Source organism: Nothobranchius furzeri, chromosome 9 (genome assembly GCF_043380555.1).
Source record: "Nothobranchius furzeri strain GRZ-AD chromosome 9, NfurGRZ-RIMD1, whole genome shotgun sequence".
NCBI lineage: Eukaryota > Metazoa > Chordata > Actinopteri > Cyprinodontiformes > Nothobranchiidae > Nothobranchius > Nothobranchius furzeri.
Genome location: NC_091749.1, coordinates 74,846,112 through 74,990,290, shown reverse-complemented (window position 1 = coordinate 74,990,290; position 144,179 = coordinate 74,846,112). Strand labels below are relative to the sequence as shown.

The window sequence follows — 144,179 nt, the reverse complement described above, 5'->3', positions numbered from 1 at the left end:
GGGTTGTGACATTTTTCTCAGATCCACAGCCTCAACTGCATTCAGGAAAATCAGGACAAAGATTTGAACAAGTCATGGCATTAATTAGTGAACTGTTCCAGCAGCACGATGCCGTAGCGCATGTAGACTACTACAAGTAATAAAGATCTAGTCTTTAGAAAATCCTTCTTTTATACGAAACACAAGTTAAAAGAGTCCCAGGAAAAGCCGGCAGATAAAAACCTTGACAAACTATTTGCACGTTGGGAACGATGAAAGAAGCTGGAGGCTCGTGTGTTCCTCAACCAACTACAGATTTAAACAGAACGCTTTGCACATTTAATGAGTCCTTGAGAAGGAGCACATCTAGTTTACCTTTTCATGTCCTACATAAAAAATGTTCATTGTCAGCAGCTTTTTCATTTTAATGGAGATGAGAAGAGGTTAAGTATCACAGAGTTCCCTCTGAGGAGCCCTCCACGCTGCTTCTGGGGAGGAGAATCCAGTCCAACACTCCCATTTTCTCCCAACAAAAGGATATTGGCATTACTCTGCATGCGACGGGCCTGTGAAGCTGTCCGATTTACAAGAGCTGACATAAAGAGACACAACCTGAAGATGGGGTTAGAGTCCTGAAGGGGGAGAATGATGGCGGTGCAGAAGGTCCCGTGTGACGAGAACGGCTGTGGAACGAATTCATCTAAATTCAGGACTGCAGAGAATATGGAAATGTGGATCTTCAGGAGCGATAAGTAGTAAATATTAAACAGACCTAAATTTGTAACGCAGTAAAACGTGTAGTAAATCCACCAGAAATGACTTTTAACTGCAACACACATCAGATCTGCAAACTAAGCACACCTGGAGGCCCTGAAAACAGGCTCAAGGCCTCCAAACCAGTCCTACTGAGTCCGGGGAACGCTTGCATTTTGTCTCTGCAAATTCATACTAAACAAATGCATGGAAAAAGATGACACCTTTAGCTGTGTGACAGGTATTTTAGTCTGTTATCCATCATGCCAGGAGTCTATTAGTGCAGCATGCTGACAGGAAGCTGGAGGTCAGTCCATGACAGAACACCTGCTCTAACTTTGTTTCAAATTGAAAATGCTGCAGCCGATTTGTCAGTCTCCTCCAGACGAGAAGTACAGAGCAGTCATTTAAAGAGTCCTTCTGAGCCTTCCACAGATCTCTGCGTATGCTGAAAAGGATGTTAAGGAAATGCAAATGCAACAACAAGCTTCCTTACCTGAGGCCAAGCAGCCTGTTCCCTTCAACACAACAACCGAAGCGGAACGCTCCGCTGTCCCTGGTGCCCTCCTGCAGAGCCAGGCAGCCGTAGAAATGCAGCAATGAAGCGAGAGGAAACCCAGGATCTGGTTCCGGTGACTTCTCTTTGTGCAGTAACAGTAGCTGCACAATTAGCTGGAAGAAGCTGTGTGTGCTAGCTTTTTCCTCTCAGTGTTACGAATGAAAGGATCAATATTCTTCTCTGGGGACCGTGAGTGCACGTGCAAAGTTTCATCTTAATTAATCCATTAGAGGCTGCTGGCATATTTCCCTCTGCACCGAGGAGGTGGCACACACTCAGGCAGGCGGGTTTTAAAGCTGTTTCTTCAATTATTTTTCATAGAAATACACACTTTTCAAAAGGGAGAGGCTGAAAAGTTCTTTCTGGAATGGTCTGTATCTGTACAGCGCCTTCTAAGGGTTCAGCCCCCCCAGGGTGCCTCTCAACATAATCAGTCATCCACCCGTACACACACACACACACACGCACACACACACACACACACACACACACATACACACACACACACACACACACACACACACACACACACACACACACACACACGCACACGCACACGCACACGCACACGCACACGCACACACACACGCACACACACACACACACACACACACACACATACACACACACACACACACACGCACACACACACACACACACACACACACGCACACACGTACACGCACACGCACACACACACACACACACACACACACACACGCACACACACACACACACACACACACACACACACACACACACACACACACGCACACGCACGCTGCAATCCAAAAGGGTTCAAAGGAAGGCTTCAAATGCTGATGATGATGAGCTACGACATAGCCACAGCTGCCCTAGGACGCACTGACGGAAGACAGACTGCTGAGCTCAGGTACCACCGGGCCCTCTGACCATCTGCAGCAGGCGAGGCAGGTCAAGTGTCTTGCCCAAGGGCACAACAACAGCATTCTCTGGTGGGAGCTGGAATCAAACCTACAACCCTCTGATTAATGGACACCCCGCTTCACCTCCTGAGCTCCTGCTGCAGAAAGTTCACACAGGTTCTTGCACTCATGCAGGGTTTGAATTACGGGGGAGCAAAGGGGGGCCTGGCTCTCCTGAGAGGGTGATGGGCTCCCCTAGTCCTCCACCTTCACACCCAGGGAGGTCTGAAAAAGTCCGGTTTCTACCTGTATGACATTATAATGGGCTCAGTGCACCGGGGACGGAGAGCTCATTGTTGATGCGCTCCAGGATTCTGCGTCCTGCCAACAGTCACAATAACATTCTCAAAGTGGCGCCACCCAAAAAATATAACTAACATTCAGTCGTTGCTGTCCGCTCATATCCTGTCTTCTATTCATGCCTGATGCGCTCTGCTGCTGTGGTGCTCCGGTAACGTCACTCCGGACGTCTCTGTATAATTTGTACGCCGTCATCAAGCAAGTTGATGTGATAAGTTAAGTTTTGGTTTGGGTCCAGACGGAACGGTGTTTGATTCAAACCCATTCCTCTTGCACCGGATCACTGTTAGAAATGTGATTTGAGTTAAAAATAAAGACGTCACTCTTGATGAAACGTGGATGTGCAGCAAAACGTAACAAGTTCTGTCTGCTGTTCACTCCGCTAAGAAAGTCCCGGCAGATATTCAGTGTTTTCTCATCGGCTCGTCAGAGGAAGCATCACAGACATCGTTTAGCTGGTGGAATGAGTCTGTATTGATCCTAACTGCTGCAGTCAGAGGGATTCTGCCTGAAATCACTGGAGGATTCCTCCTTCAGCTCGCAGATCTCCAGTTTTACAGATGCTTGAACTTCACACACCTGTCAGAGTTCCTGATTTTCCTCCAAAATCAAAACAAGGAGACAACAATTCCCCTGACACATCTGGTCTTTAGACTTTAAATCCATGATTGTGTTTGTTTGGGAGAAGCTACTTGCAGTAGTTTTTGCTTTTTATGAAGCTCTTGTTTGATTTTCCTTCTGTACTGATGACTGATGATGATCTTCAACACAACAGTGGAGTCCCCTTTGATAAAGTGGTAAAGTGTAACCCTGCGGACAGATATGTTTCTATGGTTCGTCCCGATGCTCATGCCAGGACAACAACATCCCTGGAATCCAGCTCAAAGTGACGGGAGAGACTCTGGAAGCTGATGGAAGACCGTACACCGTACCACAAAACTAGAGAGAAATAAACATTCAGTAATAATGTTTGTTTCTGTTCGACTCATCCCAGACATCTGATGGAAAATTCCTTTCAGAGAGACCCTTTGGATCTCAGGAGGAGGAGCGTGGGAATGTGTGTGATGAGCTGTAGTGCAGGGGTCCTCAGCTCTAGTCCTTGGGGGCTACCATCCAGCATATGTGAGCTGCTTCTTTCCTCCTGCACACCTGACTGAAACAAATGAGTAATAAACAGAGTTAAGGAGAAGATCAAGCTGCTCCAGTCAGGTGTGGCAGGGCAGGAAACAGAAAACTAGCAGGATGGCAGCCCTGGAGGACTGGAGTTGGCGACACCTGCTGTGGTGAAAAGCGCTTTGGGGTCCTCTGACATGTGTGGGTCATACAAGTGTTGGTGTCCATAGCTGAGTGTGTTTTACGCAACAGGATCTGCTGAAGCGTTTCCAGAAGCAGGATGTTTTGTTGTGAGCTGCAGAGATTGTGGCATCGGTGCGAGTTTCAGAGAGGAACACTAAAGTCCATCTAAACGTAACTTTTCTGATGTATGAACTCAAACTTTGGTGTGTTAAAACATCAGATGAGTGCATTAGTGAAGGTGTTTTTATTTGAACTGCATTGAAGCCTCCTCTCTCAGAAGAGTCTATCATGCTGGATGCTTCTGTAGAAGTTTTAAATATCAGACGCTATTTACAGATTTTGCAATCCAGCAGGAAGCCCAGCCTCCCGATTTAGACCCCATCACAGACTTTTATCCAGGCTACTCATATCTTCCTTCATATCATGTCATGAGCCGTCCCAACTCATCTTTCCACGAGCGTCCAGTGTGGTTGTGATTCAGAACGGAGCGCTTTAAACCTGTGTGACTGTCAGGAAGAGACATCTAAATGCTGCTGGGTAGTTAGGACATGCATGCCACTGAAAACACCCTTATAGTAGATCCACTTTTCCTCCTTTAAAGGTGCGCCTTCTTCTTCCTGACATCTGACGGGATTTAAAATCGGGGTCTCCACCCTTTAGTAGGAAAACACGAGCTTTTAAAACTGCATTTAGCTTTAATTTTCAGCAGTGGCAACATGTTAAGTTGCTCTAGAGGAGAATCATTTCAGAGCCGTTAGTGACGAAACGTCCTGTCCTTCTAAAACAGTAACAGTCCACCGCCATGAGCGGCTCGTTGGAACCATTTCACTCCCGACGCCGACGCCCGGGGCGTTTGTGATCAGATGAGATGTCTGACCACAAACACGACGAGTTCAGAGGTTTTATTCTAACAGTTTCAGCTGCACGTTAAAGGGTTACATTCATCCTATTAGCGATCTCTGATTTTTGTAGTAAAATCCAGACTGGACTTTAATTTGAAGATCCACGTGATGTTTTACAAAAATATAAATAACCTGAAACCAAAATAATAAACGTGGTTAATGAAGTCATTTAGGTTGGTTCATCTGCTGTGAGCAGCAACAAGAGCTGTCACTGGAGACAACGTGATCAGTCATGAAAAACACCAGAGGAGTTTTCCAGGCTTGATCTCAGAACACGCTTGCATTCCCAGCATTCCCATTAGAGGTGGTTGGGAGCACGCTGAGTCTCAGAGCCTGCTACATTCAGCGACTGACAAAGATCTCAGATGAGGAGCCGTGGATTTACAGCATCTGATGACACCATTCAGTCACGTTCGAGTGTCACTCCCTGCTCGGATCAAGAGCCTTTTAGTGAGCTCGTGGAAATGAAGCCGAACGTGTGCATGATGAAATGTGTGCACGGGCGGAAAACCTGTTTATGCCGTTTAGAGCCGGAGGAGGGTACACCTGAACGATGGACGCTGCTTTTGTTGCATTGAGGATTTTTTTATTTTGAAAGGCAAACGGGTCTTCAGACTGAATCAACAGTACTGGGTTTGTGTCTATTTTATAATCTACGCAACAATTCTGCAGAAAGCCAAAGTTAAACTGGTGAAAGTGCACGTGTTCCCCTGAGAACACGGTCGGTTCCTCCCAGCATGCACATCTTTTAGCCAGAGAAGTTCTCAGTTGTTAAACTTTTGTAGTCCACCTCTTTTTCTTAAGGTTGATTTGCAAACAAACAATAACAATAATAACATTAATAATAAAAATCTTCATAATGATAAAAGTCACACGACGACTCCTCAAGTGTTACTGACACGATTCAAGAAGCAAACTTAGAAGAAAGACACGCTGTCGAAAGGTTCTGCAAATAACCGAGGTACCTCCTCCGTGGTTGGTTTGGGGGAACGCTTACGTCACTCATCCCCGTGGATCCAAAGCAAGAAGTTTTCCACAAACTTCCTAGAATCACAGCTAAAGAGCGGAGGTGACGGATCAGATGTGGTGGTGGCCCAACAGATCAGGTCAGCAACGCCAGTGACCTCCAGATGTTGTAATCTGAGTTTCGTGATTCGGATTATTAACACGTCTTCTAGTGTCATTTATAAATGTTAGCTCGCTTTAACCTGTCTGAACACACCTGGATCCTAACCCAAACACTAGCACACGATTCTCCAGACGCAGTATTCTTAAAACAAAACAGTGAAATCACTTAAAATTGTCTCACTGCTGTTTTTATTCCCAGGAAATTACAATATTCTGTGGAGATTTTTGATTTTCTGCTGCATTAACCTGCAGCTAAAGGAGAACGCCTGCTGTCCTCCCAGGTTTTATCGTTGGATCCGGACAGAGAGCTGAGATGTCAGTGAGGCGAGCAGACCTGTGACAGGTGAGAGGAAGAGCAGGAGGAGAGGAATCAGCAACCCTCATCTCTTAATGGATCAAATCGCTGTTCAGAACCAGAACCAAGCTTGGTTCCTGTCTGCTTCGCTGAAGACGAGGAGCTTAAAGGAGCAACCCTGAGAAGGTGTAGTGCTGAGGTTTAGGATTGGTCTGGGATGGGAGGCATCTGGAGGTAAGCAGGTTGTAATCATTGTTCAGAAGATAAAGGATCTGTTCATAATGACCACAAACAGAAAGAGAGGAGGGTGTGGAGTTTGGTGGTGGAGGAGCTTCAGCTCCTGTTGGGGAGGTTCAGACCTCAGGTGAGGATCAGCGTCTCAGGATCACAGGTCAGGATTCTCCACCAGGAGAGGCTGGCTGGCAGACTCTGGGTCGGGGCAGAGAGAGTCGGAGGCAGAAGCAGCTCAACAGGTAGAGCGGGTTGTCCAGTAATCGGAAGGTTGCAGGTTTGATCCCGGCAGAGAATTCTGCTGTTGAAGTCCTTGGGCAAGACATTTTACCCAACTTGCCTGGAGGAACCGGTGGCGCCTGTGCTGGGCTGCCTCGCCTCCATCAGCGCGCCCCAGGGCAGCTGTGGCTACATCGTAGCTCATCACCACCATTGAAATGAATAGAAGTGCTGTTGCAAAACAAATAAGAGAAAATTCATGGAGTGGCACAGCGTTGCTGAAGCCGTCAATGCTGAGTTCTTCAGAGAGATCTGTGGCGGATATTTAAAAATAGCCCGATCGGTATTTTATCCCCAGACTCCCGGGTGAGAGTCCACACGCTAACCAGTCAGCCAAACGGAGATCTCCCCTGAGTGTGTGCGTGTGTGCATGTGTGTGTACATGTGTGTGCGTGTGTGCTTGTGTGTGTGTGCGTGTGCGTGTGGGGGGTCTTGTTCTGTGTGAAAACGAAGCGGTACAAGTGATAACTTAACTTTGCGCACATTTTTCTGCTACGTTTTTTGATAAATCCCAAAGTTTGCATGGAAAGTTGCTTACGCAGTTTTCCGACCCTGTTTTGTGCGTAAGCTAGCCTGATAAATGAGGCCTCTGGTGTACATCTACAAGTTTTAACTTGCAATCGCATTATGCTCCTTTTCGATGTTCAGTTAGCATTTCCATTGCTACGGCCAGGAAGTGGCGAAATGTTGTACGTTTGAAAATGCAGACGCAGGGATTTAATCTTTAATGTAAATTTTTGATGTTGTTGCTTAGTTAACATCTGTTGTTTATTTGATTTAGCCCTCCGCCAGAGCCATGTGACTTCTAACAAAAGGTGTTCTAACCCTGAAAGAAAAGTTATCAAAGCGTTTTGGAGAAAAGTGGATTTATGTCGTTATTATACAGCATAAACCCACTTATCTTTAAATCACAGATCTTTTAGTGCCAAACTCTCTTGGTTCTCCAACTTGATTTGGATTTTAAATGTGATGATGTTCCGTCTAATTCTGGGAGGATACGGCATTGTCAGCTATTTGTGATAATCTCCATGAAGTATATTATATTCAACATACTCAGTCCGCCATTTTGAACGTCACTCCATGTATCCGCTTGTTGCCATCATCTATTCATAGGGAAATGTTTGAAACATGCAGCTACGTCCCTCTGAAGAGGCTGAAGCTTTAGAATTGTAGTTTTCTGGAGAACTCTGTTATTTTAGGAGCAGACTCAAAAGTGATCATTTGGTTGGGAATTGTTCTTGGTCCAACTCTTATCCATAACTTGCAGATGCAGTTTATTTCTCTCTCATCTTATTGAGTTATATATTCCTAAATATCTCCATTTTTGTTTCTTTTGTCCTTAGAGGGCTTTGAATAGCTTTGTGTGACACCCTTAAGAGTGCCATTTGTTAGCTGTAATCTGGCCCTCCTCTTCTTCTAAAATAACCCATTCATCCATTTTCAGCCACTCATCCGGGGTCTGGTCGCGGGGTTCAGTAGCATAAAGCCCAGACTTCCACTTCCCCCGCCACTTGGACCAGCTGCTCCGGGGGAATCCTGAGATATTCCCTAGCCAGACGAGAGACGTAGATTCTCCAGCGTGTCCTGGGTCTTCTCCCAGTTGGGCATGCCTGGAAAACCTAACCAGGGAGGTGTCCAGGAGGAAAGCTCTTTTCTGTTTGTGCTTGTTCAAGTTGAATTCAAATAGAATATATAGTACATGAAATATATGATGATGATAATAATGATAATTATATGTATTTTTAACTGTGGTTTTAGAGCTAAAAGGCTGAACAGATTATTTACATTGAGTCGCCTTCGTCCCACATTTGGCAAGTTAGGACCTGATCCCCCTAGCCTTTGGTCCATGTTGTTGTTGTAAAAGTGCTTTAAAATAATGGTGGGTTGGATCAAATAGATAAGCCCCAAACCAACCAACAAACAAACAAACAAACAAACAAACAAACCAACAAACAAACAAACAAACAAACGTAAGTCTCACACATTATAAGACCTGCTAAGTTGTGTTCCTGTGACGGCTGTCGGTGGGCACTAGCTTCATGGCGTGTTCACAGTATGATTCAGGCTGTGCTGACACATTTTTAATCAAATGAGGTTTATTTTGCCCTCATGTCTAAAACATTTCATGCATAAACCAGTGAGACATGTTTCCTGTGCCTGAAGCAGCAGCATTACTGTAGCAGTCCACCATGTGCAAATGCATCAAGCTGCCGCTGCTAAACAACATTTTAATTCACTTCCTCAGTTTCTGCAACACAAGCTGAGAAGGTCCTAAATAAAAACACACCTGTAAAGTCAGTGTGCAGCCATGAAGTCTATGGTCTCATTTAGGAGGAGCTTTCATTGCACCATTTAGCTTTTGTGTCATGTTGGGATGGAGAACAAACTCACTGGGAATACACGGGACTGGTTGTTCATCGCAATTTTTTTTAAGAACTTCTCGAGTCATACAACGAAGCTGTAGAAAATGCCAGGTCTTCTTTCTTCAGCAACCTCATATGTCAAAATAAGAATAGTCCTAAGGTTTTGTTTGATACCATCTCCAGCATCGTGTCTTCTCCTCCGCAGCAGGCTCAGCTATCTTCAGCTGATGACTGTAACAGATTTCTCCACTTTTTTGCAAACACGTTGTTGAATCTGAGATCCAGCATCCCCCCACTAGCTTTTGACACTGTAGACATCAACGTTCTACTAAACAGGTTAAAGGCCCTGGCTGGGATTTCAGGTTCTGCTCTAGACTGGCTCTCTTCCTATCTCACTAACAGAACATTCACAGTGAAGTCAGAAACCTTCTCTTCAGATACTGCCTCTCTAACATGCGGGGTCCCACAAGGTTCAGTTCTAGGGCCTCTACTATTTGCATTCTATATTCTTCCCCTAGCTGGCATCAATCAGTCTTTCCCAGACATCTCCTACCACATCTACGCTGATGATATTCAGCTCTATATGTCCTTTATGCCACACCAGTTGGACAGGCTGGCCACACTTGTACTCTGCCTGACCCAGATCAGTAACTAGCTGTCCAGCAGCTTTCTTGTCCTCAATGCTAACAAGACAGAGACCCTGATCGCTGCACCCCCGGAACTTCAGCCAAAAATCGAGCAAGAAATTGCCTCTTTTTGCCCATCAGCCAAGGCCAACATTAGAAACCTAGGAGTTATTTTTGATCCAGCCTTAAGTTTAGACTCACACGTCAAAACCATCTCCCGCTCTTGTTTCTTTCAACTGAGAAACATTTCAAAAGTCCGTAAACTGGTTTCTACTGCAGATCTGGAAAAAATCATCCATACCTTTGTGTCATCACGCTTAGACTACTGTAACGCTCTTTTTACTGGTCTCAGCAAAACCTCCCTCTCACGCCTTCAAGCCATCCAAAATGCAGCAGCCAGACTCCTAACCAAATCCAGCAGACGAGCTCACATCACTCCAGGTTTACAGTCCCTCCACTGGCTCCCGGTAGAATACAGAATACAGTTTAAAGTTTTAGTCCTGACCTATAGAGCTCTTAACAACCAGGCTCCAAGCTACCTATCTGAGCTTTTATCCCCACACACCACCTCTCAGAACCTTAGATCCACATCTGAAAACCTCCTGGCCGTTCCTCGAACCAGACTGAAAACCAAAGGGGACAGGGCCTTTCAGACTATTGCACCCAGACTTTGGAACAGTCTACCTTCAAATCTCCATCTCTCTAACACTGTAGAGGTCTTTAAAAATCATCTAAAAACTCACCTTTTCATCCAGGCGTTCCCTCCCTAAATGTTTCTAAAAGATGGCTTTGTTCGGGTTCAAACCTTCACTTTGTTTATACTCATGGTTTTATTTTCTACTTTATCACTGCTATTGTTTTTCTGATGTTTTTATTGGTCAGAGGTATTTGCCCTGATCTTTATCATGTTGTACAGCGCTTTGTGATTTATATCTGTGAAAGACGCTATATAAATAAACGTTTACTTACTTACCTACAAAATAAAAGAAGTGTCTATTTAACTTTATTCATTTTCTTCTGGACTCCTCCCACCAACCCTGGTGAAGTAAAATCCTGCACAGTTGGTCTCTAAACCTGCAGCAGTGCAGCATAATTCATGTAAGCTTAGCCTTAGAGCACTTTTCATCATTATTTTCCTTTTTTCTCCCATAACCTGTGTGTTTTTTTACTTTCTACTCTATGTTGATATATTTATATTTTCTAGTGTAAATTATTACCTTTCAAGAACTCTTGAATATTTTTTTTTTTATTTTGAACTCTTTTTACATTAAAATTTCCACATTTCTTCTATTAACTGCAAACTTGAATTTATCATGTTATCATTTCATTTTTGGCATTTCTGCCTTCCTTATTTCATGACTAGTTGTGTGTTAGTGCACATTTCTACATCTCTACATATGAAAATGCAACAGCTGAGTTCACCCAGTTGTAGGAGTTTTCCTATTACTGATGAAATGGTATGTTGTTGTTGGTATGTTGTTATTGGTATGTTGTTGTTGGTATGTTGTTGTTGGTATGTAGTTGTTGGTATGTTGTTGTTGGTATGTAGTTGTTGGTATGTAGTTGTTGGTATGTAGTTGTTGGTATGTAGTTGTTGGTATGTTGTTGTTGGTATGTAGTTGTTGGTATTATGTTGTTGGTATGTAGTTGTTGGTATGTTGTTGTTGGTATGTTGTTGTTGGTATGTAGTTGTTGGTATGTAGTTGTTGGTATGTAGTTGTTGGTATGCAGTTGTTGGTATGTAGTTGTTGGTATGTAGTTGTTGGTATGTTGTTGTTGGTATGTTGTTGTTGGTATGTAGTTGTTGGTATGTTGTTGTTGGTATGTAGTTGTTGGTATGTAGTTGTTGGTATGTAGTTGTTGGTATGTAGTTGTTGGTATGTTGTTGTTGGTATGTTGTTGTTGGTATGTAGTTGTTGGTATGTTGTTGTTGGTATGTAGTTGTTGGTATGTAGTTGTTGGTATGTAGTTGTTGGTATGTAGTTGTTGGTATGTAGTTGTTGGTATGTTGTTGTTGGTATGTTGTTGTTGGTATGTAGTTGTTGGTATGTTGTTGTTGGTATGTAGTTGTTGGTATGTAGTTGCTGGTATGTTGTTGTTGGTATGTAGTTGTTGGTATGTAGTTGTTGGTGTGTAGTTGTTGGTGTGTAGTTGTTGGTATGTTGTTGTTGGTATGTTGTTGTTGGTATGTTGTTGTTGGTATGTAGTTGTTGGTATGTAGTTGTTGGTATGTTGTTGTTGGTATGTAGTTGTTGGTATGTTGTTGTTGGTATGTTGTTGTTGGTATGTTGTTGTTGGTATGTAGTTGTTGGTATGTTGTTTTTAACAAACATACTTGATTTCTCTTTAAGCTCCCCTAGCTCATGTTCACTCACATCCATTTATGACAGTTAGGTTGGGTTTTCTGGAACCATCTAAAGACCCTGTGTGTAGCTCTTGGTGACCCACAATGGGGCCCCGACCCCCAGCTTAGAGCACCACTGCTGTATGACTTATCATTTATAGAACAGGGTCATAGACCTTCATGGGTGATGAACGGCCACTGTCGGCACCTGGATCAGCGTTAAACTAAACTTCATGTATAATAAATATAATTTAAAGTTTTAAAGAAAATTTTAGTTTTTAATCTATAATAATGCAGCTGCCATTAAAAAAGGTGGCAGCAAATGTATTTTTTATGTTAATTCAGACCTGTGCTGTTTAAAGAAAGACCTGTGGGCTCTAGGGTGCTGACCCCTGCTGTAGACTGAGAAATTGGTTAATAAATAAATAAAGCTTTGATAACGCGTCTGTAATCCACACATGATAACAGCAAACATGACACAGGAATATTCTCATAAGTGCTTTGCTGTAAGCAGACTGGTCAAGATCACTGAAATAAAAAAAAACAATGACAAAAGTTTAGTTTCTCTACGTTATGATGAAAGACGTTTCCTGGGGATTCTGCGTGGTCTTTCTATTTTGGCTCACCTGTAGCTTCTACTGTGTGCAAATATTTCACTGCTCATAATTATTTATTTATTTATTTATGTATTTATGTATTTATTTATTTATTTATTTATTTATTATTCATTCATTCATTCATTCATTCATTCATTCGTTCATTCATTGTTGTCAAACTCATTTGGATTGCATTTTAATTGTTATTCATTCTCTGTTTATTTATTTTTTTCTAGTTTTTCAGCTTAGTGATAATTTTGTCCTCCAGCCAATCAGCTCTCCTGTTTGTCGGCCACGCCCATACAAACACACGAAACAACACCTTATTCATCCAGTTGGTGACCTACTCTATGCCTCAGTAACATGGAAGGCGTGTTTCCCAGTGCACATTCGTGAGCATGACCAGGTGATGTGAGGCGGGTTTGGCGCTGCAGCTTCACGCTGTGATCATAAATAAATGTTTGTGGTGTTTCAGCCTGGTCTGAATGCCCACCAGAGTTCTGATTTGGGATGATTATCTGGCAGCATCTCCCTGCCCTGAAATCAAAAACAGTTTTGTCTATCCACCTGAAAGTAAATGATGCTAAATAACGTCCAGGCAGGCGAGCTGCGATGCACTTAGTATTCCAAACACCCCGCGCTGCATATCAGTCAAGACATTTCATATTAAACACAATTTGTCACAGAGACAAGGGAAAAGAAAAGGTCAGACAGCATAATAAACAAATACTGTATGAAAAGGGTATTGGAGTTTGGGCCATAAGCTTGAGACACGTCGCATTTTCGGTCTCCACCAGTGGGAGGACAAACCGCCTGAGAGGAGGGATTAGGGACGTGAGTCACTGATGGAAATAAAAGCCTCTTGTTGTTGCTTTGTAATTGTCTCTGCCATATTTACATGCTAAAAAATGGAAATCTTTTGTTAGGTGCTGGCAGGAAAACCGTCCTCCTGTGAGTCAGCGGCCATGTTAAATATTCATGAGTTCATGTGAAAAGCAGCATTTGGGTCCAGGATGCCAATGAAAACCTAGTAAAGGCTGGATTAGCAGAGGTGACAGGGTTGATGAATTCAAACATTTGGGAGATTATGTTTTCTGATTGGAGTAATGCTTTACAGGCAGATTTATTCACGGCGTTTGAGGGAGTGATTAGGTTTTCCCCACTCCACCCCCCCCCCATTCCAATCAGCCTTATAGAAATGTGCCATGCTGCTGCGTGCGCCGGCTCCCTGGAGCTGGGGTGGTGTTCACTTTCTACTGCGGAGGGTGGATTGATCTGCAAGGTGACACCAAGTATAAAAACTGTCAATAGAAGGTCAGGAGCGCTCCACTGCCAAGCATACAGAGTGGGTGCTAAGCCTCCTGTGCAGCCATGCAGCGCCGATCAATTTCATATGAGAAGGTTGTAAACATCCAACTGAATCTCGACGCTCTGCATGGGACTACAACACAAACGCTCCTGAATCTAGGATGGAAGGGACGTTGTGGATCATTAATGCATTTGTATAAATGTATTTGGTTCTGGTAGTTCGGCACCTTGAATAAAGCATCCTATGATTTGTTTATATTTGGAGAGTTTAAGAAGTTAAAAGTCTCCACACTGGTGTCGATAAAAACCCCCAAAAGGTAAAACGCAGCACACGTGAGAACAGACATGCACACGAAGCCTCATGGAGGAGAGTTCAGGTGAACGTCTGTCATTAATGTTTGACTTTGATCTGTGCACCGCTGAAAGAATGAGTTCCACCATTTCTTTTCCATCGTTGACTCGCTTCCTGCTGACATCCTGACATCAAATAAGCCGTGTCTTCTTAGAAAGGAGATTGAAAAGTTGCTCATCGATGGTGAGGTCCAAATCAAAGGAAATATGCTTTAAATTGGCTGCAGGAAGCGGCTTGTTGGATTGCTTCTTTACTCTCAGTGACAATTACAAAGAAAAGTCGAGGTTAAAAGACGCCCAGTCTATTCAAATAAAGAGTATTCGCTTTAATTGTGTTTTGATCAGAAGCAGTGAGCCTCGCACGGACATTTCACACTCATCAGCTATTCCGTCCATGTCCAGGCATGTTATTGATGGAGACAAGCTGCTCTACATGATGATGTCAGGCTGCCTAAACACATCACTGAGTAAAAGGAGGATTTAATGACCGGCCCATGTCCAGCATCAACATCGATGGAAAACCGGGCCCTGACGACAGGTGTTGTCATCATATTCTGGTGCTTTTAACCCTTAAGGGCCTGTGGGGACACTGGTGTCACAACCCATCTCAAACCTCTGCTAATTAGCTTCTTTAGTCAAATATCCTACTTTAATAATAATAACAATAATATTGATAACAATAATAACAATACTAATAATAATAGTAATAAATAATAATAACAACAACAACAACAATAATAATAATAATATAATAAAACAATAATTATTATGATAGTAAAATAATGAATAATAATACTACTAATAATAAATAATAACAATAATAACAATACTAAATAATAATTTTTATTTAATAGTGCCTTTCATGGCACCCAAGGACACTTAACAACAATGGGTGGGTGGGGGGGGGGGGAAACAAAATAAATGGTGCAGAAACATGTAAAAACACTAAGATGCTAACATTTAAAACTGTGGTAAAAACTTGTGTGAAGAGGTGGGATTTGAGTTTTGATTTAAACAGAGAGAGAGAGAGAGAGAGAGAGAGAGAGAGAGAGAGAGAGAGAGAGAGAGAGAGAGAGAGAGAGAGAGAGAGAGAGAGAGAGAGAGAGAGAGAGAGAGAGAGAGAGAGAGAGAGAGAGAGAGAGAGAGAGAGAGAGAGAGAGAGAGAGAGAGAGAGAGGAGGGAGGTGCGTAGATGAGGGGGAAGATATTTCCAGAGAGGGGGAGCAGAGCGGCTGAATGCTCTACTCCCCATGGTAACAAGGTGTTTGGGGGGAGCCGAGAGTGGAGGAGCGGAAGAGGAAGGGAGCGCGGACAGGAGTGATGATGTGAATGAGGTTAGATATGTAGGATGGAGTCAGGTTATGAAGAGCTTTGAATGTGATGAGCAGAATTTTGAAGCTAGTTCTTCGTTTAATGGGCAGCCAATGAAGTTGTTGCAGGATGGGGGTGTTGTGATGAGATGATGAAGTCCTAGTGATGACACGTGCTGCAGCATTCTGGAGAAGCTGCAGTTCATGGAGGGATTGAGTGAGTTGCAATAATCAGTGTTGGATGTGACGAGGAACTTAGAAAACTCCAATCCAGAGGTAAACGGGAGGGAGGTGACACTCTGACCTCAAGGGATTGGTGTAGATACTTACGTGTTTCTATGGGAGGACAGGATCAGTCTATAGAAGACTTGTTGATGGTGGAGGAACCGAGTGTTTCTCCAAACTTCATGAAAGACCTGATCTACAGACTGCATCAGTTTGCCATCGTCTCTTCGGTTTATTATGCATGTTTGAAAACTTTATCGTTAACAGGAAGTAGTTAATTTGTGATATGAATGTTGGTCATGATGGGTACATCATACAGGTTAGCGTGTGTGTGTGTGTGTGTGTGTGTGTGTGTGTTAATGGTCTTCTACCTCATCCACTACTGTTGCCACGGTACCCGTGTCTCTTCAGGACTGTTGGGGACGTGTGGCTTTAACCTGCAGGTTTGCCTCAGGTGTTAGCGTCCAGTATGAGACGTTAATAGTTAACGCACAGCTCAGGTGAGTGGGTAGCTTGGGCGTTTTTTGTAAGCAGGGCTAAAAGAGAGATCAGCAGCAACAAATAAAGAAAAACAGTAAATCTGTTAATTTAACTGAAAAAATGTAATTTTTTGTGATGAAGGAATGTTGGCGAACAAACAAAAACTTTAATTTGCACATCTGTAAAGATTCAATGATGACGAATATTGAGCAACACAAAAAAAACGTTCAGACGGCCCACCTAGGTAAATGAGTGCAGGTCAAACTAATGCATGCACCTGAAGACCAGTCTCACCTTTCGTTCACCTCCTTGCATTATTAGGGTGATACCTTTCAATGGTTACAAAGTGTGATGTCATTTCCTGTCATGTTTAAAAACATTCCTGCATGTTGTACGGATGTGTTTACTTAATTAATGCTGAGAGAAACCATTTCTAACTGTTAGTGTTCATTCTGGTATTTCTATTAATCGCCGTTATTAAAACGATAAACATAGAGCAGGGCGGCGCGGACGCACGGGTCCGAGGGCCGCTGAACAGAACGACTCGAAGACCCAGATCCCTCCGCTGAAGTAGTTTTAATGATTCAAAGAGTAAAATTCTCATGTTTCTTTACAGTCGTTAACATTTCCTTCACAGGCGTTGGAAATTACTGCATCAGAAGACAAGTAAACATGTTTTAGTCGACTACAACAAACTAGAAACCAAAGCCAGACTAAAACCAACTAAATGTTCTTGTCTAAATGAACACTGTAATAACGTGTGCACATGTGTGTGTTTCCTTATTTATCCTCTTTTTTAAAGATTTTGCTCAAATGTATTTACCTTCAAAGAAAGAGATTAAAAGGATTTCCTAGTAGTTTATTCAGGTTTGGGTCTAAAAACGTGCAACTTTGGTTTTTCTCCATGTGATGAAACATCATCGCTTAGCGTTTGACCTGGAAAGTTTTACTGTGAACTGAATCCAGCATCAGAGGTAAAACCCAGATTATTCAGATGATCTCAGATTACAGATACTCCCATGTAGGCTTATAAACATTGTCTCACGCAGGAGGCGGCTTGCTGCAGAGCTTTAGCTCCATCGCTGACTTCCTTCAACCCGGGCCAGTTTACATGTAAATGTGCCGTGAAGCGCTGCTCCATGTTCCTCCCTCTGTTCGCGTCGCGCTGCTTAAGACGCCTCTGGATTTTGACAGCGGCAGGGCGCCGTGCTGAACTGTACAGCACGTCTCTTAGACTGACAGCTTTATTCGTATGCAGAACACAGACGCGCCTCACCTGGGGAGCAGCTGGTTCCCGGAGCAGAGTAGAAAAGTCTAAAGTGCCTCGCACACACCACAGGAAATTCACACATGGACTTCATCAGGCCGGCAGCACCACACACGACAATAAATAATAATAATGACCGTTTTTCTGCGTGCCGCTTTTCTAATGCTATTAAGAGACAAGATCCCAAAAAGTGAGGGACGGCTGGTTTAAAATAGCAGAAGGTTAAACTGCATTAAAGCAGCAGATTGATGTGTGAGACGGGACTGACACGCGTGAAGGACGCGGGATCCCGACCCTGTCCTCTAAGACAAATGGTGTCATAGCAGTAAAAATGGGAATGAACAGAATTATTTAGAAAAGTGGCTGCCAGGCTCTCCGCCAGCACTCCAACCACAGCCTAAGGTCGAACGGTAGCATCTGCCTCTCGCCGCTCTGTCATCACGACATTTCCCAAAATGGCCACCTCATTTCAAGGTGAAGTAGCTGCAATTCATCATACAGGCCATTTAGGCTTTCTAAGCTCCTCAACCTGTGAACCCTGCTGCACACAGCTGAGGAAACCAACCTGAAACCATGTCAGCATCCTCACGGTCGCAAAGCTAGCACTGTGGGTGGTCAGGGTCGGGTGGATTTCACGCTCTTCTTCCGCTCACGCAGCAGAGAACGAACAGCAGCACCTAAACTCACTCATTTTGTCTGATTATCACTAAAAAGCCTCAGCCTGCAGCTCTCAGGTATGTTCATGCGTGTCTCCCTGAGTTAGACGTCTGATTTGGACGCTGACGTAAAGCTTTATTAGTCACACGTTCACATCCATTTGCAGCAGCGTTTCATTGATGCAAATGACATTTTCACTGATCCAACACACGTTTATGGATTCAACACTTCCTTTTGGACATCATCATTTCCTGGAAGTTAACATTTATGACTTTCACGTGCACGTTTCAAATACGGACGGGCGATGATGTCATTCAGCATAACGCCTTTGTGTCCTTTCCTTGTTCGGCTGAGCAGAACGGAAGGAGTCACTACGATCACAAACAACAATGCAAACAATCAAAGGCATCACACTTCTTCTGCAGAGTTTATCCTGATCCCTCACGGGGACGCGGCGCCACGCTCACATTCTTGCGTCATTCTGATAACAGTGTTTACAGACTCAAGGTGATCCTTTGCTCTTTTTAGAAGGCTCACCTAATCAGATTACTCAGGCGGTGGTGCTGCCCCGGCGAACCGCCTTTGACACGGTGCAAATGATTATAATTTTACTGGGCCAGCCTGGGAGACGGCTCCAGCCTTGACTTGCTGATCGGTGAAGTGCTCTTTAATTGGTTTAAACTTTGCACTCTCTGCTCAGGGATCTACATGCTTAGTTTCAACAAAAGGTCAATACCAATAAATCTGGATGCTAGAGACGAGAGCGAGGCAAAGGCATGGGGATGTAAGAGAAAGAGAAGCTCCACACTGGTCTGGCTAAAGCTAACCACAGGGAGGGCTGGTGGGGGTGAGGGAGGGAGGGAGCTGACCCTGGCAACACGGCCAGCCAACAAGGTGCTGAGAGAAAATTAGAATTCGAAGCTCCGTCGGCCCGCCCTCTTGTCAGGTGTTTATTGCCCATGACCTCTGCAAGATGAGGTTTTGATAGTAAAGCAGACCAACCGCTCTGGCACGTTTGGTTGCAGTATATTCAACAGCTGCATGATGAAACGGCACGAACGCCAAACGGAAGGCCTGTATCAGCGCATGGACAGAGACAACCACGGGGAGGTGGAGGATCTTAAAGGAGAGGTGGGTGCATGACTGGATTCAGTCTGCTGGTGTCGGCCCGCAGATAGAGACAAAGACTTCTGATGATGACATATCTAATAGCATCCATCAGTCCCTTATGGCCAACTGGAACACCTGCAAACACTCAAACACACACTCAGGCTCAGACAGATCCATGACATGTGTCAGTCAGAGAGGCTTTTTCTTTTCAGATGACAAACAAAACAGCCCTGGAGACTCTCCCTGTGCGTTTTCATCCATTAGATGACTGGTCACATTTTTACAGTGAAGCCTTCAGCAAAATAATGTTCTCTCCTGCACAATGGAGCTGAAATTGGGTAATTATTCCGTCTGGTCACCATGCATCAGAGCCCCCATAAAGTCAGAGAAATGGAACGGCAGCCAGAAGTTATATAAAACAACATCAGGCAGATAAAAACTAAATGAATGCCTGAACTACAAATTATTAGACCACAGAGCTTTAGGATTCTCTCCAAACTATATTTCACTGCCAGCAAAATCCCAGTTTGTTTCTTCTGCTGTGGTTTGAACTGGTTTTGTCGTCGCTAAAAGGGCTTTTCAAATGCATTCAAAGGGGCGAATGGTGAAGTCAGGTAAGCTGGTTTCAGTTTCAACTTTGTGGATTTGGTCAAATTTGCAAAGCTGCAACATTTGATAATGTCCATTCGACAGAGCTGCGGCGCTTTGAGAATTGGCATCAAACAAAAACATTTCATTGGCTCTAGGCTGCAGTGATGTCATAAAAACAAATAGGTTTGTTTCAGTGTTGTCTAGTTATTGTCATCATTCTGAATTTGCAGGCGCAGGTTTGAGTGTCGGTGGCTTAGAAAGTCCACAAATCATCCACCACTCAAAGCTTTATTCCTCATCCTCTTCAGTTCAGATGATTCCCTGAAGCAGTGGTACTCATTTCATGTCCTGGGGGGGGGGGGGGGGGGGGGTATCCAGCACGATTCAGTGGTTTCTCTCCTCAAACACACGTGATTCAGTGGTTGAATCACCTGTGCAGCAGCTCATCGGGTTCTGCACAAGCCTGTTAATCACCTAGTGAATAAAATCAGGCGTGTTGAAACAGAGTTACAACTAAAACGTGCAGGATACTGGCCCTGCAGGACCGGAGTGAAATACCCCTGCCCTAAAGCTTCGAATGTGGTCATCAGCGTTTGTCTTTGAGAACAGGAACCGGGTTGTGTGTTGCATCAATGCAGATGAGTACATTTGTTAAACAATTCATTTTAGGTCTAAATATTCATGAGAGCACTGCAGAGTGATTTTACCTTCATTAAGTCAGTCTGGAAAAGTAGGACAGTTGCCCCTTTCCCACTAGCATCAGCTCCACATGGTCTGGATAGCAGTGTGTCCACATTAGCATAGCCTGCCTTTAGTCAGGGTGGGAGTCTTGCTCTGTGATCTCACTGAACTCCTCCCACGCCCGGGTTTCTGCCTCCACGACTACCCCAGGTAATCATCAGCTGTGGTTCCCTTTATTCTACTGTTCCCACATCTATTTAGCAGCCTGATGATGGCAGAACCCCACAGCTCTTGTCTTGTTGATGACATGCTTCAAAATCCTAAGAGAGCCTGGTGGTGGATTGTTCTGGACAGAAGGTGCTCTGCCTCGTACAACACCGTACGGCGACACAGGATGGGGCCAAGGAACAGATTTCAGCTGTCAGACAGAGGAATTCAACGCTGCTTCAAGCGGCGGTTATAATCCTTGTACACCTACCGCTAACCAGGAGATGAGAATTCGTAATGACAACCCCCAATCAACTTGAAGCGCAATAGCTAGGGGGCTAATAACATTTCATGTCCAATTAGGGTATCGGACGCTGTTGCATCTCCCTGAAACAGCCTCCTCTTCGTCATAGGCACACACTGAAAGAGAGGGAGGGGGCAAGCTTCAGACTGGGTCTAAATCAGCTCTCCAGGGGGCTGAGTCGTTCTGGCACAGGCTGCCTTCCGTGTAAGCCATAACAAACACTTTGAGGAATCATCAAAATCAAAGTGATTTTGAGGTTTTGAAGAAGAAAATCAGAGGCAGCCATCTTGGAGCGTGTATGCATGTAACATCCGGCTGAGAGCAGGGGGATGCCGGAGGAGAGCTGACCGCTGAGGCGTGTGATGCAAATGAAATCTTCTAACAGGAAACATGATTGGAGACAGAGAGGAAGTGACCAACACCACACAAGCTTATCGTCCAACCTTTCAGCTCCTTTACCTGTAAGATCCTCGTAGCAGAGCAATCTCAGAGGCTGGCGTTGTGTTTGAACGATGCTGCCCTTTCTCTCAGTTGTTGTCTGAATCACCACGTTAAAGTAAAACATCAATCGTGTTTCACTCACCGATTCCAGAGCAGGCAGGTGCGACAGCCTTGTTTTCGTTTTAGACGAGGAAGCGTGAGGAATCTAGCTCGCAACACGTTTTACTTTTTGAGGCGAGAATCTATGAGAATCCTAGAAATCCACGGTAGAGCTAAAATGCTTTTTGTGTGATCGCTGTGAAAGCAACCATGATGAAGATAGAAGGGAACACGACGGCAAGCTTTTGAGTCGGATGGAGCTCCGCTCTGAGATTGGCCATCCCCAAGTCTCTGAGTGCATTAGTAATGCTTAAACAGCGGTACAGCACACTGGCCTTTCAAATCAAACAACACAGCCCTGTAGGTGGGCGTGGCACGGCGCTCCTTCAACACACTGTTTGTTCCTGCTGTAGCGCGCCCTCAGCATCGAAGCAACGCTGATTCACAGCAAGTGCCGTTGATGGTTGTTGGCGGTGATGGCAGCATCACGGTTTCTGTGATATGAACTGAAACATTTAACCTGGATGCTGGTAAACATGGAGCTCTGACATGTCATTGTTTCATGGGTCAAATTTGCATTAATTTCTAAAATAAAGAGAGATATTTGGAGGTAAAGCCCTTTTAACTGCCATCAGGTATTTTGGGGAGAGACTAAAGGCAAGGATCTCAGATATATGTCATGCTAGCCAATCAGCATGGTGTCATCAGGAAGGAAATGGCAAAAAGCAGGACTAGACGAGCAGAAGTGCCTCACGCCAGTTCTTCTTGCTGTAACCAGTGAAAACGTTCCGTGTGCTGCAGAGAAACGTTGGGTATTTGGCCCACACATGTCACCCTGTTGGGTAGAAGATTGTCTTCGCCTCAAAGCACAGTGGGAACTTTTCACTGCACGATTAAAAGAAAAAGTAAATAAATGAATGTATTTCTGCTAAATGCAGGCGAGTGTTTTAGCTTACGACCAACCAATGAAATGTGCAGATCCTGAATGTGAACACATTACCTGTTTAACAGAGTCTCACCTGTTATCAGCTCATGTCTACGTGTTGTTCATGGCTGGATGTAAAGCATAATTCTGTAGCATCACAGTACTTTTAATGGTAAAAATGGGGTAAATGAAAGTCAGTGAGTGGGACATGTTGGTTTGAACATCTGTGCTCTCCGGGTCTTCAGCCAGTGGAATTCACAAGAAGGGAGGCGGGGTTTATCAAATCCAAGCTTCTTATTTTTGGGTTAAAGGAATAGCTCATGACGGCCAACGGTGATCACGCTAGTGTAAAGCGCTTTGGGGACCTCTGATTCGGAAAGGCACCACACAAGCGCTGGTCATTTATCATTCATTCATCATTATATCATTTATGATATGTTGTCTCTATTGGTGGTCTGGAAACGTGAAACCAGAATGAAGCAGGTCCTAAAATGATTCAGGTCCTAAAATGACACAGGTCCTTAAGTGATACGGGTTCTCTCGATGTGGAGGAGCAGCAGATCTACTCTGAGCCCCTCCTGAATGACTGAGCTTCTCACCCCATCTCTAAGGGAGAGCCCAGCCACTCTTTGGAAAAAACTCATTTCGGCCGCTTGTATCCGCGATCTCGTTCTTTCAGTCACTACCCAAAGCTCATGACCATAGGTGAGGGTAGGAACGTAGATCGTCCGGTAAAGAAACTGTCCGGTATAAACTGTCTGGTAAAAAACTGGTGGCCTGATGATCAGGTCTCTGCGTTTAGCAGAGACCTGATCCTCAGACCACCAAAATGGATGTCCTCCAGACCTTGGCTGCACCTAGAAATCCTGTCCATAAAGGTTATGAACAGAATCGGTGACAAAGGGCAGCCTTGGCGGAGTCCAACTCTCACTGGGAACGAGCCCGACTTACTGCCGGCAATGCGGACCAAGCTCTGACACCGGTCATACAGGGACCTAACAGCCCGTATCAGAGGGTCTGGTACCCCATACTCCCGGAGTACCCCCACAGGCCCCCCCGAGGGACGCGGTCAAACGCCTTCTCCAAACCCACAAAGCACATGTAGACTGGTTGGGCAAATTCCCACGCACCCTCCAGGATCCCCCTAAGGGTATAGAGCTGGTCCAGTGTTCCACGGCCAGGACCAAAACCACATTGCTCCTCCTGAATCTGAGGTTCAACAATCCGACAGACCCTCCTCTCCAGAACCCTGAATAGACCTTACCAGGAAGGCTCAGGAGTGTGATCTCCCTGTAGTTGGAACACGTCCTGCGGCCCCCCTTTTTAAATAAGGGGACCACCACCCCGGTCTGCCAGTCCAGTGGGACTGCCCCCGATGTCCACGCGATACTGCAGAGCCACGTCAGCCAACAGCCCCACAACATCCAGAGCCTTAAGGAACTCCGGGCGGATCTCATCCACCCCTGGAGCCTTGCCACAGAGGAGCTTTTTAACCACCTCAGTGACCTCAGCACCAGAGATTTGAGAGGCCAACCCAAAGTCCCCAGACTCTGCTTCCTCACTGGAAGACGTGTCGGTGGGATTGAGGAGGTCTTCGAAGTTTTCTGCCCACCGATCCACAACGTCCTGAGTAGAGGTCAGCAGCACACCGTCCCCACTACAGATAGTGTTGGTAGCACACTGCCACCCCCCCCACCCCCCCCACCTTCACCCACAGCAGCAACTTTCTCAAACTGTGGCTGCCAGCACGTCAGGTGAAGCCTTTTACAGGTCTGAAGTCTGAAGTCGACAGCTCTGTACCGGCTGGTCATTTCCTGATCAGCTGGTGGTGTGGACACTTTCATACCTTCGCTTCTCACACTTTAAATCACTGTACGGGAAAAGGAGACTGGAGGCAGGCTGGAGTCAACACATCTTCCTGACAATCAAATGTCAAGTGGGTGATGTGATTCATGTAGAGCAAAAAAAAAGAATGAAAATAATTGTCTTGGGTCAGTGTAATCTGGCCAAAATCATCTAAGACGGTGATTCCTTTTTGCATCTGACAACAACACTTCTATTGGGGTTTTCCCTTGGACAGAAACTGCTTTGGTCCTGTCTGTTCCCAAAGCTTTTTCTAGATAAATGTGTTGAAAAGAAAAGCAAAGTGACAGACAGACAGCGTGATGGACGGAGAGCTTGTGAGTTAAGCCAACTAACAAAAAAAAACTCTGTGCACCAAAATGCTCTTTAAAAGTCAATTATTTCACTGAAGCCAGATGATGACTGGTTGTGTCTTGTAGTCAGGGTCTTCTCTTCCTCCCTCTGACGTGTCCTGTCTCCCCTCCTTAAGAGTTCATTGGACTCGCCTGCCTCTTGTTACCATACCCACCTGACCACCCTCAGGTATTGAAACGCTCTGTTTATGCTCGTCTTTGTCAGATCCTCGTCTTGTGCACCTGTTGCATCATCCTGTCTGCCTTCATTCTTATTAACAGTTCTTTTACCTGCCAGTCTGCCTCCTGATGATGCTCACCTAACGCAGCCATCACCATATTAAATAGTGCAGATTAGAATCAACATCAAACCTTTAAAACGTGTGTGCAGGTTAAATCTAACTAGTTGTAAAAGTAGGTCCCTAAAAATAAACAGGAAATGCTCCTTTTGGATTTAGGTAGCTTGTTTTTGATTAATTTGGTTGTAATACTGGTTTTGGTAGAACGGTTTGGAAGAAGACAAACGCTTGGTCCAGTGTTGCTGCACACATTTGATTCTGAGGCCCAAACCCAAAACTCACACTTCCACATCCCGACCGGGGATGCCCGTGCATAGGGTCTCCCAGTTCTCAAGAGCAGAAGTTGCTCACGCCCCTTTTTCACCTTAGAGCTGCACTTAACCCAAGTCTGCATCGATGCAGACACTCTGCGTGTGTGTGTGTGTGTGTGTGTGTGTGTGTGTGTGTGTGTGTGTGTGTGTGTGTGTGTGTGTATGTGTGTGTGTGTGTGTGTGTGTGTGTGTGTGTGTGTGTGTGTGTGAAATTGTACATATTATTTTATTTAAATGAAGACCAAAACACTGTTTATAGAAAATACTCTGGTTTGTGGTTTTACATGAGAATTCTAAAGATTGCCTTTTTGGAGTATAACTATAGTTTTTGGTAATAATGAACATTTTAAACTTGATTAATAATTTTAAAGTAGAAAACTTTTTTTTTTTGCTTTAACCATATTTAAGTAGCAATAATCCCAATCCCAAACATCTCACTGTGATGAAGCGATGACTTCCCAACACAGAAGAAAGTGCCAACCACTGAAAAGGTGGTTAAATTAAACAGCTTTATGTTGAAAACCAGTTTGTAGAGATTTTATTTTGCCCTGTTCAGCTGTTTCTATCATGGATTCATCACGTGTGTCTCCACTGCAAAAGCAATGTTTCACATGAACATACATGCACTGAACACAGGCTGGTGGCACACTTTGCAAGTGTAAGTCTGGGTTAATAATTCTGCAGCATCATGGGAATTTATTCCGTCTAAAATCTGCACTTTGAAAGCAAAACTCCCACAAACATAAACCCAACCGTCCACACCTGCCAGGCGCTCTCTAACCACTGTAGTAAACTTCACTGTTTTCTGTTTATCCCACAAACAAACTTCCTGCCAGGTGGTTTAATAAGTGGCTCACTCACACCTGCACGAGGGTCCACCGCCAGCTCTGGTCCTTTAATAACTGAAATTCAGAAGATTGAACAGAGATTTTTTTCTGCCATGTCCTGTAAAAAGTCAGTGCTGCTTCTGTTTTAAGTTCAGTTTCATCTAAGTCACGATCAGACATAGCGGCTCTGCTTGCAGTCAAACTACATAAAAGCTAGCTCTAGTTTAACTCCTTCACATGCTTTTCATCTGACAACACTCCGCAGATGACTTACATGTCCGTCTGGCATTTTGGCCCCAGTACTTTTATATTTTAGAGTTAGTAGGTGGGTTGGTCGGTCACAAAGGTTTCCTCTCATGCATTGTTTTCTGTCTTCATGTTAACCTAAGCTAAATGTCATCTGTGTGAACGTTCAGACTCCGGCTGCGTGGCCAACGACTGCGGGCGATGGCCGAAGATTGCCGGGACACACACACTGTAACGGGTTCAATAAAAACACTTAAATCTGAGAATTTTATTTTCCAAATGTTACAGAAAATGCAATTCATGCAACATCTGCTTTCACACGCTTAAAATAAATATTCATGCATCATGTTACAAGTGAGCTCTATATTCATAACCGGCAATGACAGCATACGTCCCACTAACATAATTATTAGCATTTTCACTCGTTCATATTCATTTCTATTGTTTTTACCTTCAGTTCAGTGCAGCCACACGTTCCTGCTCGGATGCTCCGCTCCGATAACCAGCTGCTGCTTTTGGCTCCCGGAGCTCGGTGGAAGATGAAGAGGAACCAAAACTGTGGGACGCACTTTCCTTATCTGTTCTCCTTGTTTTCAAACCGAGGCTGAAGACCTACTTTTGTCTCCTGGCCTTTAACTCTGTGGGTTTGCTTTTGCTAATCTTTCATGTGATCTTACCTGGTAATTGTTACGTGTTTGATTTTCTCTGGTTTGTTTTATTGTTCAGCTCTTTGGGGACACAGTCCATGTCCGTCAGCTGTGCTCTGTAAATAAAGGCTGAGTTTAGATATCAAATATGCTCTGATGATAAACAACCTGCACCTGGACAGCACCTTTCAGAGGACGCCAGAGCACCTTACACTACAGTGAACCATTCATCCATTCACACACGCTGGCGGTGATGGGCTACAGAGCAGCCACAGCTGCCCTGAGACACACTGACAGAGGGGGGGCTGCTGAGCACCCCCACCCCCACCCAACCGGTCCCTAACTGAGTCTGATTTAGTTTTGTTAACCATCCTGGTTGTAGACATAAAGATTACATTGAAGGTGTCGGACGCTGCCATATCACTATAAACACAAATAAATCAGCTGACTTTCATATTTCTACCTCATAATTGTAAAGTGGGTTATTACATGAACTAAACTAAATATAGAGGTGTTGCTTTGTTTCACCCGACCTGTTAATTCTAATGCATATGTTTAGTCTAAACAAATGATCCACCCCCACTGGAAAATGGAAGTGTCAGAGAAAAATGAGTTCCTGCTATTCAACCAGAACCCGGCTAGAGCCGCAGTAGTGATTTACAGTGACGGTCCATTTGTCATTCCAGCTGGCAGAACTAAAATAACAGAAAATCAGGTTATAGATTCATTTTACCTGACAACCAAAACAACCTGTTGAGATCATTTTTCACAACTCAGATGGATTGATGGAGGCAATAGCTCCTCCCAGATCAAACATGCTGCACCTATCCATCCATCCATCTGGGGTCGGATTGCGTAGATGGCAGCCTGATCAGAGAGACCCAGACTTCCCTCTACTCAGCCACTTGGGCCAGCTCTGTCAGGGCAAGCCCAATGCGTTCCCTGGCCAGCTAATACACCTATGGGCCATTCCCATCTGTACCGGGTCGGCCCGTGCCGGGTAGCCCCAGTCGGCCCCAGCCTGGCCCGGTTGATTCCACACATCCTTGCCTTAAGCCCATGTGGGCTGATTCTACCCACCAATCAGAGGCTTGCTCTAATAAAAGGTGTGAATTTGCTGTCAGCAGTGGGTGTGTTGGCCCTGGTCGGCCTGAAGCAGACCCCCTCGAGAAGAGGGCTGAGAATGAGCCTTGGTTGGCCCGGAAAAATACCAGGCCACCCAGATACAGTGGGGCAAAAAAGTATTTAGTCAGCCACCGATTGTGCAAGTTCTCCCATTTAAAATGATGACAGAGGTCAGTAATTTACATCATAGGTACACTTCAACTGTGAGAGACAGAATGTGAAAAAAATCCATGAATTCACATGGCAGGATTTTTAAAGAATTAATTTGTAAATCAGGGTGGAAAATAAGTATTTGGTCACTTCAAACAAGGAAAATCTCTGGCTCTCACAGACCTGTAACGTCTTCTTTAAGAAGCTTTTCTGTCCTCCACTCGTTACGTGTATTAATGTCACCTGTTTGAACTCATTATCTGTATAAAAGACACCTGTCCACAGCCTCAAACAGTCAGACTCAAAACTCCACTAAGGCCAAGACCAAAGAGCTTTCGAAGGACACCAGGAAAAGAATTGTAGACCTGCACCAGACGGGGAAGAGTGAATCTACAATAGGCAAGCAGCTTGGTGTGAAAAAAATTAACTGTGGGAGCAATTATCAGATAATGGAAGACATACAAGACCACTGATAATCTCCCTCGATCTGGGGCTCCACGCAAGATCTCATCCCATGGGGTCAAAATGATCATGAGAACGGTGAGCAAGAATCCCAGAATCACACGGGGGGACCTGGTGAATGACCTGCAGAGAGCTGGGACCACAGTAACAAAGGTCACCATCAGTAACACACTACAACGGCAGGGAATCAAATCCTGCAGTGCCAGATGTGTTCCGCTGCTGAAGCCAGTGCATGTCCAGGCCCGTCTGAAGTTTGCCAGAGAGCACATGGATGATACAGCAGAGGATTGGGAGAATGTCATGTGGTCAGATGAAACCAAAGTAGAACTTTTTGGTATAAACTCAACTCGTCGTGTTTGGAGGAAGAAGAATACTGAGTTGCATCCCAAGAACACCATACCTACTGTGAAGCATGGGGGTGGGAACATCATGCTTTGGGGCTGTTCTTCTGCTAAGGGGACAGAACGACTGATCCGTGTTGAGGACAGAATGAATGGGGCCATGTATCGTGAGATTCTGAGCCAAAACCTCCTTCCATCAGTGAGAGCTTTGAAGATGAAACGTGGCTGGGTCTTCCAACACGACAATGATCCCAAACACACCGCCCGGGCAACAAAGGAGTGGCTCCGTAAGAAGCATTTGAAAGTCCTGGAGTGGCCTAGCCAGTCTCCAGACCTCAACCCCATAGAAAATCTGTGGAGGGAGTTGAAAGTCCGTGTTGCTCGGCGACAGCCCCAAAACATCACTGCTCTCGAGAAGATCTGCATGGAGGAATGGGCCAAAATACCAGCTACTGTGTGTGCAAACCTGGTAAAGACCTATAGTAATGGTTTGACCTCTGTTATTGCCAACAAAGGTTATGTTACAAAGTATTGAGTTGAATTCTTGTTATTGACCAAATACTTATTTTCCACCCTGATTTACAAATAAATTCTTTAAAAATCCTGCCATGTGAATTCATGGATTTTTTTTCACATTCTGTCTCTCACAGTTGAAGTGTACCTATGATGTAAATTACTGACCTCTGTCATCATTTTAAGTGGGAGAACTTGCACAATCGGTGGCTGACTAAATACTTTTTTGCCCCACTGTATGTAAACAACCTATGCTACCCGGCCCGGACCGACCCGGTACAGATGGGAATGGCCCAATAGTTCCTCCAGAGTGTCCTGGGTCTTCCTTTAGGTCTTCTCCTGCTTGGACGTACCAAGAAAACATCACCAAGGAGGCGTCCAGGAGGCATCCTAACATGGGCGGCACCAGGCATTACCAGGGCAAGATTGGGCCAAGCAACAGCTTAGCAACCCCAAATATTGGACAACACGAAGGACAGCGTTCAAAAGTCTCTGATGGCACATTCCACCATTTTCTGGATCTTCATAATAACAAAACTCCACGCGGTGTACTCTGCTGCTCTACAACAGCAAAGGATGGCTCCCTGTGGAGAATGTAAATGGTAGTGGCCTGTATTTGTAGAGCGCCTTCTTAGGGTTCTACCCTACAGTCTTTCATCCATTCACACACACATTCACACGCTGATGGTGATGCGCTACAATGTAGCCACAGCTGCCCTGGGGCACGCTGACAGAGGCGAGGCTGCCGAGCACAGGCCCCACCTGTCCGTCTGACCACCACCAGCAGGCAAGGTGGGTTAAGTGTCTTGCCCAAGGACACAACAGCAGAATTCTCTGGTTGGTGCAATGACAGAACCTGCAACCTTTTGATTACTGGACAACCCGCTCAACCTCCTGAGCTGCTGCTGTCCAATGTCTGGTTCTGTCCTGACCTGAGCTGAGACCGACAGTGTCTCCCAATGTCAAGGCGCCTAGCCTCGTAACACATCGCCCTGCAAGGCCAGGCACCTTGACACTGGGAGACACTGTCGGTGTAAGAGTCATATATTGGATAAATGAAATATGTTAGCGAGTTAGTACCTGCTAACCACCGGAGCTGCAGCTACTAAGCAACTAACCAACCATAGATAATTTCTTTGGACATAAAAAATTACCCAGTCCCGGAGAAAGAGCTAGAGCAGGTGCTGAGTTTGATCTTGCTTCCCTGGCTCAGAATGAAAAGACTGTGGTCACTAACTTGGGGTGAAAATAGATGCAGCCCTTAAACTTGACGCACAAATAAACGTGGTTGTCCGGGATCGCTTTTTTAATCTTCGACGGCTCTCCAAGATTAAGCCTCTCTTGTCAAGAGACCATTTGGAAACTGCAGTCCATGCTTTTATCGTGTCCCGCCGTGATTATTGAAATGTTTTTTTTACCAGGCTGAGCCAGGCAGCAACTTCACGGCTCCGGCTTGTCCAGGACTCTGCTGCCAGATTCAGGAATGGCCCCTACACCGCCCTACGAGCTCCCCCGACGGTGAAGCAAGCTCCTCTTCAGGATTTTTAATCACACCTTGAAACCCACTTTTATTGGCTAGCTTTCCCCGACATTCATACTGGCTTTTACATTGTTATCATTTGTATTGCACAGTTTTCAATCACTTTTATTTATTTCTCTGACAGTTGTTTTGATTACTACTCTGGTTTTTATGTCCTGTTCAGCACCTTGGGCCTCCGCTGAGGTGGTAGTAGGTGCTTTATGAATAAATGAACTGAATTGAAAATGAAAAACATTTCAGATATCAGCCTGATAGCTAAAATTAGTTAACTTACATTTAAACTTGAAATTTGCCCCCAAAGTAGTGGCCAGCTCCTGATATGTCATCTTTTTGAAAATGCAGGGCTCTATTCTGGGAACTTTTTTTACCCAGGCTAGGCCACAAGGCACCTCCCGTGCTTCCTGGCTCAGCTAGCTAGACAGCTAACAAACAGAGAATAGATGCCTCAGTAGATGGCATATCTCCTAGGCAACTGGGACCAAAACATCAAAGCAAGGTTCCTTGGTTTTTATCTCTTAAAGAGCAAGTCACCCCCAAATCAACAATTTTTTTCTGATAAACTATATAAACGTGTGTTTAATCGTGCTGCAGAAACGTGTAGTTAATAGTTTAGCACTTTAGTGCATTTTAGTAAAAATTTTAATTTTCTGCCTAAAACTATCAGTGTTATGCCGTTGTCAGGTAAAAACTCTGCACTGCATTTGAATTTAAATCTGCCATCACTATTGGCTAAGAGGTACACTATGATGTAGATGGTAGATTATGATGTCACAATGTCATGAGTGTGTGTATTTGTTAGCAGCTCCGCCCTCTCGGTCTGCTAGGCAACGGCATTTGTTGCATTTTTCAAACAGGAAGTGGGAGCGGAGTAATATTCTGGTAGGGGGTGACTTGCTCTTTAAAGAGCAAGTAACCCCTTATCAAGAAACTTACTTCACTCCCACTTCATGTTTGAAAAAAGCAACAAATGCTGTTGCTTGGCAGACCTTGCTAGGCAACAGCATTTTTGCATTGTACAAACAGGAAGTGAGAGAGGAGTAATACTCTGGTAGGGGTGGCTTGCTCTTTAATTTCAGGTATTTGATTCTCTGGGGCAAAAAAAATAGGGATTGTGTCTTATCCGAGCCCCCCCACACACACACACACTCCTTTCTCAGTGGCAGAAATGATGGAGTTACTTTTTACGGTCCATCTGAACCCCAATCGGCTTTGAGTGGAGAGACAGATAGAGGACATCATTGTCTACTGCTTGGTGCTTGAGCCCTTGAGGCTTTGGTTCCTATGTACCACGGCCAACCATCTCTCTGGCCTGTTGCATTTGAGCTAGTGTGAGGCCTGGTATGTTTTTGCCTCTGGGAGCAAAGCAGCTCACCAAAGTTTTTGAAGCCCTCTCAACCTCACCACTTTCATGTATGGATGTGTCAGACTCTGTAGGCTGCTGCTATAGCCTTCTTCAGGGGGGTCCATCCTCAGGGCTGCTGCCTCTGCTCATGACATAGGTCTACATTTAATTTCTGCGTTCTCTTTCTGTTTGATATGGACAGATCAAAAGATAAGAACGAAAGAGTGTGCCTTTATGTAAGAGCAAGCATCTTCCGTAGTTAAAGGTCTGTCCCTTTTTATCGACTCTTGTGGACTGCCCACTTTCAAATGAGGTGTCTCATGAAGCTTCCATTTAAATTGTCCTTCAAAGCAAATGCAAAGGTTTTTCAGCTTGGACTATTAAAATCTGTAAGAACATTTCCTCTGGCTTTTACAATTTGCACTGGCTTTTAGAAGGACACAATTTCATTATAATGAGGAAGGAAAATTACATAGTCGAGTCCCATTTCACCGCCAGAGACAAAAGTCTGCATTCATTATTAAGTCTACTGCATTTCCCCTCACCATTTCATGTGTTATGTCACCTTGTATTCAGCGATGCTAGCATTAAATCAGGCCGATGTGAAGCGAGCACTTTCCTCCTGCAAGACAAGATCAGTTGTTTTTTAAATAATGAATGCTTGAGTAGTTCAGCAATGCATCTTATCTAATAGGAGAGACAGATACATCTTTAATATAACCACCCTTGCTTCTGAAAGACACTCAGCACAATCCTGTTATGAATAAGATTCACTTTCATTAGCTTCACTTTGACACCTGAGAGCCTGGAGAGGCATCTGAAGCCTTGTTACGGTCAAATAAAACAGGATAAATGAGTCTGATCGATACCAAAACATCGAGGCTGAAGCCCAGAAAACAAAACCAATTTTTATGTATTTATTCGTGGCACCTTTTATGCAAGAATGCCCCCCCACCCCCCCACCCCCTCCATAAGTAGGTCCGTTTAGCAATGTGCATGCTGGAGTTTTGCTGGTCTGTAACTCCACTGGTAGAAACGCTTCATGGCTCCACAACAGAGCATCAGCGATTGGGCTGAGGTGCTGACAGACGGTGAAAAGAGGATCCAGGGTGAGCAGAAGGGCAAACAAGGAGATTTTGGGCAAACTCATAGTGATTTGCAAGATAATAGAAATGGATGTGGGTAAACTTCCTGCTGTTGAACTGGTCATTAAATCAGTTGTTGCTCTGGTTTAATTTTTATTTTATATTTTATTTGTTTTTTTTAAAAATCCAGGGTTAAAAAAATCCCACCAGTCAAGCAGGCAGCAGCGCACATCAGAACACAACAAACTCTGTGGGTTGCCATGGCGATAAACATTTGTGATTGAATGAAAAACAAAGACATTAGGGGTGCAGTGACTATAAACAGCAGTAAAATCTAGCACATGTAGGTACAGGAGACGTGTGTAACAGTCAACACAAACACCCACAAGCACGGATTGATGGATGCTATTTAGCCCATTATATAAAAGCGATGAAAGTTTTCTCATTTCTTATCTTATTTCTAGTCTTAGGTACATTTTTTTATCTTAAGCTGTAAACATGTTTTTCCAAAAAGCATAAACTATAACATATAATAAGTAGCCACACATTTTGCCTGAAACCAGTAACACTGTGTGCTAAATACTGAGAGTGAAACACAGAGGAATACAACATCTCTAGAAATATGCAGATGATTCACTGTTTGTTGAATACATTTTCTTTTAGATCTATAAAATACACGCAAATGCAAGGCAACCTATTTTTTCCATTGTCCAGTTTGCATTTTTATTTAGATTAGCAAGTTTTTACTTCAACACTATTTTCTTCCACAAATTCAGACTTTTCTCTAACTTTTGTTGGGCTTGGAGACAAAAAAGCTAATTCTAAATGAACTATTCTGTCATAAAATGCTGCAAATGTAACCAACTCTAATAAATACAAAACAAATCCTAAAGTGGAGAAATGATCAATAACTTCTACAAATTCAGTGACCTCAAAAAAGTAAACACAACAAGTAACAGCAGGCAGTGGCAGATTTAGCTATTTGGGGGCCCAAGGCAAACACAGACATGGGGCTAACTAGCTAGATGACAACTAATATTAACTAGCTAGATGACTACTAATATTAACAAGCTAGATGACTACTATAATTAACTAACTAGCTAGATGACTACTAACATTAACTAGTTAGATTACTACTAATGTTAACTAGCTAGATGACAACTAACATTAACTAGCTAGATGACTACTATAATTAACTAACTACCTAGATGAATACTAACATTAACTAGTTAGATTACTACTAATGTTAACTAGCTAGATGACTACTATTATTAACTAGCTAGATAACTACTATCATTAACTAGCTAGATGACTACTATAATTAACTAGTTAGAATACTACTAATGTTAACTAGCTAGAAGACTACTAATATTAACTAGCTAGATGACTACTATTATTAACTACCTAGATGACTACTATAATTAACTAACTAGCTGGATGACTACTAGCATTAACTAGTTAGATTACTACCATAATTAACTAGCTAGATGACTACTAATTTTAACTAGCTAGATGACTAATATTAATAACTAGCCAGATGACTACTAATACTAACTAGTTAACATTAACTAGCTAGATGACTACTATTATTGACTAGCAAGTCGGCTACTTTCATTAACTAGCTAGATGACTACTAACATTCACTAGCTAGATGGCTACTAATAATAACAAGCTAAATGACTACTAATATTAATTAGCTAGATGACTACTGACATTAACTAGCTAGGTGACTACTAATATTAACTAACTAGTTGACTACTATAATTAACTAACTAGCTAGATGACTACTAACATTAACTAGTTAGGTTACTACTAATGTTAACTAGCTAGATGACAACTAACATTAACCAGCTAGATGACTACTATAATTAACTAACTAGCTAGATGACTACTTACATTAACTAGTTAGATTACTACTAATGTTAACTAGCTAGATGACTACTATTATTAATTAGCTAGATAACTACTATCATTAACTAGCTAGATGACTACTATAATTAACTAGTTAGATTACTACTAATAATAACTAGCTAGATGACTACTAATATTAACTAGCTAGATGACTACTATAATTAACTAGCTAGCTGACTACTATTATTAAATACCCAGATGACTACTATAATTAACTAACTAGCTAGATGACTACTAATTTTAACTAGCTAGATGACTACTATTAATAACTAGCCAGATGACTACTAATATTAACTAGTTAACATTAACTAGCTAGATGACTACTATTATTAACTAGCAAGTCGGCTACTATCATTAACTATCTAGATGACTACTAACATTCACTAGCTAGATGGCTACTAATAATAACAAGCAAAATGACTACTAATATTAATTAGCTAGATGACTACTGACATTAACTAGCTAGGTGACTACTAATATTAACTAACTAGATGACTACTATAATTAAGTAGCTAGATGACTTCTAATATTAACTAGCTAGATGACTATTATAATTAACTAGCTAGATGACTACTATTAATAACTAGCTAGATGAATACTACTATTAACTAGCTACATGACTACTACTATTAACTAGCTAGATGACTACTAATATTAACTAGCGAGATGACTACTGATATTAACTAGCTAAATGACTTCTATTATTAACTAGCCAGATGACTACTAATATGAACTAGCTACATGACTACTGATATTAACTAAATAGATGACTACTAACATTAACTAGCTAGATGACTACTAATATTAAATAGCTAGATGGCTACTAATATTAACTAGCTCTATGACTACTAATATTAACTAGCTAGATGGCTACTGATATTAACTAGCTAAATGTCTACTATTAATAACTAGCTAGAGGACTACTAATGTTATCTAGCTAGATGAATACTAATATTAACTAAGTTAAATTACTACTATTATTAACCAGCTAGATGACTACTTCTATTCAATAGCTGGATGACTACTATTATTAACTAGCTAGATGACTACTATTATTAACTATCTAAATCACTACTAACATTAACTAGCTAGATGACTACTATTATTAACTAGCTAGATGACTATTATTATTAACTAGCTAGATGGCTACTAATATTAACTAGATAGATGACTACCAATATTAACTAGCTATATTACTACTAATATCAACTAGCTGGATGACTACTGATATTAACTAACTAAATGACTACTATTAATAACCAGCTAGATGACTGCTAATATTAACTAGCTAGATGACTACTAATATTAACTAGCTACATGACTACTATTATTAACTAGCTAGATGACTACTAATATTAACTAGCTAGATGACTACCAACATTAACCAGCTAGATGACTACTAATATTAACTAGCTAGATGACTGCTAATATTAACTAGCTAAATGACTACTATTAACTAGCTAGATGACTACTAATATTAACTAGCTAGTTGACTACTAATTTTAACTAGCTAGTTTACTACTAACATTAACTATCTAGATGACTACTGATATTAACTAGCTAGATGACTACTATTAATAACTAGCTAGATGACTACTATTAATAACTAGCTAGATGACTACTGATATTAACTAGCTAGATGACTACTAATATTAACTAGCTACATGACTACTAACATCAACTAGCTAGAAGACTACCAATATTAACTAGCTAGATGACTACTGATATTAACTAGCTAGATGACTACTATTAATAACTAGCTAGATGACTACTAATGTTATCTAGCTAGATGACTACTCATATAAACTAGCTAGATGAATACAAATATTAACTAAGTTAAATGACTACTATTATTAACCAGCTAGATGACTACTATAAATAACTAGCTAGATGACTACTATTATTAACTAGCTAGATGACTACTAATTTTAACTAGCTTGATGACTACTATTAATAACTAGCCAGATGACTACTAATATTAACTAGTTAACATTAACTAGCTAGATGACTACTATTATTAACTAGCAAGTCGGCAACTAACATTAACTAGCAAGATGACTAATAACATTAACTAGTTAGATTACTACTATTATTATCTAGCTAGATGACTACTATAATTAACTAGCTATATGACTGCTAATTTTCACTAGCTAGATGACTACTAATTTTAACTAGCTTGATGACTACTATTAATAACTAGCCAGATGACTACTAATATTAACTAGTTAACATTAACTAGCTAGATGACTACTATTATTAACTAGCAAGTCGGCAACTAACATTAACTAGCAAGATGACTAATAACAGTCACTAGCTAGATGGCTACTTATAATATTTAGCTAAATGACTACTAATATTAATTAGCTAGATGACTACTGACATTAACTAGCTAGGTGACTACTAATATAAACTAGCTACATGACTATTATAATTAACTAGCTAGATGACTACTACTATTAACTAGCTAGATGACTACAAATATTAACTAGCAAGATGACTACTGATATTAACTAGTTAAATGACTACTATTATTAACCAGCTAGATGACTACTATTCTTCACTAGCTAAATGACTACTATTATTACCTAGCAAGATGACTACTATTATTAACTTTCTAAATCAATACTAACATTAACTAGCTAGATGACTACTAATATTAACTAGCTAGATGACTACTAATATTAACTAGCTGGATGACTACTATTAATAACTAGCTAGATAACTACTATTATTAACTAGCAAGATGATTGCTAATATTAACAAGCTAAATGACTACTAGTATTATCTAGCTAGATGACTACTGATATTAACTAGCTAGATGACTACTGATATTAACTAGCTAGATGACTACTAATATTAACTAGCTAGATGACTACTGATATTAACTAGCTACATGACTACTAACATCAACCAGCTAGATGACAACTAATATTAACTAGCTGGATGGCTGATAATATTAACAAGCTAAATGACTACTAGTATTAACTAGCTAGATGACTACTGATATTAACTAGCTAAATTACTACTATTAATAACTAGCTAGATGACTTATAATATAAACTAGCTAGATGACTACTGATATTAACTAGCTAGATGACTACTAACATTAACAAGCTAGATGACTACTAATATTAACTAGCTGGATGGCTACTAATATTAACTAGCTAAATGAGTACTAATATTAACTAGCTAGATGACTACTGATATTAACTAGCTGAATGACTACTATTAATAACTAGCTAGATGACTACTAATGTTATCTAGCTAGATGACTACTCATATTAACTAAGTTAAATGACTACAATTATTAACCAGCTAGATGACTAATATTATTCACTAGCTAGATGAATACTATTATTAACTATCTAAATCACTACTAACAATTATTAACTAGCTAGATGACTACTAATATTAACTAGCTAGATGTTGACTAACATTAACTAGCTAGATGACTACTATTATTAACTAGCTAGATGACTACTATTAATAACTAGCTAGATGACTACTATTATTAACTAGCTAGATGACTACTATTATTAACAAGCTAAATTACTACTATTATTAACTAGCTAGATGACTACTAATATTAACTAGCTGGATGACTACTGATATTAACTAGCTAGATGACTACCAATATTAACAAGCTAGATGACTACTGATATTAACTAACTAGATGACTACTAACATTAACAAGCTAGATGACTACTAATATTAACTAGCTAGATGGCTACTAATATTAACTAGCTAAATGACTACTAATATTAACTAGCTAGATGACTACTGATAATAACTAGCTAAATTACTACTATAAATAACTAGCTAGATGACTACTATTATTAACTAGCTAGATGACTACTCATTTTAACTAGCTAGATGAATTCAAATATTAACTAAGTTAAATGACTACTATTATTAACCAGCTAGATGACTACTATAAATAACTAGCTAGATGACTAATATAATTAACTAACTAGCTAGATGACTACTAACATTAACTAGTTAGATTACTACTATTATTATCTAGCTAGATGACTACTATAATTAACTAGCTATATGACCGCTAATTTTAACTAGCTAGATGACTACTAATTTTAACTAGCTTGATGACTACTATTAATAACTAGCCAGATGACTACTAATATTAACTAGTTAACATTAAAAAGCTAGATGACTACTATTATTAACCAGCAAGTTGGCAACTAACATTAACTAGCAAGATGACTAATAACATTCACCAGCTAGATGGTTACTTATAATAACTATCTAAATGACTACTAATATTAATTAGCTAGATGACTACTGACATTAACTAGCTAGGTGACTACTAATATAAACTAGCTACATGACTATTATAATTAACTAGCTAGATGACTACTACTATTAACTAGCTAGATGACTACTATTAACTAGCTAGATGACTACTAATATTAACTAGCGAGATGACTACTGATATTAACTAGTTAAATGACTACTATTATTAACAAGCTAGATGACTACTTTTATTGACTAGCTAAAGGACTACTATTATTAACTAGCTAGATGACTACTAATATTAACTAGCTAGATGACTACTAATATTAACGAGCTAGATGACTACTACTATTAACTAGCTAGATGACTACTATTAACTAGCTAGATGACTACTAATATTAACTAGCGAGATGACTACTGATAATAACTAGTTATATGACTACAAATATTAACTAGCTAGATGACTACTAATATTAACTAGCTAGATGACTACTGATATTAACTAGCTAGATGACTACTAACATTAACAAGCTAGATGACTACTAATATTAACTAGCTGGATGGCTACTAATATTATCTAGCTAAATGAGTACTAATATTAACTAGCTAGATGACTACTAATGATATCTAGCTAGATGACTACTCATATTAAATAGCTAGATGAATACAAATATTAACTAAGTTAAATGACTACTATTATTAACCAGCTAGATGACTACTATAATTAACTAACTAGCTAGATGACTACTAACATTAACTAGTTAGATTACTACTATTATCTAGCTAGATGACTACTATAATTACCTAGCTATATGACCGCTAATTTTAACTAGCTTGATGACTACTATTAATAACTAGCAAGATGACTACTAATATTAACTAGTTAACATTAACTAGCTAGATGACTACTATCATTAACTAGCAACATGACTAATAACAATCACTAGCTAGATGGCTACTTATAATAACTAGCTAAATGACTACTAATATTAATTAGCTAGATGACTACTGACATTAACTAGCTAAGTGACTACTAATATAAACTAGCAACATGACTATTATAATTAACTTGCTAGATGACTACTACTATTAACTAGCTAGATGACTACTATTAACTAGCTAGATGACTACTAATATTAACTATCGAGATGACTACAGATATTAACTAGTTAAGTGACTACTATTATTAACCAGCTAGATGACTACTATTATTCACTAGCTAAATGACTAATATTATTAACTAGCTAGGTGACTACTATTATTAACTTTCAAAATCCCTACTAACAATAACTAGCTAGATGACTACTAATATTAACTAGCTAGATGACTACTAATATTAACTAGCTAGACGACTACTGATATTAACTAGCTAGATGACTACTAATATTAACAAGCTAGATGACTACTAATATTAACTAGCTGGATGGCTACTAATATTAACTAGCTTAATGAGTACTAATATTAACAAGGTAGATGACTACTGATATTAACTAGCTAAATGACTACTATGAATAACTAGCTACATGACTACTAATGTTATCTAGCTAGATGACTACTCATATTAACTAGCTAGATGAATACACATATTAACTAAATTAAATGACTACTATAATTAACCAGCTAGATGACTGCTATAATTAACTAACTAGCTAGATGACTACTAACATTAACTAGTTAGATTACTACTATTATTATCTAGCTAGATGACTACTATAATTAACTAGCTATATGACCGCTAATTTTAATTAGCTAGATGACTACTAATTTTAACTAGATTGATGACTACTAATATTAACTAGCTAGATGACTACTAATATTAACTAGCTAAATAACTACTACTATTGAATAGCTAGACCACTACTAATATTAACTAGCTAAATAACTACTAATATTAACTAGCTAGATGACTACAAATATTAACTAGCTAAATGACTTCTATTAAAAACTAGCTAGATGACTACTTACAGTAACTAGCTAGATGACTACTAATATTAACTAGACAAATGACTACTATTATTAACTAGCTAATTGTCTACTATTATTAACCAGCTAGATGACTGTTATTATTAACTATCTAGATCAATACTAACATTAAATAGCTAGATGACTACAGATTTTAACTAGCTAGATGACTACTAATAATAACTAGCTAGATGACTACTTTTAATAACTAGCTAGATGACTACTATTATTAAAAAGCTAGATGACTACTAATATTAACTAGCTGCATGACTACTAATATTAACTAGCTAGATCATTACAAATATCAACTAGCTAGATGACTACTGATATTAACTAGCTAGATGACTACTGATATTCACTAGCTAGATGACTACCAACATTACCTAGCTAGATGACTACTAATATTAACTATTTAGATGACTACCAACATTAACTAGCTAGATGACTACTAATATAAACTATCTAGATGACTGATAATGTTAACTAGCTAAATGACTACTATTAACTACCTAGATGACTACTAATATTAACTAGCTAGTTGACTACTAATTTTAACTAGCTAGTTGACCTCTAACATTAACTAGCTAGATGACTACTGATATTAACAATCTAGATCACTACTAACATTAACTAGGTAGATGACTACTATTATTATCTAGCTAGATGACTACTTATATTAACTAGCTAGATGACTACTAATATTAACTAGCTATATTACTACTAATATCAACTAGCTAGATGACTCCTGATATTAACTAGCTAGATGGCTACTATTAATAACTAGCTAGATGACTACTAATATTAACTAGCTAGATGACTACTATTATTAACTAGCTAAATGACTACTATTATTAACTAGCTAAATGACTACTATTATTAACTAGCTAGATGGCTACTATTAATAACTAGCTGCATGACTACTAATATTAACTAGCTAGATGACTACTAATATTAACTAGGTAAATGACTACTATTATTAACTAGCTAGATGACTATTTTTATTAACTAGCTAGATGGCTACTATTAATAACTAGCTAGATGACTACTAATATTAACTAGCTAGATGACTACTAATATTAACTAGCTAAATGACTACTATTATTAACTAGCTAAATGACTACTATTACTAACTAGCTAGATGACTATTATTATTAACTATCTAGATCACTGCTAACATTAACTAGGTAGATGACAATTATTAACTAGCTAGATGACTACTAATATTAACTAGCTATATTACTACTAATATCAACTAACTAGATGACTACTGATATTAACTAGCTAAATGACTACTATTAATAACCAGCTAGATGACTACTATTATTAACTAGCTAAATGACTACTATTATTAACTAGCTAGATGACTATTATTATTAACTAGCTAGATGGCTACTAAAATTAACTAGCTAGATGACTACTAATATTAACTAGCTAGATGACTACTGATATTAACTAGCTAGATCACTACTACTAATAACTAGCTAGAGGACTACTAATGTTATCTAGCTAGATGACTACTCATATTAACTTGCTAGATGAATACTAATATTAACTAAGTTAAATTACTACTATTATTAACCAGCTAGATGACTACTATTATTCACTAGCTGGATGACTACTGTTATTAACTAGCTAGATGACAACTATTATTAACTATCTAGATCACTACTATTATTAACTAGCTAGATGACTACTAATATTAACAAGCTAAATGAATAATATTATAAACTAGCAAGATGACTACTAATATTGACTAGGTAGATGACTACTGATATTAACTAGCTAGATGACTACCAATATTAACTAGCTAGATGACTACTGATATTAACTAGCTGGATGGCTACTAATATTAACTAGCTAAATGACTACTATTATTAACTAGCTAAATGACTACTATTACTAACTAGCTAGATGACTATTATTATTAACTATCTAGATCACTACTAACATTAACTAGGTATATGACTACTATTATTAACTAGCTAGATGACTACTTATATTAACTAGCTAGATGACTACTAATATTAACTAGCTATATTACTACTAATATCAACTAGCTAGATGACTCCTGATATTAACTAGCGAAATGACTACTTTTAAAAACTAGCTAGATGGCTACTAATATTAACTAGCTAGATGACTACCAGTATTAACTAGCTATATTACTGCTAATATCAACTAGCTAGATGACTATTGATATTAACTAGCTAAATGACTACTATTAATAACCAGCTAGATGACTACTAATATTAACTAGCTAGATGACTACTAATATTAACTAGCTACATGACTACTATTATTAACTAGCTAGATGACTACTAATATTAACTAGCTAGATGACTACCAACATTAACTAGCTAGATGACTACTAATATTAAATAGCTAGATGACTGCTAATATTAACTAGCTAAATGACTACTATTAACTAGCTAGATGACTACTAATATTAACTAGCTAGTTGACTACTAATTTTAACTAGCTAGTTTACTACTAACATTAACTATCTAGATGACTACTGATATTAACTAGCTAGATGACTACTAATATTAACTAGCTAAATGACTACTATTATTACCAGCTAGATGACTACTGATATTAACTAGCTAAATGACTACTAATATTACTAGCTAGATGACTACTGATATTAACTAGCTAAATGACTACTATTAATAACTAGCTAGATGACTACTAATATTAACTAGCTAGTTTACTACTAACATTAACTATCTAGATGACTACTGATATTAACTAGCTAGATGACTACTAATATTAACTAGCTAAATGACTACTAATATTACTAGCTAGATGACTACTGATATTAACTAGCTAAATGACTACTAATATTACTAGCTGGATGACTACTGATATTAACTAGCTAAATGACTACTATTAATAACTAGCTAGATGACTACTAATATTAACTAGCTAAATGACTACTAATATTACTAGCTAGATGACTACTGATATTAACTAGCCAAATGACTACTAATATTACTAGCTAGATGACTACTGATATTAACTAGCTAAATGACTACTATTAATAACTAGCCAGATGACTACAAATATTAACTAGCTAGTTGACTACTAATTTTAACTAGCTAGTTTACTACTAACATTAACTATCTAGATGACTACTGATATTAACTAGCTAGATGACTACTGATATTAACTAGCTAAATGACTACTATTAATAGCTAGCTAGATGACTACAAATATTAACTAGCTAAATGACTACTATTATTAACTAGCTAGTAGACTACTAACATTAACTAGCTAGATGACTGCTAATATAAACTAGCTAAATGACTACTATTAACTAGCTAGCTGACTACTAATATTAACTTGCTAGATGACTACTGACATTAACTAGCTAGTTGACTACTAATATTAAGTACCTAGCACATGTCTTGCTTTGGCCATCCAAGCGGACCTGTCCGTCTAATGAATTTTACATTTGCCTGCCTGCGATCTTTTCCACTTGTGTGGCTGGGATGCAGCGTTCCATGCTGACTGGATTCCAAGTGTGAAGCCGAGCGCAGGGCTGTCCTTGGCTGTCACTACTCATTATTTGCCGGTCAGTAACACAGCTGAGCAGCATGTGAGCAGTGAAGAGATGGAGGGACTTCTGGAGGTGAGTGACAGACTCATCACAGACTGGCATTGAGTGAGTGCACCCGGTGGGGACCCTTAGCTGTCTTCATGGGTAGTCTGACCCTCAGCTGCTTCATAAGGGATAAAGAATCTCATCTCTCAATCTCATCTGAACTCCAGATCTCCTTGTCCACACTGCCACTCACACATGCAGAGATGGAGACACACCGAGAGTTTGAGTTCTTGTAGAGGTTCACACTGCTTCACACGTGCAGGAACACACACGCACGGGTGCGCGCGCGCACACACACACACACACACACACACACGCACACACACATTGATATCAATATTCCTCTTAGCAGTGGCCTTCGTGCAGTTACAAACACCCTCGGCTTATTTGTGCCAAACTGTTCTAACACTTCTGTCCTTTTTCCTAATCAGGAGCAACATGAGTGAGAGTAGTGGCACAGTCAGGAATGCACACCCTTAAACTAACGCAGTTTGCACCTCAGCAGTACAATAAACCTCTTTAACAGGAGAGCACCTTCACCCAGAGAGGTCTGATCAATGCAAACCTCACATCAGATTCAGAGGGGGCTTTAGCAAAGGACTGCTGGATATGAGAGAACTGGTTTTACTGTGAATGTCAGCAGGATTGGCTTATTGCCTGATCTTCCTCCATGGAAAACCCATCAGCATCATCTCTGAGTAGGCAGCAATACACCAAGGACTGTAAACACTGGAGGCAGTGGCGCCTGTCAGAGATTTGGCTCTTGAGTCAGTAGACCAACAACAAAGAAACTCATATCCATGGGAAAAGATCGTTTTAGTAACGTTGTGTCACTGCTCCTAAAATGTAATCATCTCCAACCGGTAAGTTGGTACCAGCAGGAACGTGTCAAGAGTAAGGAGGAAGATTTTAGAGGTGCGATGAGTTGGTGCTCAGAACAATGTGATGCAAATGATGTTGAAAGAGGAAGGCTATGAGACAAACCCGAACACACATTTTCTGTTGAGTGACACGGCTGAAGGATCTCTCCTCTTCAGCACATCCTGAGCTCCTTCAAAGCAATCTCCCAGACAAGCTGGTTCCCAAAGTCTACAGAAATGATATTTTCTTCTTCTCTTCTTCTTCTTCTTCTTCTTCTTCTTCTTCTTCTTCTTCTTCTTCTTCTTCTTCTTCTTCCTGTGATTCTGAGGTCAGGCTTTCAGGACACCTAAAAGTGATCAGCAACATGTCGTAGCTTTGTCGGACCTTGAAGAATGAAAGAGAGAAAACTGAAATGTCTCATTAGGAACGTGAAATATTTATTTACATTAATGATCACAACAAGAAATCCCTCTGAGGTGTAAAAGACTCTCAGGACTTCATGAGTAGATGTTCATTCTGCACATGTTAACAGAATGAATGGGATTAGATTAGCTCTGCTAAAACATCTTTCTAAGTCATTCATTTTGCTGTGGGACTTGAAACAAACACACATGTGGTGGAGATTAAGCCACAGTTGTCTGAGGAAATAGAAAAAAACAGCTTTTGAAATATAAATCAAAGCTACGAGATTAATTTCAGGCAGAGCACTGATAAGGTGCATGTTTTATATGGCTGTCCTTGTGCACTGGTGTTTTCTTCCTCCTGAAAAATCCCTTCTCTTTATTCATTTCTCCTTCCCCATCTCCACATCTTCTGGACGCTCCTCCAGGCAGATATGCATCACACGGGTGTAAAGTATACCAGAGCAACAAGGGCTTGTTTTCACTTTGTATAGGACACCCCAGCAAAAAGTAAGTGTGTGTGTGCGTGCGTGCGTGCGTGCGTGCGTGCGTGCGTGCGTGCGTGCGTGTGTGTGTGTGTGTGTGTGTGTGTGTGTGTGTGTGTTTTGGCCACCAGCCTGGCCTCTTCACGAGGAGCCCGGATCACCAGCCCCGGTGATCAGCTGACACCGCCCCTCCTCCTCCAGGCTGCTGAGGAGCACAGCTGAGCTGCATCCTGCTGACGACCCACACCTGGGATAAAAGGCTGTCTTCAGCAGTCTGACTTCTGCTTTCCTCCAGGCCTCATTTTGTTTTAAACCCCTTCAAACTGATGAGTTTTAACTTAAAAAGTTTGAACTCTGAGGAGTTCAAGGGATCTTGTGTTGATGTCAACATAGTTGACTGAGTAATGATCTGTGGATTTGGGATTTTAAAGGCTAACTCTGTTCTGGTTTTAAGACTTTTATCAACTGTGTGGATTTGAAAACATTTTCAGTTTCAGTAAAAGTTGCAACACATATTTAACCAAATATTTAATTCTAAAGTTGTCTTTTAATTGTTAACCTTTTGGAGAATTTTTCATTTAGCATTTTGATGATGCTCACCATCTGTTTTTCCTTGTTTTTAGAGCCTTTCATGACAATTAAACCCACTATCATGTTTCTTATGTTACCCCCTCCTTCACATTTTAACGCCTCCTGTCGGGGATGAAATAACCCGTGTGTGTGTGTGTGTGTGTGTGTGTGTGTGTGTGTGTGTGTACCTTTCCTACCACTGAACCAACACGTTGCACGCGCTCCAGAGTCTGTTTTCTGCCCGGTCCCTGTGAGAGGTGCGATAGCCGCAGGGAGACCGATGAGTCCCATGTCAGCTTGCTATCAACAAAACCACTTCTGTGGATTTGTGGCAGAGATAGGAATAAAGATAAGTGCCTTCGTGTTTCTTTTAAATCCTCATCTCTGCCCCTGGCTTGAACCGTCCTCACTAAAATCAGTTTCAGCAGACATCAGGCGAGCCCGGTCCTCACATGACCAAGCTGCGTACGGTGGGCGGATGAGTTCATGTCTGCTCCACGTCTTTAGATCATTTACATCTGAAATCTCAAAAGACAACACACAGTGGGAACTAATCTTCTTTTTGTTTTGTTGCTCCGGTCACCTGCTGTTCACGACACACAGACATCTGAACTGACAAACAAGGCAGCATGTGGAGAGAGAGCTCTTTGTTTTCCAACAGCTAACTGCTGTGAGTTTCCTCACTGCGTGGCAGATGTGGGGAAGGAGTAGAAGGAAGCCAACCGAACATCTCGCTGGGTTGGTCAAATATTCAGTGGAATTGTTGTCTTTTCTGCAACCTTACCTTTTGGAGATAGAAGAAGAACCTGCATTGATTCTGCTCCAGAGGAGCAGGCGTTCCAGTGTTGAGCCAACCTTTGGTAAGCAGGTTCATTCCATTACAGACCTGCAGGGCTCCTCTGAATGCAGTTTGACTAATAATAACTATAAACACCTTCCTCTAAAACTGTCACACAGCTTTTCCACAAGTAGCTGAAGTTTGAGCTGATTTCTGTTTCTGTGTTAACGGTCGGCCTCATTAAGGATTCAGCTCAGGAAATAATTAACCTGGAAAGTGCAGCTCAAGATGAGTGCTGATTGAAATGCAGTTAGAGTTGGACCACATTAAGCATTTTCCTTTTGCACAAGCTGTGACCCGGTGATATTTAAGTTGTGTGTTTTATCCGCTCAGAAATCAACCGTGCGTTTGCTTGTGCTCCCTGAGCCCTTTTGTCTTCTGACGTTTGGTAATTCAGAGGTTGTGTCATGGAAACATTTATGTTTATTAATTCTTGATCATGGACTAAATCAACTGAATGTAAATGTATTGCTCTATGCTTCTGCATGCTCACTTACTCAGACACACCCACACTGTTCTTCTCATACGGACACACACACACACACACACACACATTCTTGTCTCGCTCCTACACACACTGATACTCTCTCTCTCTCACACAATGACCTCACTCCCATTCTTATCTTTCTGTTTAAATAAAGTCTGTGAACAGATGTTCGGGGCATCTTGCCACAGTTATAACTGTTTGACTTGTTGTTCATTGTCTCCTTCTCCCTTCACTACAGGAAATGGGTTATTGATAAACATATTGATAAAATCCTTGACAGGTTGTAATAAAAATGAGACATTGGTTGGACTTTTTTTTATTATTGTTTGTGTTTGGCAGAATGTAGGAGATGGATGTCGTCGTGAAGAGTCAGGCTGATGTGAATTTGCCTTTAAGTGCCACAACAGCATCTGATGGAGCGTGATTCTCAACCCTAAAGGCAACATAATGCTGTATCATGCATCATCTAAGGTTCTTTTCCCTGTGTTTATATTTCCAGCTTGTATAAGTGTAAGTGAAGGCTTAACGGACTCGCAGACCATGATGATGGGATCAAATAGTAGTTATTTTCAGAAGCAGGAATTATCAGTGAAAACTTTAACTAGTTTGTTTTGGTTCAGTTTTTCAGGCAAGCATTCAAATAAAAAGTCTGCTTTTCCAGTAAATAAAGAAATCAATATGGTTTTGTGTAACTGTTACGTCCCTCAGCTCGCCAGGAGTGATGTGGTAGAGGGAGTAAGAGATGCGGTGTGTAGGTAAATAATAAACAGAGTAATTTGTGTCTCAAACAAAGGATTTTATTAACACAAATAGCCTACAAAAGGGAAAAGGTTAAACATAAAGCGCCAAGCCAAAAGGGCTGGGAGGAGAAAATATTTAACTAAACTATTCAATATATGTACACAAAACACTAAACTCAATGTATTTACAATTACTAAACAAGAGACGTCCTGTTAAGCAGACGCTCAGGGGAAATCCAAAAAGGGGAGTCAAAGGCCAGTCCAAAGTCAAATTATCCGAAATCCTAATTATCCAGAGTCTAAACCACAAATTTACCAAATTACCACGAAGCAACCGCACAAGCACACGAGGAGAAGAGAGCAGTGAGAACACTTCCGTGTCCAAACTTCCCTGTACCTTCTCCCTGACAGAGAGCAGGAGCGAAGCTTTTGACAGCTGAACCAGGTGATTGTCAGATTGCCTACAGCTGGGCACCGGGAGACAGAGGCAGAAGTTACTGAGACCATCTTGTGGCCGAAAAGGGGCACTGTACATACCCCCCCCCCGCGCTTAAGAAAATGAATGGGGGGCTTAAAAAGACCAACATTTAAAGTGCGGTCTCCCGCTATCTAACACATACAAAAACTACCTAGCTAAACTATCCCTGGATCACAGAAGGCAGGCAGATTAAACACGAAATATCGCACAGCGCTGTTCCCCAGCGCTGCGGAGTGTTCCCGAGATGTTAGCGCAAGCTAACAACACTAGCCTTGTATGTGATCTTACATCTGACAAAAAAACCTACAAGGGAGCCTCTGAAGTTAAAACCCGGGACAAAGCGTCAGCAGTAACGTTGTCAGTGCCCTTCTTGTGCCGAATCTCCACAGTGAACTCCTGCAGTACCAAAGCCCACCGCATCAGCCGTTGGTTGTGGTTGTACATGCGAGACAGGAATACGAGGGGGTTGTGATCTGTGAAGATGAGTTGTAAATAGGGATGAGTACCGAATTCGGTACTTTTTAAGGTACCGACCGAATTCCATAGTACCGACCGAACACCGATTCACGTCATTTCAAACGGTGCCTCGTTTCGGTACTGCCAAGACAGTTGCGCATGCGCAAGAGCGTTATGTCGCCGGTCCCTGCGAGCCCGTTGTAAACAGAGCAAGCATGGTAGAAAGAACGCACGCTAAAGCTTGGGTCCACTTCACTAAATGTGATGGGTAACTGGGTGATGAAACTAGCGACAGACAACGATCTAAGTGAGACATCCTCATCTTAATCTGCTCCAGTAGGTAAATAAAATGTTTAAGATAACGTTACCTTGATTTGTTAGCTTCCGTTTCGCTAATGGTGCGTTCGCTTTCTCCTCGGAACTCCGAATTTCCGACTAGAAGAACATGAACGCGCTCTAAAGTTTGGCTTTACTTTACTAAATGCGACGGGTGATTAGGTGAAGGTAAAACCTGTGACAACGATCTAAGTTTGAGGCATCATCGTTTTAATCTGGTCCAGCAGCTAAATAAACCGTTAAAGATAACGTTAGCTTGATATGTTAGCTTCCATTGCCACCGTTGTTATCAGCTAATGGTGCGTTCGCTTTCTCCTCGGAAATTCTAACTTCCCAGTAGGAAAAATCAAATGAAAAAGGACGGCAAAAGGAATGAAGATACACAGTAAATTTAGTTCACAGTAAAGATGTTTGCTTCAGTTTAATTATCAGCTTATAAAACTACAAGGACGATGTTAAAATACAAACAGTTGTATGTTATTTATCGTGATAGTTACCAAATATGGTTATATATTGAGAAAAATATATTTTTAATTATAAAAGAGAATTAAAATAATAAACACTCAAAAGTATCGAAAATTGGTACCGTTAAGTACCGGTATCGACTCGTAGGTACCGGGAATTAGTACCGGATCGATTCAAATGTCAAAGGTACCCATCCCTAGTTGTAAATTTACTGTTCACAACATAGACATGGAAATGCTGCAAAGCCCAGATGAATGCTAATGTTTCCTTCTCGATGGTTGCATAGTTTAACTGTGCCTGGTTGAACTTCCGTGAGAAATAGCAGACAGGGTGATCAAGCCCATCTGTATCCTCTTGGATGAGGACAGCTCCCGCACCAGTTTGGCTGGCGTCGACTTCCAGCTTAAAGGGTTGTGTGAGGTCTGGAGCTGCTAAAACAGGAGCACAGCACAACAAGTTTTTCAACTAAACAAAAGCATTTTGACATTCAGGCGTCCATGAGAAGGGGATACGAGGACTCAACATGTTGGTCAGCGGTTGAGCCACAACAGAGTAGTTCCGACAAAAACATCCTTAAAACCCAGCCATACCTAGAAATCGTCGGAGCGCATGGCGAGTCGTGGGAGGTGAAAAGGACACCATGGCCTGGATTTTATCTGAGAGGGCTTTTACTTTTCCATGGCCCACTTCTTTACCCAAATAGCGAACCGTAGCTTTTACAAACTCACATTTAGCTAAGTTCAAAGTGAGATTATCGGACTTAAGGCGATTCAATACTGTGTGCAAGGTTTGAACAAGACTTTCCCAGGTTGAGGTATAGATAACAATGTCATCTAAATAGGCACTGCCACCCCACCCAGAACTTGATTTACTAGTTGCTGAAAGGTGGCCGGGGCATTTCGTAAGCCAAATGGTAACACAGTATACTGTAGCAAATTATCCGGGGTCACAAACGCTGAAACCTTAGAGGCGAACAGGGTTAAAGGGACCTGCCAATAACCCTTTAGGAGGTCAAGTCTTGAAACGAAAGTGGCAGCTCCCACACTGTCAACACAGTCCTCTACCCGAGGTAAAGGGAACAAATCAGGTACCGTAGCTGCATTTAATTTACGGTAGTCCGTGACAAATCGATGGGAACCGGGCGAAGATGGTGAGGGGTCTCGGTGCAGAGCAGGTGGAGGTGAAGATGAGGGCGGAGGACGGTCGGCAGCCATCTGGTTCGGGGAAGCGGCGGCTTCCAGAGTCCTCATCTGTAGCTCTATCTCTTGGAGGCGAACCTCAGTGTCCATACATTTCAACTCAGTTTCGTGTCAGAGTTTTTTCAAGCGTCTTTTCCTCAGCCTGTAGTTTAAGGCAAGCGAGGCGTAGCTGGAGCCGAGCGCTGGTTAGCGGGGAGCGTGAAGGGCTAGCTTCAGGCGAAGTGGAAGTGGGTGGAGATCCTTCAGCGGCATGGGTCTCCATCATTGTGTCAGGCCGTTCCCGTTCTTCATCCGACGAAGGCGGTGATACACCAGGAGGGGAAGGCGGAGGTAGAATCCCTGAGTCTCCAAATAATCCACCACCAGCTGGCGAAGTGCATCCTTATCTATCTGCTTCGGGACTAATAAACTGAAGTGGTTGGCAACCTGCTGCAGATCAGCTTTGCGGCAACTCTCCAGCAGCCGACACGACGGAGCCATCACAAACACAGACAGGTCAAAGGTAGCCATTACTCTGTCTCTAAGGGACACAAAAAACAAGGTTAATATTGTAATACACACTAAAAACACGGGATAAAATGGAAAAATCCCAGACGAGCCCCCACTCTGTTACGTCCCTCAGCTCGCCAGGAGTGATGTGGTAGAGGGAGTAAGAGATGTGGTGTGTAGGTAAATAATAAACAGAGTAATTTGTGTCTCAAACAAAGGATTTTTATTAACACAAATAGCCTACAAAAGGGAAAAGGTTAAACATAAAGCGCCAAGCCAAAAGGGCTGGGAGGAGAAAATATTTAACTAAACTATTCAATATATGTACACAAAACCCTAAACTCAATATATTTACAATTACTAAACAAGAGACGTCCTGTTAAGCAGAGACGCTCAGGGGAAATCCAAAAGGGGGAGTCAAAGGCCAGTCCAAAGTCAAATTATCCGAAATCCTAATTATCCAGAGTCTAATCCACGAATTTACCAAATTACCACGAAGCAACCACACAAGCACACGAGGAGAAGAGAGCAGTGAGAACACTTCCGTGTCCAAACTTCCCTGTACCTTCTCCCTGACAGAGAGCAGGAGCGAAGCTTTTGACAGCTGAACCAGGTGATTGTCAGATTGCCTACAGCTGGGCACCAGGAGACAGAGGCAGAAGCAACTGAGGCCATCTTGGGGCCGAAAAGGGGAACTGTACGTAACAGTAACAATGTGCAATATTCAGATTTCTGTGTTCCAAAACCACTGATATGATCTCAGAGAAAGAAATCTTTTATATCGCGCTTATCAAGATAAAAGTCATGAGGCGCTTCACGGAAACAAATGTTAGAATATTAAAACGATTTCAAAAATGATTAACAGTATCTTTAAAATGAGAAAAATATTGAAATTGTTATTAACAAATGTAAGAAAAGGGAGAGAGAAAAGGAATGGGAAAGAGGGAAACCAGTGGATGCTGGGAAAGGCGGAATAAGAGCAGAACAAGGAGAGGGACGTCATGAAGGTCCCACCAAAGCCTGAACAGGTGAGTTTAAAGGAGACTACTGAGTCCACTGCTCTCAGGCTCAGGGGCCACAGCAGCAGAGCTGCAGTTGTGTTCAGGAGCTGCAGCCTCTTCTCACTTTCAACCTGAAAACTGTCTAGCAGCTCAATCTGATGCATTATGGTCTCAAAGCGATGCACTGACGTTAGAAATGTCTGACTTTTTATCGGTGCCTCAGAATGCCACATCACATTAAACCCTGGTGGGAGTGAGGCGGCTGCAGGAAAGGCCGGTCAGGCATTGGAGCTGCTTCCATCTGAGAATCTGCTGCTCGGGTTTCCTCGAAGCCTCGGTGACACTCTTGACATGTCAGACTTTTCCTGTTCTAAACTTCTCCTGGCCCGTCTCACGGCTCTTTTCTATAGAAGAAGAGCCGTGTGATAATTCACTCTTACATCCGACACTGAATTTATATTAAACATAAAAGTTGCTCAGACTTTTTTGTTGTTATCAAACATCCCAATCTGAGTTACCAACAGTTATCTCTACACTTCATGTAAATGGCCTGTGTCTGTGTAGGGCACATATGTCAGAGTCAAGGTCCGCGGGCCAGATGCGGCCCGCGGAGCATTTTTATGTGGCCCGCGAGATAAATATCAAAAATATATTAAAACTGGCCCGCTGGCCGATTTTACAGCAAATACTTCAACTCCCATGATGCTTTGCGGCGTCAGCGCGGAGCCGACGAAGCCCCCTCCTTTGTGTTTTTTCAGCGCCGGCTGCCGGTGTCTGCAGCTCCTCTGTCTCGGACAAACTACACTCCTCTCACTCAGCGCCGAGTTCACTCAGCTGTTTTCTGACGTTGAAGCCCAGAAACGGAGATTCTAGCCGCTCAGTAATGTGTTCACGACAGAAAGAGAAAGTTTTCCTACTAACGTCCAGACAGAGCTGATATAACTCCAGCGAGCAGCGACACGCTCAAACCAGCACGGCTCTGTGGCTGCTGTGGTTGTGTTTCCTCCCCGACACACAACAACGTGGTCAAGCTGCTCAGACATGTTCATCAGCACAAACACATGTGAGCAGCTGTTGTCATCTAATGTTGTCATTATTATGATGAAGATGAACAAAACAACAGGAGTCTCCTCCTCAGCTCAGATCAACCCCATGATGCAGGTATCTGGCTGGAACAGGTGAGCATCACAGTAAACCAGTGGAGCAAACTGAGCTTTAAATATGTTGGTTTTCTGCTCTTTTTCTGCTCCAAAACATGAAAGTTAACAGGTGAGATGTTGCATTTTCATTTAAGATAAAATGATATTTTATTTTTTTGTTGGCCCGTGAGAAAAGATTTAACCTACAGTAAACAGGAAGTGGAAAGGCTGCAGATAGATGAATAGAATAGAAAATCCCTTTATTGTTCCTCAGTGGGGAAAGCTAGACGTCACAGCAGCGATGACACGTATTACAGGAGAAAAAAGGAGAATAAAAAATTAGAAAAATGAATAAACAAGAACATAAATCCTGAATAGATTTTAAAAATACTGAATACACCACAAGTAATGAATACCACTGATGTGTTTTATTTAAAACTGACTTGCTCGTGTGTAATTTGGTTATTCCACATTCAGTGTTAATGCAGAAATATGTTTGTTTCCATATTTAAAGGTTCAAAATTGCATATGTTGATAAAGAAAATGTACAAATTTGCCGTCACTTTTTCAAAAAATATTAAGTTTGGCCCTCGACTCCGTCCCAGAGTTTCATTTCGGCCCCGTGTGAGTTTGAGTTTGACACCCCTGGTGTAGGGCCTTCCTAGGGTTCTACAACCCCCCGAGGTGCTTCACAACACAATCAGTCATACACACACTAGTGGTGATGAGCTACGATGTAGCTACAGCTGCCCTGGGGCGCCCTGACAGAGGCGAGGCTGCCGAACACTGGTGCCACCGGTCCCTGTGACCACCACCTGCAGCCAAGGGGGTTAAGTATCTTGCTCAAGGACACTACTTCAAACTCATGAAGTCTGATTTAAGCTGAAGAAGAACCCAGAACCACGTTTAACTAAGCTCTACCTGGGCAGACACAACACATCGTCACGACATTGAGCCTAAGACGAATCATCTTTTCATTGAAAACGTTCCCCACGCCTGCGCTAACAGTACAAGTATCTTTGCATGAAGGTGTAGCTGTCATTTGTCTTTTCTCTGATTGGTGACCTTGCCTAGGGGCGGGACAAATGTGACAAGGTGGAGAGATGATAGTCTGGGCGGGATTCGATTCCCAGACCCCTGGGTGAGAGTTACGGTCGCTAACCAGTCAGCTAAGGGGACATCCCCCTGTCAAGTAGCCAGGGTGCACGATCAGTCAGGTCACAGTGGCAGGACGCTCACGCTGTCAGACACCGATAGAAGGTGCCATGTTCTCATGCTGACAACAAGCTCTGAACTTAGTTTGAACTCCAGTGTTTTTAGAAGATGGAGTTGAGAAATACTCAAACGTCTGGGAGAGAAAGTGTTTTGTTGATCGCGCTCAGTTCGTTTCTGGCAGGCTAAGAGCTTCTCAGTAGCTGCTGATGTGTGTTCTTCAGGAATTTTCTAGACGTCCATTGTTTCCTTTTCCTGACTCTACACCTCAATTTTCTCCAAATGCTGAGGAAGTGCAACTTCTGTTGTCTGCTGATGTATTCCAGACCATGCCAACGAGAGAGCAACTTGATCTGCCTTAGGCAATGGAACAAGAGTGGCAGTAGGCATGAAGGTCGAGCTGAATAATTCAATCGCTGGATCAGAGCACATTTTCATATTCATATTTTCACTGGCACATTTATTTGAGCACCCCCCTCCTCCTCTTCCTGACAGCATCTTCCTCTTCAGAAGCCATAAATATCTAAACCAACTAATGACTTCTCATGAGGACTTAAACTGGCATCATCCGCCAGCACCTGAAGGTGGGAGCTCATGCTCTGTGAGGACTGCGTCCATGTTGATTAGTAAAACAGTAACGTGGAACAAGCACACCTGGACGCCTAAATATAATCTGTCAACAAGATTATTGGACTTCAGCTCCTGTTGAAAGTGTTCCTTAGACTTTAATATCTGGAGAATAAACTGGGGAAAAAAATGTAAAAAGTTGCACTGATGGGTTCATCATGACAAGAATGATGCGAAACATTACATGTCCTGGTGCTGATTTGGGACTGGCATTAGGAACAAACACTTTCAGATCATCACTTTTTCCACTAGCCTTGCTAACCTCTGTTTACTCTGCATGAAGCGTTGGCATTTTCCAATGAAAGAACTAGACTGGGTTCTGTTTAAAATGGTCAAGCAAATGGTTGATTCATTTCATCCATTCATCCATTACCCAGCAGGACAAAGCAGAGCCGGTGTGATCAGTGTTGGCCTTTATAACCCCAGAGGAAGGCGGGAATGCTCCTCCACCTGCTCCAACCTTTATCTCTGGATCCTGGATAGCAGGAGTCCTCTCCATCCAGGCAGTCGGTGCAGATGAATGAGAACTCTGGGAAACACTTTGGGACATTCTACCATAAAAGCTGCTTTTATTTTAAACGTGTAAAAATAATCTAAATTACTATAATGTTCCATTTATGTGTGATTGTAGGTTTAATCTGCTTATAAAGAGTTGGATGTTCAGATGAAGTGTTAACTTGGTGGTGATTTGTTGGGGCTGTTGTTTAGTCAGAAATGACGACTCTTTTAGACATAATGAAAGCTGCTTTATATCAAAAGCAGCCGTAATAAAGCACATAATAGCAAATATAAAGAAGGAACGTGAGCAGACAGCAGAGTACTATTAATACCAGATGATGCAATAATAAGGAAACCGACACGACATCATATCTGCACTTTACATGTGATAAATGATCAACAAGATGGTGCCTGTGCTTGGCTTAGGCGTGGTCACCGGCCACCTTTTCAAACTTTTTTCCACTAACCACCTCTTTTCCACCTTGCTCCTGACTTTCTATCCTCCACTGTGAAGCTGTCCAGACTGGTGATTGTTGGTGACTTTAACATCCACGTTGATGATCCCTCTGATCACTTTGCCATGAGTTTCTCCAGCCTTATGGACTCCTTCGGCTTTATCCAGCATGTTTCTGGCCCCACACACACCAGGGGGTACACTCTAGACCTTGTTTTTACCCTGAGTCTAAATGCTGACAGTGTTTGTCCTGAGGACGTTTATATTTCAGATCACCATTGCATTTTCTTTAACTTGTCAGTTTCTGCGTCCCCACCTCCTGCTCGCCGTCTGGTTAGTTCTCGTTTTCTTAATGAGAGCACAGCTAGCTAATGTTCTGCTGCTTTTGATCCACCCTGTTCTTCTGATAACGACCCAGATTCCTTAACTTCTCAGTTCAACGAGCACTGCCTCTCCATTCTGGACAACATCTGTCCTGTCAGAACCAGATCAGTTCCTTCAGTGAACTCTACTCCCTGGTTTAATGACAGCCTTCGCAGCCTGAAGCGCCAATGCAGGAAAATTGAGCGTTTGTGGAAGAAAACCCATCTCCATGTCCACCTGCTGCACCTAAAGGATCTTCTGACATCCTCAAAAACAGCAGTCAGAGACGCTAGGGTTTCCTATTTCTCCATCCTGGTGTCCCAGAGCAAAGGGAACCCCAAGGTGCTGTTTAACACCATCTTTCTTTGTCTTTCTTTGTGGACAAAGTCAATAAGGTTAGATCTAGCATCTCTCCTTCAGCCTTATCGCCACCCCCGGACTTTCGCATGGGCTTACCTGGGCTACAGCCCTGGGCCCCTGCTTGCTGGAGGCCCCGCCCTCGGTCCAAACAACATTTTTATTTTTATATGTAATTCTCAGACAAGATGCTACCATTTAGCTGAGAAGCACTGGGATTTGTTTTGGCAAACATCTGTCATGACTGCTTATAATTGGTCCAAGTTTTTTCACACTTCTTACATCACGGCGGGCGTTTGCAGCCTGACACACCCCAGTGTGCGGCGACATCGATGGCACCTGCTGAAACCACGTCCAACAACATGAATTATCTTTTCCTGTCAGTGAGTGATTGTGGAAAATTGGTGACTGAATCCGCGGCTGATGTTCCGGCAGCAGAGACGCTCAACCTGGAAGCATCTGAGACCACCACGTCCTCCATGGATTATCTTTTCCCATCGGAGAGTGATTGTGGAAAATTGGCGACCGAAAGTGCGTCTGGGCCACGGATTGAAACTTTGGATGAACCTTGTTACAGTACGGATCCAGCTTGCTGGGGAAAATGTGATGCATCTGTGCGTGCCTACTGGGCTGAGCGAGGACCGCAGAGCTGCCAACACATGCACGTAAATTTTAAAGCGTCCGAACGAGTGTACAAACAGCAGAAGCAGTTCTTCTCCAGACTGCACTTTAAACGCAGACTCGCCAATGGTGGGCCAAAGACAGTGGCTGCTTTACTCTCCATCTACCGGAGCTGTGTTTTGTTTTGCATGCTGCATTTTCAGTGATGCTAAAAGCAAATCGTGCTTTGAAACTGGTTTCAGTGACTGGAAACATGCCACAAACCGGATGAAAGAGCATGAAAACAGTGAACATCACAGAAAAGCTATGCTAACATATATCACACTTGGGTCAGCTGCTGGAAGGATAGATACAGAGCTGGAAAAACAATTTGAATCTGAGAGTGCATATTGGACTGAAGTTTTGAGAAGAGTTGTGTCTTTTGTGAAGTTTTTGGCAGAGAGAGGACTTGCTCTTAGAGGATCTTGTCATGTTTTTGGCAGGACTGATAATGGTAATTACCTGGGCCTTCTGGAGTTAATCAGCGAGTTTGATCCCTTTTTGAAGTCTCACATAGAGAAATCTGGAAATGCAGGTGCAGGAACACCTTCATATCTATCTTCTAAAATATGTGAAGAGTTTATTCAACTGATGGGTGATCGTGTTCTGTCTGAAATAGTCGGTGAAGTAAACATGGCCAAATACTATTTCATCTCTGTTGACTCCACACCAGATGTTTCCCACCTTGATCAGTTGACATTTATTCTGAGATATGTGTCACCTGAAGGGCAATCCCAGGAACGCTTTCTTAGATTTCTTCCCATAGAGAGCCATACTGGGGAAGCTTTGTGAGCTTGTACTCAAGGTTTTGGGAGAAATGAACATTGACATTGCAAACTGCAGGGGCAGTGTTATGATAATGCTGCCAACATGTCAGGAGTATATAAAGGACTACAGGCACATATAAAAGAAGTCAATGCCAAAGCTGCATCCTGATCTAATACGACCATTCACTGTCCGAGCATCTAGAGGCCAGCATCGTAACGTAAGACAAGCTTTTTAAAGCCATGTGCTGTCCAATCAATAGACCAGCAGAATGTCTATTATCATGTTTCATGCAGGCTCTGGGCGAAGGTTCATCTGCAAGTCTGGAAAATAAACCGCAGAACTGGAGTGTGTGTGTGTGTGTGTGTGTGTGTGTGTGTGTTATGGTGTGTGTGTGTGTGTGTGTGTGTGTGTGTTAGGGTGGGTGTGTGTGTAAGTAAGGAAGTAAAAGTTTATTTATAGAGCGCCTTTCACAGATATTGGGTTAGGGTTAGGCTAACCCTAACCCACCTCACAAAGTGCTGTACAACATGATAAAGATCAGGGCAAATACATCTAACAAATAAAAACATCAGAAAAACAATAGCAGTGATAAAGTAGAAAATAAAACCATGAGTATAAACAAAGTGAAGATGTGAACCCGAACAAAGCCATCTTTTTGAAACATTTAGGGAGGGAACGCCTGGATGAAAGGTGATATTTTAGATGATTTTTAAAGACCTCTACAGTGTTAGAGAGATGGAGATTTGAAGGCAGACTGTTCCAAAGTCTGGGTGCAATAGTCTGAAAGGCCCTGTCCCCTTTGGTTTTCAGTCTGGTTCGAGGAACGGCCAGGAGGTTTTCAGATGTGGATCTAAGGTTCCAAGAGGTGGTGTGTGGGGATAAAAGCTCAGATAGGTAGTTTGGAGCCTGGCTGTTAAGAGCTCTATAGGTCAGGATTAAAACTTTAAACTGTATTCTATATTCTACCGGGATCCAGTGGAGGGACCGTAAAACTGGAGTGACGTGAGCTTGTCTGCTGGATTTGGTTAGGAGTCTGGCTGCTGCATTTTGGATGGCTTGAAGGCGTGAGAGGGAGGTTTTGCTCAGACCAGTAAAAAGAGCGTTACAGTAGTCTAAGCGTGATGACACAAAGGCATGGATGATTTTTTCCCGATCTGCAGTAGAAACCAGTTTACGGACATTTGTAATGTTTCTCAGTTGAAAGAAACAAGAGCGGGAGATGTTTTTGACGTGTGAGTCTAAACTTAAAGCTGGATCAAAAATAACTCCTTGGTTTCTAATGTCTGCCTTGGCTGATGGGCAAAAAGAGGCAATTTCTTGCCCAATTTTTGGCTGAAGTTCCAGGGGTGCAGTGATCAGGGTCTCTGTCTTGTTGACATTAAGGACAAGAAAGTTGCTGGACAGCCAGTTACTGATCTGGGTCAGGCAGAGTACAAGTGTGGCCAGCCTGTCCAACTGGTGTGGCATAAAGGACATATAGAGCTGAATATCATCAGCGTAGATGTGGTAGGAGATGTCTGGGAAAGACTGAATGATGCCATCTAGGGGAAGAATATAGAAAGCGAATAGTAGAGGCCCTAGAACTGAACCTTGTGGGACCCCGCATGTTAGAGAGGCAGTGTCTGAGGAGAAGGTTTCTGACTTCACTGTGAATGTTCTGTTAGTGAGATAGGAAGAGAGCCAGTCTAGAGCAGAACCTGAAATCCCAGCCAGAGCCTTTAACCTGTTTAGTAGAACGTTGTGGTCTACAGTGTCAAAAGCTGCACTGAGGTCGAGCAGGACCATGACAGAGCATTTCCCTGCATCGGCAGCTATCAGGAGGTCATTATGCACCCTTACTAGAGCAGTCTCAGTTGAGTGCTGCTTCAGAAAGCCAGACTGGAAGGGGTCAGAGATCTTTGACTTAGAAAACCAGGATCTGAGTTGGGTTTCAACAACCTTCTCAAGTACGTTGCTGATGAAAGGTAGCTTAGAAATGGGCCTAAAATTACTGGTGGAGCTGGCGTCAAGGTTGGGTTTCTTTAAGAGAGGAGTCACTACTGCATTTTTAAAGTAAGATGGAACACAGCCTTGGCTCAGTGAGCTGTTGATCATAGTCAACAGAGATGGACTGATAGAGGCAAGGGACCCGACTAAAACAGAGGGAGTTAAGATATCTGATGAGCATGATGAGTTTCATCTGACTGATTATTGTGGTTAAGTCATTTAGTGTAATTGGGGAGAAGGAGGTGAAAGACTCGGAGCACTGGGGGGCCTCCCCTCCTGAGGGGGGAGGGGCTGGTGGAATGCTGGATCTCAGATTCAGCACCTTGTTTTCAAAAAAGTGGAGAAATCTGTTACAGTCATCAGCTGAAGACAGCTGAGCCTGCTGTGGAGGAGAAGACAGGCAGGTCATTATGTTCTAAATATAAAGCCCACTCCTTTTTAAAAAAATCTATAAAACCTTCGTCTTTAAGCCGTGATGTATTAAACCTCCAGTTTTTGCTCAGTGGGATTGTCTTCTTATTTACCAGAGTTAAAGAAACCGGAGCATGGTCGCTGACAACTATGGGGCGTATCTCAGTGTCTGGAATGTCAGCCAACAATGAGCTGCTGACTAGAAAATAATTCAAACGTGAGTGAGAGTGATGGACGTGTGATAAAAAAGTATACTCTCTACGGTTAGGATGAAGAGATCGCCATGCATCACAAAGCCCATAATCACTCATGTACTGTTTAACTATATTAGTGGATTGCCAATTGCACTGAGTCCCAGCTGTACTGAGCCTGTCTGTTAAGGAATTCATCCAAAAATTAAAATCACCTCCAAGAATAAGTGGACAGTACAAGTGTTCGGAGAGTACAGAGAAAAAATTATGAAAGAATGGAGGGTCATCAATATTTATATGCTGACAATACATAAGCTTTGGTTCTGTACAGATATTTTTAACATTATAAATCTACCCTCTGGATCAGAGACTGTGTCCAATAATGTGAAATTGATGTTTTTGTGTATTAAAATAGCTACACCTCTTTGCCTAGTGTTATAGCAGGCAGAGAACATGCTGGGAAACTCAGGTGTTTTAAGTTCATCTGTGGATGTGGCAGATCTATGAGTCTCTTGTAACAATATTACGTCTGCTTGCACTCTCTTTAACTGATCAAAAATCTTTAATCTTTTCTCTCTGGAGCCAGCTCCATGTACGTTCCATGAGACAAACCTTAGTGCACCCATAGATGTGTGTGTGAGTAGCTAAAATATGATGCCTTTGGTGAATAAGATGGAATAAGTATCTAAATGTATAAAATAGTATGTTAATAAATAACAGAAAAGTAAATAATAATAATAATAATAATAATAATAATAATAAAGATCCAACAGTGTTTGTGGTTGTATTATTTGACGCATAAATTATGATGTGCTGTGAATTTAATATATATATCTCTCTGTGTGTGTGTGTGTGTGTGTGTGTGTGTGTGTGTGTGTGTGTGTGTGTGTGTGTGTGTGTGTGTGTGTGTGTGTGTGTGTGTGTGTGTGTGTGTGTGTGTGTGTGTGTGTGTGTGTGTGTGTGTGTGTGTGTGTGTGTGTGTGTGTGTGTGTGTGTGTGTGGAGTCTGACGCAGTGTTGAAAAGTGTGGTTGTGTCATACAGGTGTAAAGGTGCAGAAGCAGGTAAAGAGGAAGGGAAAATACAGATATATGTTAAAGAAGAAGAAAGAGCTAAAAAGAAAAGGTGGTACGGGTGTGAAGTGGTGATGAACAGGTGATCTTATCATCTAGAGAACGGATTTAGCAGCTGTTTAATCCTGACGTGATCAAACCCAGTGAATCCTGATAAGAATGATAAATGTCTGACCTGATGTTGGGCTAATACAGCCAGTCAGTCACTCCTCGCTCCTTGTAAAGCTTATTGTCCACATAAAGCTTATCCACCGAGATGACAGCTCTCTTCCCATCCTGGATAAACTTTTTGCGCAGCGGAAAGAGGACTCGGCGCCGATCCAGAATTTCCTTAGGGAACTGATTGTTAACGCTGAAGTCTTTTCATTTGAGCTCTCTTCCATGACTTTTAACAAGATCCTTCTGCTTATAATTTTCAAATTTAGCCACGATGGGATGAGGTCTTCTGCTGTCTCCTCTTTTAGCTCCAAGGCGATGTACCCGGTGAAAGGTCATGTTTTTTACCGTTTCTTCGGGTATCTTCATTTGGGTCTGGAGAAAGTTCTTTATTGTTTGCTCGCAGTTCTCCGCCCCTCCCGCTTGCTCCAGCAGGCCTGCGAACACCAGATTATCCCTCATGCTACTGGCCTGAAGGTCCAAAACCGCCTCCTTCAGAGTTTTGTTGTCCCGGGTGATCTGCGTCATTCCCTCTTCCAGGAAAGAAACGGACTCCCGCAGAGACGCATTCTCAGTAGCGAGCCGCTCAACCTGCTCTTGGCTGAACTCCAGAGATGTTCGGAGGTTCTGAAACTCCTGGTGAAGAACCTCGAGCAGATGAAGTCGCCCCTCAAATCCCAGAAGCCGTTTATCAATAGAATCTAATAATTCTAATATGTCCTTCCGGGGAGATGAGACCTTAGGCGAGTCCTGAGGACGGCTCCTCTTGGTCCCAGGTGTTTCAGCCTCAGCTGCTGATTTCTTCGGACCCATGACGAAACTGTCAAAAACTTTGTCAATATAATTTAACACACTTTCTAAATTTCCTTCACTTACCTCCAGATTGAGTGAGTTATACTTACCAGATTATTTTTTCATTGTCAGTAGTTAAATTAGGCAAAAATGCATCTAACTTGTTTGTGGATGTTTGCTAACGAGCTGCCATCAGCTTCAAACGCGGCGGTGTCCGGTGATCGGCCATCAGCGCATGCGCATCTCACTTCAAACAAGGAAAGTCTCAGGTTTCTGGACCAACCAATCACTAGCTTGCGTAATCCGTCTCGTTCGACGGATGTTTGAAAAAGTGGGCTCGACTCCGTACGTACTTACGTGCCTGTTGGAGCCCTACGCAAGGACGGATAATGGCGTTGCGTGTCTCCGCACTGACGCAGACGGAGAAGCATAAATCAGGCTTTAGCGTGTGTGTGTGTGTGTGTGTGTGTGTGTGTGTGTGTGTGTGTGTGTGTGTGTGTGTGTGTGTGTGTGTGTGTGTGTGTGTGTGTGTGTGTGTGTGTGTGTGTGTGTGTGTGTGTGTGTGTGTGTGTGTGTGTGTGTGTGTGTGTGTGTGTGTGTGTGTGTGTGTGTGTGTGTGTGGGTGGGTGGGTGGGTGGGTGGGTGGGTGTGTGTGTGTATGTTAGGGTGTGGGTGTGTGTGTATGTTAGGGTGTGTGTGTGTGTGTGTGTGTGTGTGTGTGTGTGTGTGTGTGTGTGTGTGTGTGTGTGTGTGTGTGTGTGTGTGTGTGTGTGTGTATGTATGTTAGGGTGTGTGTGTGTTAGGGTGTGCATTGGGTTTCTCAGTTCATCTGACTTCTATGCTTCAAACAGGAGAACAGTGACTACATTTACATGCAGCCAGTATCCGGGTTATGATCGGGTTAAGGTCGGTATTCGGGTTTCTGAGTTGATCAGAATAACCCGTTTACAAGCATAAATAGAAAGAGTTACCCCTAACTTGCATAACCCGATTTAAATGCGGACGTTGGGTTAGCGTCAGGACGTATGGACTACATCCAGACGCAATATGCATCATATTTTGCTGTCTCTGTACTTTCGGCCGTCAACAAAAGACATAATGTTCATACTTCTCACCAGACCGATGAAGACAGAGGTTTCCTCGTCACTCCAAAAGTGTGGTGCTGTGCCGCGACTCGCCATGTTGCTCCCAACTTGTTGTTTACTTCCGGTGTTCTGGTGCATAAAAGACGTCTCACTACTCAAAAGACCAAGATTCCTTGCGAACAGAGCATGTGCAGAACACACGCTTTGATGGGGATATCCCGGTATGCGTTTACACGACCAAACATTCGGGTTAGAAAAGGGTTACCCCAGGTGTAGTAACCGGGTTTTTAAAACCCCGGGGATGAGCATATCCGGGTTTTTGGCGGTGTTTACATGGACCTGCGGAACCAGGTTATTGTGAATATTCGGGTTTTAAAAGGGTTACTGGCTGCATGTAAACGCACTCACTGTTCTGGGCTCACTTCTATTTTCAGTGTTTCCTCACAGCAGGAGATAACTGCTGACCCTCAGAGAGCAGGGCCAAACTGGCTGTGACAGTCTGTGTTCTTTATCGTGTGTGTGTGTGTGTGTTAGGGTGTGTGTGTGTGTGTGTGTGTGTGTGTGTGTGTGTGTGTGTGTGTGTGTGTGTGTGTGTGTGTGTGTGTATGGGCAGTAAGAACATTGCTAATGGAAACAGAAATAAAAAGTATAAAAGACGATGAAGAAGAATATTCTGTCATTTTTGAGGAGTTTCAACTTTTACATATTTACTCTTTTCTTCTTCTGTTTTATTTTCCGCTACTTTCTTCTTCTTCTACTTTGCTGCAGCTCCAGAGTGAATGCTTAGCTTGCAGGGGAAGTATCGACTCTACAGACATTTACTGTACAGCTTTAAGGTCTGACTGCATCACAAGATGCATGGGAGGAACTACAGTAACCAGACTTTTACTGCAGATTGATTTGAATCAGATAAGAAAACTCAGCACAGAATAAAAACGTTCCTTTGACGTCTGACATAAAACATTTATTTAACTCAGTAATAATTTCCATTAAAGTGCAAATTTAAGACTAAACAAGTCAGTAATCTCTGCAGAGAAAAAAAACACGGTAATAAATAATTTTTATTGATCTCATCAAAGTAATGAACATTAATAAGGTAGCGCGACTCGGGCTGCAAATGACCACAGTCACCAATTCTTAGAATTGTGTGTACTGAAACTCCAATTTTCCTCTGGGATTAATACAGTATCTTTGAATTGAATAAAATATTTTGCTAGTATTAAGCAAACATGGTAACAGAAGAAAGAGACAGTAAACAAGAGGACAAACGCATACTAAACGCTTTAAGAACCTGCGGATACCCGACATGGGCAATAAACAAAGGAAAACAACAAACAACAACAGAAAGAAAAGAACAACCAAAGCAAAGAACCAGAAACCCAGAATGACAAGAACCAAAACCAGTATTAACCCTACCATACATCAGAGGCATAACAGAAAAAATAAGAGCAACAATGAAAAAACACAACATAAACACACCAACAAAACCATACACAACAGTTAGAAACAGACTAGTACACCCAAAAGACAAAATACCAGCTGGACTTAAATGTGGAGTCATTTACAAAATCCCATGCAAACTCTGCAATAAAACATACATAGGAGAAACCGGACGCCAACTCAACACACGAACAATAGAACATAGGAGTGTGAGAAAGAAACAAGTCAAAAACACATAAGAGCAGCAAAAGAAGAAGCAGAAAGCACAATAAAGAAGTCAGTCGTAACAGATCACTGCACAAGAGAAAACCATATAATGGACTGGGACAACACAAGGATCATAAACACCGAACAACAGAAATACCAAAAATGGATAAAAGAAACTATCGACATAAGAAGACGTGGATGTGGGATGTGGGAGGTTCTTCTGGCTCTTGGAGAGTTCAGACACTTTTTTCCTCCTCCCCTCCCTATCTTATCCCAAGGCTCTTTGTTGGTCTCTGGGTGTACGGCGCTTCTGCATTTTTTTCTGGGAAACTGGAAATTACTAAAATGGATCTGGTCAGTTGGTCTCTCAATGCGATTGACAAAAATTTTTTCAACGATGAGAACGGGAGAAGGGGCTCCCGGTTGCCTCTCTGGGACAGAGCCAGTTGGGCATATCATGGACTCCTGGAAACAGTGGATCTGCCTCTCCCAACTGTCTGTAGATGATTCTGAAGAGGTCTGCATATTTGTGGTGTTGGTGTCAGGTTTCCTGCTCTTTGGCCTGGGAGGTTATCTGGCTTACCGGAAAATTAACGAGCTGTCGAGTAATATTGGCTCACTCCTGGAGCTCAGAGATGGATTACACCGCGCTGTGGATGCACAAACTCATACAATTGTCGAGATGAGTCGTAAGCTTGGAACTTTGGCCGAGATTCAGAATCTGGCACAAAAGGTGGATTCCATCAAGGAGAAAGTTGACGGGTCAGCACGGACTGGGGTAGATTAAATATGCCATTATTGGATCTAGAGGGGTTGAGGACCAACGGAACTTTAAGACGGAGAGGAAATTATCTCCGTCTGGCCCCAAAACAAGTTCTTATCTGAATCTGAATTCTTATCTGAAGAAATGTGGAATGCTGCCATCGCTATGGCAACTCTGTCTTCCTATCCCAGCCTGGGCAGGACTGCGACCGGAGAAGGCCGCTGATTCGTTCCAGGAGTACTGTACTCACTAAATCCTACCCCCCCCCCCCCCCGTCCAAACGGAGGTGACAAGCACCGCTTGAGATGGCTGCATGCACTGACGTGCGGAGAGTCCCCAATCCTACCTCCCCACCTAGTAGACACTTATGTTGTGTGATGTCTGAAGTCTGTTGCATTTCTGTCTGAGGTGTTTTTTGCATAGCAAAGCTGTCCTCCCTGTGGAGGGCAACTCTGATGTGCCTTTTTTTCCTCCACCTGACTCAATCCTCATGTAAACCCTCTGACATCTGTTAAGGTAGCGCAACTCAGGTTGTGAATCACCACAGTCACCAGTTCTTGTCATTTGTCTATGTATGTATGTCTGATCTCAGAATTGTGTGTACTGAAACTCTAATTTCCCCCTGAGATTAATAAAGTATCCTTGAATTTGAATTGAATTTGAATTGAATGAACAGAGACAATGGAGTTTACTCGTTGGATCGCGCATGGGACTGCATCATCGGAGAAGGGAGAGCGGGCAGCAGAGGGCGGCAACGTCCTCTGCTGCCCGCGGATAAACGGAGTAGGAAGTGACGCCACCATCAGTGTCAGCTCTGACAATCTTTGCAGCTGCAAACGAAACGTCAGCAAGGTAAAGAAAAATCTTATCTGTGTTTAAAAAAGAACCAAAAATGGAACTTTTCCAGCTACATCGGTGGACAGAAAATCATTATCGAAACACAACATCAGCCAGTGACCAACGCACGCATTGAGTCATGGCTGCTTGCTCTTCAGAGCTTCGACATTGAAATACGCTGCATGCGTCTGTTTCACTTGTCATCTACCTTCTTGGAAAAGTAACGGGTTCTTAACCTCTAACTGGCAGCCCGCTAAACATCAAGACCTTTTCAATCAATCAATCAATCAAAGCTTTATTTATAAAGCACCTTCCGCAACCCTGTCAGGAAGCCCAAGGCGCTGAACATGGTACAGTAGAAGTACAAATATAGTGAATAAATCAAAAATAAAAGCAATTCAGAAATAAAAGCAATACAAATTACAAAAAAAGGTGAAACACTCTAGTACAGGACAGATGGGTAAAACAAGGAATAGAGTGAACCAATGAAAACTGAAAGAAATTCAACGTAAAAGACGGCCGAATCAAACATGTTCAGGAAACGCCAAGCGGAGAAGGTTTTTTTAGGCGACTTTTAAAGGCTGGCAGTAATGGGAACAGCCTAACTGAGGGTGGCAACTGGCTCCAGAGTAACGGTGCTAGGACTGAGAAAGCCCGGTCCCCACGGGTACGACACCTAGAACGAGGGACAGCGAGCAGGCCTTGGTCAGAGGAGCACAGAGTGCGTGATGGGGAATGTTTGTTCAGGAGAGTGGCTAGATAGGGGGGAGCACCACCCTGGAAGAAATTGTAAACAAAGACGAGTATTTTGAATTGTGAGCGATAGCAAACCGGAAGCCAGTGCAGGGAGGCCAGAATTGGACTGATGTGGTCCCGTTTCCTGGTCCCAGTCAGGAACCTTGCTGCGCCTTTCTGCACAACCTGTAGGCGACGCAGTGTTGACTGACACAACCCTGCATAGAGAGAGTTGCAGTAATCAGGCCTAGAAATAACAAAGGCATGCAGTAGCCGCTCCAGGTGGGCTCTCGACAGCATAGGCTTGATTTTAGCAAGGCGTCTCAGGTGAAAGAAACTGGACCGGGTCACAGAGTTGATGTGAGCATCAAATTTAAGTCCTGCATCAATTTTCACCCCCAAACTGGTAACAACTGGTTTTGAGTATGGAGAAAGAGGGCCAAGATCAACATAACCACCCACGTTCCTGCTGTTGGGGTGAAAAACAATGAGCTCTGTCTTTCCCTCATTCAGATGTAGAACGTTGGACATTAGCCAAGATTTCACCTCGTTAAGACGGGACACAAAGGACTGGATAGAGTGACCTTTCTCCTGACACAACCGAGAGTAAATCTGGCAATTGTCAGCATAGAGATGGAATGATAGGCCATGTTTACAAAAGATTGACCCCAGAGGTAGCAGATAAATGGCAAACAAAAGAGGACCAAGGATCGATCCTTGCAGGACCCCCCAGTGGAGCCCCTCCCAAGAAGAAAAAACATCACCCAGTTTAACACAGAATGTCCTGTTGTGGAGATACGATCTAAACCAGTCCAGAGCTGACCCTTTGATCCCAACCCATCATTCCAAGTGATCGAGTAGAATCGCGTGGTCGACTGTGTCGAAGGCTGCTGTCAGGTCTAATAACAGAAGCACCACAGATGTACCCTGATCTAGTGATAGATAGATGTCCTTTAGGACCCTCAGTAGAGCTGACTCTGTGCTATGGCCAGACCTGAACCCTGATTGGAAAACCTCAAACAGATCAGAGTCAGCTAAATGTGAGACCAGCTGCTGATAAACGACTTTCTCAAGCAGTTTAGATGTAAAGGGCAGGGTAGAGATAGGCCTGTAATTTTCTATCACAGAGACATCAGCACCGGGTTTCTTCAGGGTCGGCTGAATAACTGCTGCTTTCAAAGCAGCTGGGACCACACCTGTGCTGAGGCTCCCATTGATAATCTGACCAAGTGAAGGGCCAAGGCACGGAAAGGCAGCCTTCCAGAGACGAGGCGGCAGAACGTCAAGTGGAGAGCCAGATGGCTTCTGCCTCGCAACTAGCTTACTCAGCTCCGAGTATGAAACAGTATTGAGGGAGCTCAGGGTGGGTGGTGATGGAGGAAGTGGAACAATGTCAATAAAGTTAGCGGAAATAGCTGCTCTAATGCCTGATACTTTATGTTTATGTTTATTTATTTAGCAGACGCTTTTATCCAAAGCGACTTACAATTTATAACCTATAGGGCGTGTTGTGATCTGTGGGGGAAACCGGAGTGCCCGGAGGAAACCCACGCATGCATGGGTAGAACACACAACTCCACGCAGAAATGCCACAGCCGAGCCGAATTTCGAACTTGCAACCTTCGTGCTGCGAGGCAACAGTGCTAACCACTGCGCCACCATGCAGCTTTATCGACAAAGAATCTGTGAAAAGCTTCAGAGTTTCCAGCAGCTGTAGGAGACATGAAGCTAGGCTCCTGATACACCAGAACAGAGTTTAGCGTTTTGAAGAGAATCTTCGGATTCTTGGAGTTTGTTTCAATGATGCCTGCAAAATAGGCCGTTCTGGCAGCCCTCACAGCATCCTGATAAGCAACCAGAGATGCTCTGAACAACTCACGCGAGACCTGTAGGCCATCCTTTTTCCACTTTCTCTCAGAGGATCTACACGCCCGCCTACAAGCCCTTGTGACATCAGAGAGCCAAGGCTCCCTCCTAGGCTGAGACATGCACAGTTTGAGAGGGGCAACCACGTCCAGGACCTGATTACAAAGTAAATCAAAGTGTTGTGAATAGTGTTCAGTGTAAGATGGATCAGGGTTAAAGGTCTCTAACCTTACAGACATACAGTCCACAAACTTTGAAATAGTTTCTGCATCCAGGGCTCTGAACCTAGTAGCTGGAGCTTCACACACAGGGACAGGACATGGCAACGTAACATCACAGAGTATTGGAGAGTGGTCAGAGAACACAGGAGGCAAAGTCACAAGGTTCATGATGGGTAGACCATAAGAGATAACCAGGTCCAGGGTGTGACCCCTGGCATGAGTTGGGGATGATACCCATTGAGTTAGATTGAATGAATCTAGCAGATTAAAAAAAAAACCTTTAGCAAGCACATTATCAGGACAGCAGATATGGATGTTAAAATCACCAAAAAATAGGACATAGTCATATTTTAGGATGCAGTCTGCCACAAGATCACAGAAATCATTAAGGAAGTTGGAGTCAGTCTTTGGACGGCGATAAATCAGCACAACAAGCAGGCGGGGGGAGATGCACAGTTCAGATAAGCACAGTTCAAAGGAAGAAAATGACATGGTGGGTGTTAGCTGTTTACAAGGAAAGCTGGATTTAAAAACAACAACCAGCCCTCCACCTCTGCCCCGTGACCTGGGGATATTTAAACAGGAGCAGCCAGGTGGTACCAGCTCCAGCAGGGCGCTTGAGTCTCCAAACGGGATCCAGGACTCACAGATGCACAGAAAACCCAAGTCATGCTGAATAAAAAAGTCACGAAGTATAAAAGTTTTGTTCAGCACAGACCTGGCATTGACTAGACCAAAACGGGTCTGCAGCGGGGCTGCAGCACCGAGATCGCGCACGGGCCCAGTCCCCTTTAACTCTGTGCCCGTAACCGAGCGCAGATTCTCCCAGCAAACCCCAGTCTGGCGAGATCTTCTTACTTTTATAAACCTGACTCTTTCCTGAATCAAAACAGAGTGTGTACAATCTCCTAATAAAGCAAGAATCCTAGAATCTTCTGATAAACACACAAAGACCAAGCAGGGTGATATTCTATGTTTAGATAGAGTATCACAGCCTGCTGGTCATAAGTAGAGGTTTTATATATATATATAGAGAGAGAGAGAGAGAGAGAGAGAGAGAGAGAGAGAGAGAGAGAGAGAGAGAGAGAGAGAGAGAGAGAGAGAGAGAGAGAGAGAGAGAGAGAGAGAGAGAGAGAGAGAGAGAGAGAGAGAGAGAGAGAGAGAGAGAGAGAGAGAGAGAGAGAGAGAGAGAGAGAGAGAGAGAGAGAGAGAGAGAGAGAGAGAGAGAGAGAGAGAGAGAGAGAGAGAGAGAGAGAGAGAGAGAGAGAGAGAGAGAGAGAGAGAGAGAGAGAGAGAGAGAGAGAGAGAGAGAGAGAGAGAGAGAGAGAGAGAGAGAGAGAGAGAGAGAGAGAGAGAGAGAGAGAGAGAGAGAGAGAGAGAGAGAGAGAGAGAGAGAGAGAGAGAGAGAGAGAGAGAGAGAGAGAGAGAGAGAGAGAGAGAGAGAGAGAGAGAGAGAGAGAGAGAGAGAGAGAGAGAGAGAGAGAGAAAATTAATTTTCCCAAACCCTGCACTTGTAACCTCCCATACACACGCTCACGCTCTCTCTCACGATCCACTCCCATTCCGTTTGTATAAATAAACTCTGACCAGATGTTCGGGGCATTTGCCCTGCACACTTGCCACAAATCATGATTTGGTTGTATGTCTGCCTTATTGTTTCTTGTCCCTCTCTCTAGCTGCAGGAAACAGGTTTATTGATATACATATTGATAAAATCCCTAACATAGTTTGTTCCTTCGAGAGCCGGGGTCCTGTCACCTCGCAGCGCCAAGAGCCGACGCCGGAGGACTGTCGACAACCTAAATCTCCTCCAGCGCTGAGTTTTGCTGGGGGGTTGGTGAGGGTCTTGACGTCGCTAGGAGGAATGCGGATCCACAAACTCAAGCCCTGAAGTGGAGAGATTTGGTGAGAGAAGTTTGTTGTTTATTTGTTTTGTCTTTGTGGTACCGAGAAAAAATCCTAGGTGACCAGAGGTCAAATGTTGGTGTTGTCTGCCGAAAGTTATGTTTTGACAGATTCTCTGAATGCTGTCTGAGTTTGGCCTGGTTTTAAGCCGTTTTAGCTGGAGAAATAGAAGTGTGCTCTAGTTATGGGCTCATTTGCACACGTCTCAAGTTGGTGGTCTGACTTTTAAACAGGTTGGCTGATAAGTGAGTCCGGCTGTGTTTCGACACACAGTTGGAGGGCGGATTCATAATCCTAAATCAGACCTCATGCCGAAGAAAAGACGATGTGGTATCTAAATGGGGGAATAAGAACTCACAAAATACCTTTTGAGTGAATATTGTACATTAATGGAAATGTAAATCCAGGAAATGTGGAAATGATCTGAAAATTATCAGAGGGTTGATGGAAAACGCGATTTTGATAACCGCTGACGTGTCACAAATGTGTTATGCTTACGAGGAAGCACAGAGCGGTGGAGAGAAAAAAGGGTTGAAGATGTGAAGCAGAGAGCGAGAGCACAGCCAGTCTCAAAAAACCCAAACAACAGCTGCTGTGCTCTGAGCTAATAAGGTCTTATCAGCTGAGGCCTGAAGATAACTGAAACTAGAACAAGATGAAAAAATTAACCGAATGTGAAGCGGCTGGGATGAGGATCAGCACCTCCAAATCTGAGACCATGGTTCTCGACCGGGAAAGGGTGGCTTGCCAACTCCGGGTCGGGGGAGAGGTCCTACCTCAAGTGGAGGAGTTTAAGTATCTCGGGGTCTTGTTCACGAGTGAGGGTAGGAGGGATCGGGAGATCGACAGGCGGATTGGTTCGGCGTCTGCAGTGATGCGGACGCTGAGCCGATCTGTCGTGGGGAAGAGGGAGCTGAGCCAGAAAGCCAGGCTCTCGATTTACCGGTCGATCTACGTCCCAGTCCTCACCTATGGTCATGAGCTTTGGGTAATGACTGAAAGAACGAGATCGCGGATACAAGCGGCCGAAATGAGTTTTCTCCGTAGAGTGGCCGGGCTCAGCCTTAGAGATATGGTGAGGAGCTCGGACATTCGGGAGGCACTCGGAGTAGAACCGCTGCTCCTCCAGATTGAAAGGAGTCAGTTGAGGTGGTTTGGACATCTGGTCAGGATGCCTCCTGGACGCCTCCCTGGGGAGGTGTTTCGGGCATGTCCTGCTGGCAGAAGGCCCCCGGGTCGACCCAGGACACGTTGGAGAGGTTACATCTCCAATCTGGTCCGGGAACGCCTTGGGGTCCTGCCGGAGGAGCTGGTGAAGGTGGCTGAGGAGAGGACGGTGTGGAGCTCCCTAGCTGGGATGCTGCCCCCGCGACCCGGACCTGGATAAGCAGAGGAAGACGACGACAAATATTACATTTCAATGAATACCTTAATGACATTTTATTAAAAGTACTCTCTAACAAAACATTACAACTCAGGGAGGAGTTCACTAAATGATCTAGAAAATGTGCTAATTTCACCGGAAAAATCTGCATTTCTAAAGCAACACTTTAGTTGTGTGCGTTACTCAGATGAATAAAAGAAATGAAACATCAATCACCAAAGCTTCTGTTTTTTATTCTGCAGGAGCACTGATCCATCACAAAGTGTTAAGGCGTGAAACAGGATTCCTTAGAAACACACGAACAAACATAAGTCACACGGGGACAGTGAAATATCAAAAGGTCAGCAGAGTGACGAGAAAAAGAACCGGTGTCGCTGTGAAACCGGAGCGGGCCGAACTTTCTGTCCATCCATCGGTCTTAGAGCAGCGGCAGGTCGTAAACAAGTGTTTTTGTTTCATTGTGCAGTTTTCTTTTGCCAGATGTGTTGTGTGGTTTGTGCACTTTACACAGTTGTGATACTCTGAGATTAAATGAAGATCCATAAGCCTCTTGGTGAGTTTGTTTTATTGCTCTAAGAATAATTTCCATTTGAACTGACAGCAAAATCTTATTCTAAACCAAGAAGGATGTTGGAATTGACCTTAGAATGACTGTTTTAATGCTGCTGCACTTTTACACATATTATATCCATGAACCCATGAACTGAAGGACCGTGTCGTCCAGAACATCTGTCCACCTGCTAGTGTTAGGAGAAAGCAGATCACGTGCACAACAGCGCCACACAATGGCCAGGAGAGAAACAGCAGAGTGGATTCAGATGAATTCAGTGATTCAGGATCTTTATTTTTATCAGGCTAATGTTTGTAGTCATGAAAAGCACAGACCCTGGATGTGTTGTGTAGGTTACACAGAGGTTAAGAAACACTGAAACATTATTTTAGTTCCCATACCGGGCTGTGCATCCATCAGTTCTGCTGAGTCAAACATGAATGCTGCTGATGAGAATCGGTATGAAGTTCAGACACGAGTTCATGAAAAGTTTTGTTGGATTTGCAGATGAAAAAAGTGTTGTAGGATGCTGGTCAGCTGATGAAAGTAGCAGTTTTTGTCTGAATGTCATGCATTGAGTGCTGAGGGGAAATTGTATGCGTGTGTGTTTGTTTGCATATACCTGCATTTGTGTGTGTTTCTGTATGTATGTCTGCATTTGTATGGATATGTGTGTGTTTGTATGCACATGTGTGCATTATTGCGTTCATGCATCAGCCTTTGGTCAGCTGGAAGAAAAAACCCTCTATAAACCATCTCTATAAACAACATGGCACAATAAATCATGCCAGAAATCTTAAGTGGAACCCATTTTTGCTGGACTCACTAAAGATTTCCAGTAAAACTCACAAGTCCTGATGACCTCAGCATTAAAATCATGTAATTTACAGGCTGGGAAGCAGTCAGTGCCCTGAAGTTGTCGTGACGAGCTGTGAGACCGTCCCACAGACGGGGCACCCGTGTAGGTTCTCTTTAAAGGAAATAATTACGATAAAAAAACAAATAACACATTTATTACCACATAAATATAGAAGAATAAATAAATAAATAAAATGATGCAAATTGCATCAATATTTTGATGATGGAGCCTGCCGTATGCGCTGAGACTCGGTTATGAAGGAATTGTGCTCAAGGATGAGTGTTTCATGGAGTTAGAAGTTTGTGAAGCATCTTATCTGAGCAGTGCTGCTCATCCCGCGTGTTCAAAGGGAGCGTAGCCCCCTCACCCCCACAGGGAACCATGGTGTGCTGCAAAATGTGACGAGATGATAAAAACGTGATGCAGTCCTGACATGACACAATGTCTCTGTGTACTTCTGGAGCAGCTACACAGAAATGGTGGCATTTCAAAGATGTTTTTAAAGCAAAACTCGATCATTTATTAATCAAAGAAACGTTGCAAAAGAGAATTCATTATGGTGCAAAATGTTCCTCCAAGTTAGCCCCACAGCATCAGCATAATGTCTGATGCTGGTGGTGGAAAGCACAGAGGAGACCAGAACAAACGTATCTGCATCAAAGACCCTCCTAACCTGAATTCACTCCTCATCTCTCGTTACCGCTGAGCAAAGCGCCGCAGCCAGCCTCCAGCTGTTTACAGCAATCTTCGGCCACGTGTCTCTTGCAACTGAGAAACGATGCTCAAGAACTATTTTTGTTGGTTTATTCCATTTTGCTTTGGAGAAATAATTTAACCTCCGGTGCATCCGCTCAGGGTTCCTCTGACCGGTGAGGAAATTCTTAATGAAGAGGACAAGAAAGAGAGAAAGTCCCACCACTCCTCCCTCCTACTCCTGCCACTTAGATGAGGTCATCAAACACCAACCTGCTTCGTATAATGATGACGTAAGAGCCAGAGGCTTGTGTGTGGATGCCCGGTCTCTGGAGACCGCTCAGCGGGCAGCAGAGGAAGACTTCATGATGATTTAAGAGCGATAACACCCTCAACAGACCGGTGGTAAAGGCTGGATGGGGAGAGCGAGAGGAAATAGACAGGAAGTGTCGACAGCATCAGAGAGAAGAGGACAGGAGATGAGCCAAGCCCGATATGCTGCGCCTTTAAAGCCTCAAGCCCCTCCTCCGCAGAGCTGGGCAGAGGAGCTGAGCAGTGCTGGTAGGAGCCTGAGCTCCACGATAAACTCTGGCATCAGTTTCTCTTCATCCAGCAGTCAGTGAGGACTCGGAGAGGGCGCAGGGGCAGAGAGCCGGGGACGGAGGGAGAGTGACAGAAAGAAGGAGGGGGTGGGAGGACAGGGAGACAACACAAAGCCCACAGACAAAGAGGGAGAGGCTGTCAAAAGAATAACCGCTCCTTTTTCACCTCAGCCGCTCAGTGCTGCCTCCAGACGCGGGTGAGTGCTGACTGGATGACAGGTGGCGTGTTTTCGGCAGCTCAGAATAATGCCAGCAGCTGCATCACCATCCGAAGCAGGAGTTCTCCTCACCGCTCAGGCTCTTAGTCATCTTCAGCCTCCTCTCTCCCTTTTTCAGAGTGCTATCAGGGCCATTCATCGCTCCCATCTCGTGCCCCCTGCCTCGTCCTCCTCCTCCACAGCTTCATCCTCCACTTCTACTCCTCCTCTGATGAGCCACAACCTCAGAGTGAAATAACCCTGCTGATAGAAGCTTCTCTCTCTGTCAAGACAGTAAGTATTGGGAGGGGGGAGGGATCTGTGAGAGAGCGAGTGTGTGTGTGTGTGTGTGTGAGAGAGAGAGAGAGAGAGAGAGAGAGAGAGAGGAAGAGAGAGAGAGAGAGGGAGAGTAACCGAGAACAGCAAGACGGTGAGAAGTGTTACTGTGTGCGACAGAAGGACCTGAGGAGAACCGGCTGGTTGAGTGGAGGTCCAGTGATCGTGCTGTGCCTGGACGGTGAGTTCTGGGCATAGCAACAGCGTAGAGAAGGTGAGTAGGTGTGTGTGTGTGTGTGTCGACAGGCGGGCATATGTGTGTGTTGAGGTGATGCCAGTACCACTGAAGCAAGAGCGTGTTTTTAGACAGCAGCTGAAGTGACATGTCCGTCCCTGTGTCCTCCACGCTGGCGTTACGCCGCTAAACATCAGAAGCACGTTAGAAAGCGAGAGGAAAGGAGGCTGAGACATGTCAGAATTAGTGATTGCTCTCCTCTCCGTCTGACCAGGTGCCATGTGTGATTGGCCAGCACACCCCTTGGCAGTGGCATCGCCCTGGATTTGGCAAGAAGCTGTCCCTCCCGCTTGTACTCCGAGGCTCCGCTGGGAAGCTTTCATGGGATTTATCTGCTGCTGCTGGATGTCACGGAGTGCTTTGCCTCTCTGAAGAGAGTCCACAGAGAGAACACACACTACAAGGATAAGAAGTAAAATAATTATCCAATCACAGCACAAGCTGGCAGACTGGGTTCCCTTAGCAACAACTGGAGGAGACGAGAGCATCCTTTTCCTTTCTGCTCCCTGGTTTTGGGGCACACCCCTGTGGGCGGCCTGTTGGCCACTCTGGCTTTTTAATGATTGTGTTTTCTGCACGAGAGGACTTAAGGGAAGGATGCTGCGTGAGACAAGCTGCCACCCAAATTTCAGGGGACGCTGCTCGTGTGCTCTCCACCCCTCCGGTGGCTGCGTTTCTCTGGCACCATAATTGTTTTGTGATCCTTCCACAAATTGTCACCACAAGTCACGTTCTGCCGGCTTGGAAACGGTTTCGGCCTAATCCCACATCACCTGGAAGCTCCACGTTTTGGGGGGATATCGGATGCTCCTAACTGCGTCCGTTTCACCGAGGGAGGAAAGACGAAGACGAGCTGTTGGGTCATTAACCGCAAGGAAAATGGATCTGAGGCAAAGTTGATTTTGAAGCGACCTTTTAACGTGAACCTTTCTGCTTCCAGGGGAAGGAAACGCACGCCGGCACAGAGGAATATTCCGTCTGAAGCGGCGTCTGTCCCTGCTGTCTCTGCAGACTGTAGCCCGCTCTGAAGGACTATATTTAGAAGGCAAGTCTTGTCCCCGCCGGCCACCAGGAGCACCGAAAGAGATCATTTAGAAAATTGAGCCGCTGCTGGGAGTTTCTATTTTCTGTTTCCCTCATCCAGCGAACGGCTGATGTAACTTCCTCTAGACGAGAGTAAATCCCTTTCCTTCTTGTGTATCGGCCACCAATGAGGTCACGCTTTCACAGGTGACAGATAACACAGAACCAGAGGAGGAAGGGAGCGGCGGTGTTTGGGAACACACGGACACATGACAAGCGTTGGCTCGACACAATTATGTAAGAGATTCCCAACAGTCCCTGTGTTTTCCCTCTTTTCCATGGATTTAACACCTTGGACTTTTCTCACGTTCATTTTCTCTGTTTTTGGACGTGGCAACCAGACAGCATGGATGTCAGAGTGTGACCCTGTGCCGAGTGTGCGGGAGAGGCAAGGTGCTTTGGCTGTCCGGGTGCTTTTAAGATGTTGAGGTCTCCCTGCGTGGCCGGGGCCCCTGTTCGGATCAGTAGCACTGAGGCTCCTCGTAGCCAAAGACATGGACCCCGACTCGGCTCCCCCACGCCCTCAGCCTGCTGGCCACCGGCCCCACGTCGCCTTGTAAAGGATGTCCCTCAGCAGAGCTCCAGCCCGGGACACCTCTGAGACCCCCAGCCCGAGAGAACGCATCCGCAGCCACATGAAGATGGTGATCGACCAGCTGGAAGGCATTCTCAAGGAGCTCAAGGATGTGGCCAAGGAACTGCGGGAGGTGAGGCTCAAACCAGCTTAAGTTATCCGGCTTTTTGCTGTGGGTTGGGGGGGGGGGGGGGGGGTGCATTTCTGTAACACTATTTTACTGCAAATAGATGAAAAATCACCTCTTTAGGGGTTTGTTGTTGATGCTGACCAATACAGAAGTGGATTTCACTTCCAGTCGACCATTAGTGGCTCATCTGCAGTTACAGGCGTCCTTCATGTGTTCAGTGGAGGCTCAGGTGGAGAGCTGCTGACAGAGATGGAGCTCAGTTACAAAAGAAAGACAGTCACAGGATTAGATAAGATACAAGACTCGGAGCTGCACTGGTTACATAACCACTCTGCAAGAATCATCTGGATTCTGACTGTACTCTTTGCCATGGTGATGCTGAAATGTTTGTGTAGCTGTGTGTGCATCCAGCACAACGTCTGAAAGGTCTGCAAAGACGCCGTTGCTCTGTGGCCTTCTCAGCACGTCTAACGCGTGCACCTGGTTGTGTGTAGGCATGCAGGTCGTTAGGATTCAAGCGCGCGTGAACCTGATTTAGATCGTTGTCCTGCAGTCTTCTCAGAGCCACCAGCTCCTCTCGCAGAGCTCCTCCTCAGAGAGAGATGGAGCCAGACAGAGGGAGACAGAGACGAATGAACCAGAGCAAACCGGAGCACATGACCTCTCCCACACCCTCTAAACACGTCACATGATTAACCTTCCAGCTGACTCCGATCAGCCGTGTGTGTGTGTGTGTGTGTGTGTGTGTGTGTGTGTGTGTGTGTGTGTGTGTGTGTGTTGGATGTAATGATCTGAAGGAGAGCAGAGGGGAGGGGAGGAGTTATCAATCAATCAATCAATCAAAGCTTTATTTATAAAGCGCCTTCCGCGACCCTGTCAGGAAGCCCAAGGCGCTGAACACGGTACAGTAGAAGTACAAATATAGTGAATAAATCAAAAATAAAAGCAATTCAAATTACAAAAAAAAGGTGAAACATTCCAGTACAGGACAGATGTGTAAAACAAGGGATCGAGTGAACCAATGAAAACTGTGAAAGAAATTCAACGTAAAAGAGGGCCGAATCAAACATGTTCAGGAAACGCCAAGCGGAGGAGGTGAGTTATGCACGCTGTCATGACAAACTCCATCACCGGCTTGGTCCGGCGCTCTGCTTGAGCAGCTGGAGGTGCGAGGGCACGGCTCACCGTGTACCTCCTCTCTGGTGAGCAGGAGGCGCTGGCCCACGTGCAGGAGTGATTGATGATTATGGGACAACCACAGGAGGAATAATTCTGGCTGGAGCCATTTATAAACAAAAACACAGCCTGCTCCTCTGCCAGTGCCGACGCAGACCGCCGTCCGTATCCCAGACGCCGTTACCCCGTTAGAGACGGCTGCACGAAGAGGCCCAAAGGAAAAACACGAACAATAGCAAAGGGTTCACTACAGTAGCAGCTCTACCTGCATCAGTGTCCTCCTAAGAGCCGACCCCAGGAGCTTACTGACCGCGTCAAAGTGAGAAGAAACACGATTGGACATGCGAGACGCTAAAGTTTCATGTACAAAAGTCTGGTTTTGGCCACGCGAGACGAGCACAATAATAGAAGACAACTGTCACACATAGAAATGAAGAACTGCACCATGAGGATGGGAGGATAAGTGGGAGAGGAGCAGTAATAACTGATCATCACCCACAAGGTCTTCTGGGAGCTGGAAACTCCGCAGCGCTCCGAGGAGTTAAAGCCAGCGCTCCGAAGCACAAGCTGTGTACAAATGAAGAAGGGCGTTTCTAAATTAGCTTCATGCTGCTGCTTTTTATAGATCCCAGTTATTGTGCCAAGAGCTGAATCTTATTAAAACAGAGTTTTAACACCGATTGAGTCAAACTGCAGAGGAGTCTGCCTACGTCCAGGGTTGGAGTTTGCTTCTAGTCTGTCCCCCAAAGCACAAAAGGTTGAAAGTCTCTACGAGGTTTTAGCTTCCTGGTCGACTCAAACGGTTTGCATCAAATGATCAGAGAACAAGTTCAGCCTCCTGCATTTGGAGATGCTTGTAGAGCATGTTCACGTTAACACGTGGCTCATGAAGTTGGCCTTTTTTCAGTGAATGTGTTGAAGGGAAAGATCCTTCAGGAGGTTCTCAGTCCTCCAGGTCGTGGTGATCCACCAGTTCAAAAGAAGGCAGCTGGACTTCTCTCCTCATCCGAGGAGCTTTGTCCATTCTGACTGGAATATAGGAGAGTCAAGCTTATAGCTGCAGCTGTCTGTTGTTGTTTAACGAGCAGAAACTACTCTGAGTACCCCTCCTCCCCATCCCCTGATGAGTCGCTGCCCTCTACTGAGAGGAAGTGGTTGTGCTGATCAGACACAGGAAGGTGTGAGCTAGACTGAAGCTGCTTAGGAATGAGACCCAAAGCTGCATTACAGGTACTGGAAAGGTGAAATCTAAGCCCCGCCCCTATTTAAAGTGGGGTTTCCACGTTTGACATAGATAGCTTCTTTTACTCCTCTCTCACACCGTCTATCTTCTCTGTCCAGCATGTGTCCTTGTGCTTCAGGTGCAGGTGGACTGCAGAGTCCTGACCTGAAGAGGCGGCTCTCCTGTGTTGTGCCATGCTCGTGTGTTGTTGTTGTTTAGTTTCCCCGATGTAAACATCTGGACAGTCCTCTCTGGACTGCATCAACGACACCACTGAGCTTCTGTGTGGGTTCAGGATGGACCAGGTTCTGTCTGAGGGTGTTGTTGGGTTTACGTTTACTGGGATGTCGTGTTTGGAGGAGAATCTTCTTCCTTTTCTTTGCTGCTTCGGATGCTTTTCCAGACTTCTTTGTCGGGTTCTGGCCTTCGTGAAATCTACAAAGAAGTCCAGTTGCCTTGATCTGAAGCCTTTTGGATTGTCCACCATAACCAGATTTAATGTGGGCCAACCAGTCCAGGAACTATATTGTTCTTTTATTTTTTATTTTTTTAAGAATCATGATTGTTTTATTTGTATTAATGTTATTTTAGTTAAAATGGGCAGATAACATGAGTTTTTCTTCTTTCTGTCCCCTTTTTAATTTTGGATAGTAGCAATTTTTTTTCTGTATTTTTATTTTAATGTCAATAAATGAAAAAAGAGAAAAGAGAAAAAAAAAGTTAAACATTTACAGAATCTCAGTTTTCTTTAATGCTGGTGTTTGAGAATTTAGAAAAATCTAAATTAAATCTAAATTGATCAGAAAACTGTAGTGGAGTTTAGTGGAACTGTGAACTTCTCTGCTTAAACATGACATTCAGCCCTGAAGGATGAGACCCGTGTTGAGATTAACCACAGCTGTCCTTTTGGACAGACCGCTCCACTGATCCAACCCCCCGGTGGCTGTCTTTCCTCATGAAGGCCACAACGTCTTACCAGGAGGTCACTGTAGGGTCTCTCTGCCGGACTTCATCATCCTCTGTGCTAAACCTCTCCTCCCTGAAGCGTGTTCCCGGCTCACGCCTAAACTCTGCACAATCAGCCCCGCTGTTCAACCAGCGTTTGAGTCTCTATGACAACACACGGTGAGGTCTCGGGGAGCCCCGTGGTGAAGTTTAATCACCGTCGCACTACGGAAATGAAACGCAACCGACTGTGTGTCTACTGCAGATCCTTCAGAAACACGTTTTATACGGCAAACACTTTTATGGCAGCGAACATGGAAGTTGGAAAAGAAACGGCAATTATGGTAAATGAAAGTGATTTCCTCTTTGGGATTCCTTTAATATGTTTATTGGATAAACTCTTTACTGCTTTAATCCACCCTCACCCCCTGGAACACATCTGTGGAGCACACTCCCTCCCTCTACAGCCTCACCCAGGCAAGGCTCCGGGATCTTCCTGGGGAATCGCACGTCTCCGACAGACCGGAGGGAGACTACATCCCTCTCAGGAGATCTGGGTTTGCCCTGGGCCCTCCTCCCGTTAGGACGTGCCCACCAACCCTCAGATCTCGGGATTGATTACTATACTTTAAAAACTAGCATGCAGGCATTGAGAGGTTTCTAAACATCCAGACAGAACCTGTGGTTGCTCCTGCATTAGCTCACATGGCTAAGGCCCTGCCACCTCCGTGCATACTCACTGGACATCACCTGACAAGACATGAAACATACCACAGACAAGTTTTTAAAAGATAATGTAGGTTTGGATTGTATGTTTGCTCCTTTAATGCTCCAAAATAAACATTCTATTCTGTTTATTTATAGAGCGACAAGTCAAATCCAGAGGAACTTCAGAAAGTGAACAGTCCAGTTGAACCTTAAGTTCAGTTCATTAGGCCAGCTGATCACACGCTTCTTGGGGTTAGGGTCACATGAGGAAACCCAGCAGACGGCACCGAGTCACTGACTTGTTGTGTCAGAGACTTTAAGCAACCGTGTCTTCTGCTATTGGCTGTCTGAGCCTTACACGCCATGGAGACTGTGTGAGTGGGCGGGACTTCCAGTCCCACATCTTGAGTGTGCAAACTGCTTCCAAAAATCCAACATGGCAGCATCCATGAACATGAGCTCATGGATGATTGTTTCTAATAAAACTAGCCACCCATCAGCTGGCTCGCGTCCTCTAATTAGGGGACGAGCAAGTGCAGCAGCAGCAGCCCAGGGCCTAAAGGGTTAAAGAGTAAACACATGTAACCTATAAAAGCAGATCACCACAGCGATGGAGATTCTCAGCATTGCAGCAAGGCCTTGAGCAATCAATCTCTTTTACACAATGAAGAAGAATGTTGCACAGAACACGGCTAGCTTCCTCCCTTCAACATCCCATTACTGTCAAGTGAAGCTTGTCTTACTTTTGAATCGCATTACAGGCTTTGTGACAGGTCAAATGAGCCGGGCCTAAAGGAAGGACACTGGAAGGTAATATACTAATAAACTACTCCATTTGTAATCATGCACAGGCAGGAGTGCATCTGCAGAGGAAATAATTCATTTAGGTATCGTGTCAACCTTGGACTTGTAAAGATGAACCACCGCTAATGCACAGGAGCCTCCAAACATCATTAGTGCTTCTGCACATGCAACGTTAAACGTAGCAAAGAGCAAGTAAAGAAAACACAAATGCAGGAGTTCAACAGAGGAGAGGAGAGGAGAGGAGAGGAGATTCAGATTCTGATTAGCCTTTTGGTATTTGTGCTTATGTGATATGGGAGACTGGCCTACTAAAGCCCTGAGAGGGAGGACAAAGCCAACAGGGAAAGGCCACAGTCAGGTGAAATCTGCGTACTCCAGATGTCAGCGTTTTTTAGTAATGAAGCCCTGAGTTGCAGCTTTCATGATGAAATGGGCCACCAAGCAGCTTCAGAGCCATATTACAAATCGGCTCTCGGTTGAGCCCCCCCCCCCCCCAAAAATAAATCCCAGTTTTCAGTCGTCGGTAGCTGCAGATGACGGCGATCCTGCTTTATTTCTAAAGAAAACCGATTCATCTAACCCTGAACTACAGATGCAGGGAGCACTGTGTCTGATTGGTCAGCAGCAGGATGCTTAACGCAGCCTGTCGCATGGAGGCATTTGTTATGTTGCCATGGCAAAGAAAACTGCCCTGAAAGTGATGTGTGAGTGCAGGAGGCATCAACCTTTCTCATCTGGGGCGAGCCTCTGTGCTGCGGTGCCGAAAGCCCAACATCTGGCAGTGTTTCCCAAACCCAGCTAACAACACACTGACGTGCCCACACCAGGCGGGTCCCCTCTCTGCCAAGAGAACCGAGCTTAGCACGAAACTAAATCTGACACGATTCAGATCGTCCACTTTATTTATAAAGCTCCAAGTCACGACCAGTCATCTCAAGGACCTTCACACGGTAAACAATCCGATACAGGTCAGCCCAGCAGGTCGCATCGAGTCACTGACTCGTGTCAGAGTCTACAGCAATCCTCATACTAAGCAAGCATGCAGCGACAGTGGAGAGGAAAACTCCATTTTAACAGGAAGAAACCTCTAGAGGATCCTGGCTCAGTATAAGCAGCCATCCTCCACACGCACACACACACACACACACACACACACACACACGCACGCACGCACACACGCATGCACGCACGCACACACACACACACACACACACACACACACACACACACACACACACACACACACACACACAGTACCTTCCAGAAGGAGCCGTTACAGGGCTAAGTCCCTTTAAGGAAACAAGCTGGAGCTGTCCACGCCCACCCATCCTGATTGGCTGCTATGGGGCGAGGAGCTTGAAGTAGAGCCGCTGCTCCTCCAGGATTGGCAGATGAGGGGGTTTTATGCTAATGTGCCTTATTGTGACATTAATGGGGCACATTTCTAAACGGTGCTTTTTAACCCTGACAGACAACAGATGGATGCTTCTTTCCCCCTTCGGAGCGTTTATAGAGGCAGTAGCGTTGTAGACGATGTGTCCTCTTTAGATAATACCACTGACCATCCTTTTCCCGCTTCAAAGAAATTCCTAAATATTCCTAAAGCTTCCTTTTACATGAGTTGAACCTGAGCCTGTGGAAGTCCCAGGACACCAGAGCTCAGCCAAATGGCTGCTTGCTTTTAAAGTAATAACTCAAGTCGGTTTTAGAAAACCATTTGCCACAACGCTGTGGTGACATCAGCCTTAGGTCATTTACGTGGTCAGACTGTGGTGGTGATGTGGCACAACTGTGTCCTTTTTATGAAAGATTAGACTATGGCAGCATGACGTGGGTATGGGGGCGGACCCCGCGCTGCTGTGATGGTTCTGTTGTTTTTAACAAGCCGCTCCTAAAGCTGTTTGTCCCGCACAGTCCCAGTGCAGCCTCTGGTGATCTGAGCTCCAGCTCTAACGGAGAGAAGCTCGATAAGCGCTGCAGCAAAGCAAAACTTACCACGGGGGACGGGTTTAGGAGATGCTCTCTGAAGAGCAGGGTCCTCAGGAGTTTCTTTAAAATTGAAAAGGAAGCCGCTGTTCTGGTAGAGCTTGGTAGCTCATTCCACATCTGTGGACCAATGCATGAAGAGAGTCTGGACTGCCCTGAGCATGGTGTAGGCACTGCTAGCCGACCATCCTTATGGGCCATTCCCATCTGTACCGGGTCGGCCCGGGCCGGGTAGCGTAGGTTGTTTACATATCTGGGTGGCCTGGTATTTTTCCGGGCCAACCAAGGCTCATTCTCAGCCCTCTTCTCGAGGGGGTCTGCTTCAGGCCGACCAGGGCCAACACACCCACTGCTGACAGCAAATTCACACCTTCCATTAGAGCAAGCCTCTGATTGGTGGGTAGAATCAGCCCACATGGGCTTAAGACAAGGATGTGTGGAATCAACCGGGCCAGACTGGGGCCGACTGGGGCTACCCGGCCCGGGCCGACCCGGTACAGATGGGAATGGCCCATTAGAAGACTGGAGAGGCCGGGCCGTGACGTAAGCCTTTACAAGAGGACTCAGGTAGATGGGAGCTGTAGCATCCAGTATGCTAGTTAGCGGTTAGAATTTGGTGCGTGCTGCTAGCGGTAGCCAGTGGAGCTCAATGAACAGAGGGGTGACGTGTGCTCTTTTAGGCTGATTGAAGACCAGACGTGCCGCTGCGTTCTGGACCATCTGAAGAGGTCTCACAGTCCAGCCTGGAGGACCAGTTAGAAGGGCGTTGCAGTAATGGAGGTGGGAGACGACAGTAGATTGCACCAGGAGCTGGTGGCATGTTGTGTTAGCTACGGTCTGATCTTTCATACGCTGTCCAGCACGAAGCGGCATGAATGAGCAACAGAGGCAACATGATCTTTAAAGGTCAGCTGGTCATCAATGCAGTTGCCGGCCGGAGCTTGGCAGTAACTCCTTATGTCATCATGACACCTCCTCTGTTGCTCCAAGGCACAATAGTTGTTTATCAGACAGACCATTAGCGCAGCGTTACTACCAAGCGAGCTGGAACGAATGCCGCAAAATGTGTGCAACGCCATGCCGGCATGGCACGTCTATAAGAAGCAGCGTTACGGTGATAGTATGCCGATGTGCCAGCATGGTGTGTTCTGTAAAAAGAGCCGCAGTCAGTCTTAAGGATCATGTGTTTACTTGTTAGTTATGAGTCCTATTCACTTGCATTGATGGGCGGGGCTTAATGCGGGTACTGCAGCCGGCCTAATTCTTTGTTTACTGAGCCAATGGAAACATTGGTGGGATTGTTTTGGGTCAAAGCATGACCGTAAGTAAATGTTCAGCAAAAATGATTTTTCTCTGTAAATATGTGCGTGTCGATTAATTATGATCATCCGATGACCGCAGAATGAAGAGAAAAATGTAGAAAACTCTAGTATAACTTTAGACAAACGCCCTCTGGGGTTTTACATGTTTAATAAAAGTATCTCATCTACCTATAAACTGTGACGTGACACGGATGAATACCGGTCCTGGCAGGTGGACGTGGTTCCATTTGTTGGTTCCATTGAATTCCTACAAATAGGAATTAAAAGGAGACAGGACGCTGTGCTCCATGGACCACGTTCCACCCAAACAGTAAAAGCTGTGGTTCTGATGCGGCTGCCAGCGTGGTGAGTTTACTGCCCAGCTGACCACAGCCCAGTGATCTCCGCCGAGGAGAGACCAGCCTGTTCTCCTCACACAATCAGACTAAGGCCGGGCTTGGCCCTCTCCCCAACATGTTATGTGGCGTCCAGTTCAGCAAGCCAAACTTACTCCCAGGGAACTCCTGGAAGCTCAACCACACAACAGAAGAGGTCTCCTTCAACCGGACATACCTGGACCAAGAGGTCTGTTCTCATTAAAAGCTATTTGGGGGGAATGAAGTGGCCGCCTGCTGTGTCGGTCTCCCTCGTCCGACCTCGTCTGTGTGAGAAAATTAAATTCCTAAATTAAACTTGGTGACGTGCTTCCAGCAGAGTCCGTTCTCTCTTTTGCACCAAAAAACAGCAAAAATGAATCACTCGAGTCTTATCTGTTCGATGCTGAAGAACAACACGAGCTGCCTCTCCACACCTGTTGCTGCCGTGATTTGAGCTCTTCTAAAAACTTCCTATTCCTAGAAGGAGTTGGACTCTCATTTATTCTTCAGACTGATGAAAGAAGGTCTGGACTTAAAGATGGAACTCTGATCGTCACATTTTTGAGCTGATTTATGTGAAACCTTACCCAGGAGCAGTCTTGACTAATCACTGCAACATGAAGTCATGCATAGTAATATCTATATAGATAGATATAGATATATATATATAGATAGATAGATAGATAGATAGATAGATATCTATATAGATCTTTATAAATTCTATTAGAATATTTCTATTTTCATGGCTATGTAAAAAAGAAAAAACAACAACAAATGCCACAACTATTTAACACAACGATAACATTTTCCATGACGATGGAACAGGCGTGAGATGAAGAAAACATCTTATCATCTCCCACCGCTTCCTACTTCAGTATTACTACAAACTTAGCAGAAAGACCAACGCCCGGAGACAATAAAACACAAATAACACAATTACCCTTCAGACCTCAGCAGCGTTACCAATGTTGGCAACAACTAGATTTTTAGTTTTTCACGTTCTTTTTATACAACTTGAGCAGCTTCTGCTTTTCCTGATACTTAAATCCTAAAGTGTTTGAACAACATTTAAAATAATTTTCTAATGAGTTCCTCTGTATCACACCAGTAACAGACACTGGTGTGTGAGGCCAGCTCCAGCAAAGGGTTGTTTAAAATCATTTTTCCTCCTGCTTGTCTCACTATTTGTGTTAAAAAGGCTTTGAATCACATCCCTATATCTGTAGCAACGACACGATGAAGCTACAATAAAATCTGAACTGAGGAGTACCAAGAATGAAGACGAGTGAAGAAAACGAGATGAGGCCTTAGCTCAAAGGTTTACCCTTTAGGACTGTGGAGAGAATAAAACGCGTCCTCCTGAGCCGCTCTTACCTGGTGTTGGCTTGCAGCAGGCCCGGCGTGCTGGCCAGCCCATCACGCAGCAAACCCACCGGATCAGATCTGCCTCCTGCGGAGCCTGCACTCAGCACACGCCCTAATGAGGGCTTCAGGTTGGACCTCTGCTGAGGTAAACACTCCAAACACTGTGCTCATTGATTTTTATCACCTCTAAGGGGCGAATTACAAATAAAGCAGTGATTTTTTTTCATATCATGCACGCGTGATTCCACCCATAACCTTTATCCATGTTACAAACAAAATATGGAGTATAGTTTAGGAGAAAGGTCGGTGGGTGAAGAAGGTTCTGCAGCAGAACAGCTCAGATCAGCTGGTGCATCTGTGTTGGTCCTTGGGTGTGGTCGGGGTTGTTTTGGTCTCTGTGTGGCGATTAAAACCCACATGCTGTAGTTCATGTAGTGAAAAATGGCTGCCTCCCAAAAAAATGCATCATCTCATTCGTGTCAAATGAAAGAGTGGAGAGGACAAGCTTTGTCTCCAGTAAAACAGGACTTGTCGCCAGGTGTGGACACGAGTTTTGTTCAGTCAGAAGGAAGAATCGATCAGCATGAAGTTTTATTTTAGCTTAGGAAAGTGTTGAGGACCACCCCACTCACCAGAGCAGCAGCCCGAACCTCTGAAGTTCTGTTAAATGGAGAGATCATCAGGAGCCGTTTTTGTGCCTCCTCTTATATTTTTAGGAGTCTGAGATGCGTCATAAATCCAAATGAGATTGTTGGGTTTGAAGCAGCAGAAAGCGCTGAACGGTGATGGTGAGAAACCAAGAAGCCGTGTCCTCTCACACGCCTCTCCTCACAGCCTTTCCACATGTCCAGTGAGGTGGAGGAGGGTTAGGGTTCATTCGTTGACCGATTAGCTGGACGGTAAAAACCTTTTTAATGTGTGAATAATGAAATGTGATAAAAAGGATATTTTTAGATGAATTTTTACTCTTTTTATCAGCTTTTATTTTCAGGAAGGAAAAACATTTTGTGGGATAAAACCAGAACAATTCTCATTGAATAAAGCCCACATGTATTTCTATCCTCCGTTATGTTTGAAGTGTGATGAGGTTGTATTGAAAGCCAAGTGAAAATCCAAATGAAAGTTGCCTTCAAAATCTAAAATTCACTATTTTATTCGTTCGTTGTTAAACATTTGAACCAATTTTTCTGTGCAGAGGTCCCATTTTGTGTTTGTTAGTGAATCTGCAGGATCTCTGGTTCTGGTTAGTGAATCTGCAGGATCTCTGGTTCTGGTTAGTGAATCTGCAGGATCTCTGGTTCTGGTTAGTGAATCTGCAGGATCTCTGGTTCTGGTTAGTGAATCTGCAGGATCTCTGGTTCTGGTTAGTGAATCTGCAGGATCTCTGGTTCTGGTTAGTGAATCTGCAGGATCTCTGGTTCTGGTTAGTGAATCTGCAGGATCTCTGGTTCTGGTTAGTGAATCTGCAGGATCTCTGGTTCTGGTTAGTGAATCTGCAGGATCTCTGGTTCTGGTTAGTGAATCTGCAGGATCTCTGGTTCTGGTTAGTGAATCTGCAGGATCTCTGGTTCTGGTTAGTGAATCTGCAGGATCTCTGGTTCTGGTTAGTGAATCTGCAGGATCTCTGGTTCTGGTAACAACCACGTGGGACCACAGGACGGTGTGCACCGTTCTCTGAGAACGAGAACTCTAGAAAGGCCAAAACATTAGATTTTTGACTGGGATTTGTTTTTATTCCACCTAATTAATGCCAACAAGACCTGGATTCATAACATTTAATGTCATTGACTTTTCTTTGTGGCAAAGCGCTCTACCTGAGAATCTACCCAGCGTCTCTAAATCTGTGCCACAGCTAATCTGTGCAAAACGAACCGGAGTGACACCGCCTTAGTAAATCAAATCAGCTGTTTTGTTTGAACTTCCTGCACACGTCTGGGCAGAATGAGCGGTGTTCTTCAGCAGGTCCTACAGCTCTGACCCATGTTTCTGTTGACTTTGGGATGGACATCAGTACTCAGGGCAGCTTGGTCGACTGCAGAGCGAAAGCTGGGCACTAAGGTCCCGAACATCATAAAAACAGTGGATCTTTCAAAGATGGCTGGTGTGCAGCTGCACCAAAGCCATGAATCACAAAATGCACGCGTTCACATGGAAAATGAGCCAAGTATAACAGCATGCCTGGCAGAGCTGCATCAAGGCGTAACACCTGTTCACTCAGCTCTTTGCATGCTGAGAGCTGCAGACAGTCGGGGACTGTGGGAAACAAATTCAGGCTCCTTTTGTGTTTTTACTTTGAGATTCATAGCCTTCACTCAGCTTGGATTAGCGGCTAGTTGCTGGCTTACATCATGAATAATTGGTGGTAAGGTTTGCCGGAGATTTGGGCCAAGGGAAAGCCGCCCATCCAACATGGAGCGAGGCCAGTTTGAGTTGGTGTAACAGGTGCTGGGACTGCAGGTGAAAAAGCTGGCCGTGCTGTCAGGATGTACTTCCAAAGTAAAACCAGCTCATTTGTGAGATTTAGTTCTTGAAGCTCGTTTCAGCAATTTTCCTAAAAGAATTTTGGTTTTTAAACTGAAAGTTTTCTCTGGAATAAAAGCATCACAGCACAAATAAAGCCTAACAGTAAGTCTGCAGAAGCAGCTCATGACTCTCCCCTCGTCTCTGTCTGTCATTGTTTCAGCCCTGGCAGCCCAAACTCTGCGAGTGGCGCCGCGTGGATGGCTGCCGCCGCCGTCGCTGTCAGCAACATGACAACACGGCAGCTAATGCAGGCAGTGGTGGCGCCAGGGGGGGGCGCTAGGGGGTGCTATAGCTACCCCTGGATTAGTCATAGCGCCCCCAAGTAAATATTAGATTTTTTTTTTACAATTTAATTTTAATGTAACGTGTGGATGTGATCATATTTAACATTCAAAACAAAAATAATCAGTAAATTATCATATAGATAGTAAAAACTTAAACAAAACAGGAAATTGATGTTAACCTTTGACCTCATGTTCCACCTGTGAACGAGTGAAAGGTAGAGCTAGCGGTAAGATGGATCGGTTTTGTTGGCCACATTTCCACGGGTTCAGTCAGGAACGAATGAATGTTTGGAAGTGATCTCAGACCCACAAACACCTACGGATCTGGATGGAGAGAGTCAACCCTCAACCGCCGCAGCAGTCCAGGGTTTAGCCGACAGAAATGCTAACGCTAACGTTAGCTAACCTTGCAACACTATAGATGGTTTTCTGTGTGGCTGTATGTGTTTATGATTTCATGGAGAAGTCAGTGATTGTTCATATGTTTATGATGTGTATTAGTGATTGTTTCAGGTGTTGTTGGGGTGTTGGGCACACATGTGTATCTGCTAGTGCTGAAGGTGTTTTCGAGAACAATAGGTACGCATGACCACTTCCTTCATAGCACCCTCAATAAAAAGACTAGCTCCTTCATAGCACCTGCAGGAAAACATTCTGGAGCCGCCCCTGAATGCAGGGCAGGGGCGGCCCAATGATTCACACACAGCCAAGACCAGGAGGGGACGCAACACGTCAGCAGACTTTTGGGGTGATTAACATTTTTTGTCACCTGTGCATTTGGCAGTTTATGACCAAGATGATGAAGATTTCTGACTTTCATGCGCAGCAGCGAGTCCTGGGAGGGTGAAAAACGTAATTAGTCTTTGATCTGCCGCTGCATTAACTAGTGAGAGGCTGTGGGCTGCAGTTAACTGTCTGCAACAAGATCGTGATGAGGAAGGAAACGGAGAAAACTGCAGCAGATGAGTGGAGCTGATAAACAAGCGCTTGGTTTCATCCTGACTCAGCAGCTCTTCGGCTTCGATCCTTCATAAAATTTTCAGATTAGGTTTGTGCTTTGCCGTTTTTAAAAATGTGTCATCTAACTTCTCACAGATCCAGCAGAACCCGATTCCTCTTTCTGATCCGTAAAAGTTTTAGTATTCACCATCGCCGTGATGTTCAGAGGGTCCCACTTCAATTCAGTGAAGTATTAGAAAGCTGTTGTGGGCGATTGCTCGTAGGGTTTGGTGCTGACTCGCGGCCACTTGCTTATCGTTTTGCTGCAGTGAACACAATCGACAGTGATCACAAGTGGGAGGCCAGTGGGAAGCAGCTATTTTGTCAAATAGCTCTATGATTACGAAAAGAATGATTTGATCAAGGGTCTTCAAACGCTAAGAGCCTTGGAATTACCATTACTCTCTTCAGCCGGCTCTAATATCCATCTCATGAGCAGATGTTTGACAACAGAGAGAAGAGACGGGAAGAAGCCAACGGTACCGTCGACACTGCCTGATGAGACACGTTTGGATGTAATGATCATAGAAATGAATGTTGATTGATAGATCTTTTGCAATCTGCTCATCTGTGTTTTTAATTTGTACAACGTTTGAATCGATCGACCTTCACTTATCTAGCATGTTCAAGAAGATCCTTTCTGCATGATTCACTTTCTAATGTGCCAAAGTCAGACGGAAGTGTGGCGTCCAGCAATGGTCCGTTTGGGTACAGTCTGACCTTTCACCATCTATTCAACATCTGGTCAGGAAGGAGACACAATATTGCACGTGTTCCCTTTAAATGAGCCTTCACACCAGCTGGGATTCAGACTCTGCAAGTCTGAGAGTTAAACAATAACTTTCGTTTCCAAGGTCTCATCTGTCTGCCTCCAGAAGAAAGAAGATCCAGCTCCAATCAGTTGCTCAAATCAAGAATGATTTAATAACTCCTTCCATGATTTATAATCTAGATAATCATTAAATACACATTTGTTTATCACTACTTATAATAATTACAGTATAATGAAATGCTTCATTAATCTGTGCTCACTGAATGGATGCTATGTTATGATGTCTACTAGAACCTGCCACGTGTTCACCATGTTATGACGACGAGGTCCTCACATCTGCACTCACACCATAACAAGTACGACTAAGTTAAACCCTGACACACATAGAATTAACCAGTCAGGACGTCCTGTATCAAGAAGGCGTGTTTCTGAGTTGTCTTGGTAAAACATCTCCAAACTTGTCAGCCTCTGATTGGCTGTGCAAATCATAACATCCAAACCTTAAATCTGGATCATCCTGAGTGATCCGACAGTTCTAGAGAATCGCTCAGACCGTCCACCTGCAGCAAAACCTCTTTAACCGTCAAAGATTTAGACACGTCGTCAAAACCTTTATGCACCTGTGAAGCTGATGAGCAAACAGTTCCTGCAGAAACAAAATTGTTAGACTCCTTAAGAGTCCGCCAGACACACGGTTCCATCCAGCTGTCGTGACCCGAGACATCTCTGGACCGAAGAGTCGGTACCACGGTGTTCTACGGCCCTCCGGTACCAGCGGTCAGCCGACCCCTGTGACTTTCGGATCCACCAAGAGAGTCTCTCCAGAACGGGTGAAGAAGACATGACAGATCGTGTCTGATGTTCCTCTGATGAGAAGAACTTTATAGCTCAGAGCAAACCAAACTCTTTTCACCAGAACTCAGCTTACTTTGATGAGGAAGCTCTGACTGACATCACACTGACACGTAGGTTCCTTCATCACGTTTAGTTACATCCACTCACAGTAAATGCTTAGTTACTTAATCATGTTTTAAATTGTTAGTAAAATAAATTCTTACTTTTATAAACCTGACTCTTTCTTGAAATAACACGAAGCGTGGTTGATCACTGAAACAGCAAAGAACCGAGATCTTCTGAATAATTACAATAAAGACCTCGCAGGTTAATATTTTATATTTATATAGAATATTACATCTTCCTGGTCATAGCAGATGAACTTTCCATTATTAACCCAAACATTTTTGCCTTCATGCCAGCATCTTTATCCAAACTCCTTTCAGGTGAAGCCGATGAGTCGCTGCTTTTTCAGCAGTTTTAACATGATGCAGTCCTGCGAGGTCTGTTAACACTCACACTTGGTGTCGTGAAGGACTCCGCTGCCCCGACACCAACGACCAGCTCAATGTCTGAAAAACAGACAGACGTGGACGTTTTGTCACTTCTAAGATCACCTTCCTGTCGCTGCCATCCTGAACTGCATCGACTTCCAGATATGGCGTTGAACATGTTGGAGTTTCACATCTGCAGCAGTTCGTGTCTTATTTACCAAGAATCAGACTGATGAAAGCATGAACAATGACCCGCACTCGCATCACGCCTTTCTGAGTCAGAGGACTCCAAAGTGCTTTACACTGCAGTGAATCATTCATCCATCCACACGTGGTGGTGGTGAGCTACATCACAGCCACAGCTGCCCTGGGGCTCACTGACAGAGGCAAGGCTGCTGCAGCCATCACCGGTCCCTCTGACCATCAGCAGGTGGGAGCGTTGCCCAAGGACACGTTTGTCAGACTCGGTGGGGTGTGAACCACCAACCGCCGGGTTACGTGGTCAGCCACGTCACTCCTCTGCCACCGTGCAGTAGTCCTATTCTATCATGAGTAGTTGTGACTGCAGTGTTGTTGGGATGAGCTAACACATCACCAAACATCCGCCCAGTATCGTTAACACCAACTGTTCCTGAAGCCCAGTGGCAGCCATCTTGAATTTGGTTAACGTCAAACAGGACAAAAATCCAATTTTCACTTTCTGAGAGTTGGACACTAAACTCCTTCCTGCGGTTTAACAGGTAGTTTAACAACGGGGGCGACAAACACATGAATACACAACTCGTACTTAAAAACAACGAGCTGAAGTACTAATCTATCAGTGAGTGCGTTTACATGCAGCCAGTAACCCTTTCAAAACCTGAATATTCACAATAACCCGGTTCCGCAGGTCCATGCAAACACCGCCAAAAACCCGGATATGCTCATAACCGGGTTTTTAAAAGCCCGGTTACTACACCTGGGGTAACCCTTTTCTAACCCGAATGTTTGGTCGTGTAAACGCATACCGGGATATCCCCATCAAAGCGTGTGTTCTGCACATGCTCTGTTCGCAAGGAATCTTGGTCTTTTGAGTAGCGAGACGTCTTGTATGCACCAGAACACCGGAAGTAAACAACAAGTTGGGAGCAACATGGCGAGTCGCGGCACAGCACCACACTTTTGGAGTGACGAGGAAACTAAAGCGCAAACAAACGCGGTCGCTATCTCTTCCAAACTGGGAAACATGTTGTTTTCACGGATACCGGAACAAGAAGAACCGGAAATGACGCGTATTGCGTCTGGACGTAGTCCATACGTCCTGACGCTACCCCAACGTCCGCAGTTAAACCGGGTTATGCAAGTTAGAGGTAACTCTTTCTATTGATGCTTGTAAACGGGTTATTCTGATCAACTCAGAAACCCCGAATCCCGACCTTAACCCGATCATAACCCGGATATTGGCTGCATGTAAACGTAGTCACTAATTATAGTCTCGTTACCTTTACTTCTGGCTGTTGTTAACGTGAGAGAATTATAAAGTTCATCACAGCAAAGAGCCAAACGAGCCATTTTAATAAAAGCCCCTCATCATGCTGGCCGACTTCAAACGGCTGATGGAAACCAGTTTGGATTTTTGTGCCATTAGAGCTTCATCACTGAGGAGACAGGTGTGCTTCATCACCCAGCTGTGTTGACTCACATGCAGAGCTGCGAGTCGTACACATGCATGACATACATCCACCACAAATCCACATCTGAAAGGGAAAGCACAGAACAGCTGAAGAGTCTGACGCGTGAAGGTCCTCGTTGTCCTCGCTTCCACTCCCGGCCCTGTGGCTTCCAGGGAGCAGCGCAGGTTATTCCCAAGGAAAAGACGGTTGTTGGAGAGAAGGGCTTTTTCACTGGGCCCCGTTTGTGCTGACGGTTTAAACTCAAATGTGATGAAATCATTTTTATTTTCCTGTAGAGTAAAACAAATAAACTGGTTTGGATCCACATGTGCCTAAAAGACTATTTTGTATTAAATGCTTCGAGGTTAGATCGACGATAAACGTGAAGACATATGTGTAGTAATCTTTGTGAGATCAAGGACTAAAGTTTAATCATGGCTCCACTGACCCTCGCTAAGCTAAATTTTCTGGCACTAGCTCATAAATCATAGAGCTCAGCCTGCAGTTTGAGGTTTATTACCAAGTCTGTGTGCATCTGTGGCTAGCCGAAAGGCGAGCTACGTGACTAATTAGCTAAACATTTTCTAGGCTGTTCTTGTTTGGTTGTAGAGCCATCAACGGGGATTTTAGGAGGTTAAAAAAGAAAAAAAACGTGACGAGACGAAGCAGAGCTGCGATGAAGGTGTGCAGAGTGCCTGAGAAGGTCACGTCTGAAATGACATCAGCTGTTCATGTTGGCGAACGGGCAGCTCGACGCAGCGGTTTGCCCACAGTCAGTACTTTTAGAGTCAGGTGAGGGTGAAGGTGCACCTGCCGTCCGCTGCCGGGTTTAAGTGGGCACGCTTTTGTCAGCATTAAAAAAGCACAGCAGGGTGTGTGTGTGTGTGTGTGTGTGTGTGTGTGTGTGTGTGTGTGTGCGTGTGTGTGTGCGTGTGTGCGTGCGTGTGTGCGTGTGCGTGTGTGTGTGTGTGTGTGTGTGTGTGTGTGTGTGTGTGTGTGTGTGTGTGTGCGTGTGTGTGTGTGTGTGTGTGTGTGTGTGTGTGTTCAGTAAGGACAAATGAAGAGACGGGCTTTGGGAAGTGAAAGAGAGGAGGGACCAGAAAGAGACTGTGAGAGGGCTTATCTCCTGGCCTGCAGACATGGTTTCTTCTTCAGAGCCGGTGCCGTGCACACGGGGCCGAGGGCTGAGTGTGTTCATCTTCAGGGTGGAAGAGCAAAAGAGGGTCAGCAGCTCATCCAGGAATGCTATGGCTGCAGGCGGATTCACAAAAGGAGAAGGGAAAAGACGTCCGGCTATTCAAACACACCCAGCATCACCACCAGGTTCAGATGCTGTTCGTCAAAATGTATTAGAAAAATTTCAAACCTGAGCCTGAAAGATGTGCTCCTCTTCCTGTTCATCCTGTCTTCCTAAAGCTTCACGTATTCCGATCTGGTGCCCCGGAGAAGCATCACATCCATCTGTCTTGTGCCGGCGTTGATTCGTGGAGTCATTTGTAACAACCCAAAATAGCTCCGCTCTACATTTAGTCAATGACATCTGCTGTGACCCAAATAAAAAAATAAGAAATGGGCTGCCGGGAGCTAAATCTGAGGTGGCACACAGTGTTGCAGGCATCCGTGGCTGACTTCAGTTCTCTAAAACAAAACAAATGAATGAATTAAACAAAAAAATAAACCTGGAAAAACCAAAAACCCGAAGTACAAAAACGTTTAAAAGCTCATTTTGGTGAGAAGAGAGCTGCTGGAGACTCCAGGTTTACACTCAAGAGCAGAAATAAAGCACCACTGCTTCACTGTTGAATGCACAATAAGCTGAAGGACATATCAGATCAATCTCCTCGAATATTCCTTTCATTCTTATAGCGCTTCTACTCCTTCAGCCTATGTCACGCCCACGGCGGCGCCCCCGAGTCCAGAACCGCTCCAACACAGAAGTGGTAAAAAATGAAGTTCCACCCTCAGCCACTAGGGGCTGGCACCAAACTGAGCAGATCCTCATTGACTCGCATGTTAAAGTCAGTTTCACAGCAGAAATGAACACGTTTACAGCCTGGTTCAAAAACCATTCTAGGTTTAATAGGTCTAGATTACACTCATGACAACTCTGAGGGGTGAATGTTTTCTAACGCTTCTGTTTACCTGTGATTAAATGTTAATTTATGAATAATTAGATTTGATTGACGGTTCAATTCAATTCAGTTCAAGTTTATTTATAAAGCTCAAAATCAGAACCAGAGCCGTCTCGAGGACCTTCACACAGTAAACAGTACAGGTCAGGTCATTAAGCCAATCAGTAACAAGTTTCCTATATAAGGAACCCAGCAGGTCGCATCGAGTCACTGACTAGTGTCAGAGTCTTTACAGCAATCCTCATACTAAGCAAGCATGCAGCGACAGTGGAGAGGAAAACTCCCTTTTAACAGGAAGAAACCTCCAGAGAATCCTGGCTCAGTATAAGCAGCCATCCTCCACGACTCACTGGGGATGGAGAAGACAGAACACGCACACACACACACACACACACACACACACACACACACACGCACACACTCAATCAATCAATCAATCAATCAATCAAAGCTTTATTTATAAAGCGCCTTCCGCAACCCTGTCAGGAAGCCCAAAGCACTGAACATGGTTCAGTAGAGGTAAATATATTGAATAAATCAAAATAAAAGCAATTCAAATTACAAAATAGATTAAACATTCTGGTACAGGACAGATGGGTAAAACAATGGATTGAGTGAACCAATGAAAACTGTGAAATAAATTCAACATAAAAGAGGCAAAAATCAAACATGTTCTGGAAACGCCAAGCGGAGGAGGTGTGTTCTTAGGCGACTCTTAAAGGCTGGCAGAGAAGGGGACAGCCTAACTGAGGGTGGCCACTGGTTCCAGAGTGACGGTGCTAGGACTGAGAAAGCCCGGTCCCCACGGGTACGACACCTAGACCGAGGGACAGCGAGCAGGCCTTGGTCAGAGGAGCGCAGAGCGCGTGATGGGGAATGTCTGTTCAGGAGAGTGGCCAGATAGGGGGGAGCACCACCCTGGAAGAAATGATAAAGACGAGGATTTTGAATTGGACACACACACACACACACACACACACACACACACACACACACACATGTACACACACGCACACATGCACATGCACACATACACACACATGCACATGCACACATACACGCACATGTACACATACACACACATGCACATGTACACACAGACTCACACACACACACACCATATATATCAAGGTGTGTTTCTATGGTTACGCTGTGATTTCTTAGACAGGCAGCACGAGCTTTAGAGCTACTGCGGTGAACGCCTCGGCCTCACGTTCGTAGATGTTCGGTCATTTTGATTCTCTGAACATTAGTTGTGTGTGTGTGTGTGTGTGTGTGTGTGTGTGTGTGTGTGTGTGTGTGTGTGTGTGTACATGTGCGTGTATGTGTGCATGTGCATGTGCGTGTGTGTGTGCGTGTGTGTGTGTGTGTGTGTGTGTGTGTGTGTGTGTGTGTGTGTGTGTGTGTGCGTGCGTGCGTGTGTGTGTGTGTGTGTGTGTGTGTGTGTGTGTGTGTGTGTGTGCGTGCGTGTGTGTGTGTGTGTGTGTGCGTGTGTGTGTGTGTGTGTGTGTGTGTGTGTACATGTGTGTGCGTGTGCATGTGCGTGTGCGTGTGTGTGTGTGTGTGTGTGTGTGTGTGTGTGTGTGTGTGTGTGTGTGATGTCTACAATACAACAATACTAATTCTGAAAATACCGTTTTAGGCTACCACCCTTAATGTCTCTAAATGCTTTTTGTCATTATAAAAGTTTTACTGTGTTTTAATGAAAAGGAGCAGCGACACGTTTTCGTAGCTAACATTGTTGAGTCAGCAGCATCACCCTCAGCCTAACAGTTTACTTTTTATTCTGTTTCTGGGTAACTTCATAGTTTGTTTTATTTATCCCTGTTTTAGTTTAGTGTTGATATTGATTAATAAATAACAGGTTTAGTTTGGAGGGGTAACAGTAATCACTTGCTCCCATGGGGTCAAATAAAGGTCGGACATGTCTTCCTGGATGTCTCACATAAACATTTCCACCTTCAGCTGCAGGGAGATGAATAAAATCTCCATGAATGTAAAAAGAACGTCACCTGACCCAAAACATCCACCTTTCACCTACCGCAGCCATGTTGTGATTCTCTCACGTGGCAGTAAAACCTTCTGATTCTGATCTTCTGGACCAAATGCATTCCAGTCCGACGCGACGCCGTGCAGCCTTCTCAGGGTGATTGCACGTTGGAACATTGCTGGGAAAGAACCGCTCCGAAGCCTGTTTCTGCAGGCGACAGTTAAAGCGGAACGCTCTCAAACTCTTTCTGACAGCTCCTGCTTAATATACAGCTGCATGAAGGTTGGCTGTGAGTCGGTCGGGTCATTGGTGCAACATCCACAGACCTCCGAGGAGGTCGGCTGTAGGACTGAGAAGCAGGAAACAAACTAGCCAACAATTTGTTTTGGATTTGGATTTGTTGGTGGTTAGGCAATTAGACATGAGCAATGCAAAACACGGCCTGGTGCTATCCCCGACCGCTCTCTCCGCTCTGTACATATGCATGAATCCCAGCTCAGGGAGAAGAATGGAGCTTAAAGCACTCATTAGCTGTTACTATTTTTGTTTAGAAAGGCTTATCGATCTAGAGGAAAGGTCAAAACTAATGTGTTCTGACTGAGCTTGAACAAACATCTCTGGAAGAGACAAGTGAGGAGTGTTGGACTCATTCACGTCAGAGAAACACATTTCAGGGAGGCAAAAGTTTAATTTACACACAGTTATTCACTCGTTGTGTGGGGTAACGGCAGGAAGCCGATGGAACTGGGTGCTTTAGGTGCACGGCTCTGACGGGAGTCTGGGTTCGGGTCTGGTGCAACAGCACACGACTGCGGCTCAGAGCCGCTTCGGTTTGGCGCGCGTGAATCACCACAGCAGACGAGACTCACGTGTCCTCGTGCAACCCGCGTGTGCAAAAGAGGCAGCGTTACCAGAGCTGTCGTGTTTCTGCAGTTTGTAACATTTCAACCAGTTTTCTGCACTCACACACAGAAAACAGGATGACAAAGATCAATAACTGCTAGTTTCACTTCACAAATATATAGTTAGTTTTTTATCCGTGAGCTTAGTGGAGGCCGAGGACACATTATTGATCCTTTACTCTTGGACACTAGAGGATATCCTTGAGGGAAACATCTCACAAAGCCTGCCTCATTTTCACAAGAACAAACGATTATTTAACATGATTTGTTGCAATCGGGATTTTACATTTTGCACCACATTCTTGAACAAATTGATAATTAAATGAAAAATATACAAGCACTGCAACGCCGTTGGTTTAGCATCCTAATGAGGGAGATGAGTGTAAATCTGTGGCACGTTATCTCTGAACGGCTGTCTTCCATCGCTCCGGATAGTAAAACCTCTGATCCATGAAGACGTATAAATTGGATTTCATTTCTCCTCATGTACAGTACATCTGTCAGTGCTTGTGTCAGCATGTCGTTTATCTTGGACAGACCTTTAACACAGCAGCAGATAAAGGCTGACTTCCTTCTTTAAGACTCAGGCAGGAAAGAGAAGGAAGGCGAAAACAAAGACTTGCAGGTTGCCTCGGGTGTTATCTTTCCAAGGAGCATTGAGCCATTAGAGGCAAAAACAAGCTTCAAGGAAAGAAGTAAAGGAGGAGAACTGGTGCAGCTGACAACATCGTCCCTCAGCCCGCCCACCCATCCCTTTGCCTCCTTTCACACCACATTGTCAAAATAACTGCCAGACGTGCTTCATGCTTCTGAACTGTTGGAGAAAATGTTGGTCTTCCAGGGAGGCGCTCGCTCAGTATCACAATAAAACAATCCAGCATAGCGGTTCAGTCAGAAGTGTCGTTTATTGGCTGAAAGCTCCACGGTGAGCCCGGGCAGCTCCACGTGTTCAGACTTCAGTTTGCTCCTCTTCCTTTTACCTGCAGGACGGATGCTATCCCCCGTCCGTTTTATACGTTAGTGGAGTTTACAGAAGCAGGCCGTTGGATTCTTTCATTTGCAGCGCTCACTCTGGCCCTCCATCATTAATGGATACATGCAACCGCCTCGCTCCCGCAAAGCGATTCAGATAATGCTGCTTTTCTGACATGAAGCGGGAAGTTTGGACTCCCGATCATCTGCGGGTTAATGCTTTAGGCTGAATACATTCTTAACCTCAAGGCTGTTGGTGGCACATGGCAGACCAAAAAGCTGCAGAAACATTTAGTCCGAGGTTTACGAACACCCATCATGTCCATGAATGCCGTAGTAAAACAAGCATGCAGCTTCACTGATTTAAGAACAGTTTTTATTTCAACACAGGATCTAACTCTTGCACAGTCACAAAAACCTTCTAATCAACGATGCGGTCTATGGTTGGTGCCTACATGACTGACTTCAGCTGCTTTGCTGAGTGCTGAAAGGGTCGACCCATATCCATCTCTGACCGTTAGAGAAAATAAAATTGTTTCAGAAAACCGCCGTGCTCACCTGGAAGCAACACCGGTGTCTTTGTTCAGAGAAGACAGGCGTACGTCTGCAGCGACTGAGCGGACGCTGACTGAGTGAGAAGCTCCTCCTCAAAAAACACAACAAAACAAACAAAATGAACGAATGCATCTTTAAGCAAGCATGAAAATGGATTTCTGGAAGATTTCAGGTGAAAAAAGGCAAATATTAACTATCGCAGCCTCAGTGACTTGATACGTTTGGAGTCAAAGCGAGGCTTTTTCAGCTGTCAGGCAAGGTGGTGGCAGCATCATGCTGTGGTGCTTGTCAATCTCACAAAGGATTACTACATCCAAAAGTTTCAAGTTAATCTGAAGTCATCAGTTTAGTGGTTGAGAAAATAATCCAAATGGGATTACCAATGGGACAATCATCCAAAACACACACAAGAGAACTGCTTTCTGATTGGATGACGCAGTCTAACTCTAGACTTGGAAGTGCATTAGACATCCACCCAGACTGATGACAGAGATGTAAACATTTGGTAAGAGACATTCATCCAAATATTATTGTTGGTGTGTTTGTTTATGTGAACCTGCATGGAAAAGTTTTACTCGTTGTGGAAGAAAGAAATCAATCTAACTCCTAAAGTTAAACCTCGTGGGAGAGGTAAGCTGTGTGATAATTGTGTTGTGTTAACAGAACACTTGAAATCCATGTTTAAAGTCCCCAAATGATTTAGTGTGTCACAAACGTCTGACTGCAACAGTAAACACAACAGCTGGCCAGCTGTGTAAGAACACGGTGCAACCCTAACTCTCCAACGACGCGTGCACGTTGGATCCCTTCAGCTTTGCGTACACGAGCACGCATGTTTCCAGGATCGTTTGTGCCTCCGGTTGAATGGCCTCTAGAGCCACGCGGGTTCATCTAAAGCATTAATGTAAGATCTCTGAAGTGAGTCCCAGCATTGCAGCAGCAGCAGCAGGACGGCTGTACTGTACGTCGGTGTGAGCCTGAAGCACACCGCCAGCAGCACCGAGGCATGTCATTAACAGCACCCAGTCTGGTCCAGGTAGACATCCGCTGCTCAAGAGCCAGAATCGTGGCCTTGGGCAAAAACACACAAGCATCTGTGCTGCAGCAGCTGTAGAAGCACCTCAGGCCTGCTCACTCCGACATGGGAGGCCACCTCCTTATTTGCTGCCGGTTAAATTTAGACCAGTGTCCTGTGCTGCAGACGGAATACTAATCAGGCCGTGCTAAGCCACACGGAGCGCTGTTCGTGAGGTCCTCCTCCTTTTCCATCACATCCCAGGCTGGCGGAACGCTGTGCCACCAAAGTCACCTGAAGCACGGGTTTAAACGTGGCCCGGAGATTTACCGCCGGGTCTTCAGACAATTATGAGAAGCTTTAGAAACACCCAAGGCATCGGAGTGACACATTAGTCACCGCCACACAATCCAAATAAAGTGTGACCCATTAAATATTTCATTTGCATTTTGATGGGATCTATTAGAGACTCTGCAAATATTACCTGTTATTTATCACCCAGCTCACACACTCTGGTTTTCTTCCATTTGGATCAGAGCGAAGGCCCTGTGGGTCATTTGTGTCATCATACCCATTATTTAGTAAACACACGACAACATTTAAAAGATTCAGCTGCTTCGGGAAGGATCTGGGCTTTTAGTGTTGTGGTCAAATCACATTTCTGACCGTTTTCTGCTTTAATATTTACAGACATTGATAACAAAGCAGATTCTGTTCTGACGAGAATCTGTCAGAATAATAAAACCATGAGCTGTATTTTATTTGTTAATAACTTAAAACAAGTCCTGAATAATCCAGCTTTCATGGAAATCCTGCCATTGTTGCACATCTGTGCCCAGTGCCTCGGCCCAGGTGGTTTCCAGCTCTTCTCCCATAGCTGCAAATTGGGTTCACTCACAATATTCCCAGTTTCTGTCTCTCGTTCTTGGATTTTGTGTCTATTTATTCGGTCTGAAACTGAGAGCAGATGCCAAAATAAACCACGAAGCACAGCTGCTGGGATAAGGAGTTACTGGAACACGGACACTGGCTGAATTTTTAGATTATTGTACATTTTTAGCAAACATTTTCTAAATAATTCCAGAGCAAAATAGATCAGGCCTATGTCTGCCCTGATGTACACGTTCTTGTCTAACACAGGACAGCCCTGACTCCCACCTGGTCCTCCAGAGGTGGCCCCACCATCAGGTGATGATACCCAAGGGCCCATCATCTGAATATTGGTACTACAGAAACATGCAGTACTGTGAGGCTGTTAAGTGTGTTAACTTTAATAAATATGTGTCGATAATAATCTCAAAATGAGACTCGTTCAACTTTAAAAATGTCTGTAATTTCTGCTGAAGCTGCCACCGTATCTAAGATGCTCGTGGTTGTCCTGGTAGCAACTCCGCCCAGCAGACTCAACTCGAGCTTTTGTGTATTTAACATGAAGATTGTGTATTTAACATGAAGATTGTGTATTTAACATGAAGATTGTGTATTTAACATGAAGATTGTGTATTTCTGAAGCCAAAACATCAAAATGAAAAGCAGCTGTTAGGTGGTTGGAGAAGAACGTCGTCTCAGAGCTCCAACATGTTTCTATTGAACGTCCGCCTCTTTTCTTTTATTCTTCTCTGCAAATTCAGCCACAAATATTAAAACAGTTCCTGAAGGTTTCAAAAACACATTTAGACATCACACTGCTCCAAACCAACTTCTACACTGTTTCCTCGCCAGCTCCGCTCTGCTAGCTAGTGCTGTGAAGATGGTGCCCACACCTCCAAGCCCCAGGAGAGAGAAGTAAAGTAAAACCAGGAGGAGACAGGCGAGAAGTTGCATGATGCTGTGACACGTGCACGCAGAGGGAAAGGAAGTACACGCCCACTTCCTGTCTGCCAACCGCCACCTCAGACCCAAACCCGCCCATCATGTTCCAGCTCGTACAGCGGGAGGAGATTCTCCTGCTTGGTACAAATAATCTTTATGTCACAGCATGAATGAATGAATAAATGAATGAATGAATGAATGAATTTAATTTGGTGGAAGTAACAACTGAATCCAGTTGACCTACGTATCCAAAAGGGTAAAGGCAGGAAGCGTACCGTGCTTTTACCCCCGGACCATCACCATGACACCAAAACAAACGGGTTTAAAAACGTGTCGGAGAACTTTTTCCTCCATCCCAGGAAACACCAGAACAACAAACAGATCAAGAACATTACATTCAGCTGGAGCTCGTCCGTTTGACAATAATCCTCGCACCGCCACGCCTGCTCCTGTATCGTTCTTCTTTGGTGAAACAGAGGAAACACGAACTGGTTTAAAGCTAATTAAATACATAAAAATGTCTGTTTCTTCCCTCTTCTCATCCAGCCCACGCCTCACCCTCGGATACGTACAAACACATCTAAACTGCTGAATCCTGCAGAATCGGCAGAAGGGGTCGGCATCTACGTACATAATCCAGGAAAACTAATTTCCCTGTCTCCGTCTGTTCCTCCGTCCTGAGAAGATGGAAATGTTCATCGCTGTTGTCCTGAACGCAACATAATCATCCAGGATTTATGCTTCCGGCTTGTATCAAATTAATTGTATACGGAGTGAGCAGGGCGAGAGAATCTCTCACAGAAATGGATTTCACCGTGTCATCACTCAAAGCATGAATTAAAACTAAATTCCTTCTGGGGGTTTTTCACCTTCATTGGAGCAAATTACACACCGCTGCAGCTTGTTCTCCTGGTGGGCGATCTGCAACGCTGTGGTGCGGTTTTAGTCCATTCCCAGGCTCATCACCATGGAACGGGGTGGGGTGTGTGCAGAATTTGCACTGAGGTGGCAAAGCAAGCGAACGTTAAACCAACGGCTGAAGCAGACAGGAAGGGACGGGTGGTGGAACCAAACCGTAACGTCACAGGAATGATTTAAGGACTTCCTTTTGATTAATGATTGAAGAGGAAACTCTCCAATCATAGAAATAAGCTCTGATGACTCTTCTGCACATCTAATAATAACTGAGATCTCACAACCGTCTAAGTGTTTGCTGGCCCAGACCGTTCCGCTGGCACCGTTGTGTTGACAGGAAGCATCGTCAGTGTGGTTTTTAGGCCTTCACCATGAAACGCTGGTGGTGAAAATTCTCTCGCCTCCTGAGGTTTGTTTGAAACTAAAAACAAAAGAGAGAAGTCTGTGTTGTGAAGCAGTCAGGATGAGCTTCAGCTCCTGCTGCGAGTCTCTCTGGAAGACGGAAGTCCTCCAGGTCAGGAGTGGGTCTAGTATCTTGGTGTTATGTCAACAAGCGATGGTTGAACGCAGAGAGACATGTTGGTTACATCTGCAGTACTCATGGGAGCGTTGCTCCGGCTGTTGTGATGAAGGAGGAGCTGAGCAGAGAGCAAAGGTCAGTAATCCTTGACCTCCAGCCCAGGCTCGCTCTCCAAGGATGAGAGATGAAATATTTCTCATTACTCAACAGTAGAAGCAAGCTGATGACCTCAGAGTAGAGATCAAAAAGTGTCCGCTGAGGTGGATTCAGATCCTTCCTGGTTGCTTCCATCTGAAGGTTTACCAAGCAGACCCTGCAGACCACGAGGCTGAACTAAATGATGGACAGGGAATGCTTTGGGAATTCCCACAAAGAGCTCAAATGTGTCATTAATAAAAGGCATTTGACGTTATCTCTTCTGGATGTGCTACTTCTGAGACGGACGCTTCTACAGGAGCTGGGCGATGGATGGATGGATGGATGGATGGGTGGGTGGGTGGATGGATGGATGGATGGATGGATGGATGGATGGATGGATGGATGGATGGGTGGATGGATGGATGAGTGGGTGGATGGATGGTTGGTTGGTTGGGTGGATGGATGGATGGATGGATGGATGGATGGGTGGGTGGGTGGATGGATGGATGGATGGATGGATGGATGGATGAGTGGGTGGATGGATGGTTGGTTGGTTGGGTGGATGGATGGATGGATGGATGGATGGATGGGTGGGTGGGTGGATGGATGGATGGATGGATGGATGGATGGATGGATGGGTGGATGAGTGGATGGTTGGTTGGTTGGTTGGTTGGTTGGTTGGATGGATGGATGGATGGATGGGTGGATGAGTGGATGGTTGGTTGGTTGGTTGGTTGGATGGATGGATGGATGGATGGATGGATGGATGGATGGGTGGATGAGTGGATGGTTGGTTGGTTGGTTGGTTGGTTGGATGGATGGATGGATGGATGGGTGGATGAGTGGATGGTTGGTTGGTTGGTTGGTTGGATGGATGGATGGATGGATGGGTGTGTGTGTGAAGTGTAACGTACCAAAAGGGTAGATTTGTACCTACATATTGACCAACATAATAACCTTTCCTCTACAGCATAGATCCACTTTCTATGTGGCCTTCCAGAACCAGAAGGTTCTTCAGCGTGTGTCGACATTCCATGAAGACAAAACACACTCTGCATGAACGCCGGACGTCAACATTCTCCACTCTGAACAAGTGAAGACTCCATGACCTTTACAACTCATAAGCTTACAGTAATCGTGTGTGATGAATGAGCAGGATGTCTAAATCAAATGTTTGACTCATCTGTGCTTAAATCAATGATTTTAACATGAATATTGTTCTTACAATGATCCATTTACGGTACATCATGTGTTTCATTTAACAGGTTCATCGTTGTTTACACTCACACACATGACAATAAGACACATGTTGAGGTTAAAAACATGTTTGTATCTGAGGAGGGCGTGGCTTTCTGAGGGGATGTTGGTAAATTCTCAAACGTGTCAAATTCTGATTGGCCAAACTCGGCCAGAAATCATAACAAAGTAGTTTAATAAAACAAGAACTACTTCCTGATTACTTCAGTTTCTCGCTGACCCTCGAACTGGCCAAGTCGGGAAAGAAGCCTTTTTGAAACCATCTCCTCCTTCGACCTCCTGTCAAAGCCTCTCTGCAACGCTGCGGCTGATGCCAGACAACCGGCTCTTCTAAGAGCCAGACAAACATCAACCATAGACGCAAATAAGCATTCCAGCTTCCTGCCTTCACCTGGAGGGATCTCAGACTGGACCGGTCCTATCAGAGCTGTCTACAGGTTCCTGGTATCCGAGGTTCACTCCACCGGCAGTGGCCAGCAAGGTAGAGGGAGGTAGAGGTAGAGCGGGTTGTTCAGTGTTTGGAGGTTTAAGGATCAATCCCGACTCCCACCAGAGAATTCTGCTGTTGTGTCCTTGGGCAAGACACTCAACCCTCCCTGCCTGCTGGTGGTTGGAGGGACCGGTGGCGCCGATGTTTGACAGCCTTTCCTCTGTCAGTGTGTCCCAGGGCAGCTGTGGCTACATCATAGCTCACACCCACCAGTGTGTGAATGTGTGTGTGAATGGATGAATGATACTCTGTAGGGTAAAGTACTTTGGAGTCTTCTACTCTGAAAGGCGCTCTGGAAGTCCTCATGAAGTGTGAGGTTTGCAGTGGAGTCATGTAAACATGGGTAGAGAGCAGCCTGAGGCTGGATGTAGCTCATCTGCTGTGTTTGATCAGGATGACTGGTTCAGACCGGCTGATGCTAATGCTAATGCTACCAGAGGAAAACGTTTCTTAAACGTTTAGGTGATGACGTTTGCTCAGATCCTCCTCATTAGAAGAAAACAGAACGTTGACGTTTCCATCTACTGTGTTTTCTTTTTCACGGTTCTTAGAAATCTTTTATTGAGGATTGATTTTTTTCAGAGATCCATAAAAAAAACTGACGGCTTTAATTTGGTACTTTGTTCTGATAACGGTTGGGTTATAAGTGATCGTGGCACACTTTTCTAAACGGTTAGTTCATGTTTTACTTCCTAACTCAGTGTGATCATGTGATGCTTCATGTACTTACTACTTCTTTCAGTTCAAACTATTGTTACGCAAGATTGCTGTAAATAACCTGAGGTTGCCTCAGTGAGCAGCTCACCTGGTCTCACGTCCTCACAACCTTCCTTGCCTTCAGCATCTGATGTTGAATTCTCTACATCTACAAGAATAAATAACTGGGATTAGCTTCTTTACAGACAAATATGCCAACATGACTTTTAAGGCAAGATCCCAATGTAAGTTGTAAGTTGTAAGCCAATTTGATGCATAACTGCTAAAACACTTTAGGGAAAACGAACACCGACATAAAGACTGGTTGTATTTTCCCATCTTTAGTTGGCAACAACAGTATAATGAAACAAACTGACACAAAGGGGGTCCAATGTTTTCTAAATAAAAACGGGGAGGGAATCGTGGGCCCCTCTCCCCTCTTGGGCCCTGGGTAGTCAGGTCCTTTCCCCCCCGTACGACGCCCCTGCGCATAGCGATATTGTCCATAACTCTGATTGCTTCAGGCTATAGATCGTTGGAAAGCTGCTTTTATGTACTTTTAGGAACCGTTGGAATGATTTGAATCTGACCAGCCATTCAAAAGTTATAAACGGAGCATTTTGGATGACAAACTCAGCACGTCTCTGAATCTGTGTTGTGATTCGTTGCGCTCAAGAGAGGGAATCCTGGAGGCTACCGTAATGTATTGTATATGCACGAAAAGCCCCCTTTTTAATCTTTTCAGCACTTTTGGAATTTTAATGATATCTTGAACGGTTCAGGAATTATGGTAATGAGAAGCATGTCCAATCCCGTCTGCGGTGATAGGCTGGTAATAAGAATATTGTGGCATTAACATGGGGTGCCAGCAGTCAGGCCTAGGGGGCCCCCCAACACAAGGGGGCCCCAGGCAGCCGCCGTCCTATGCCTAATGGTAAAACCGCCTCTGCTCTAGTAATTCAGACAATTTATAGAACTCCGAATCCTTAAAGGAGCAGTACACCTGAATATCATCTGCATATAGGTGATAAGAGACATTATGAAAAGAATCAAGTATCTGTCCAAGAGGGTGCATGTACAGCAGAAACAACAGTGGACCCAAAACAGAGCCTTGGGGTACCCCACAGAACAGATGGGTAGAATCTGAAATGATGTGGTTTCTACAGACACTGTAACTTTTGTTAGAAAGGTACGATCTAAACCAGTCTAGACCAGTTCCAGAGATCCCCACCGAGTCACCAAGTCTGTTAATGAAGGTGTTGTGATCAACAGAGTCAGAAGCTGCAGAAAGATCTAACAACACTAACACTGTGAACTCCCCGTTGTCTGCAGCCATCATGATGTCATCATGATGTCACTGGAAACTTTAAGCAAAGCTGTTTCTGCTGAACGCTTTTTACCAAACCCAGACTGGATTTATCTAAACTGTTGTGTAGTTCCAGAGATGTCATCAGCTGATCTGCCTCAACCTTTCCCAATGTTTTAGACATAAAGGCTCATTTAGAAATGGGTCTGTAGTTTTTAGGCTGAGATGAGTCCAGACTGGGTTTAAGGATGGGTTCAACAACTGCATGTTTGAACACAGACGGTACTGAGCCAGCCTGTAGGGAGAAATGAATAAAATCTACAATGCATGGGTCCATTTGGTCAAACATCCTGATGAACAAGGTAGTAGGGATGAAATCAGCAGGGTGTGAGTTTGGCTTCATGTGTTTCTGAATGAGGCACATGTCCTGGAAATCTACAGGAGTAAAGACAGACCATGGTTGAGAGGGAGGTGTTTGGATGGCGGGGTGGGGGTGGGGGTGGGGTGGGGTGGGGTGGGGGTGGGGGGGTATTTCTGATTTAATTCTCAAAGAACGCTAGAAAGTTGTTACAGTCGGACCTTGAGTAAACTGGCATAAGAGCGGCGTGAGGTGAAACTATCTGGTTTGTGGTGTCAAACAGGACTTTAGAGTTCTGTTTGTTTACAGCAATCAGCTGAGCAACGTCAGTGGCCCTGGGAGCATTCACTGTCTTATACACACACACGCACGCACACACACACACACACACACACACACACACACACACACACACACACACACACACACACACACACACACACACACACACACACACATACACATACACATACACATACACACACACACACACGCACGCACGCACGCACACACACACACACACACACACAGACCTTGTCTGAAATCTAACAACTAAATAAGAAGATTTTTACTTTTTGAAATCAGAAATTATCTGATGATCTGGAGAAAAAGCACAATCCACTAACAAGCATCTAAGAAGACATTCATTCATTCATTCATTCATTCATTCATTCTGAATGACCTCCAGAAAACCTCTCAGCTCACAGTTCTGATGATAAGAAAAGTAAAAAGGTGGCAGAACGGCTCATTTAAAACCCAAAAAAGTTTTCTTTACCAACAAAATTGTTGTTGTGACCCAAACATGTTTGTTTCCGTGTTAATCTGACCACAAAGGTTTGATTTAGTCTCGCAACAAACGGCATGCTCTAGGTTCAGAGCGGTGTAAAAGTGTGTGAAAGCCTCATAAAGTCATATGGTGAGCTCTGATGTACCAGGTTGTCCTCGGGTCAGCACTTATTATCAGGTCACTGTTGAAAGAGACGCTTAACAGAAAGCTGGAGCCACAACAGCAGTCCTACAGTAGGAGTGACCAAGTCATCACGAAGGAAGAGCGTGGAAATCACAGAGGAAATGGACGAGTGCGCCACTTCCACACGCCTGGAAAAGGGGAGCGGTTGACAGCAAACCCTGTAAATCCATTTGGTTTTCCAGACATGGATGGAGAACAGAACTGACAACAGCTGGAGGTGCCGGTGCTCCATGGAGGGAACACCAGAGCAGAAGAGAAGAACAGAACGTGTCACCTAGTGGGCGGGGGCACCGAGCTAGGATGTGTCGGAGCGCTTCTGCTGTCTGCAGACTCCATCCAGAGCTATTTAAAGACTCCTCGTCTTCTGGACATTATTGGCAGCCATCGCTTTGTGAAACAAATGAAAGATTACAGCGAGAAGAGGAGGGGCGGGAGAGGACAATATCCTCTTCTCTCACCTCACAACACACAGTCTCCCTGAAAATGTGTTGCATCAGATCCAAGGTCACACTGGAGGGAACGTGTGTGATGATGTCACAGATCCAGTCGGAGCTGCGGACTCACTGTACGGTTATCGTCGGCCCACAAGTCGAGCATCGCAGTCGTGAGCTCACTGTGCCCGTTTCCTTCCAAACATTTCCCGTCAGGATGAAAGTAACATCCTGACGGTCCGTCTGATCCGGGGAGTTCTGCAGCATATCTGCTGTGTTTCTATCTGAAGCAGGAGGAACGCCAGTGATGGATGCATGTGTTTGTGTGGGTGTGCAGGTTTCTGCCAGACAACATGGTCCTGGCGACGCGTGTGAATGTGTTGGTTGTGGGCGTGCATCGTTGCGTGGATCTATGTTGAGTTGTGTTCCTCTGTTCTCCCGGAGAACACTGATGAGAGAAAGTGATGCTGGTGGGGCGTTGCACTCTCTTCAGCCACATCACTCAGCGATGTTTGTTCTTCTCAAAACAAGCAGAGTTATCACCGCCACGCCAGCCTCCAGACGCAGCCAAACACGATGAAGCTGTGTGCGCGAGCAAACCACGAGCCTTCGTTTATCCCATGATGTCTCCTTCCTCCTGCTCCCTCATGCTTCCTTCCGTCAGGCTGCCGAGGACTGACTCGCCGCCACAGACTGAGTCATTCTCAGCCAGTCACTTATCTCCACATCCAGCCCCCAGATTTCACCGCTCCTTTTGATGTCATCAATCAAAGCTCGGCTGCCAGAGGAAGAGGGCGAGAGAGCGCAGAAACGCTGAAAGGTGTCAAGAGAATGACCCGCTGAGGAGCGGCACTTGCAGGCTGGCACCGCGTTCACGCTCGGACTCAGAATCATGGCTTATTAATGTTACATCGTTCAAATGTGCCCAGGAACCGTGTGGAACAGCGTGTGGGAAGTGAGGCTCTGTGTGCGGGAGTGTGATTCGACAAACACTGATTGCTGGGAGGAGGATTTACTGGAGTCTGAGTGGGGGAGGGTGCAGGTGACGAGAGAGAGGCTCACGAATGTTCCCACGGGTATGAGGTAGCGCTACCTGCTGGTGCTGCTCAGAGGGACTGGTGTAGCTCTGTCAGGGCAGCTGTGGCTACGGTGTAGCTCATCACCACCAGGGTGTGACGGTGTGTGTGAATGGGTGAATGACTGATTGTGTTGTAAAGCTCCTTGGGGGGTTCCAGGACTCTAGAAGGCGCTATATCAACAACAGGCCCTTCACGTCCACGATGCCGACAGCTTCACACTGGCTGCTCGCTGCCAGCTGTGCTGACCCGGTGAACACGAGTTACTAACAACGCCACCTCTCTGTTCCTCCCTGTTTTTACGACGCGTGTCAACAGCACAAAGGACCGGCCTTTTGAGGATGAAGAGGGAAACTAAAGGATGGAGAATTGTCCCGCGGTTCCTTCAGCCGTCCCTCTCCATACGTTTCTGGTTTGTTTGCAGTGACCGGCCTTTTTAACGCTGCTGTCGGAGGATCGTAGAGAACCCCGCCGTGGTTTCTAACAAGACAGCAAAGCAGAGCGCAGCAGACTGGAAAGGGTGTGATGGATGAGTGATTGCTGCTACAGCCCCGTGTATTCCTGGTTCACTACTTCCTCAGCAGCCTCAGCTAAAGGCAGTTGAGATGGATCTGTTTGGGAAGGACGTCTCTGTCAGTGAGCAGGTTTCTGCAAATGCAAATCAGCTGAGTGAGTGTTGAGTTGGAGCCGTTACCCTAAATCTGCCCCAAAGTAAGAGTAGTAAAACTTTATCCGTGCATTAAACTACCATCAGGCAGGGTTCACGCTGCTCGTCTGCTCCTTTTGCCCAAAGCAGGAGTGCATGTGACCGAGGGACCACTTCTGGGCACACCGACACGTTTCCCTGCCAACTCTGCTGTTGTCCAAAGCCACGGGCAACACTAAAATGCTGCGATATCGCCCGTCAGGGAACATGTACACATTCACCCAGAACACACGCAAGTGATCCATATGTTTCTGTAACTTATGAGCGCTGATTCAGTATGTAATGAGAAGTCCACAAGCATTAACCAGTTGTTCACCTCAAAAACCTCTATAAACAGAGCTGCTGCAGCTCTGAACGGGAGGCTCTGCCAAACCAAACGTTAACAGAAAACCAATTTCACTTCCGAGGGATGTGAATTTAGTCAGTCCGTGCAAATCCGTGGAGCCGAAACAACTGCATCAACGTCTACTCAGGAAGGAGTTTAGAGTTCTCCTCCGGTCAGTCATTTATCTGTGCAGCAGAAGATGTGCACTGTTGAGGTAGAAATTCAGACAGGACATGCAGCACACATCTCAGAAAGCTGCAGGAGCATGCTTGTGTTGGGTTAGCGCTGCGATGGGAGAACGCCGGTTCAATAACAAACCAACGGTGGGAGTTCAGCTTCTAGCCTCTGAGATGAGACACTAATTGTTTTATTGATAACGCTGACAGCCCGATGAAGGCTGACTGCTGACTTCCATAATCATTAGCAATCCTGCTGGTGCCTCCTTCCCTCGGTGAGAGGGAGAGGGAAACGTTTGTGCTTCAGCCAGTGCTGCTGCTGCTGCTTTATGTAACACGGCTGAGCTAAGAGTTGAGGTAACGACAAAGAAGGTCATCTCTGGCTTTGACGTGTCCGCAGGGTCTGGCGTGGAGCTGGATCTTGTTCATGTCTAACGATGGCAGACTGTTGAAGATGTTACCCACACATCACCATGGAGACGTGTTGACATCTGTCACCCTGATGAGTGATCACCTGGTTTCTGTTCTACAACATGCAGTGCGTGTGTGTGTGTGGGGGAGGGGGGGGGAGGGGGGGGGGGAGTAGCATCTATAAATAGAAGCGCCGGTGATGTGGCGATGGAGCATCAGAGGCAGGTATGTGTGGCTGCCAGATGGCACCTTGTGGAACGTCTCCTGGTGATTTTGTGTGCAGGTAGGTGTCTGTAAATCCACCGGCTCCTCTCCTCAGACTTGCCTGCTGTTCTAGGCAGGGCTTTAGGACCTGCCATATCTGATAAAGGTGCTGACGACTCAAAGATGTCCTGCCGCTTGCCACAAAGAGAGTGAAAGTGACGCGCTGTGACAGGTTTTGACACTCTCTGAGGCGACCGCCCTACAGATTGTCACAGATAGAAATGGCAGAACCCTGGAAGCATGACAAGTTGTTTTGAGGGAAAGAAGTGAGGCAGCCTGGGATGGCCCACTTTAGCACAGCGGTGGTAAAGGAGGGGAGCTAGCCATCACTCAGGATCTTTGTTTTTACTTCCCATCACGGCACGTGTAGTTGTTATGACCCTTAGCACACGCCGCTCCCTCCGCAGGAAGACATACCTGACGGCTGGTACAGAAACACCAACTAGCCACAACAATAAAACCAGCAGTGAAGAGCACGGATGCTGAAGCTTGTTACAGGTGAAATGTCTGCTGGGAAATGTGGGACCAGCAGTGATGGACCATATGTTCTAGTTGGACCTTTTTACCTCGGCACCATGCGGAGGCTTCTAGTTGTTTCTGATGAGTGACTATTATATATTTAGTTTGGGTAATATGATAACAATACATTTTTTTACAGTGAAATCAGTGACACCATGAATTTCCACATTTTCAACATTTTTTTTGGGTCTGTGCCAAAGCTGGGTTTTGAACCTGCAACCTTACTGGGTTGGGGTGCTGCACCACCTCAACAGCAGCTCCAGCATGGTTGAACAAACACCTACCCCGGGATGAGTGGCTCTCAGACGGGTTTTTGCTGCACCGACAGAAAAGCGTGCACAAGAGCAAGCCTGCAAGAGTCAACACCCTTCGTTCTGGCGTTAGGGTTAGGGTTAGGCTAACCCTAACCCTAACCCTAACCACAGAACGAAGGGTTGGGCTAACCCTAACCCTAACCCCAGAACGAAGGGTTAGCCTCACCCTAACCCTTCGTTCTGTGGGTTAGGGTTAGGGTTAGCACAACCCTTCGTTCTGTGGTCGGCACAACAAGCCTCGGTCTGCTCCGCTGAGTGAGCCTGGGAACAACGTTGTGAACCCACCAGCGGAAGCACGTGATTTCACACCGATATGGGCACGTTTTCTGGTTCACGAGCACCAAACCAAATAAAACCCGTTCAGGTGCGGGAGCTCAAACAAACATTCTACCAGCAGACTAATTTCATCTGCAGTTATTTTTGATAGAGCAGCCACGGGTTTGTGTGCCTCCCCCGTCGTCCTGTAAGGCAGAATCAGGCAGAGACACCAGAGGTTTGTCCAGATCAGAGTATTAGAATAAAAACTAGACGTGTGGACGTCTCTTCATGTGGCCGACTGACCAGCTGAATCTCAACACTGCAATCCTTCAAGGCTAAAGGGGTTTTCTGTTAGTCACAAAAACATGTCCTCTTATGAGAACATCTCCCAGTTGTAATTATAAAAAAGTATTGCTTGTTCATGATCCGTCTGCCAGCAAAGGAACAGAAGGGGAATTATAATCCCTGCAGCGTGCCAGGACTCCTGTAAAGCTGCAGCAGGGCTTTAACTTTATTTAGTTTGTGTTTTCGCTCCACTGTGGCAGATTGGGTTAGATTTGTTGGGTAATGATTTATGAGTCCTCTCCATGAGGGAAAATGGAGCACACTCCCATTAAGATAAGCGCTGGAGGCAAAGACACCCCAGGAACGCCAGCGGCGTGTTGATGACTCACCCGTGCTAACGGTCAGGTTCGCTGGGTCTCCCGGCTCTGGCCGGTCGTGCTTCGATGACGTCTACAAACAACACGACTACGTCGTAGTTGTTGTCTTCGGCTATTTGTACTGCATCAGAGAAAGGATGAAATATTAAGTTCATTTGGTTGTGAACAGAACGTGAGCAGAGATGGTGAGATGAGACTCGTGCGCTGTACACCGCCGTGAGTTTTCTTCAGTCACATTGTGTGCCTGTTCCCCTTCCTGTCTCTCTCCTTGTGTCTGCTCTTGGTTCCAGTCGCTGTAACTCCTTCAGCCAGAGTCCCAGCTTCATCTGTAGTTCTCTATCTCTTATCTTATCTTATCTTATCTTATCTTATGTAACTCTTCAGGTCGCTGGTTATTTAACTTCGGTGTCTTCGGTCCTACAGGTGTAGGTTTGTGTTTGTCTCCCAGGTTTTCTGATTTAGTTTCCTCCACATTTAGTTCATTAGTCTCACCTGTCTTCCATCAGCTCTCACTTCCCACACACCTGCTCCTGATCACTGCCCCTGTGTATAAAACCCTGTCTTGTCTCTGTGTTTGTTGGTCCGTTGTGTGTGTGTGTCTGTGTGTGTGCGTGTCACACCTGTCGCCTCCCGTATTCCCGAGTTTCTAGTTTTGAGTTTCCACTTTAGAGCTTGCCTCCTGGGAGTTATTTGAGTTGTTTTACCTCTGTGAATCACGACTTCCAGCTGATAAATGGCCGATCGTACAAACACGTGATTAATGCTTCACCACACTGTGCGTACCGCCGGTTATGACTGATTTTTGGATGTGTCTGACTCCATTTGCACCCCTGGAATGGAGAATTAACACTTTATCCTGCTGCGCTTCTGAAAACAGTCGTTAGGAGGTATCGCCTGTCAGCAGCGCAGGGAGACCTGTGATGGGAGTCATGGCATGCCGGGTTTTTAATGACAAAAAGAGACCGCTTGCAATAGCTTTTGCATGATAACCCTTCATGAGTCATTTCTCAGACAGCTATAAATAGAAAACTGTCTTGTTGGTTTAAGAGACGCAGCCAGAACGTTTTGCTGAGAGGGTTTTTGCAGCTTCATCTTTGTTTACGACGACGGCGGTGATGGCCGTGTGCGGCTGCACATGAGTGATAATGTGACTGTAAGAGAAGAGCTAATTAACTCAGATGTTGCTCGAAACGTCTGGGGAGAGTTGTCCTTAAAGATACGAGTGTGTTCCATAGAAATACGTTTAGCAAGTGGAACCAGCTGACAAGAAGTTCCTGAACAGCTCCAGATGCTACCAGTGAACACGAATCTGCTTCAGCGTGAGCTGTAATCGCCAAATTGGTTTCAGTCGTGGAACATCGGAGTTTCTGGCGCCGGACCGGGCCTGTAAATATCCAATCAGCATGAGGAGATCTCACATGGAAATCACCGCTCTCCAAAGAGTTTAGCAGCTGAGTGTCTTCCTCTGATTCCTGTCTGAAACACAGTAAATGCTAATTATTACATTTATTCTCATGACTGATAAAAGATAATCGAATGAGTAAAGTTAATTTGTGCGGCACCTATCATGGAAAGAAAAACATCCTAAAGTTAGGACATGGAAGCTCCTCACCATGCATGGAAGGTTCCTTCCCGAATCCAGCACCCTGAGACTGGACACGAGCCGTAAGGAAGGAGGCCGAGGACCAGTGGGTGTGAGAGCCACTATCCAGCAGTAGTCTAACGCTATTGGTTAGTTCTGGCCAGCTCAGCTTCCTATTGGTCTGCAGGGCAGTGGGCGTGGTGACGACGATCACTTTCACGGATTTCTGATAAACCACACATCATTTCTGAAAGTAGAAAACGCCAGAAAGCGACTTTAAGGAAGACACCACAGATTTCTCCACACATCTTTTGCCCCGCCCACATGCTCAGTGATTTCTGCGTTCCCGAGAAGTGTGAACAAAACTCTCCTGGTGCAGCAGCCGGAGCGACGCCGCCCGGCCCGCACTGGGCGGGTCCAGATGTGAAAGCAGCTGTAGTTGTTTCTAGGCCACGTGTCGGGGTACTGGGAGACACCACGAAAGGTGTTAACTGTCTGTCCGAGACGGGGATTTGTAGTGAAAACCACACGAGGAAGGAGCGCTGTGGCTGCAGCTCAAGAACCTCCCGTTTCTGAACCTAATGGCTTCAATCTACTGACCAAATCGTTTCATTTGATTGACACCGGGAACTGCCGCTGCTGCTGTTTGCTTTGGTGCACGGCTGATAACCAACCCAAACCCCAAAACGCACACAGATCAATTATTCCAGCACAGCGGGTCTGTAATGAGATGTTTCTACTTATTGTTTCAGTCTGAATTAGCCGCTCGTTTGATGCTGCGCCGCTTTGACAGCCTGGAAATCTGCTTACATCACGCTGTTATATTTCTGTACGCTAACATGTTTACACCGATTTACCGCCCCAGAAATAAGTATTTCAGACTTTGTTTTGGTGAAAAATCAAATTAATTGGAGCTTAGGACTCTAAAAACGCCTTCCTTTACAGATATTAGGAGTAATCATCAGGAAAACCACGTTGGCGTGAAACTCTCTTGTGTTTGATTGTTCCATTGCTCCTTGCAGCTGCTTGTCTTTCCGGTCCTACTGGAGACAAACTGGAAGTTGGAGATATTGGGATGAAGGATTTGCTGCTTGACTGGACTGAACCAGTTCCCGCTTCCCGCTCCTATCCGCCCAAGACTTCTCCCCACCGTTCCAGCGTGGGTCACATATATGCACTATTTAACCCTCCGCAGGCACGAACACGTCTACTTTAGATGATCAGCTGCAACTTCATGCTTCCACCTGCAAGAGGACACGGACTTGTGACATGGACTTGTGACCTGGATACTCTCCATGCATGTTTTTTCCTCACATGTGAGCAGCATGACGCAGCAGTGTGCAGGCCTAAGCCGCCTGCTATCTCAGGGACACAGACAGGCTGAGGAGCCCTGTAGCGTGGCCCTGCCATCTTTTTCTGGTCATTACCAGCACCAGGCCTCTCAGCACAGATTGGATCCGTGAAGGAGAACCTCAATAAATGATCAGTGTGCTCTGCCAGTAACAACACATGCTGCATGTGCTGCCTCCATCTTGCTGCCTCCATGGCTGTACAGCCCATCACCTCTCCAGGCCGATGGCATAAACCTCCCAGATTTGCCCTACAGCTGTTGAACCAGTCTGTCCAGTCTAATGATGTGAATTTGGGAAAGGATGTTGCTGGATCCCAGAACCTAGCGGACTGATGAGGCCTACCTTTTTTTAGACCCCTGCAGGAATAATGAGGCCCTTTGTACGGTGACGTTGCTGATTAGGGAGTCGTCAGGAGGCGCTGGCCACTCTTCAGCATGCTGTTTAGCCTCTAAGGCCTCCAGAACGATAAGTGTGTTTCTTTCTGGGAAACGGATGAAAAAGCTTGTGCCTAATGAAGTCTTGAGCTTACAGCGACTCTCATGACTGGATAAATACACCAAATGCTTCCATTGAACATTTCAGAGGACACTTGATCCCTGTCCCAACACCACACAACGCCAATCAAGATCGCCCGACCTGAGTCAGGAGCCCCTGGCTTTCCAGTAAGCCGTCCACTCACCCACTTGCTGCATCTCTGCAGTCAACATGTTGGTAAATGAACCCCAATAAATACACTTAAGTTGAAGGGTAAGCAGAAGGGACTGGCCCCGCTGACGTGTCAGCAGAAACAAACGGTGGAGATCTGATGTGCTAACGAAGAGCAGAGCAGCAGCTGGAGGAGCTTCACTTGCCTCGTTCAGTCCACGGTCAGGAGATGTTTCTCCATCAGCTGTGATGATGGAGAGAACATGTTTAGTTATAAAGCAGCCATTTTCTCTGCAGCCTGCAGGTAGAAACACTAGAAGTACTCATTCATGCTCTATTGTCTCTGATCCATCATGCATGATGAGTGTGAGTCCGTGGGCTTTCTGTTTGCCTACTGCAGATTTAAATGAAAACATCTGTTTTCTATCGGCATGTTTGATGCAGAATCACATCCGAAGCTGTTTAACGGACTTTCTGCCCCAGCTCTGTTTCGTTTGCTCCTTGAGCGCCACAGAAGAGTCGACGATCACCCAGTTTAAGCTGAAATATCAAGATTACTTTAGGCTCATTTATTGACTGATGATCGATCTCTGAGCCAGGTTCTCGTGTGTCTCTCTTGCAGCTTTGTGGGTTCACAGATGTGCAACACACACACACACACACACACACACACACACACACACACACACACACACACGGATGTGCTCTGAGCTGTAGTTGTAGTGGTCCGAGCTGTTTGTGAGCAGACTGGTTGAGTTCTCTGATGTAAGGTCCTCAAACGCCGCTTCATCCACGACAGAAGAAGATGTCTGGAAGAGATTGCAAATGGTTACGGGAGTCTGGACAGTTTGTTTCTTAGGAAAACAGCAAATATGTTCTTTCAGAGTGAGACGGGGATGATGAATTAGCTTCTGGAGGAGAAGATAAACCATATCACAACAACGTAAGTGGCTAGGACGCATCCCTGCTCTTGTCTTGAGGAGAATTAAATTGAGGGGAAAGGAGGACAGAAAAAAGCTGCAGAGCTGCTGGAGTTAACAGCAATAAAACAATATTTGTGACTGATTTACTCACGGAGCCAGCATGCAGGGCCATTTTGATAATTGCTGAGACCTTCAAAGTGGCAATAAATGCTTCCAGAACAGGAACAGCAGTGTGGGGGGGTGGGACGGAAATCTTCTGAGGCATGTTGAGAAAGGAATAATGCTTGTTTTGATTTATTTGAAGGGCTCAAATGAACATTTCAGATTTTCCTTGAAAAAACAAGCTAAGCCATGCAGGATGCTGCATAATAACCAAACAAGCTCTGAACAGGGACTCCGGTGAGAATGGCTGAACGGTAACAGATGGAGAGAACGCGCTTCAACAGAGTAATGAAGCGGTCCACGGAGAGTTCACCGGCCTCAGATGAACCCACCCAGGGTGTTTGTTTCAGTGAATCACACCTGGTTCATTTTTTACACATGCACCACCTCCATCATTACAGACGTCACATCGCAAAGCTGCTTTTATTTGCTGCTAAATACTAGAATATGAATATAGAAACACGGCCACATCATTAGAAACACGTTAAAGATGCACTTTTATGTAAGACTTGGAAAGGAAGGCGGCTTCCATCTGTTTACTCGGCAGCAAACACAAACCAGAATGTCATTAACACACATCAGACCGTAATGAGATGTGTTAAAATTCGGATTCATCTGAGCCACTTTAACTCCACAATCCTCACGCTCCGTGACCTCGGACGGTTTTTAAAACAACCTCTGCTCCTTGTGATGTCCCAGTATGTTTCAATTAGCAAGACGAGTGTGGAGATGAAACCCGATCATGCAGAGCTGGAAGTTAGAAAGGCAACGCGAGAGGTTCGGATAATAACAACATCACACTTCCAGATGGACCGAAGTGGGTTTTCTTCTGCCGATACCCATGCTGATGTGCTGCCGACATATTTAGTGTAAACGTGTGTACTCACGTCCCCAGAGACGTCACCAAGGTCCGTTCCAATCCTATTTCAGGACAAGTGTGCTCAAAGGAAAATTTGCTGTGTGTATTTTTTTAGAGTCATCGAGATTCCTCAGAATGCTAATTAGCAAAACCCACGAATAAATAAAAATAAAAAGCAGCTCTGTTTAGATGAAAAACAAACTTTTTTCTTCAGAAAAAGCAGGTATTTTATCAGTTTTGATCAAAAGTGGATCAAATGTTACACAAATTATATCAATTCATTATTTTGTTATTTAAGATGCTAACGATACGATAAGATGAGATGAGATGAGATGAGAAGAGAAGAGAAGAGAAGAGAAGAGAAGAGAAGAGAAGAGAAGAGAAGAGAAGAGAAGAGAAGAGAAGAGAAGAGAAGAGAAGAGAAGAGAAGAGAAGAGAAGAGAAGAGAAGAGAAGAGAAGAGAAGAGAAGAGATGAGAAGAGATGAGAAGAGATGAGAAAAGATTAGCTTTATTTGTCCCTCAAGGGTAAATTAGCATTTTTGAAACGGCTCAAGTGCACTAGAGCAGCACACAAAAGATGTCCCACATGAGTAGAGTAGTAAGTTAGGGTCATTATTGCACACAGCAACATTAGTAGTAGTACGTACTGCGTGTTGTGAAAGGTGATGACCTTCGTAGTGGAACGTTTGGGTTCCATTAGCAGGGACCTGCAGTATCTCTCCTTCACACAGCGAGGTGGGTCAGCCCGTCCCTGAAGCTGCTCTCCTGAGCACACAGGGCTTCCTGCAGGGGTGGGACTGGTGGTCCAGCATGGATCTGACCCCTCTTGTCCCCCACCTCTCGTACAAAGTCCAGAGGACAGCCCAGGACAGAGCTGGTCTTCTTGATTACCCTGTCCAGCTTCTTCCTCTCTCTCTCTCTCTCTCTGTGATGCTGCTGTTCCAACAGAGGGCTGCCGATGCCACCACAGAGTCACAGAAGGTCTACAGTAGCGGCTGCATCACTTCATTTGTTTTAAAGTCGACAGTCAAGTAATGAAAGTCCACTCGACTTTGACTATCCTGATGACGTCATACACCTGAAGCGGCTAAAACTGACGATGGGTGACCGAGCGTTTTTTTCTGACGCCCGCGGTAAAACGGAAATTTTACCGAATTGTGACCTTTACCCTCTTGCTGTTTAACCTGCCCCTCACCCCCACCCTAACCTTTACCCAGTAGGTCAGTCTACATTTCCCGTTAGGCGTGCATGCACAAGTTGGTTAAGGTTAGGATGGGGGTGAGGGGAAGGTTAAATTACAAGAGGGTAAAGGGGGGCTCGAGCAGGGGCTCGTCACCTGCTGTCGGTCATCATCACGTGACAGCGACTAGTCGCTGAAAGGTATAAAAGGTCACTACAGGGCAGTGAAGTCGACTAGTCGACTACTTGATACAGCCCCAGTCTACAGGAGTGTCCCCTTCACTCCAAAGGACTGCAGTCTCCTCAGGAGGCGGAGCCTGCTCTGGCCCTTCCTGTGCAGTGCGTGTGTGTGAGACCAACTCAACTCAACTCAACTCAACTTTATTTATAAATCGCGCCTTACAGGCAAAGAGATGCCACCAAGGCGCTACACTGATCAAATAAAAACATAAAACATTAAGTCCAGAAACAGATACAGATAAAAATACAGTGAGTACACAGATCGCTATAAGTAAAACAATAAAACTAGTTAGAAAGGTTAAAAGACAGATCATAAAAATATGGTTTTAGCCTTGCCTTAAAAACCACAACAGAGGTGGAGGCCCTTATGCTGAGAGGAAGCTCGTTCCAAAGCTTAGGACCTGCCACAGCAAACGCCCTATCACCACGCGTCTTTAGGCGCGTTCTTGGGACCGAGAGGATCATGAAGTTCTCCGAGCGGAGTGACCGTGAACGGGTGTACGGTTGAAGTAGTGACACCAAGTAAGGAGGGGCTGAACCATTTAACGTTTTAAAAACTAGTAAAAGTATTTTAAAATGAATCCTAACATCAACGGGCAGCCAAAGAAGCGCAGCCAGGACAGGAGTAATGTGGTCAAACTTGCGCCTGCCCTCTAAAAATCTGGCAGCAGCATTCTGGACCATTTGCAACCTGCCTATTGAGCTCTTGCTCACACCGAATAGAACAGAGTTGCAGTAGTCCAATCGCACCGTAATAAAAGCATGGACCACCGTCTTAAGATCATGACGTGACAGAAATGGTTTGATCTTTGCCAGCCGACGAAGGTGGAAAAAGGAGGAGATCACTCCATTGATGTGGGTGTCAAAACTAAGGGCGCTATCCAGTTTAACACCAAGATTAGTCACCGATGTAGTCAGCTGGCCATTAGATGACCCACAGTCAGTTAGGGAAGAGTCACAATGTCTGCTTGGAGCAAACAATATAGCCTCTGTTGTTCAGGTGAACACCCAGGTATCTGTAGGTTTCCATTCTCTCAGTAAGTGTTCTCTGGATGTTCACCGGTGAAGGAGCAGCAGGCCAGCGTCGTCGCAGATCCACCACCATCTCCTCTATTTCCCTCGCATTGATCAGAAGGTGGTTTGGCTAACACCACTCCACAAAGTTCTGCAGCAGTCCTCCGTACTCCGCAGCATCATCGTCAGTGAGCAGGCCAACAGCCGCAGATTCGTCTGAGAACATCTGCCGGACACAGCTGTTGGTGTTCTAAGTCTGCGGTGTAGATGGAGGGTGTAGCGGAAGGGTTTTATCTCCACAAATAACACAAGCCTGGAGGAGTTCTGCTGTGTGGTGGAGTAGCGAATACTAACAGTTAGCTTCTCTGAGTCGAGACGTTCTCTGCTGTTTCCTGGACTAAACCAACAACAGCCTTCCCCGTCGTGAGTCCAGATGGGTGAGTGCATGAACGTTAGTGACAGGGTGACGTAGATCTGTCAGGATTTTCTATCCTAGAGTTTCACCGTCTGTTTTCTATCAGAAGCTACTGCAGGAGATAGGTGTAGGAGACTATTCTCATGTTCTGCCTGCATGAAACACTCAGAGTGACCCGTTGGAATCAGACATAATCAATAAGAACGGTTTTAAAGCTGATCACTGGTAACGGCTGCATGGTGGTGCAGTTATGGTGAATGCTAAACGACCTGTATTTGATATAGCACCTTCTAGAGCCCTGGAACCCCCCAAAGCACTTTACAACACAATCAGTCATTCACACACACATTCACACACTGGTGGGGATGAGCTACCGTGTAGCCACAGCCACCCTGGGGCGCACTGACAGAGGCGAGGCTGCCGAGCACTGGCGCCACCGGTCCCTCCGACCACCACCAGCAGGCAATGTGGGTTAAGTGTCTTGCCCAAGGGCACAACGGCAGCGACACACTGAGCGGGGCTCGAACCTGCAACCTTCCGATTATGGGACGAGCTCTTAACTCCTGTGCCACCGTCGCCCACAGTTGTAGCACATTTTCCCCCAAGCATGAGTGTGTTTCACCGGTTTGCAGTCCCGTTTGGGCGTGTGAGTTTCATCAGCAGCCGTTGTGTTGGGTCACACGCTGGAGAGTTTAGGAGCCGCGGGTCTGAGGGATGAAGCCAAGTCAAGCTGCAGCAGAGCTTCAGGAGCCAGGTCTGGCAGCAGGACTGTAATCATGTTCACGTCATGTCCTTTCTAATGTCTTGTCTGGAAAAATAATCACTATATGAACGAGTCGGCTTCGTGTCAGGGCCTGAATAACAGTCAAGGCAGCGAGTCCATTTCCTAAATCACAGTTCTGGCTCTTCACGAGCTTTCACATTACTGACCGTGGTCCTGCGCGAGATTACTGAGGACCGTCATCGCCATCACTCTAACGTTCTGTCACAGACGAGGCTCAAACGGCTCTCTTTCACTCTGACCCTCAATTACCCAGCCCAATCATCTCAGACAGGTGTGGAGGTACAGTAATAAACCCTCGGCCGATGCTAACGAGGCCACTTCTCTTTCAAAGCCTCTGAGGCTGTGAAATGACCGTGCTTCCACCTGATCAGGTGCTGTGAACACCGTTGACTCGTGGATGCTGGCTGGGGGTGTGCAGTAAAACAGGATCAAACATCCAGAAATCACTCAACAGTACAACCACACCTTCATTTTGCGTCGGATTCGTAGAAAACGTAGAGCGCAGACGCGTCTGGATCAGCCAGATGCTCTGAATGTTTTGGATGACCTTTAATTGAATTCATGTTTGTGATCAGCACACCACAGCTCAGCCGTGTTTATGGTCAGATGAATGAAGTTTCTCCTCACTCCTGCTTCGCTCTGACGCCGCCTCTACTCAGCAGGGGGCGGCCATCGCTGCATCGTAACCAGAGGGCGTGTCGAGATGGTGATTCATCAGAGCTGCTTGAACGGGTCAGGCGCCTGTGCTCTAGTTATGACCTGTCACTCGCTCCAACTCAGACCTCTAAATCCTCCTGAGGAGAATGTGAAACATCAGATTTACTCTTTAGCTTTCTGAAGCAGGAAGTTGTTATTTTGCTGATCAGATATTGTTTTCATCATCCGTTGTTCTGAGCAACAGATGAACCATGAGCTCCTGATAGCGGGAAAACGTGCCTGAACTCTGGACTTGGGCGGATGAACAGCAGGCAGGAAATTCATTTTCTGTTTCGGCTCGTTGTCATTTCTACAACTTATTTCCTGTTCCATCGAAGCAGCAGGGATGCTAAATGTCCGTTTCCAGACTGGTCCGTCCTCTCGGCTCTGCTGCTTCTGCACACAACCTCTGGCTGGGAGGAAAACACATCGTTCCAGTTCCCTTTCAGTTAAAACCGCCGTGATGCTAAATAACCTGAAACAGCGAGGGCGGCATGAGTCTGACCATCTGAATTCTGAACATACGACAAGAATAACAAACCTTTTCTGCTAAAGCCAGAAATTGTATCAATCAATCAATAATTTATTTACCAATCAGGACAGCGCGTGTTAACATCAGACATGCTGAAACATGCCAGGATTAGCCATCGGCTAGCCTTCATCTGTAGTCCTGCGCCAGTTGTAAACTCGGCTTTCTACAAAGGGAAGAACTATCTGCCCCCTTCCTGATTTCTTATTCTTTTGCATGTTTGTCACACAAAATGTTTCTGATCATCAAACACATTTAACCGTTAGTCAAAGATAACACACGTAAACACAAAATGCAGTTTTGAAATGATGGTTTTTATTATTTAGGGAGAGAACTAAATCCAAACCTACATTGCCCTGTGTGAAAAAGTAATTGCCCCCCCCCCCCCCCCCCCCCATGCCTGATTACTGCCACACCTGTTTCAGTCAAGAAATCACTTAACCCTCTGATGCATGAATTATGAGATCTTCAACCATGATTTTTAAACAATTTTTTTCATTCATTTTTAGGTGTGAATGAAACAAATTTCAACAAATATTTTTTTAAACATTTTGTTAATTTACACATAATTTATTAAATGTCCATCTCAGTGGACAGCGTGCATTCTGAACATGAAATATGGTGGCTTGACTTTCTGAAGTCCAAACGGAGAGGCTCGCATGCAATAAAGTCTTCAACAGCTGTGCTTAATAGCAAAAATAAAGTAATAACAATTTTGAGTACCTGTCCACTGTAGTGACCATTATGCACCAAAGGGTTAAATATGAGCTGCCTGACACAGAAGCAGGCCAAAGAAGCTAGACATCACGCCAAGATCCAAAGAAATCAAGAACAAATGAGAACAAAAGTGATTGAGATCCATCAGTCTGGTAAAGGTTATAAAGCCGTTTCTAAAGCTTTGGGACTCCAGCGAACCACAGTGAGAGCCATGATCCACACATGGCAACAACATGGAACAGTGGTGAACCTTCCCAGGAGTGGGCGGCCGACCAAAATTACCCCACGAGCTCAGAGACGACTCATCCGAGAGGTCAAAGACCCCAGGACAACTTCTAAAGAACTGCAGGCCTCACTTGTCTCAGTTAAGGTCAAAGTTCACGACTCCACCATCAGAAAGAGACTGGGCAAAAATGGCCTGCATGGCAGATTTCCAAGACGCAAACCACTGTTAAGCAAAGAGAACATTAGGGCTCGTCTCAGTTTTGCTAAGAAACATCTCAGTGATTGCCAAGACTTTTGGGAAAATACCTCGTGGACCGAAGAGACAACAGTTGAACTTTCTGGAAGGCAAATGTCCCGTTACATCTGGCGTAGAAGTAACACAGCATTTCAGACAGAGAACATCATACCAACAGTAAAATATGGTGGTGGTAGTGTGATGGTCTGGGGTTGTTTTGCTGCTGCAGGAGCTGGAAGGCTTGCTGTGATAAATGGAACCATGAATTCTACTGTCTACCAAAACATCCTGAAGGAGAACGTCCGGCCATCTGTTGGTCAACTAAAGCTGAAGCCATCTTGGGTGCTGCAGCAGGACAACGACCCAAAACACACCAGCAAATCCACCTCTGAATGGCTGAAGAACAACAGAATGAAGACTTTGGAGTGGCCTAGTCAAAGTCCTGACCTGAATCCTATTGAGATGCTATGGCATGACCTGAAAAAGGCGGTTCATGCTAGAAAACCCTCAAATAAAGCTGAATTACAACAATTCTGCAAAGACGAGTGGGCCAAAATTCCTCCAGAGCGCTGTAAAAGACTCGTAGCAAGTTATCGCAAACGCTTGATTGCAGTTATTGCTGCTAAGGGAGGTCCAACCAGTTATTAGGTTCAGGGGGCAATTACTTTATCACACAGGGCAATGTAGGTTTGGATTTTGTTCTCTCACTAAATAATAAAAACCATCATTTCAAAACTGCATTTTGTGTTTACTTGTGTTATCTTTGACTAATGGTTAAATGTGTTTGATGATCAGAAACATTTTGTGTGACAAACATGCAAAAGGATAAGAAATCAGGAAGGGGGCAGATAGTTTGTAGGCTCTGATAGGACGGCACAGTGGTGAAAATGTTTTGGCTTTTCGCCAAGCACTCGTGTCTGTTTGTAAAGGGACTGCAGTGCTTTCAGAGTTGTCGAGTCCGCCAGGGACCAGGTTGTCAAGCAGTGATGTGGGAGAAAACCATTGAGTGCATATATGTTTTAGCGGCCTGAAGGGACATGGAGTTACGGATGTATTGAAAGTTGGCCACGGTGTATTTTATTTTTTTACAGGTTTCCTTCACTTGAAGTTTAATTTGGAGTCTACTTGTACGCCTAAATATTTATACTTTTGAACAACATGACGTTTTTGTCCTGAAACTATGATGCCTGGGTCTGCTGTTGTCTTGTTTGATTGTGTAAAATACATTCCCATTGTTTTTGACACATTCAGTTGGAGACCACTCTGATTTAACCATAAAGAGACATTAACCATTGATTTTGAGAGTTTATTGGCTACTTCTTGTTTTGATGTTCCATGTACATATAACACCGTGTCATCGGCGTACATGTGTATATTAACATCAGGGCACGCGTGCGGAAGGTCATTAATATACATACAGAATAGGACAGGAGCTAATATAGAGCCTTGTGGCAGGCCTGCTGACACACTGAGGGGCTTGGACTGCTTATTGTGAATACATACCGACTGTGAGCGATCAGACAGATTTGATTTTATCCATTTTATTGCCTTGTTTGATGTATTGAAAGATGATAATTTAGCCAGTAGGATCCGATGGTTTATTGTATCAAATGCTTCTCTAAGATCAATAAAGATTGCCCCAGCTACATTATTTTTATCTAGTAGTAATTTGATTTTGTCAGTAAAGAAACACTTGGCAGACTCTGAGTGGTTGGGTCAAAATCCAAATTGTAATGGATGAAGTTGAAAGGGACTGTTTTGCAGACGGTCTTTGATTTGCTCCCACATCCATTTTTCAAGAACCTTGAAATACTGTTAGAATGCTGATGTGCCTGTAATCTGAAACTTGTTGTGGGTTTCCTGATTTAAATATAGGTGATTTAATGGCTGATTTCCATGCAACTGGAAACTCTCCATGATCTATGGATTGATTGACCATTTTTATAATGGGATTGATAAGTGATGCACTGACATTTTTAAACATTGTTGTATCCATTCCAAATACATCTTTAGCTTTGGATGGTAACCGGGTTTTAGCTGCTTATGAAATGTCGCTGAAAGTAAAAACGTTTGGTTGCATGTTTTCTATGTTTATGTTTATGTATTTAGCAGACGCTTTTGTCCAAAGCAACTTACAAGTGAAAATCGGCATGTTGCCCTTGAGGCTAACAACAACAATAACAACAACAACTTGACATCAGTCATGGAGAGGAGGGAACAAGGAGTGGACAGTGGGGGGGGGGGGGGGGGGGGGGGGGGGGGGGTTGCAGGGAAGGTGCTAAAACGGCTGCAACCATTAAAATCTTTTAATCCAAACAAGTTTTATAATTCATCCTGTCGCCATCAGCTTTGCGCCAGTTTTTACCTGAGTTTTCCAGCGGTGAGTTTTCTTCACGTCCAGCAGCAACATCAACACTTCTCCTGCATTCACCGTGAAATGAAAGGTGGTGGAAGGTTTAAACGTTAGCTCTATGCTAGCTAAGATGGTAGGACGCTGTTTGTGACTCGACTCAGGCGGTTAGGCGGGACTTTACAGCATTTCAGTCACTATGTTAAAGAAAATGTTGTGAAATATTATAAGACATCACGTTTACGTGCAGCGATGCATTTCTAAGATGGGAGTTTTTTAGGATGGCACCGATCCATCTTTTTATTTTTTTAACCAGGCACAGTCGAAATCACCACGTCAGACACATTTATCTCCTCTCTGAATTCTTTTTTTCTTTGTGGGAATCTATTTTTGATCATTATTAATGGTTGCCAGTGTAATCTAACCTGTGGGACGCTTTCATTTAGTTCTGACTCACTCGAAATCTGACAGACTCCATTTAGTTTAACGTAGTCGCAGAGTCATCATGGCCGCTTCTCCTTCTCCTAGTCGACTACATTTACAGTAACTCTTGAAAATCAGTGGAAATAAAGACATGGATGTTTTTGTTTAGAGCATAAACTCTCAGATATTTTTCATTTATTGACTAATTTAGCCCCTCAGACGCCCTGCAGCTGCCACCCGTCATCCGTTCGCCGTGACAGTATGTGGAAAACAGAAAGAGGTCTATAACCACCAATCAGCTGCAGTCTCGGTGTAATGTTGATGCTGTGAAATTCACTTGATATTTTTTTAAATACACTGATTAAATTAAATTGTGTAATCAAGTCAACAAAGCCACTTAGTCTTCCCTCTGGCCTTGGGAGGCTTCTCCATTAATGGCTGCACGAGGAAAAGTCTGCAAATCACACAGCAAACAGGCCGAGTGACTCGAGGATTCATACCAGCAGATTCAGACGTTCTGCCAAGAGAACAGCAGCGCCCAGGTACTGGTGAGGTGTGCAGTGGTGCTCACGGTGAGACGGCTCCGTTCAGACTCGGGTGGCTGGACCCAGCAGCAGCAAAAGCCTCTGCAGACGTCAGGAGTTTCAGTGGGAAGATTTAGAAATATTTCATATTCACATTAGTTTCATAGTTTTACTATCTTTGTTTTTCACCATCAGCCTGAGTAGGTTTTGCTTTAGGAATCTGGACTTTTCCTGCGTCCATCATCAGATTCTCAGGAACACGATGAAAACATCCGTAACAAGGAAACTCTGGATCTGACGGCTAATTTCTCCTAAAACTGCACAAAGGAGAGCTAAGATTAGCGTTGTCGTACAATCAGACTCATGTGGTGATCTTCAGAGCTGGACAGAAGCAAGCACTGCGAATCATCACAGAGGCAGTGTGACGTAGATCTGCGCTGCACAGATCTCAGGGAGAAGCAGACATTTTCCCTCTGCTCATGTCGGAAAAGCCCAAACACGGTGTTCCGTTGCTGACTGGTTTCTGCATCGTTTACAAGCTGCAGCATCCCTGAGTGTGAGCTGATGGAGGTGGCGAGTAAAGGGGGGCACGGCTTTAAACTGAAGGAAGCCTGCTCAGCGGCACTGTGGCCGCTGATCTCTAAAGCTGAGGTCAAACTTGAGGGAAACCATCTAGAACTGCTTTTGGCTTGTTATGTAGCAGCTGAGAATGCTCCTCCTTTGGTTGAGGCCTACAAGAGGCTGTAATTAATGCGAGGCTCCAAGTGCACGCTTGAAAAGCAGTGGGTTCAGATTCATCCGGTTCCTTTCTGATTTCTGCTGAGAGCTACAGCAGGAATCAAACCAGCGCGTGCTTCATCCCCTCCGCTGTGAGCCGTCCTCCTCGTCTTTGTCTCAGATCCTCTTTGATGAGTCACGACACGTTTTCAGCGTTACAACCTCATCTCAGTGGCGATTTAATTTAGTGTTGATCTAGCATGGAGGCAATTTAAAACACCTGTCTGCAGGAGGCCAGGGAGGAAATCAAACCAATTCCAAACACATTAACAAACAATTTAGGATTGACGGATAAAACTCTTGTAAAGGCAAACACAGATCTATTAGCAGCCTTGAATAAATCTTTGCTTTTGCTAAACTTGCCAGTGGGGGAGCAGACGAGTGCTGTCGAGCGAGAAAAGCATCTGGAGAACGACAGAAACTCGACAGAAACTGTTAAAACGGCTCCGTGTGGATTCGCTCCGTCTAAATGCTTTCTTGTCTTTATTCCTGAGATAGACGATAATTTATGTAACTCCTAAATGTGTGTGTGTGTGTGTGTGTGTGTGTGTGTGTGTGTGTGTGTGTGTGTGTGTGCATGCGTGCGTGTGTGTGCATGTGTGTGCATGTGCATGTGCGTGTGTGTGCGTGTGTGTGTGTGCGTGCGTGTGTGTGTGTGCATGTGTGTGCATGTGCATGTGCGCGTGTGTGTATGAGTGTGTGTGTGTGCGTGTGTGTATGAGTGTGTGTGTGTGCATGCGTGTGTGTGGACTGGTGATACACCCTGCGTGTGTATGAGTGTGTGTGTGTGTGTGTGTGCGTGTGTGTGTGTGTGTGGGAACTGATGATACACCCTGTGTGTGTGTGTGAGCGTGCGTGTGTGTGTGTGTGTGTGGGGACTGATGATACACCCTGCGTGTGTGTGTGTGTGCGTGCGTGTGTGTGTGTGGTGACTGGTGATACACCCTGCAGCGGTGTGCGTGTGTGCGCGTGTGTGCGTGTGTGTGTGTGTGTGCGTGTGTGTGTGTGTGTGCGTGCGTGCGTGTGCGTGTGTGTGTGTGTTTGTGTGTGTGTGTGCATGCATGTGTGTGTGCGTGAGTGCGTGTGTGTGTGTGAAATGCTGTTGGAGACGTTTACACCGCTGCTGCCTCCAAGCAGCCTTGCTAAATATAACAGAATTGAAGGATTCGTCGCTGTTTGCTCTTCTGAATGTCTCATTAGCTCTTCTCCTGTGCTCTCCTCTCCAGGTGGTGGGTCAAATCGATAAACTAACGTCTGACTTTGACTTTGACCTGGAGCCAGATGACTGGACGGTGGCCACGGCCAGCAGCACGTCCAGCAGCGAGCGGGGTCTGGGTGAAGCCTTCAGACTGGACTTCCTCAATGCAGACGTGCTCTCGGACAGCTGGGAGTTCTGCAGCTACCTAGAGGCTGCAGGTGCTGCCGCCCGCCGGTGTAGTGAGCAATCAGGGGACCTAAGACAGGACATGGGCCGTGAGACCACCCAGACCCAGACGCCCACCCCACCCCCCAGCACTGCCTCAGTCTACTCTCAGATGAACGGTGGGCTTCCCTTCCACAACGGGCCACGCATCATTACTCCAGATTCATCCAGCGAGGAGGCCAGCAGCTCGACGCACAGCCAAAAGACCTCCCGCACTTCTGGCACAAGAGAAAGGGTTCGCTTCAGTGACAAAATCCTGTACCATGCGTTGTGCTGCGACGACGACGAGGAGGAGGAGCAGGAGGAGTTACGAGAGGACAAGAGTGGCTGTGCTACTCCAGATAGCGACTCTGAGCCCAGCCTCCTGGGAAGCTTGGTTGCCCCCAAACGTTCTTCCTACGAGCACTCGCTCCTCCACAACTGTCTGGACCCTCCCTACGGGTCCTCGCCCGTGAAGGGGATGACAGGAGCTCACACACTACCCAGGAAAGGTCTCTTAAATCCCGGCTGCAGCAAAAAACTCTTAAGAAACAGCAGCACACAGACCGTCTCGGACAAGAGCACTCAGACTGTACTGCCCTATATCCCAACCAAACAGAAAACCAAGGACCACTGAGGAAGCCTGACGTTTCTCATTCATCTCCTGAAGAGAACTGTGCATTATTTAATATTAAATACATAGCTCATAGATTAATACACAAATAAATGAATTACTAAATAAATAAATGATATATGGGAAATCTCTTGCCTACCTAAAGTCTTTCTGAAGCTCAGAGAAACCCTGAAATCTGATAAAGCACAAAGTTGAGATAGTTCAGAGCTTCCAGCTGGATTTCTGTAGCGAGGTCAGGAATCTCCGATTAGAGGAGCAGATTTATTCTCACTGGGTTGATGTGCTAACGGCTAGTCACGGCAAGGCCAGTTACAAAGTGGATTTCTGCGTCCTACACACGTCAGTATTTCTGCACCTTTACGGAGCCGTTACACGGTGATCTACGCTGGCCCCTCTGTGTGGCACGTTAACGCCTCTGGCTGGAAATGTGGCCGCCTTCCTTCTCTAGAGAGGTGAAAAGCTAAATCTCCTCCTGACCAGATGCCCGAGCAACCTCAACTGGCTCCTCTCCATGTGGAGGAGCAGCGGGTCTACTCCGAGCCCCTCCCGGATGACTGAGCTTCTCACCCTATCTCTAAGGGAGAGCCCAGCCATCCTGCGGAGAAAACTCATTTCAGCCGCTTGTATCTGTGATCTCGTTCTTTCGGTCGCTACCCAAAGCTCATGACCATAGGTGAGGGTAGGAACGTAGATCGACCGGTAGCCTTCTGACTCAGCTCTCTCTTCACCACGACAGACCGGTACAACGCCCGCATCACTGCAGATGCAGCACCGATCCGCCTATCGATCTCACGCTGATTTACTTCAACTCCTCCTCTTGAGGCAGGACCTCGTCCCTGACCTGGAGAAGGCCTCATTTCATACAATTTTTTTTAAATTTCCTCTTGAAAATAAATCCAAACTAGGCCCGTAAGTAAAAGTCTGAACATAAACTTGTTAGAAAGTGGTGCTCTACATCAACATCCCATCAGAGAGACAAACCTCATCATTCTATAAAACAGCTCGGAGGGCCGGAAATGGCCCCCGGGCCGCACTTTGGACACGCCTGACTTGGTTGGTTGGTCAGAGGCTATCGGTCTTCTATCCACGAGTGATCATAAGAAACATCCTTCCTGATGTTATTTACTTAGTGGTGCAAAACTGAAGGCAATAGAAACATGTATGGAGACATTCTCTTGGACTGCTACGGACCGTCTGATGCTTTAGGACGGCAGAAATCCACTCAGAACATCTCTGAGACTACCCACTGCTGGGTCTGGTTTAGTCTGTTTCTCCAAACTGAGGCTGCTCCAAGAGCCGGCTAAAAGAGCAAGGATTCAAACTTTACTTTGTCTGAATTATTACTTCACAAACAAGGTGGAACCAGTGCCAGTGCCTGTCTCATTTTACAACAAATGGACTTTTACCAAATCAGTGAAATGCACCCAATCATAAGTGTTAAACGTATGAAGCAAGCCCTCAGCACACAACCGTCTCAGAGACAGAAAAGAACAGCCTGGCTCCTGTCGCGGGACACAAATGTCCTCGCTCCAAACGCTGAATCTGTATAAACATTGTTCCATCTTCATGTCCCAGTAATTTCAAATGTCAGGGGGATTATTGCTTCCAGCAGGGAAACGTCTCTAGATGCACACGTCAAGCTGCTTCCTCCTCGCTTTGATGTCAACAGATGACTCAGAGCGCAGAGTCGGAGAACAACACCGTTTACCTTCTGCTGTTATAACAGCTCATCGCGATGGCTCCTCGGTCTGCTGCAGAGGCTGAGACGTGTGAGCGACAGGTAGAAAAACGGATACACCGACACGTCACAAGTTGTGCTCCACAGCGGTGACATTTCAATTTGTGCTCCTCTCTGCGCCGGCCGCTGGCTTCATTCAGCTCAGCAGCTAAAGAGCACTTTGGAAAGAAAAAGAAAGTCTAAAAGGTTTTGTCTCTTCATTCAGTCGCCCGGCGGGGAATTGAACTCTGCAGAGTAGCGTTTTATTCACAGGGCCTGCGCCAATAGCCGTTCCTGATCAATATGTTAGAGGGAGGCTGCAGCGAGAGGTCTCTCTGCTGAGCGTGCGAGCCACTCTCCCGGGATCTGGGAACAAAAACTCAGTCAGACCTATTTACTGAACAAAAATTAGGACTGTTGCCCCGAAGAACTGACATTTAAAAATCGGGACCAGGAGGGAAAGCCGATGGTGAAAATAGAGCGTTCCCATTCAATGCCTCCCTTTTATTTCCAGTTCATTTATTTATTTATTTTCCACAGACCAATAATCCACCCAGGGAACAGCTTTGTGAGCAGACGCCTCTCACACCTCTGTGTGATTTCAGTGTTCAAAACAAAAGTCTCCAAGTGGAACATGCACTCCCACTCTGGTAGCTGATGCTGACCTTTGCCCTCCATTCAGAGCTTGACCTTCCCAAGGACGCCATTATGGCGTCACTTCATTTACTCACCCACCTGACTCTGTCAGGGCTTGCTGGGAGCCAGTGTGGGTCTCCAACAATCACTGGGTGGAGGCACTCTGGACGGGTCACCAGTCTATCACAACATGAGCTGCACATCTATTCATGCACATGGCCTTTAATAGTCCATCTGAAACCCTGCTGTGGTAAAGCGCGTCCGTAACAGCCCACCACGGCGTCTCTGCTCCTGTAACAGTTATTGCATAGTGCACCGCTTAAGGGAATTACACCTGAGCTGTTTAGGCAGCATTAAGCCTCAGGAGCCCCATAGAGGAGAGCAGTTTCACCAAACGGCTCGGTGGAGGCACACAAGCACTCAGCAGCCTGAGGTCGGTGTGCTGGGCGTGCGTTCACTGGAACTGACTTTCTCCTGATTGTCTAATGTTTTCTTGAGTCTTGCACCCCCCCCCCCCCCCCCCCCCCCAAGCATTGGCTGCCATTTTCCAGCTTAATAGCCCAACAGGTCATCACAGCCTTTAGCATAAACAAACAAAAATATGGCACCACATGTGAAAAGCATCAATTACAGTAAAACCTTCCTGAGCTGTACGGTGGAGCTCTGCACCCTCCCAGTGGGGGGGTGGGGGGCTGATTTTATTGGTCGTATCTGCAGATGAAATCACCTCTTCAGAAAGGAGCTGTTGGCACTGGCGCAGAATGCATTATCATTGGGGACAAGTTTGAGATATTTGGACAAAACATTAGCAACGTCTCTTTTGCCAACAAGCTCATTAGTCATGTCTACGAGGGTGCAGCGCTGTCCTCGGTCCTCTGTAGGACAAAGACAGATGGGGGGCATCCAAAGGTTCTGAGAACCTGAGCACACTGAGAGGAGCTGAAGATCATGTGGTGATGTTGACGCATAGAAAACAGACGTGTGTGTGTGTGTGTGTGTGTGTGTGTGTGTGTGTGTGTGTAAATGCGCCTGCCTGTGTCCGCACCGCAGACTGATGAGTGCCTTGTTTAATTTCATTCATGCGCTGTCACAGCAGTCCCAACAGACCCGTGTTACACGGAGCAACCTGATTGGTGGGGGGCTACAGTTTGTGTTCTGACATCATTGCTGGCTTTTTGTGCTTTAACCCTGATCCATTCTCCAGTCTAAAGCAGAGGAACACCGATGAGAGACAAACTGGGGAAAACATGTTAATTATGGCACTAAATAACCCGTCTCCCTCCACCCTTCACCACACGACCTCCGTCCCTGCCGTGGTAAAAGTCCCGTCTGGTAAATCCGCCTAATGCTGCAGCCACGGCGGGTCTTATGAAAGCGCCGTGGCCACGCTTGGTAGTGATTGTACCGCAACACCGGATTTATGAATGAAGACGTGATGTCACGATCACGCGTGGAATTACCGCCAAGCTCCAGCAGGAAACTTTCACCAGACAGTTCACGGGGACGATGGAGGAGAGACTTTGGGAGTGAAAAGACACGTGGCCGCGTGGCTCTGGTGATTTAGTGACCAGCTGAGCGGGACACTCGCTGCCGTTTGAAACGCTCTCACTGGGAAGGGAGCTCGCGCTAAAACGCAGCTGTTAGGTTGTCCACCTCTTACCACAGGTGGGACCAAGTCATTGTTTTGCAAGTTTCAAGTCATTATCCACATATTCGAGTCTGACACTTAAAATTTCAAGTCATTTTTTACAGCAACATTGTACTTCTACGTTCAGTGTGAGTCACTGGCCATGTGTACTGTTTAACATCTGTATTTAACAGTTGATGAAACAAGTGCACATTGGTTAGGGAACAGAAAGTGTTCCCTAGACCTCCACGTTGAACGGTTTTACTCAAACTTAGCTAAAAACAGCATCCTCGCCTTAAAGGGCTGGTGCCATGCTAGTTTACACCTTCCAGAGCAACTAGAGGCACATTATATGATAAAATATTGCCGTTGGCACTTTTAAGATGTCACCGTGACCTAATTCAACCTGGGAACAAGACACTTGGATCTATTCTAACCCTAATCTGGCCACGACCCATAGACAGAGCTCTGTTGGGGGCAGGGATCTATGGTTGTCGTTCAAAATGTCTCCACATGCCGTTGGACAACAAACAACATGACATACTCACCACCAAGGATGTGAGTCAACAGGGATGTCCGCCTTACGCCATCAGAGAAGATGCAAATACATATTTTTTTCTAAATAAAGGACTGAAGTACCTCCATCTGGATGCATGGATGACTTAAAAGTGGGCAATTTAGGAAAAAGGTTTAAAATTAGGCTAAATTTGAGGTCAAACAAAGTCTTGTCAACTAAACAGGTTCAAGTCAAGTCCCAAGATACTGGGACGAAAGTCCAAGTCTTTCAATGTTTTTTCAAGTCATGTCTAAAGTCATCAAATTGACTTGAGTGAAAGTCATGTGTCAAGTCCATGTCTCTGACGCAAACACATCCAGTGGAAGGCTGGGTAGCTGCGATGTAGAGCGGCACGCCGCTGCTTCAAGTAGAGACCACTAAGGTCTATGGTCTGACAAGTCAGGTGCGTTCCAGAAGCACCTCGCCGTGCTGCACCACTAAAGCCAGCACTAGGTGGTGTTGTTGCTGTGACATGCTTGTAGAAGGAGAGAAAACATGGAGCATAGTCCCACAAGCTATGTGGGTAGATGGGGAGTTTCAAATACTTCTAATATAAAAATGAGTTGGATTTAAGGTGTGGTTCACTGAAAAAACACATTTTAAAGATTATTTCTGATTCCAACTGGTAACTGAGTGTTTCATGCAGGCTGAACATGAAGATAGTCTCCTACACCTATCTCCTGCAGTAGCTTCTGATAGAAAACAGACGGTGAAACTCTAGGATAGAAAATCCTGACGGATCTACGTCACCCTGTCACTAACATTCATGGACTCACCCATTTGGACTCACGACGGGGAAGGCTGTTGTTGGTTTAGTGTCCAGGAAACAGCAGAGAATGTCTAGAAGAAGCTAACTGTTAGCATTAGCAACTCCACCACACTGCAGAACTCCTCCAGGCTTGTGTTATTTGTGGAGACTGGAGTCATCTGATGCTACAGGCTGTTTCTCAATACCTAAGGATGCTAGTACGATGCATGGCCTAAGCTATCATATTTACGCTGATGACTGTCAACTATACGTAGAAATGGATGAGAAGAAGGCGGGCTCGCGATTGGCTGCATGTTTAGATGACGTGAAGGGCTGGCTGGCATCCAACTTCTTAAAGTTAAATGAAAAGAAGTCTGAGTTTATTGTTCTTGACCCCCGTAACCACCATGGTTCTCACCCTGTTTGTGACCTTTTAACCCTCAACCCCAAACAGTGTGTGACAAGTCTCGGGGTCAAGCTGGATGCTGAACTCTCAATGGTCCCACAGATAAACTCCATAGTGAGGTCTTGCTTTTATCAGCTTCGCCGACCGACTCGCCTCAGACAAATCCTGAAACGGAGGCATTTGGAGTCAGTCATCCATGTCTTCATTACCTCTCGCCTGGACTACGCAAACGCCCTCCTAGTTGGCGTTCTGGTCTCTGCCCTGAATCGGCTGCAGGTCGTCCAGAACGCTGCTGCCAGGTTCTTGACGAGTACACACCGACGTAGCCATATTACCCCTGTCCTGGTACATCTTCACTGGCTCCCTGTCATTTTCAGAGTACAGTTTAAGTTATTGACTTTTATATTGAAAGCACTCAACGACCTGGCACCTCCCTATCTCTCTGACCTGCTCACTCCATATGCACCCACGTGCACGCTGAGGTCGGCTGACCTTTTGCTACTGTGCACGCCCCGGATGCGATTCAAATCGCGGGGTGAACGAGCATTTGTGCATGCTGCCCCAAAGCTGTGGAACTCGTTGCCCATTGGAGATCGGCCGGCTCCATCTCTGGCGGGTTTTAAATCTCGTTTAAGGACCCTCTTCTACGATTTGGCTTTTAGACAGTGACTCGTTTTAGTGTTTTTTTATTGTTTTAATGTGTTCTTAGTATTCCTCTTGTTTTATCTGCTTTGGCTGTATTTTCATCCTCTGTTTTAGTTCCTTAGAACGGTCGCGTTTTGTTTTAGCCTGTGCAGCACTCTGGGCAGCTCCCATGCTGCGTTTTAAACGTGCTATATAAATAAACTATGCTATGGTATGGAGTGTCGGTGGCACAGGAGTTAAGTGCTCACCCTCTAATCGAAAGGTTGCAGGTTCGAGCCCTGCTCAGTTTGTTGCTGTTGTTGTGTCCTTGGGCAAGACACTTTACCCCCTTGCCTCCTGGTGGTGTTCAGAGGGACCAGTGGAGCCTCACCTCTGTCAGTGGGCTCCAGGGCAGCTGTGGCTACATCGTAGCTCATCCCCACCAGCGTGTGAATGACTAATTGTGTTGTAAAGCGCCTTGGGGGGTTCCAGGACTTTAGAAGGCGATATATCAAATACAGGCCGTTTACCATTTAGTACATTCTTGTGTACTTGACAAGTATACACTCGGCTAGCACACCAGAAAGTCTGTTCTACTGAGTTCGGGAGGACGGTCTTTGGAACAGAACCGCATCCAGTTGCACCACAAAACCAACCTGACGTAAACATTCCTCAAAGCCTGAAGCTCAGCTGTGATGTGGCTCACTCCTCGTTCCTGAAAAAGGTGCGCTAGTGTTTTCGTTCCCGAGTTTGACTCACAAGGCATTCTTTCCTACTAGAGACCCCGGGAAATGTATTGATTAAACAAGTGTTAAACACTTTAAAGCATGCGTCAGTTATCACCTGATTTTATGATGCATGTCCAACGGCACGCACCGCGGCGCAGCTGCTCTGCTTCTGACTAAGGTTGTGAGTCGATGCTGAACTAAGCTCGCAGGTAAACGGTGCTGCTGTCAGAGAGCGCCTCCGTGTGGATGGGCAGTGCGACTTTCTGGCTTAAGGGAACATCTGTGAGAGAAAAGTCTGTTCAC

The 144,179-nt window shown here is 44.6% G+C and overlaps 1 protein-coding gene across 5 annotated transcripts; it reads left to right on the top strand.

Annotated features, from left to right (window-relative positions):
* Positions 1-75,584: 75,584 nt before the first annotated feature.
* insyn1 (inhibitory synaptic factor 1) lies at positions 75,585-136,961 on the top strand. 5 transcript variants are annotated; one of them, XM_015954113.3, is made up of 5 exons: positions 75,585-78,196; positions 78,336-78,490; positions 78,653-78,746; positions 78,982-80,557; positions 136,025-136,961. In XM_015954113.3, the coding sequence occupies exons 4-5, from the start codon at positions 80,414-80,416 to the stop codon at positions 136,835-136,837; spliced, it is 957 nt and encodes a 318-aa protein (XP_015809599.1). In that variant the 5' UTR covers positions 75,585-78,196; positions 78,336-78,490; positions 78,653-78,746; positions 78,982-80,413; the 3' UTR covers positions 136,838-136,961. The 5 variants fall into 5 exon arrangements, with proteins under 5 accessions (XP_015809599.1, XP_015809600.1, XP_070410667.1 ...); XM_015954114.3 differs by having other exon boundaries at positions 75,585-78,490; positions 78,982-80,087; positions 80,192-80,557; XM_070554566.1 differs by having other exon boundaries at positions 75,585-78,490; positions 78,656-78,746.
* Positions 136,962-144,179: the final 7,218 nt, after the last annotated feature.

Bases quoted from the DNA above. Each gene is read 5' to 3' on its own strand.
- insyn1 (XM_015954113.3), top strand. From the start codon at position 80,414: ATGTCCCTCAGCAGAGCTCCAGCCCGGGACACCTCTGAGACCCCCAGC. The intron at 80,558-136,024 runs GTGAGGCTCAAA...TCTCCTCTCCAG, and splicing joins TGGCCAAGGAACTGCGGGAG to GTGGTGGGTCAAATCGATAA.